The 118,390-nt window shown below is 42.9% G+C and overlaps 5 protein-coding genes across 6 annotated transcripts in view; 1 reads left to right on the forward strand and 4 right to left on the reverse strand.

Annotated features, from left to right (window-relative positions):
* Nucleotides 1–14,542: 14,542 nt before the first annotated feature.
* On the reverse strand, nt 14,543–34,907 carry LOC307082844 (uncharacterized protein). 2 transcript variants are annotated; one of them, XM_079746568.1, is made up of 17 exons: nt 34,701–34,907; nt 33,933–34,107; nt 33,072–33,266; nt 31,395–31,577; nt 30,043–30,159; nt 29,333–29,466; nt 28,392–28,430; nt 28,234–28,270; nt 27,920–28,069; nt 22,826–22,942; nt 22,440–22,579; nt 20,387–20,455; nt 19,405–19,532; nt 18,977–19,085; nt 18,395–18,469; nt 18,013–18,153; nt 14,543–17,504 (listed from the first exon to the last, which is right to left on the reverse strand). In XM_079746568.1, the coding sequence occupies exons 1-17, from the start codon at nt 34,842–34,844 to the stop codon at nt 17,421–17,423; spliced, it is 2,037 nt and encodes a 678-aa protein (XP_079602694.1). In that variant the 5' UTR covers nt 34,845–34,907; the 3' UTR covers nt 14,543–17,420. The 2 variants fall into 2 exon arrangements, with proteins under 2 accessions (XP_079602694.1, XP_079602695.1); XM_079746569.1 differs by lacking the exon at nt 20,387–20,455.
* Nucleotides 34,908–36,035: 1,128 nt separating this feature from the next.
* Nucleotides 36,036–57,455, reverse strand: LOC307083081 (uncharacterized protein). Its single transcript, XM_079746885.1, has 16 exons — nt 57,139–57,455; nt 54,539–54,713; nt 50,869–51,024; nt 49,507–49,623; nt 48,837–48,970; nt 44,632–44,670; nt 44,497–44,533; nt 44,242–44,337; nt 42,764–42,880; nt 42,282–42,421; nt 41,394–41,462; nt 39,274–39,401; nt 37,889–37,997; nt 37,228–37,302; nt 36,846–36,986; nt 36,036–36,394 (listed from the first exon to the last, which is right to left on the reverse strand). Exons 1-16 carry the CDS (start codon nt 57,286–57,288, stop codon nt 36,311–36,313), a joined length of 1,767 nt encoding a protein of 588 aa, XP_079603011.1. The 5' UTR covers nt 57,289–57,455; the 3' UTR covers nt 36,036–36,310.
* An 18,425-nt stretch (nt 57,456–75,880) lies between these two features.
* LOC307082155 (extracellular serine/threonine protein kinase FAM20C-like) lies at nt 75,881–82,612 on the reverse strand (the record flags this gene model as incomplete). Its single annotated transcript, XM_079745629.1, has 10 exons — nt 75,881–76,127; nt 77,953–78,012; nt 78,138–78,219; nt 78,482–78,591; nt 79,059–79,239; nt 79,384–79,499; nt 79,770–79,862; nt 80,198–80,276; nt 81,630–81,808; nt 82,161–82,612. The coding sequence occupies 10 exons, from the start codon at nt 82,610–82,612 to the stop codon at nt 75,881–75,883; spliced, it is 1,599 nt and encodes a 532-aa protein (XP_079601755.1).
* Nucleotides 82,613–103,749: 21,137 nt separating this feature from the next.
* On the reverse strand, nt 103,750–113,733 carry nptxra (neuronal pentraxin receptor a; the record flags this gene model as incomplete). The annotated part of the gene is made up of 5 exons (XM_079746942.1): nt 103,750–103,980; nt 104,904–105,083; nt 107,351–107,604; nt 108,712–109,000; nt 113,014–113,733. The coding sequence occupies 5 exons, from the start codon at nt 113,731–113,733 to the stop codon at nt 103,750–103,752; spliced, it is 1,674 nt and encodes a 557-aa protein (XP_079603068.1).
* A 1,197-nt stretch (nt 113,734–114,930) lies between these two features.
* The window catches only part of baiap2l2a (BAR/IMD domain containing adaptor protein 2 like 2a), a gene marked incomplete at both ends in the record, with an annotated part of 14,325 nt that continues 10,865 nt past the window's right edge, over nt 114,931–118,390 (forward strand). The window contains 5 exon segments of the mRNA XM_079746147.1: nt 114,931–114,963; nt 116,712–116,801; nt 116,805–116,885; nt 116,887–117,021; nt 117,523–117,598. Of these exon segments, the coding sequence (XP_079602273.1) occupies nt 114,931–114,963; nt 116,712–116,801; nt 116,805–116,885; nt 116,887–117,021; nt 117,523–117,598 (415 nt within the window).

Genomic DNA, 118,390 nt, shown 5'->3' on the forward strand with positions numbered 1-118,390 from the left:
AGATTTTGATGCAGAACAAGCACAGCGCCGTCTCAAGGAGCTACTGAAAAACGGCTATGCGCGCTCCGTTTATGGATCCACTGTCTCTAGAATGTCAAAGTCAGTCAACGGTTCTGAAGACACTACTTTAACAGCCAAACGCATGAACGCTGCAGCAGAGCTTGCCGTGAAGGAAGTTGAGTTGGAAGGATTTCTGGAGGAAGAGAAACTAAGGGAGAAGATCCAACTTCTAGAAGAGCAACAAAGGACACTAGAGGAGCAACAAAGGAAGCAGCTTGAAGTTGAAAAACGCGCTCTTGAACGCATACAGGCCGAGAAGGAAATCAAGGCAGCTCGGGCCAGACTACAAGTCTACAACCAGGAAGCTCCACAAGAGGGCAGCGTCCACTCCTCAAATAGTCATAGTGGCTCCATAGCTCCAAGTAGACAACCCCCTAACGTCACAGTCTCGTCATCTGAGCTAAATATGTCGTCCCTAGCCAGGGCCCTCCAAGATAGTATGGCCCTAAATAGACTTCCAGTGCCAGAGCCATCAGTATTTAATGGTGACCCTATCCAGTTTATTGAGTGGAAAACTTCATTTATGTCACTCATTGACTCAAAGGCCATCTCCTCAGCAGATAAGCTTTATTATCTGAGGAAGTATGTAGGCGGTCCAGCTCGTAAGACACTGGAAGGGACCTTCTATAGAAATGATAGCGAGGCTTACAGGGACGCTTGGGACAAAATGAACCACAGATATGGCCACCCCTTTGTTATACAGAGAGCCTTTAGAGATAGGCTGACAGAGTGGCCGAAAGTCCAACCTAAGGATGCAGAGGGGCTTCGGGACCTTTCAGATTTCTTGAACGCCTGTCAAGATGCAATGTCACATGTGAAAAACCTTGAAATACTGAACGACTGTGAAGAGAACAGGAAGCTAGTCCACAAACTGCCAGACTGGATAGCATCTAGATGGAACAGGAAGGCTACGGAAGCCTTGGACTCAATTCGAGAATTCCCCAGTTTTAAGGACTTCACCACCTTCATAGCAAAGGAGGCAAGGATTGCCTGTAATCCGATCACCTCACCATATGCCTTCCACAACTCCGAGTCTAGCCCAGCTAAAAGGAATAACAGGGACCCCAAGAGGAACAAGGCGAGTGTTCTGAGTACTCAAACCGAAACCAAAGCCGACGGTGAAAGGCAAAGGCCAGCGAAGGGGAAGGAAAAGCCCCCTTGTGCGTTCTGTCAAGACACTCAACACAGGCTACACGGATGTCCCAAGTTCATCGCCAAGACTCTGGCAGAGAGAAGAGAATTTGTGAAAGAGAACAAGCTCTGCTATGGCTGTACCAAACCTGGCCATAGTGCAAAGGACTGCCGACATAGACATTCCTGCAACACCTGCAAAGGCAAACATCCAACCTGTCTTCACGATGAAAACTATGTAAAAAGGGAACGGTCCAAACCTTGGGAAACCATATCCCCAAGCAACATACATCGAACAGATCCTGCCACGACTGTGATGTCACATGCCGTCACGACTGGACAGTCTACCAACACGTCGATGATTGTGCCTGTTTGGGTGTCATCCAAGAATAACTCACAAACTGAAAAACTTGTCTACGCCCTGCTGGACACACAAAGTGACACCACATTCGTCGACGAGGAAGTGAGCAAAACTTTAAAGGTAGACTCCTGTCCAGTAACACTGAAGTTAACAACTATGATAGGATGTGACACCATTGTGAAAAGCCAACGAGTTTCGGGGCTTCGTATACGAGGTTACGAGTCCCCCATCCACATCGACCTTCCTCCTGCCTACACGAAAAGCTGTATTCCAGTGAACCGCACCCACATTCCTACAAGCGAAACGGCCAGACAATGGAATCATCTCTCCACAATCGTAGACAAGATTCCACCGCTGCAGGATTGTGAGGTTGGTCTTTTAATAGGATACAACTGTGCAAGGGCAATGGCACCAAGAGATGTAATATCAGGAGGAAATGAAGAGCCTTACGCAGTTTGTACCGATCTAGGATGGAGTATAGTTGGATGCTCTTCGCCATGCCTTGACGCTCCAAGTGTGGCAAGACGGTGTTTCCGGATAGCTGTCAAGGAGCTCCCTCCAGTCACCCCTGCAGATGCTATTCGTGTTCTGGAATCCGATTTTAAGGATGCCAAGGAGGATGGGAAAACGGTGTCCCAGGAAGACATCCTGTTCCTGGACAAACTGAAAACTGGCATCAGGAAAAATAGCCAAGGTCACTACGAAATGCCCTTACCCTGTAAGGAGAGACCCAACTTACCTGACAACAGACAGCTTGCCGTCGTTCGTCTCAACCATCTCAAGAGGAAGCTGTCGAGGGATGAAAGGTACAAGGAACAGTACATCAAGTTCGTGGAGGATGTCATAGAAAAGGGTGACGCAGAGGAAGTCCATGATGGTGGGAAGGAAGGAGAAAAATGGTACGTACCTCATCATGGCGTCTACCACGCCAAGAAGCCAGACAAGCTGCGCGTGGTATTCGACTGCTCCGCCAAATACAAGGGAACCAGTCTAAATGATCATCTGCTCACCGGACCCGACTTGATGAACAATCTCAATGGTGTTCTCCTTCGCTTCCGACTACACTCCACGGCGTTGATGTGCGACGTAGAAAGGATGTTTCACCAATTTCATGTGAGCAAGATGGACCAGGACTATCTGCGCTTCCTTTGGTGGAGGAAAGGAGATCTCAACGCGCAGCCTCAGGAGTACCGTATGAAGGTGCATATCTTCGGCGCTGCCTCATCGCCTGGTTGCGCGAACTATGGCTTGAAGTATTTAGCTACCGAGAACAGAGACCTATACCCTCTAGGTTCACAGTTCATTATGAGAGACTTTTATGTCGATGACGGGGTCGCAAGTATAGACAGTACGGAAAAGGCTATTCAGCTCGCTCAAGAAGCCAGAGAACTTTGTGCCCTAGGTGGTCTTAGGCTCCACAAATTTGTGTCCAACGACAGAGCTGTCTTAGAGAGCATACCGTCATCTGAACGTGCATCAGACATTAAAGATCTCAACCTTACCTTTGATGATCTACCTGCAGAAAGAGCATTAGGTATCCAATGGCATGTCGAGTCAGACTGCTTAAAGTTCAACGTCAACCTCAAGGACCAACCTGCAACACGAAGAGGTATACTGTCTATGGTTGCCTCCTTGTACGACCCCTTAGGGTTTGTCGCCCCATTCTTGCTAATCGGAAAAGGAGTGCTGCAGGAAATGTGCAGACAGGGAACGGGTTGGGATGATCCCCTGACTGAAGAACTTCGTCCACGGTGGGAGAGATGGAAAAATGACCTTACCAACATGGAGAAGATAGACATCCCCCGGAGTTACGCACCTGCAAACTTTGGAAGGGTTACGAGACAAGAGATACACCACTTCTCCGATGCAAGCATGATTGGCTACGGGCAGTGTTCATACCTGAGACTCAGAAATGAAGAAGGAGACATCCACTGTGCCCTAATCATGGCAAAGTCTCGTGTTGCTCCTACGAAGGTCACCACAATCCCGAGATTAGAGCTAACAGCTGCAGTCATCTCAGTGAAGACCAGCAATGTGTTAAAAGAAGAACTTGGATACGCTGATGCCAAGGAGTACTTCTGGACTGATTCTAAAGTCGTTATAGGGTATATTAACAACGAGGCTCGACGTTTCCACACGTTCGTGGCCAACCGCATCCAGAAGATACACCTCAGCACGTCTCGACAGCAATGGAGATATGTCCCCACTGACCAAAATCCGGCGGATCACGCCTCCAGAGGCCTAACCATCAGTGAGCTGATATCATCAGACTGGTTCCAAGGACCTGCGTTTTTATGGGAAAGGGAAATCGGCCTCTCAGAGGAGGTGATCTCGGAACTGCCACTTGGAGACCCAGAAGTGAAAGGCGCTCAGACACTGAGCACAGAAACTACAGAGCAAGACTCCCTGGCAGATCGGCTGTCAGGGTTCTCATCCTGGTCCCGGGCTGTTAGAGCAGTGGCGCGTATCCTTCGACGAATCAACAAAGACAAATCCAATGGTCTCTCTACAGTGGAGGAACGAGAGGACGCGGAGCGCCTCATAATCAAAGATTTACAGAGACAGACATATCCAGAGGAATTGAAGTTTCTGAAGAAAGGCTCTCGGCTGCCACTCCACAACGAGATGCATCGCCTCGACGCCTTTCTGGACAATGATGGTGTGATCAAGGTGGGAGGTAGACTCGGTGACTCAAATCTCCCTCACGCAGCCAAACATCCTGCGATCATTCCGAAGGAACATCACGTCACGAAGATGATCATCGTCCACTGTCATGAAAAGGCTAAACATCAAGGTAAAGGAATGACCATCAACGAAATCAGGTCAAAGGGCTACTGGATATCGGGGATTGGTCGAGCCGTGGCATCTCATCTTCGCCAATGTGTGATGTGTAGAAAGCTCAGGAGACACACAGAAGAGCAAAGAATGGCCGATCTCCCACCAGAGCGTTTGGATCCATCTCCACCATTTACATACTGTGGAATGGACTGCTTTGGACCCTTTTACACCAAAAAAGGACGGCGTGTGTGCAAAAGATATGGCCTTCTCTTCACCTGCTTCTCCTCCAGAGCCATTCATATCGAAATGCTGGAGGACATGTCAACAGATTCCTTCATAAATGGACTGCGCTGCTTCATTGCCATACGTGGTGCAGTGCGCCAGATAAAATCTGACCAAGGAAGCAACTTCCTAGGAGCTAAAAATGAACTGAAGGAAGCTCTTAAGGAAGTTGATATTGACAAACTGGCAATCTTTCTCTCTGAGAATCAGTGCGACTTCATCATGAATGCACCAGGTTCAAGCCACGTCGGCGGAGTGTGGGAGCGTCAAATTAGGACGGTCAGGAGTGTCCTCAACTCGACCCTCTCTCTCTCTCCTGGTAATCTGGACGATGCGTCCCTCCGAGCATTCTTCTATGAAGCAATGACAATAGTTAATAGTCGCCCTCTCACTGTTGAAAACCTCAATGATCCCAACAGTCTTGAGCCGCTTACCCCTAACCAACTTCTTACCATGAAGTCTACCCCAGCTCTTCCTCCCCCCGGCAAGTTCATCAGAGAAGATATGTATGCGAGAAAGAGGTGGCGCCATGTACAGTACTTAGCGGAGCAGTTCTGGAGCCGTTGGCGTAAAGAGTATTTATCCAACATCGCCATCCGGCAACGCTGGCACACTCCGAAGAGAAACCTACAAAAAGGGGATGTAGTGATGATGAAAAATGATGATCTGCCTAGAAATGAATGGAGGTTGGGTAGAGTTTCAGAAACTACAGTGGATAGGGATGGGCTGGTTAGGAGGGTGAAAATCTGTCTAGGTGATAGAAAACTAGGCAAGAAAGGTGAACGTCTCACCAAGCAGTCAGTGCTTGAACGGCCTGTTCAGAAACTGGTCTTGTTACTAGATAGTGACTAGTTAGTTACAAACTAGCACATGCCTTGCATCTATTAAGATGTGTTTTCATTTGTTTTGAAGTACTTGACACTTCTTCCTTACCAGGTCTATGGTCTATGGTTATTTTGAGTTAAAAAATCATTTGTGTTTGCACATGGTTGATTTGACTATATTTGAAACACTAATGATTTGGTGGGAGTGTAAATGACCCATATAATTTTGTTTTATCATATTTTATATTATTGAGATTGGTTTATAGTGCCTTGGATATCACATTTGTTCATTCAAACTTGTATGGTGCCCTAAATGTGTTTCTGATTAATATTCATAGCGAATTTTACTTGCACCTTGTTGTGTGACCTTTATTTTGAAAGGCCACAGAGACGTTTACCTGCCGTCTCTCGGTGCGCGACTCAGACGGAAAGGAAGGTTTAAGAGGTGAACACGTTTGTTCATGCTTAGAACTGTTCACAAAACATATGAAGCATTGTTCATCCCTTTAATAGCACCTAGCTGGAAGGCGAACAGGTATGTGTGTTGATAAACTGTGGAATTAAGTTCTGTTACGTTTTGTTTTTGATATATGTGTAAGAGTATGCATTTTTGGAGTTAGCTAATGCTAGCTAGTGCTATTCACCTCGTGGTGGTAGCTAGCTGTGGGGAAAGCATGGTCATATTACGAGTGCATGATTGTACCTTTTTTATTTGCTTTCAGCTCTTACGGTGTATCTGTGGTGTGGATGTGTGAAAATAAATGGTTGATACCGCACCATGGGCCATCAGTCATCTTTATGGAGTGCATCGCTAATTAAAGTCTGAATAAAGTCCAGCTGGGAATGCTACAACCATGTCATTTATCATACGCACTACGACAGTTTAATACAATCTTGCATGTACCATCGTTACAACTTTCTGTTTGACTCCATTTACCATTAACGTCACCTGTTTTGTCGCAATAACCACTCGTCTTATGTTTATATGAGGGTTGGAGCACCGCGTCACCAGGGTTTATATCGACGTCAAATCTTCCGGGTAAACCGGAAGTGACCCTGATTTATTATATTTATTTTTATTGCTGTCTTTGTACATTTTGGCTATGCCAAAATATAGCAATGGTGCACAGTTTACAAGGTTAATTGTTTCTCGCTAATTGAGGATAGAACGGAAGCTGTTTTAAAGCTGTTGTGTAACTGCTCTGGTAAACACCCCTGACGCAACGGGAAAATTGGTATGCACCAATTAGCAGTGGGGGTTAGGCCTACTTAGGCCGACAATCAACAGTGGTTGTAGGAAGCGGTTAGAAAAAGGACTTATGCCTGAATATTGCTCTCCTGTATTTGACCTGTTTAAAGGTCCGGTTTCTTGAAGTTTTGACTTATGTTTTTTTTGGTGACTCTCAAGCCTATTTGATATGCTGAGTCAACCTTATGTGTATAGGCTATATATAGTTTTTTTTAATGTTTTTGTTTTTTTGTTAATTTTTGTTCTATTTTTTTATCGCCTTAAGGGCCTTAAATTGGGATAAATAAAATATCCCATCCTATCCATCACTCCTCGTCTGCTCCTGAGTGTTTTTCCATTTCGTTCAAGTCGCTCCAACACATCTACCCATGACAGTCCCCTGTTGTCAGCGAACATAGCCAACGTGGTCTTATTATAGCCCAATCATTAACTAAAAGCCACATAGAAAGAGTAAAGCATCCATCATATGATTTCAACAATGTGTGAGGGCATATGCAGCAGGGATGAACGCACAGTGGAATGTTTATGGAAAACCAGCGGACGAGCACTGGGCGGAGATTTCAGAAGCAGGGAGATTATAGAAAAATATAATTTGTCAGTTTGCCGTTTGTCTAGTCAATATGTTAACCTACTTATTTCTTTATTTCAATTTTGTCTGTGACGAACGAATCGGGGCAAAATCGGGCTGAAATCGTGTAGTCTGAACCAGCCATAAGCAAGCAGTAGCAGCGCCATGGGCAAATTCCCTACTAGACCAAACAAGACTCGTAATGGTAGGTTAAAACAATAGTTTATTATAGCATGCAATTGTGATGTAGATTTTTTTTTAAAGAAAACAAAGTGCTTGCATGATACGGAAGCCTACAGTGATCGTTAGTTAACTTGTGTGGCGGTGCCTTATTATTTGTTTACCCTTGGGCCATGGCATCGCGATTGCTACCTGCTGTAGTACTCTCATTGGCTGAATCGTTGAGAATGTTTAGAATAGAATGCTTTATTGTCATTATACAAAGTACAACGAAGTGCAATGAGCAGCTCCTTAAAAGTGCATAGATAGTTATCGAATCTATAATAATATACAAAAGCAATATATAATAAAGATAAATAAAAATTTAAATACACAGTAAAACTTAAATACAGAGTAAAGACCACAAACAGACAACAATCAGTGCAGATCTGAGTTCAGTATGGTGACAGCTTTGGGAAAGAAGCTGTTCCTGAGTCTATTTGTTCTGGCATATATGGACCTGAAGCGCCTGCCAGAAGGCAACAGGTTGAAGAGATGGTAGCCGGGGTGGGTGGTGTCCTTCAGGATCCCTCTGGCCCTGCTGAGACAGCGGGAGCCGTAGATGGTGCTTAAGGAAGGCAGAGGGCAGCCAATGATTTTTTGTGCGACGTTTGCCACCCTCTGCAGTCTCTTCCTGTCGGCCTCCGTGCAGCTGGAGTGCCACACTGACACAGCGTAGGTCAGCAAGCTCTCGATGGTGGAACGGTAGAAGGTCACCAGCAGCTGTGTGTTTAGATGCTCCCTCCTGAGCACCCTCAGAAATTGTAGCCGCTGCTGGGCCTTCTTGACCAGCGCTGAGGTGTTGACCGACCAGGAGAGATCAGCAGAGATGTGGACTCCGAGGAATTTGAAGGACTGCACTCGCTCCACACCTTCACTGTTGATGTACAGGGGGGCAGGGGCAGCTCTGTTCCGTCAGAAGTCCAGGATGAGTTCATTGGTCTTGGTGATGTTCAGTGCCAGGTTGTTAGATGCACACCACTCACCAAGTTTCAGGACCTCATCTCTGTAGGCCGCCTCATTTCCCCCTGTTATAAGGCCCACCACCGTTGTGTCATCAGCAAATTTGACAATAATATTCTCTGGGTGGGTGGGACTGCAGTCGGATGTGTAGAGGGAGTAGAGTAGTGGGCTCAGCACACAGCCCTGGGGAGAGCCAGTGCTGAGAGTGCGGGAGGAGGAGAGTTGAGGACACAGTTTCACCTGCTGGGGTCGGTTGACCAGAAAGTCTTTTATCCAGGAGCAGGTGGGTGGTGGGAGCCCCAGGTTGATTAACTTGGGGATCAGAATGTCTGGTATTATAGTGTTAAAAGCTGAGCTGAAGTCAATGAAGAGCATCCTGACGTAGCTCCCCCTTTTCTCCAGGTGACTCAGCGCGGAGAATGGAGAGCGATTGCTATTGCGTCGTTTTAGACTCAATCAATATAAGGTCGTGGGGAGGGAAGCTCTGTTTATTTGTATAGTAACAATATTAGGCCAAAACATTACTAAAAAACGAAATAGTTCATCAATACAGGCTAAAAAAATATATATAATTTTTTTTTTCACGAAAAGTGGGGTGGCCATTGGCCCCGCGGCCTCATAGGTTCCGGCGCCTATGCTTGTAGCCCTTCTCGGTCATTGACGACTGGAAGGAGTCGGCTCTGGATGGCAGTGTAGGGCTCGCCGAAGTCATGGCGGACTTTTGCGTGGGGTGGAGGTGCGACGCCAGCGGTGGTTCAACCGGAGGCAGGTGGGAGAACCCCTTTTCCTCCATACTTGCCCAATCCAACCCTGATCCACCCTGGACAGGGATCTTGGCTGAGAGAGACTTGCTCCAAGACCAGGTCGCTTCATCCAGGCACTCGGGAAAGGCCAGAAGTAGCAGGCTGGATGAGGCCTTCGCCTTTGGGAGTCGCTTGCCCTCGTAGCGAGATGTGGCGGTCTCCACCGGGGGCTCAGGCCACTCGATGTTCAGCCTCGCAGCTGCCCTTTTGCAGGCCTCGTGGAGGTCCACGCTGACGGCGGGGTTCAGGGAGCTGGTGCACGCGGTGCGGGGGGAAAAGTGATCATCGTCCTCGTCGTCATCAGAGCCGAAGCTAATAGATTCCTCCCCCGACTCAGAGTAACCGCCCTCGGCTTCATCAGGCCCTGCCAGCAGGCTAGCCTCGATAGCGTCAGGTGGAGTCAACTCCAGCGTCAGGGAAGCCCCGGTGAGGTCCACCTCCGATCCCCAGCTGGTGCCCGTAGGCCGGTGAGCCCCCGGGAACCTCCCGCAGGGGATTGATGAAGTTCTATCTATTGAACAGAAAGAAACACTTTGTCATTGTAGCAGGTCAGAGAGCGCGCGGCGACCACAGTTCGTCGTCCCTCACTGGTAGCTCGTTTATTTCAAACAAAAGTAAAACAGAACAGAGGCTTGAAACTATTAATCAACAGTGCGGGAGAGTCCTCTCGTTCAGCGCTCCGCGATCTGTGATCTCTTCTGGGGACCGTGTTGGATCTCTCCCTCTCTCTGCTCCCGGTTTCTCCCTACTACAAACAAAGCAGGCACATAAATACACACTCCCTGATTGGCCTGATTGCGAGCAGGTGCCCGCAATCAGGCCCGATCCCCCCAGCTGATCCGGTGCGCTCCCAACCTGCTCACCCTCCCCCTGCAGGCCAGACGCCGCACGTCCCCCCACAGTCATACTTTACACACTTTACCAGAGCATTGGCCTACTGAATGCCACAGATATATTTTAAGCATTGGACTGAATGCCACATAAAAATATAATTATGTTTTGCACGTTTGCAACGTTTAAAAGTTCAGGGAAAAGTATATGCCTCTACTGGTGTTTCTTAAGCCAATAGCCTTTTGAGGCAGTGTTGTTTCTGAATATTAGCGTTAAGGGCCAATAATGCTTACTATCATACATTAGTCACCATGTCTGTGAACACATTTTTATGCAGTCACATGTTAATATACCCCCCCCCCCCCCCCCCCCCCCCCCCCCCGCCGACAAAATCTCACTCTGAACTTGAACTTGAGAGCCCTGTAATTATATTATAGTTTATCCAAGATGGCAGTATGTGACAGCATGTCTCTTGTCTGATCAGTGTCGCTCTGGATTAAGTTGTTTTAAACGAATTGGACTGCATTTTTATATTTGTAAAAGTTGCAGTTTGCTGTTTTTATTGAAATCTCCTCAAAAACTTTTAGAGAATTGTGGACTTTTAATGAGTTTAAGGATACTCTGCTACATTTGCTCTAAGGTGGGCTAATCAGGCCTGTGCCTACTTCATCCTCCTGGAGCCAGGGCTAGCTTGCCTGGGCCTGCTACATCCTCCTGGAGCCTGGGCCAACTGGCCTGGGCCTGCTACATCCTCCTGGAGCCTGGGCCAACTATCCCGAGCCTGCTACATCCTCCTGGAGCCTGAGCCAACTGGCCTGGGCCTGCTACATCCTCCTGGAGCCTGGGCCAACTATCCCGAGCCTGCTACATCCTCCTGGAGTCTGGGCCAACTGGCCTGGTCCTGCTACATCCTCCTGGAGCATGGGCCAACTAGTTTAAGGCAATGGCATTTTTCTTAACTTTAGTATAGTTTGTTGGCTGTTTGGGACCTGAGACCAAGCAATTAGCCCTTGGTGAGTACCTCTAGCAATGTGTGGACACTTACTATAGTGGCACTAAAGCTAATGCTGCCGGGCATCTTCAGCAACCAGTCTCATTTGGTTTGGGCCTTAAACTTGTGGTTGGACCAACAACCACTTTTTTTTGCTCTATATAAACTCACTCTTTCGCTTAAGGAAAGGCATTGCCTGGCTTCAAAATTGAATGTGAAACGAGGACTGAAGATTTTCCTACTCTTACTTCTGTCTAAAGATGTGTAATCAAACCCTGGTCCTGAGCTGCAATGTATCCAGACTCCTGCTGATTTCAAATGAATGTCTGGTCTCAAATTTGTTAATCTTAATGTGCGCAGCTTTTTACCCAAGATAGAATAGTCAGAATTTGGATAAGATCAACAGATGCAGATATTGTGATAATTTCCGAAACTTGGCTGACGAAATCTATTACAATGAATGCATTAGCATACTTGGATAGAATGTTTATCGTACCGACAGGCTGAAGAAAGGTGGTGGTGTAGCCATTTAGTTTAAATCAAAATTCAAGTCAATTGTTTTGTCTGAGTCTGCAACCAAATGGAATTTTTGGCATTGAAGGTGGAAATAGCCAAGTCCCTAAGCATCTCTTGTCCAAATTAAATTAGAATGGCTGGAGATCTGAATTGGGACTGGCTAAATGCAGTTTCTGATTAATTTAAATCTTTCTGTGACTCTATTAATCTCAGCCAGCTGGTCAACCTACCTACAAGGTCAAATTTTAAGTCCACTTTGATTGATCTAATTCTAACAAATGTTCCTCATAAATGCTCATCTTTGGGAGTCTTCTGCAATGATAATCCCCAAATGTAAACCACGCATTATTTTCAAGAGGAATTTAATTTTTTTTAATGAACAGCCTTATCATCATGATTTGTCTTGGTTAATTGGGGGCATATAGGTCTGTTGCCGGTAGTAGAGCTAACTTGGACATTCTCTTAAAATGTTGTGAAAATTGCAAATAAACATGCTCCTATCAGGAAAAATTCAGGGTGAACAGCCTCAAAAACCCTTGTTTTTCTCGTGAACAGCCTCAAAAACCCTTGTTTTTCTCGTCAGTTGTCAGATACCGTCTATCACCGTAATGTGGCATGGGCCAAAGCAGGAAATAGTGATTTCGCCTCTGACTGGTCTATTTTCAGGCAATTAAGGAACAAATCAAAATCTCTTGTCAAAAAGGCAAAATCAGAATATTATTCTTCTGTCACTACTGAGAACCTCAATAATCCACAGAAATTTTGGAAAGTGATCAAGTCTTTATCTGTAATTAAAAGTCTGCAGGTCTTCCGAAAATCTCGGTCCCAGTCTATGATAAAACTAAGGTCCTAAATTGCTTTCACAAGCATTTTGTATCATCTGGTTCTTTGTTTGACTCAACAGGAGCTGCCCCTGTGACTCCATGCACAGACCCCCCAAGGTTTTTTGGAGAACCCTTTCATTTTTTACCTTATACTGTGCAGCAAGTGCATAACACCCTCAAAGCGTTGGATCACAGAAAAACCCCTGGACCTGATTTGATAGAGGCCTATTTTTTGAAAATAGCAGCTGACTTTGTAGCACAGGCTCTAACAATCCTTTTAAATCTCCAAATTGAAAACAAAGAAATTCCATCCGTTTGGAAATCAGCTTTTGTAACCCCCTTATTAAAGGAGGTGATCCAGCAGCTTTAACTAACTACAGGCCAATATCAAATTTGTGTGTCTTGTCAAAAATTCTTGATCTCTTGTGTGTGATCAACTTAAAGTGAGAGAGTTTCTAAACTCAAATGATCTCTCAAAACTGCAATCAGGCTTCAGGAAAAATCACAGTACCATCACTGCGGCTACAAAAGTGATCAATGATATACTTGTTGCTCTTGATAAAAAGCAGTACTGTGCCTTTTTATTGATCCGTCATAAGCTTTTGACAATGTGGACCATGCTGTTTTAAAGCACAGGCTTCTTTGTTTTGGTTTGTCCAATCATGTAATTTCCTGGTTCCCAAATTTGAGTGACAGGACTAAGTGTATTAAATATTATTGGTCTGTGTTTGTGAACACTGAATTTGTGTGTCTACAAGGGGATGCCATAGGGTTCGATATTAGGACCCCTCCTGCCTATTGTGTACATTAATGAGTTGGGAAAAAAATTGTTAGATGCTATCATGCATTTTTATGCCGAGGACACAATTATTTACTGTTTTGGATCCACTCATGCTAAAGCTGTTGAATCTCTGCAGAGAGCTTTTGATGTGGTCCAGCACACACTTTTGCAGCTAAAACTAGTCCTCAACGCTGACAGGACTAAACTAATGTTTCGAAAAACAAAGAAAGTACCTAAAACTGTCCCAACAGTGTCCACTCTTGACGTAAATGTCATACAGGTGGTTCATATGTACAAACACCTTGGTGTCTTGCTTGATGACTCCCTCACCTTCAAGCCCCATATTGTCAATCTTGTGAAGAAACTCAAACTTAAATTGTGTTTCTTCTTCCGAAATAAATTGTGTTTCTCTCTTGAGGTGAAAAAGCGGCTTGTCACTGCAACCTTTTTAACCATTTTAGATTATGGGGACCTGATGTATATGAACGCCTCAGCTCAATGTCTTAGTAAGATTGATGCTGTTTATCATGCTTCTCTGAGGTTTATTGCTAACTGTGGAGCCCTGACCCATCATTGTGAATTGTATTCTCGAGTAGGATGGCCTTCTTTGTCCCCCAGGAGACTGGGACACTGGTGCACTTTTATTTACGAGGCCATGCTTGTGCTACTACCCTCCTACATCTGTAATCTAAGAAGTGTAGAGAAGTGTTGATTCTTACGGTTTGCGTTCAAATGATCAGTTCTTGCTGACTTCTCCATTTGCCCGCACAGAACTGGAAAAAAGGCCTTTCATCTACTCTGCTCCTTCTACATGGAACATGCTGCAAAAAGTATGGAAAATAACTGAACTGATTTCTTTGAATGCTTTCAGATCCAGAGCACTTGAGACGACCTCCTTTACTTGTAACTGTTTATCATTTTAATTGCTGTCTGTATGTTGTAACTGTGTAACTTTTGCTGCCTTTTTTTGCTGCCTCTTGGCCAGGACTCCCTTGAAAAATAAGTTTTTTAACCTCAATGGGACTTTCCTGGTTAAATAAATGTTAAAAAAAAGCATACATATTATTATTAACTAATAAGTAACGATTAGAATAAGTAGCCAAAAACAAATTTACACAAATGTGTTAACTTTAAACTAGAGCAGGGGTTCTTCAACGTTTTCCAGGCCAAGGACCCCCAAACTGATGGAGAGATGGAGCGGGGAACCCCTACTGATATATTGTATAAAATTGTGTTCTAAAGAAAACTGGTCCTATAGTGCCATGTATAAATGTACCTTGCTATTTTGCATTCAATACTAAGATATTCAAATTATACACAGGTTCATATATTCATGTTTTTATTTTAAACATGTGCAGGGTACAGTGAGTAGGGTGGCCATGCCACTGCCATTCATAAACATAACATAATAAACTGATACCTGCCAAGATCAACAATGTCTGTCAATTGCATGTAATCATGCATAAAAGCTATTAAAATTGACATTTTTAAAACATAAATGTGGAAACGAAAATTAGTGATGCTTGTTAGTGTCATTTTTTGCCTGATTCACATCTTTCTTAACACTCTTAACACTCGTGTGCGGTTGCTAAGCGACGTCAACGTCTTTGGCAGACTTTCTCTGCTGATCGCTTATTTTTCCGATAATGACCGGCGTTCTGTACATTATCCCTTACATAACAGCACTCTCTCTCTCCCAACAGTCTTGGCTGCGCAATCTCATCCAAATATGTATTGTTTGCGGCGGAGGAGGGGGTAGATATAAAGACGGGACGAGAAAATTACGTCGCTGTGCTGTCCTTAATTAAAGGAGCAGGCAGAGATAAGCTCTCTCCTGCTGAACTTTCATTAAAATCAAATACATAAAAATGGCGCCGCCGGTCCAGATGTGTCAGGTGTGCGCGAGAGACATACCACTTTTGTAAATGCCATATATACAATACATTCGGATCGCATGATAGGAATATATCTATTCCGAGTAGAAATTGGATCAGAAGTGTCCATGTAAACGCGGCTAGTGTGTTGGATTCATGTTAATGTGTATTTAAAGACATTTCAATTTATCAAAAAACTTGCAGCGGGGGAATATAAAAAAAAGGTCTAATCAACCAAAACCTTCGCGACCCCTAGGGGGACCGCAGAGGTACTGCAGGGGGGTCGCACATTAACATGAATCCAACACACTAGCCGCGTTTACATGGACACTTCTGATCCGATTTCTACTCGGAATAGATCTATTCCTATCATGCGATCCGAATGTATTGTATATATGGCATTTGCAAAAGTGGTATTCCCAGTTGAAGACCTCTGCACTAGAGTGTTCAAACATCAACACATTAACTGTATTGTATGCGTTTAACATAACAATAGTTATTTTACCTCCTGGGCAAAGGGAACGATCTTGCGCCCCAAGGGGTGCTTCGGCGAAAGGAGGCGTGTTCTGGCGCAAACGTTCCCAGGTGCTATTTTGCAGTTTCAGAAACCACTTGCGCCACAAACCAGGAAATACCTGGTTTAAAGTCAGTGGCGCGTTGTTGAGATGCTATTTTAAGGGCGCATGCATAATGTTGCTTGTGCACCTCGCGCATACACTTTGCTTCTCTCATCTACCTAGCCACACATTCTTGGTAAATTATTTGGGAAAGAACAGCTGATACAGCGGTAATAAGTTGTACTTTTAAATCAATGCATCTGCAAACACCGTACAGCAAACAAATATTTTCTTGACACAGACATCGTGTACATGCCCATAACTTTTAGGATGGATGAGTATTTGATTGTGAGAAAACATTGTTTTACCGCGAGGGAGTGTTAAAAAGAATGAATGAATGAGGGCGCGTGTGTGTATGTGTAAAATAATAAATGAATGCGGGCACGCGTATGTGCGTCCATCTGTTTAAACACACGCAAACTAAACACGTAACGCATAATACAGTCCATGGCAATGTATATTAACGGGGGGACACATGCATATTAGGAACACAAGTCGATAACGATAATGCATACAATACTGATAAGAAACAGATAAGAAACATTAAATAGAACCAGTTACCGTATATCATATGTTATATCATATAAGATTTCTTTGCCGAAATTTATTTGAGGACTCAGTATTTCTGAAGTTGTGAAAGAAAACCTTATTCCATGTGTGAATTAGGCCTATTATTTGGCCATCAACTGAGCCATTTGAAGTTTGAAATTCATGTGCATCTGTCTCATCGGAGACTGCAGACGCGCTGTCAAAATATCAACTCGTCAGATTCAAATGCGCACATGGCTCTTAAAGGGGATGGGAGCTGGCACTCTCATTGGTTTATTGCACGTTACGCCCAAACCACACCTAAGGGTAATTAGGCTACTTCAGACCAACCCTTTTTAGATTTGCGCCGGGCGCAAGTCATTTTTTGCGCAGGTAAAATAGCGACATCGCCATAGAACCGCCCACAAAGCTACTTGCGCTTGGTGCTTCTCACTTGCGTTTCAGACCGTTAAAATAGGGCCCAAGATGTGTTGTCCTTAACTAAACACATGGATGCGTTAAGAATATGTTGTTTCCAACGCATCCTTTTTGAGAGTGAGAAACAATGTATAACTGTAAGGGGTCTCCTTCTAGAAGCCAATTCATTCTACGGTATCAGATTTAGCACCCCCATCCTGCCAATGGAATGTCCTCACAATTATCCTGGTATATTATTAGACTATTAAGTTGATGTTGACTAAATATCTTCATCCTGAGATGTTGAAAATCTCCATTAGTTATATTTATACTAGGGCTGTGATTTTTGCTTACAATTCCCAAATCTGTGGTGCTACTTATTTGAATTGAACTACACTTGTAGTAACTGTTGGTTTACAATTGTACTAAGTAACTGCCTGTTTACAATTCCCAAATTTGTTGTGTTCCATAAGTTTCATATTTAACCCACACTGAGTAAGTCAATAAAACTCCCTCAAGATCACTTGGTCTAGTTTTTATTTATTAAGTATATTTTGTATGAATGATAATGTGTCATTCCATTTGATAACATTTGACCGCCCTAATTTTATACATTAAAGGCCAGAACATTATAAAAAGTTATTTAATGTTAAAGTAAGGAATGTTGTGCCTTTCACACAGACAAGTACCCGTTCTTACTGCTAAACTGCCTTGTTCCTCAACGAGCTAAACGCAACACAGTGACGAATCCACACATTTAATTCTAGCATGTCCGAGGTCCATTAGCACGTTGCATTTCTCTGCTATTGCCTGCGAAAAACCTTTTCTTCCTCTTGTTCATAGAACTCTTTCAGTCTGATTCCCATGTCCCGGAACTCTGGTTTATTCTGAAAAAACAAAACAAATCTATTAAACATTACCAAAGACCTTTAACATGCCTGGCAAAAATAACTAATGAAAAAAACAAAAAAAACAATGACTAGTCTAGCTTACATATCTAACTCGCACGGCCGGTGTAATGCCGTGTTCGGGATGCATCGTACACCACCTGCCCGAGCTACAAAGTGGAAAATCTCCCAGCTTTCTTGCGACTTTTCACAGAGGCACGCCCCCTTTTGGTTGTAATATAACCTGTCCCACTCGTAGTCCTGAGAGTCCACCAAGTTCAGCAAGGTTAACCGCACGACTGGTTTGCTAAAGAGGCTAATGTAGCTAACAATAACAATGAATAGCCAATGACTGTTCTTCCCCGATGCCAACAAAGAGAAATGTAAACGCTATAAGGGCTACAAGCCAGGAAATTACGTCAAAAGAGCAACTCGGGCGGGTGGTGTACGATGCATCTCGAACGCGGCATTATTTGTGAGCCGGGAGGGAGGAGTCCTACTCACTAACCTGGTTAAATTGATCACAGTTGGAGAAAATGAGTTGGATATCGGTTAATAACTGTCCGACGGTGTACTGCTGGTCTAGGAGCTGCTCTGTGATCTTGTCCAGCCACATAGGAGCCACAATTTGAGAGCTGTATCCCCTCACCTGAAGTGAGGGAGGGAGGGAGATAAAGTGAGAGCAAGAGAGAAACTGAAAATCTTTCTGATTTGGTTCAGTCGTACAATTGCCAGTATGTTTGTTTATATCTGTCTGCTAGAGAGTTAAGGAAGGAGAGAGGGAGGGATGGAAGCAGGGAGGGAGGGAGGAAGGGAGGGAGGGACAGAGAGACCGAGCGAGATCACATACATACACAATAGAGAATAATGTTGAAAACAGTGATACTTACATGGATGCATGGATCTTTTGCAAAAATGTGATCCTTGTCTGCATTGTACAGAGACAGGAGCAGGTAGTGGCACTGCTGTTAGGGCACAAAGACAGCTTTTATATTACAAATTACGATATGAATACTGTATGTTGCTATTTTGGAAATGCAATATTACCATGAGTTGTGTCACAGCTAAAAAGACAACTTTTATTTTAAACCTTGGGATGCAGCAAATGGTTTTATTTTCCTTATAGCCAAATATGTTTATTCTATATGCTGTTACTTTACTGCTTTATGTATGGATTTGAGACAAAGTTATTGACCCTGTGTGCCAATCGGTTTCATTTTCCATATTACCAGGGACCAAAAAAGGCCCCTGCCAAACCTTGATCCTGGGTGGCCAAATGTCTTTAGCACCAACAAATAGGCTACACTAGCAGGGAGCGCTAGAAGGACGGTCTAGCAGAAGACCTAGCACTTGATATTCAAGGACTTAGTGTGATGAGTTAGCATGTGAGCTAGAAGGGAGTTAGCATGGAAGCTAGTGTGTGAGCTAGGATGGTAGCTAGCAAGAGAGGTAAAAAGGACCAGGGTGGTTACCAGCATGTGGTTGGAGACAGGATGCATGAGGGTCTCTTCGTGCGTCATTTGAGAGAGATACTCATTCATATTCCAGATGCAGAACGTACACAGCCAAGCACTGTCGTCCCTTTTCTCACACACAAAAACACACAGGCACATATACACACACACACAAGGTTAGGATGTTTTACTTTTTAGGGGAGGCAATGTGTTTGTGTGCCTGTGTATGTGTGTCAGTACGTGTCTCGTGTGCTTTTGTGTTTGTGCAAATACGCATGTGTGTACCAAGGTGTCCCTGTGTGTGTGGCTTTGGGTTTGTGTGTACATGCATATGTTGTGTGTGTGCTTGCACCCCATCGTTTGAACAGTGATATCTTAGCTTGTTGTCCCTGAGTGTGCGTGTAACTGGTGCGTGTGTGTGTGGGTGTGTGTGTGTGAGTGCTCACCCCAGTATAGAGGGGTCCAGCCGGGGCAGGTGACACTCTGGGTGGAAGGAGCGTGGACATTGGTCACACATCACCAGGTTACCCTCACTCCCACACACATAGCAATCATCATCATTCTTCTGTTCCTCCTGCACACACACACACAGGCACACATGCATTTACACACCCATATACACGTGCGCCCACGTGCACACACACACACACACACACACACACACACACACAAGGAGAACTGTAGTTTTAGGTGAAACTTCTGATCACAAATGATCTTCCATATGTGTTTAGTAAAGTTTCATGGTTTAATATACATAAATGTAGAATAGCTGAACCGAAGTGAAAAGATTTTAAAAGAGTTCAATACATTAATGTCGGACTGGAGTAAACGTAACAGTTTGAACGAACCAACCATTTGAATGATGTAAAACTGTTGGTTTTACACCTAAGTGAAAGAGGTAAACAAATGGCTAAACTTAAGTGATATAGTTTGAACCTATGTCTAGTAGTATGATTAGCATTAGTTTGATAAGTAGTATAAGGATGATAGGTAAGCCTAACAGAAGTACTACGAGTATAATGCATAATAGTATCGGAATGATCCCTTCTAAGTAGTAGTATAAGCAAAGGTAGTACAAGTATGAATCATAGTAGTATTGCTATGATACCTTATTATTAGTTTAAGTATTAGTAGTAGAATTAGTACTAGTCTGATACATAGTAGCATTGGTATGATAACTTACGAGTAGTAGCATTTGTCTGATAAAAGTAGTGTAAGTAGTAGTATAAGTATGATAAGTAGCATTGAAATGACCGGAAATAGAATAATATTAGTATTTTGTATGATAAATAGAAGTAATGGTATGATAAGTAGTCCTGAACATCCTTTTCCAGCTGTTTAGGATAACTCCTAAAATAATATATTTGGGGGTCTTTTCTTCACCAATCAAACATGTTGCAACTATCTCCAACAGACAGGGGGACTCACCAGGGCTTTAGGCTCAGGATGGCACAGCTGACAGAAACACTGCTCAGAGTGTAAGGTCAACCTCTTCCTCTGGAAGGATCAAGAACACACTCTCTCAGATATATGTAAAGGGTATGAATGATACTAATGTGAACTCAAACCTAAACCCACACCTATTCCATATTTAATATATTTTGCTGTACACACACAAACACACACACTTACATAGGGCTGGGAAAAATCTATATATGATCAACTACATAAAAAGTTGTTTATGCAATTGTGCTGTATTCTGCATTAAGGAACAACAGCTTTAAGAATTGGTTAGTATTCTTTGTATTGTTCCGTCATTTTATAATATTATCTTTTTACGTTAACTTGGGTAGTAAAGGGTACTGCAGGGCAATAGTTAGTGCATTGCAACTAACTAAAATATGGTTTGATTACAAAACTTGTTGTAGTTCTATAATGAAGAAGAGGCCTTCACAAGGCAGATGATCGGATGGGTATTCAAATGTTACACATGCATACACACACACACACACTCATGCAAGCGCATATCGAGGTCTTAAAAGGTCCCATGGCATGCTACATTATGGATGCTTTAATATAGATATTAGTAGGCCCCAAACACAGTATTTTAAGACTTTCCCGAAATTCAGCCGTGGTGCAGAATTACAGCTACGACGAGCCAGTCGCACATTGAGCTTTTCCCAAATGCGCCGTTTCGGTGTCTGTAGCTTTAATGCAAATGAGGAGCAGAGAGGCGGGTCAAGGAGGAGGGTGGGGGTGTGGCCCTGAGCAGCTTGCAGCCATGGTACCATGCGCTCTGTTTACATTGGATGTATCGCGATGGCGAGGCCACACAGCCTTTAGCCTAGTTCTGTAAATATTCTAGAACACACGGGAGTACTGGAGCTCTATATCTAAATAATATCATATTATACATAGATATCCTATAATATATATTATCACGGCCAAAGCTGTGTTAGCCTCCAGACGATATTATGAATCACAAACGGCCGCGTCGGGTTCTCCAACGTCTCTGGTTCTTCCACGTCCACATCAATCTGAAGTTGACTGAACCATGACGTGGAGGAGAAAGGGATTGTTGACCGCGGTTGTCTCCCACTGGAGCCTCGCTGCCGAGGGACCACCGCCTCGGCAGCGGTCAGCGCTTAGGCACCACCGCCTCCTGGCGGTGGTCCCTCGGCAGCGGGAAACCTTCTCAACCATGGCTGAGATAACTCCAACGACAGTCTCGTTGTGGAAATACAAGAGACGTCAAAGAACCAATGTGTTATGCGCCATAACACCAACAGCAAACACTTGCGTTACAGTGTGTGTAATCACACACACACACACACACACACGTGGCACTCACACGGTCGTGTCTCATTGGCGGGCCAAATTCTCTGGGCAGGCAAGGCAGAGAAACGGGAGGAGATTAGATCCTTTATGACGACATAAGGGACCACATTCCATATCAGCGCGCTTGAGCCTCCGTTTTTTCATAGGCAAGCAGAACACCTAGTGCTCGTTTTACACCGAATGCAAGTTTTAGCCACTGGGGGACCATAGGCAGGCTAGAGGAACTCATATTTAGGTTAGAAAACCTCATAAGGTGGGATTTTCATGCCATTGGACCTTTAATGTTATATTGTAGGATATTTTCAAATGAAAGATTTCAGTTCATTCTCTTTCTATCATCGAATGAGGTAACATAATGGTTATTAAGCCTGTGGTCCTTCTATTGCAATGTGTGAAAAATCCGAACTAGGTGGCAACATGTACATTTTTTTAACTTTTATATTACCTAACAAAACATACAGCGGTCCTAACCTCGGTGACCTCAATGGCCTCAATGGAAGTGTGTGTGTGTGTGTGCGTGCACGCTTTTTTTTAATTGCACAAACAACTTTTTATGTAGTTGTTCCGAAATACATTTTTCCCAGCCCTATGTAAGTGTGTGTGTGTGTGTGTGTACAGCAAAATATATAAAATATGGCATAGGTGTGGGTTTAGTTGTGAGTTCACATTAGTGTCATTCACGCACACACAGAAAGTGTGTTACCTCAATGAGACTGCTGAGAGGTTGTCCTTCCCATTGGATGTCCCTCCTCCAGAGGGCGTGAGGCGCTGCTGACCCCTGCTCCACGAACTCCACTGGACTCAACCAATGGTCCTCTGTCCGAATACTCTTCCCACACCTCCCTGGAGAAAGAGGACCTTCAGCCATCCAACCACGCCTGACCAGACCATAACTCACCTCACTTTCGTACAGCGTTCATAATGCCACACAACATTAAACAAATGCCGTTCTTCATGCCATGATCATAATCAATATGTATGCATTTGCCACGTCTTTTTTAAATAAGTCAAAGTGCATTCAATTATCTATATTTTGGTCCAGGAAGACAATTGGCAGTCAGGAAAAGGTAGACAGATAGACCCTGATACCTGAGGCGAAGCGGCTCTTGTGCAGCATCCCACTCAGAGCTCCACATATGACTCTGAACACATTCTGGCCGACCCTGGGCGTCTCGTCTGTCACTTCCTCCCGATAATCTCCTTTGTCTGTATATATATACACACACACAACATTTGAATGAATAATTATGTCAATAATTATGTCAACAATGCTAATAATTCCATTGCTCAAAATGCTAATTCTAGTATATGGTTGTTGCAGGTCTCAACAAGTTAAATTTAAGACCAGACTTTCATGAATGCAATTTAAGACTTATTTAACTAACATACTTGCAAAAAAGTATGAAGGATATGAAGGAAAATAAAAGTACCAGAATTACTTGCAAAGTAAATAAATGTATTTGCATTCAAAATAACACGACTACACAGAACTGTGTGTACGTAAGGGTTGTACGAGTATAATATGCAATGCTTCATTCAACAAAAACATAGATCCCACTAGAGACATTGTAGAAGACATAAAATGTCTGCAGCTGGTGGTTAATCTAACTGATTAGCCACATACAGTCACATAATATATCAGAGAGCGTGATTCATATAATCACGTGTGATAGGTGCCTATAATTTAGTACTCTGTAAGACATATCTGTTTACAATTATGAGATACGACAGATACAAACAAAAGTTAGGTTTGTGGAATTTCGCCGAATATGCTGACGTGACCTATGCCTCATTTAGGTAAAAATGCTTGTGTCCGCCACATACAACCGTTTTTGAGCCATTACAGAGTTACAGGGTCATTGTTAATGCAGTGTGGGTCGCGCTGGAACCACCTTGATGCTCCCGATGTGAATACTGAAAGATAATGGGTGAAGGCAGGAGTTTGCTGGTGGCTTGTAACAGCGGTTTTATGCTTTTCTGACTTCCCATGCGACTCTAAAAGCCGTTATACCCAAAGTTCCTAATTTGAGCATTTTCTTGCACAAGGTGCAGAGCTGTTCTCGGGCCAGATCTTGTTGAAGTTGCACTTAGCCATAGTAGATGAAATTAATGTTAACACAAACATGTTTCCATTTTTTTGACGAGAGGAGACGCCACTAGGCCCTGCAACACACTGTTTTGGGGCACATGACGCTGGATGTGCTCTGATAAATTCTAACCTGATTGAACCGTTTTACTGGCATTACTGGTTATTGGTTCCATAATCCAATACATTTTTAAAACCTGTCATAATCATATCTAAAGAGCCAGTGAACTCGAAACCACTTTGTTTTAAAACGTGGTTGTTTGTCTTATATGATCATCCACATAATAATCAATGCAATTTTATCACTGTTTATCACTGGACAAAAGCAAAACATTCTCCCCAAAACACTTGCGTTCTTCTCGCGACGTCAGACTACTTTTTCCAATGTAGTCTGATGTCACGATGAAGGGGCTCCGGCGGCGCGGTGTGTGTGGATTTGTGGAGCTCTGTCTGGGAAGCGGTTGACTGCGTGTCGCAAGAAAGTTGGGCTTTTCAGACACTCATAGTAGAATGCCATGATGTGTGTGGCTGGTGAAGCTCCATCTGAGCAGCAATGTATTTAATACCCTCATCTAAGGATAAGGCTTCCCGGACACATACAGCATAACGCTACTGTGTGTATGTTAGGGCTGGGTAAAAATATCGAGTCATCATTGCACTGCAATTTATTTGTTCTCGATTCAATTTCGATTCAGAATTTTTTTGAAATCGATTATTTCATAAAAAATAAAAGAAGAAGCATACTCAGTCATTGTAATCTAGAAGCGAGTATGCCTAAATGTACATGCCCTTTTACATTTGTCCATGTTAAGATTATTACTTTTATGCTGCAAGTTTAGCTCAGGAACAATACTATACAATGGTGTATTCCCTTTTTGCTAGTTAAAGCACAATGAAATGGTTAATTCATTATGAAATGGTTAATTCTAAATAATATTTAGGTATTTTTGTCATCTGCACTTGGAAATCGAATCGAATGAAGACCTAAAGAATCGAATTTGATTGAATTGTGAGGTACCTGGCAATACCCAGCCCTAGTGTGTGTGTGTGTGTGTGTGTGTGTGTGCATATTAGTGTTGACTCGTTCGCGAACGAATCAGTTCGAATGAACGAATCGTTAAGACGAACAAACTGAACTGGTTCCTCTCTCTCTCGTTCGCCTCGTTCATCTCGTTCGCCTCGTTCGTCTCGTTCGTCTCGTTCGCCTCGTTCGTCTCGTTCGCCTCGTTCGTTCTCAGACTCGACTCCTCCCAGACCCACTAGTTGCTGACTCGCTGACAGTTCGTTCACTCACTGTGTGAGTGGTGAGGAGGGACCGACTGAGAGACGTCACGACTCACGAGAGCCAGCCAATCGTATGCTGTTCTAGGACTGAGTTTAGGACGCTCTCGTTGAATTTTAGTCAATGAGAGACAGAAATCAACAGGTTTAATGGGGAAAAAACAAATGGGCTTAGTGAGCGAGCTATCTATTATTCACATTGGCCATCTGTTGCATGGACTTATTTAAAGGATGCATTGTACATATTTATAATTCGAAATTCGTCCCAGCCTTTATACCACATTTTCACAACCTACCAGCTCTCGTTGTGAAGACTAGTCGCCGCGCAATTCGTTTCAATGGAAATCGCGACAGTATACTTTCAACATAAAGTGTACATATTTATCATTTGAACTTCGTCCCAGCCTTTATACCAGAAACTCTAGAGTCTATAGTGTAGCGACCCTGGGACATTTAAAGAGTTTGTGTGTTATGTGTTGCATTGTATTTCGTTGTCCGTTATGCCAGTTGTTCTCTGTGCATGCATTGGATGTTCTTCTTGTCAATCAGTGTGGGGGGCAAATCATCAGGTCAGCTGGGGGAGGGCCTTGGGAGAACAGGAGGGTGGGGGCTTGCACGTTGAAGGGACCGGGTTGGGGGGTTGCCCGGGTAACCGGTTGTTGTTAGTGTGGCTTTTTGCCATTGGTTACGGGTTTTCAGTGACCTGGTTTGTCACCGGCGAGGTCATTACAATAGCGTTTAACTGCGTTGTCTGATGACAGTTTTTTGCATTTTTCACAATTAACCAGCTCTCGTTTTGAAGGCAGTGTTAATTTTTGCAGCTAGATTTAGTCTTTGGCTGCACAGGGTTCTGTTTATGGGAGCCTAAAACACCCGGGACACCCACCATCATTGCTAAATCAAGTCTATTATTTTGCTGATATGTTAAACATCCAATAATCAACTACACCCCCCATCCCGCTGCGTTTGGTTAAAGTTGTAATGTTGACGTATGAGAATGAGAACGAGGGAGGCGCTGAGTCTGAGCCGTTCATTCCATGATTCTACCGGAAACTCGACTGAACCGGAAACTCGACTGAACGAACGAACGAACGAACGAACGAACGAACGAACGAACGAACGAACGAACGAACGAGGGGCTGAGTCTGACTGACTCAGAGAATCGTGTATGATTCGATTCACCGCTACCGGAAACTCGACTGAACGAACGATTCGCGAACGACTCCTCTTGGCGAACTGAATGACGCGAACTGGTTCGCGGAAACAAATCACTAAATCCAACCCTAGTGCATATGTTGGAGCTACAAACGGCGTCCGTTGATTACGTAGCTGCCGCTATAGCCATCCGGCTAACCCCGCCCTACCATATTGGTACGGTCGGCGTTGGAAACGCGAGCAGCACCTAACCGCACCTAACCATACCGCACCTAACCGCAGTGTTGGGAAAGTTCAGTTCCCTCTTTGGTTGCTCAGTGTGACATGGGTGGGATTCCTGGTACAATAAGGAGAAAGTGTGATATGATTAGATTGTGGAATCGTTTTATTAATGTGTCAGATGACAGGATCAATAAGAAAGTTCTCCTTTGGAGTAAAGTACAGAACTCTCCATGGGCCGCAGAGATTCATGCTGTCTTTGAAGAAGCCAAATTTCAGTATATCTATAGCAATAATTTATCATGCAGCATAAACAAAATTAGAAAAAACTTACTTGTCGGGTTCAATAAAAAATAGTTAAATGATATAATGTTAAAACCAAAATTACGGACATACGTCCAAATCAAGCATAATTATGAAACAGAATAATTTGTTAAAACAAATTTACCAAGAAATCAGAGATCCTTGATTGCTCAATTAAGAATGGGAATCCTTCCCCTTGCACTTGAGGTCAGCAGATTTAAAAATATCCCAGAGGAACAGAGACTTTGTGAACTTTGTGATTTACGAGAAGTGGAGAATGAATCTCATTTTCTTTTATACTGTCCCTTCTATGATGAACTAAGAGTACCTTTTGTAAATGAACTGTTTGCTCAAAACCCTGAAATATTTTGGAGCAATGATGGTGTCAGGATGGAATGTTTGTTTACCTTTAATGTTTATAAGTTAGCCTCTTTTGTTACTAAAGCCTGGATGAAACGTCAGGATGGTTTATATCGATAATGTTAGTATTGTTTAGCATCTACTTTTGGTTTTTGGTCTGTCTATGTTGTTTTATAATGGTGCCCCAGCCTTTATACCACAGATACTATAGGGTCTATAGCATATAACCACATTTTCTGATTACAGTTTAATATAACAGTAAGCTGACAACAACGCAACTGCAAATGAACCACACGGAGATAACCATGGCAACTGGTCAAACAATCTTCTTTTTGCGATCATTCTGTGCGCGCATCCGCCGTGTTGATAGAAAAATAATCCCCCTATTGAACGAAGTTAAACCGAGTGAGCGTGCCGTTCACAGACACCAGAATGAACGAGTTCACAGTAATGTTCATCAGGCAGTAATACAGTACGTTCAGTTCACGTTTGCCCAAAATATGAACGAGTTCATGAACTATCGTTCAATGAACGCGTTCAGGCACATCACTGCCTAACCACACCGCTCGGTGGAATTGGCCACTTAAATTGGCATGGGTCGTAACCATGTGGATAACACTCCACCCTCTTCCCAAAAACTCCTCAAAACACATTTGAAGGCTTAAAATTCAGATATTGGATTTTAGCCTGTAATAGCTAATAATCCTTTTAATATAAATTAATACTACAATAGTGGTAATACATTTTAATGTGTCCATATGTAGCACTGTCTCATGTACCTGTATCGGAGCTCTGGGTAGAGCAGTCATTCCCCTGCAGTTCCACTTCGTCCTCAATGCTAACCTCGTCTTCATCCGGGTTGGCCTGCAGCCCCTCCTCCTCCCCCTCCTCTTCCTCCAACTCTTCTTCGCTGTCAGAGATAGCTGGAACTGACAATAGAAAAAAAGCTCATGCAAATGTTCATTATCATCTCTGGTCATATTGATTGATCTCAGCCTCACCTGTTCAGTCACTTAATAGATAAATGCGGTAAAAATACCTAACCTTTACAAGTAAAATGTCAAATAAATGAAGCAGAATAACCGCAACAAACCGGTGTTTGAGCTGCAGGGGAGCATCAATTTCTTAGCCTAGACATGAGAACAAACGAGCAGAAGGAGGACAAACAGCCAAGCATGAATCCTGAGAAAACACAAACCAGCAATCCAAATGATTTTACGGTAACCGCCGGATTGATTTATTGAAAGTTACCTTGCTCTTATTATACCCCGGGCATTTCAGGTGTCCGTGCTGCAATAGGGTTTCACAACACACACACACACACACACACACACACACACACACACACACACACACACACACACACACACACACACACACACATTAAGCTAATGGAAAGAGGTTCCTCACATAGGATATCAACTCCCCTATGTCTAAACAGGCTGTGCTGTGAGTGTGTTTAGAATGTAGAATCTAGATATTTTAAACAGAACCAAAGTGATTGATCACTAGTAGTTTGCTCATGCAGGCATGAACTTTCAAACCTTACACCCAACTCTCTTGCCCCGAACACCCTGTTTGACCTTGTCCCTGCCCACAACCAAAATTGTGAAACATGCCGTCTCACAGACACTTTTTTTAAATTAAGTGGTGGCTTTATTGCTGTTCAGGCCTAGGGGTCTTCACTTTCTACTCGAGTCATGAGTCCATATATAAATTAGTCTTTTAATATTGATCCATATTCCTAACATCACTTCTGTCATCTGATAGATTTAACGATTTTTTGCATGAAATGGTAATAATTTTGGTTTTGGGGTAGGGTTCTACTCCTTTATGGTTTTCCCTGCAGTAAGATTTTAAGCAGGACATACAGATGTCAGATAGATAATACCATCATTTGACAACAGGGAGCACTACACAAATCCTCCATGTGGTACATCAGATATCTCAACCCATTGTGGTGATATATAATACAGAGCAGAACCAAAGCAGGTGGAGGCTGGGTGGTGGTGGGCCAAAGCCTTCACAGCCCACTTTACTTTGAGCGTGTGGGAGATGAAAGGTCTTAAATCTGTGTAAATGTGTGCTTGACTGGACCAAGTCTGCCATCAATTGATAACGCGGCGCATGACTAGAGGGTCATTCGTACCCCATAATAATTGATTTTAGGGTTTGGTTCTCCTTTTAAATACCTTAAATAGCTCTTTTAACGTGGTGTCCATGCAATGGATACTCTGCTTCCAGTTCCTCGACCTGTGCATGCCGCCCAGCTTCTCAAACTTGCTGGGTGTGTACCACTTATTGCTACTCAGGATGCACGGCTCTCCTGAAACCACAGAGAGAGTGAGGTTAAAACTGCTTGAAGGTGGAAAATAGGTTTAAAAAATAAACTAGAACTTAACTTTGCATTTCTTTGTTTTTCAAACCCCTGTAAACTGCGTTTAAATCTCTGGTCAAGCCCACTCTGTTTAACCTGAAGAGACAACTAAAAACCCCAACTTGTTTGTTTTTTCCCTTTCCTCCAGTTGGTTACTGTTTCCAGTGTAACCAATGTCTTTCCATTTTTTAATGTCATATTTATTTATTTTCAAATGCAATACCAGTTTGATTTTCAACATTTCCAAAGAAAACCATAATAATTAATCTTTAATGTGACCAATAATACAGAAAGTTTAATGATGAATCCCCTAAACCAAGGAGGAAATCAGGCTTTTACTCCTTTATGGCTCATTTTGTCTTATTAGTTCATTACCTCAAACGCCAAACCAATTCCTTCACATGAATAACAAAACATAAAACCCATTGTTGTGTTTCTGTACACAACTTTGTATAAACTCAACCCTTGGAACAGGAATAAAATGATTACCGATTCCAGCCTCTAATTAGGCTATTACCGGCTCACCTTTTGCCATTTTGGTGCGGTAGAGCGCCCCCTGCTGGTCACCACAGGTAACAGGCAGATGGTGCCTGAAAAAGCCCCACGTCCAGATCTCTGCATTTTCCCCCTTCGGCAGAGAGCCTAGGCTCAGGAATATAACACAAACCATATTAATATATTCAGGGTGAAGATACGATTAATTCAATGATACATAATAATGTACCACTGTCTTTCTCGTAAAAGTGGTACTTTATATCAAAGAGACAAACCTGGCTGAATGAAATACATAACTTCTGTCAATAACTCAAGAGAGGCGAGTGGCTTTAAATATACCTAATACCGATTTATTTTCTTGAACACCGGGTTGTGAATGGTCAAAAATACCTTGGTTCTGGTTATGGATTTCTGGACCGCTTACTCAAAAGTGCACCCAAAGTACACCTAAAGTACATATGTGTAGGCTTGAACTTTTAAAACAAATGTGCAAGCCACTCCGTCTGGACTAGCCTCACTGGATGAATATCTGGATTAAAGGGTTTCGCTTTTTTCCCTGTGTTGGTTTCGACCAATCATGTTGCTGGAGAAAGGGATCTGTAAGCGCATAATTAGCAAACATAAACTCGGCTTGCAGTAGTAAACGGTAGCATGTCAATAAATATTCCCTTTGGACTAGCCACTGTAGAAATCCCCTAATATATATCTTCCTAATGAGGCATAACTTGCAGTTTTTGATTTCTAGCACAGGCCCTCTGCTGGCCATATCACAGAAGGACTGCAGAGTCCAACATTAGGGCTGAGACGGCGGTTGTTTCTTTATAACATGTGGCCTCACTCTCACCTATTCACACACACAAGGGACAGTGGGGGACAATGTTTACTCTAAATTAATGACATTGTGATAATCAGTGATTCAGGGTATATATTCCTATTTGCAATAAACACTGATCAGCAGGTGATCTCTTTCGTACTTAATCCCTCCCTCAACCCAAACACCATGCACAATTGTTTGAACATCAAAAAAATACCAATCAAAGCACCATAATTGTACTGTAAAGTACAGTTCGTAATTTATGCCAGTCATGATTACTGATATTTTTTTGTTCTTAATATACTTTTACATAATAACGTACTTCTAGTTAACCTTCATTGGTGCTATGTTTATGCCAACATCCCATTCTTAATTCCCACTGCAAGTTGTTCCTCGCCCCTCTACAATTGGGGTTAAGATCGATTTACAGTTCTACTTACGATATAATGCTACATTTTTATATCTGTCGGTTTTCCCAAGGCTGTATATTAAGTGCTATACAAAACAAAAGGGACTTGACTTAAAAAGGGTTTCACAACATCAACCAAGCTAGCGAGGGACAGTATACCGAAGGTTGGCTTCCTCTTCCTTGGAGTTGCCTGAGAAGAAGAGTGTCCCTGCTGGTCGTCCCGGTCACAGAAACTCCCACGTTTACCTCTCCCCCCTCTCTCTCTCCCCATGGACTCGTCTTCCGAGAGTCCTTCCCTTGCATGTTCGCCACTGTTCTCCTCATCAGAAAGCGGGAAGGAGCCTAGAACAGTAAGAAAAGCAAAGCCATTTAGTTCATTTTCTTGGAAGCATTCTTATTGTTTTATAAAATGTTGTACTTTAAGAAGTGTACAGTCCTTTAGCATATTAAGGGATCCACCGATTCCACTTTTTCTCAGACCAATACAAGTACAAGTTCTTACATTTGGGTATTCGCAGATACAGAGTACCGATACGAGTACTTAAAAATAACATTACAGTTTAAAGAACCATTGAACTCACTATTTCACCGGGAAATCTAAAACTTTGAGGTCTTCAAAAATGTATTTTAGGCTGCGAGTTCTAAGAGAGGGGCATGTTATCGCCTTGGTTACGGCCCAGGGCAACATTGTGACACTTTTTTAGTACCGTCATTTTGTATGAGTGTTATAATAAGCTGTTTTTATGTCATGCGCCACACCGTAGCGTTATACTATATCGGTCCGGGAAGCCTAATAAATCGATGCTCCGACGGAGCTTCACTATCCAACACACCGGCATACAATAAGTTTCCCGAAAAGCTCAACTTTCTCTTGGACACCGCAGTCAACCGCTGCCCAGGCAGAGCTGCACAAGTCCACACAAACCATGCCGCTGGTGCTGTCACACCAAAATTGTACCGGGGGCGAAAATTGTACCGCCTACGTAATCCGCTTTCGAAAATGCCAAACCTGCCTGGCAACGGACGATCGCGTCGAACGTTGCCTGGCAACGGACGATCGCGTCAAACGATGACGTAGGAAGGTTCATGAACATTCGCGCTCATTCATTAAGCGTCACAAGACGAAATAACATTTAATAGATAACACTTATTTTACAAATGACATTTATATATTAACTTTTTGTATTGTATTTAATTGTTTAATCGCATTTAGTTAGTAAACTGAGTGTATTAACACAAGCTAGCTAGACTATGATACACTTTAAACACTCTGTTTACTAGCTAAATTCAATACAAAACAAATATAAAGTAAAAACATCTGAATTATGTTATTTCGACTTTAGCAACATGAGCGCGAATGTTCTTTGAAAACTGCCTGGCAACGGACAATCTCGGCAAACGCGCCTGTCATCATCTGAAAACGGGAAGGAGCCTGGGGTTGAGAAGAGGTGGGTAGGTGACTAAAATCATAGATAGTGAGCTGATAATGAGATTCTGACATTAAGTAAAGCAAAGCCAATTAGTTCTCTACTTTCTTGTAAATACTCAATGTGCTTATTGTTTCACTACATTTCCTACTTAAGAATGAAAACAGTCCTTTAGCACATATAAGGACAACCCTACCCACACACGCACGCACAAGTAATACGATTGAGTAAAACAGTTCGAAAATCAACACTTTCATCTACAAATCCCCATCAGTTGTTTTTTTTTTATACCTGGCTGCTCTCACGGGTGTTTGTTTTAAGGGCTATACAAATAAAAGGGACTTGACTTAAGAGGGGATTTCACAAAATCAGCCAGGCCTAGCACCCCTGGTGGTGAGGGACAGCATACCGAAGGTTGGCTTCATGAGTTTCTTCCTCTTCCTTGGAGTTGCCTGAGAAGAAGAGTGTCCCTGCTGGTCGTCCCGGTCGCAGAAACTCCCACGTTTACCTCTCCCCCCTTGCTCTTTCTCCGGGTACTCCTCTTCTGAGAGTCCTTCCCTTGTATGTTTGTCGCTGACCTCGCCATCAGAAAACTGGAAGGAACCTTGGGTTTGAGAAGAGATGGGTCAGGTCACTGACAATATAGCTAGTGAGCTGATTCTGAGATTCTATCAGTAAGAAAAGCAATGCCAATTAGTTCTTCATTAATTTAACTTGGAAATACTCAACGTACTTATCATTACATTAACTTTTGTCCTTTAAAAAGAGCACTGTCCTTTAACATATTAAAGAACACAAACAACCACACAAGTAATACGATTAAGTCATAAAGTTATAATATATTGCTTTCCCCAATAAATCCACAGCAGTCGTGGGTCACAGTGAGATTCAATGTGACATTCATCCACAGCTTCGCCAACATCCTCATCAGCAGCAATAACAACATCTCCCTTCAATGCCCGTAGCCAGCTATGAGGTGACCGAGGTCCGGACCTCGTCATTTCTTTAGAGATAAAAGCTAATTAGAAACTAAATACAACTGTATACAGAATCAGCGTCTGAGAATTTGTCTGAGGTGAGTAAATGCTTAATTCAGTAGACTTTGTGTCCGCCGTGTGTGACATCTATTGGTGCGTACGTGGGCCAGGCACTACCACCACCCACCCCCTCCAGCAAAACTGAAAGCTGCAACCCCCCTGCCCCCCACCCCGGACCTCAAACCCTGGCTCTGGCCCTGCTCCCGTCACAATATCCACAGCAGGGTTCTGACCGTCGAGGAGGCTGTCTCTTAGACGCTTCAGAGTGGGGTACTGGGTCATCATGATCTCCTTGAAGACGCAGGTCCAGAAAAACCTGATGTTAAGAGGTCGCTCTTTCTCGATCCAGTCCAGAAGTTCATATACAGTCGTCTTCATTTTGTCTATGCTCTTTATACGGATCACCTTCTGGAGATGGGAGGAAGAAACGTTTTTCATTAACATCGAGGAGGTGTGAATGAAGTAACATTCTCGCTCCACAGGTAGTCGAGCGAGTCACAAACTGTAGTATGAGGACCATAAGGGCATGGATGCCTATTGGAATAGTCCATTTGTACATTCCCACCTTTGTATTTATTTAAATATTTACATTGTTCGCCCCGTTGTTTTGTCTTCAACAACTTAAGTTGTTGTTTTTTAAATAGGTTGGCTTACAGTAGGCCTAAATGGGCCAGTGAAACGTATCCAATTACCTATATTTGTATGTTAAGGTATATTTGAGTGTGATATGAATTACTTATTTATTTATAGTAGCAGGCAAGCAAACAAATAAATGGCCTTGGGCCCTAAGACAACGACTGGTTATGGATAAAATGGAACGACAAACTGATCGGCGATCAGCATAGGCGACCTAGTCCTAGGGCCTAGTCGTCCCCCCCGCCCTTTATATTAGTAACCCAGAAATAGGGGATTTCACTTAGCCAATTACATTTGCGCGCAGAATTCAAATGTGTTGCGTCCCATAGTCATGCCTGTTGGATCCGAGATACGTTTTGTCTCACCTTATATTTCTCCTCATGAATGAGGTTGTGGTCCCGAAGGTGGTTTAAAAATGTTTGCGGCTTATCCATGCAAGACATTTCTATCTTATTGCGTCGGAAAAACACTTGAAGTTGGTCTTTGTCAAGGAAATCCAATGGGTTCATTTTGAATAGTTCCGTGTGCAGTTACAAATTTCATAACCAACCATGCGAGTTATTATTTCCGGACTGAAATCACAACTGGCGCGAAGTGGTAAACATTTCAGTTCCTCTTCCTTGGTGACGTTTCGAAAGTGAAACTTGGAGGCCTGATTTATTCAGTAGCAGCCAGGGAGCACCCTTGCGTAGGCCACCCACAGTATTATATTTACATGGCTATTTGCTCCCTGCCAAGGATGTGAGCTATGGTTTGATCAGACAGACACGTGTGTGTTTGTGTCTTCGGTTTTTGTTGAGTGGGTCTTTGGGTGTGTGTGTGTGTGTGTGTGTGTGTGTGTGTGTGTGTGTGTGTGTGTGTGTGTGTGTGTGTGTGTGTGTTGGAATTGGCAGCGTTCTCTTACTGCTATGGGGATGACCAGAGTGATAGATATAAAGGTACGGCCACACTGAACGCGTTACTCGCGTTGGATAACGCGAGTAACGCGCCTAACCTGCCTCTTGATTGTGTGTCACAAAAATGGTTCAACGCGCCTAACGCGCCTTCGCTGCGCTGTATTTAGGAGTCCGAGGTAGGAAACCCAAACGCCGCCGTGTTTGGGTGCATGGTAGAGTTTAGATCGAGTTTGATTAAATAATCTCGGATATAAATAACAATAATCGGGTTAAAGAACTTCACATGGTGTGGCTGGTGTGTTTCCAGCATTCGTAGTGTTGATCAGCAGAGAAATAGTCGACAAAGACGTCTTTGGTTGCTTAGCAACCAAAGACGCTGCCCATGCAAGTGAATGGAGCGTTCCCTCTTCGCCATAACCATCAAACCAAACATCCTTCACATTCACCGAGCGAACATTATGAAAGTAAAATGCACATTTCACCTTTCCTCCAAGTACTTCTGGGTCATCTCGTTAGGAAATGCAAAAAAGAGAATTCGTAGAGGCCCCTGGTATATTATTAGATTATTCAGTCGACTAAATATATTTTTCCTGAGATGTTGAAAAGCTCCATTAGTTATATTTATACAAGGGCTGTGATTTTTGCTTACAATTCTAAAATCTGTGGTGCTACTTATTTGAATTTAACTACACTTGTTGTAACTGTTGGTTTACAAATTGTACTAAGTGACTGCCTGTTTACAATTTCCAAATCTGTTGTGTTCCGTGAGTTTCATATTCATCACACACCTCAAGATCACTTGGTCTAGTTTTTATTTCTTAAGTACATTTGGTATGAATGATAATGTGTCATTCCATTTGATAACATTAGACAGCCCTAATTGTATACTTAAAAAGCCAGAACATTATAAAAAGTTATTTTGTGTTAAAGTAAGGAATGTGGTGACTTTCACACAGACAAGTACCCATTCTTATTGGTAAAACTGCCTTGTTCCTCACCGTGCTAAACGCACCACAGTGACGAATCCACACATTTAATTCTAGCATGTCCAAGGTCCGTTGGCACGTTGCATTCCTCTGCTAATGGCTGCGGAAAACTTTTTCTACCTCTTGTTCATAGAACTCTTTCAGTTCGATTCCCATGTCCCGGTACTCGGGTTTATTCTGAAAAAACAACAACAAATCTATTAAACATTACAGAAGACTTTTAACATGCATGGCAAAAATACACGCATGGCCGGTGGTAATGCTGCGTTCGTGATGCATCGCCTGCCCGAGTTGCAAAGTGGAAAATCTTTCAGCTTTCTTGAACATTTCACAGAGGCACGCCCCCTTTAGGTCGTAATATAACCTGTCCCACTCGTAGTCCTGAGAGTCCACCAAGTTCAGCAAGGTTAACCGCACGACTGTTTTGCTAAAGAGGCTAATGTAGCTAACAATAACAATGAATAGCCAATGACTGTCCTTCCCCGATGCCAACAAAGAGAAATGTAAACGCTATAAGTGCTACAAGCCAGGAAATTACGTCAAAAGAGCAACTCGGGCGGGTGGTGTACGATGCATCTCGAACGCGGCATTATTTGTGAGCCGGGAGGGAGGAGTCCTACTCACTAACCTGGTTAAATTGATCACAGTTGGAGAAAATGAGTTGGATATCGGTTAATAACTGTCCGACGGTGTACTGCTGGTCTAGGAGCTGCTCTGTGATCTTGTCCAGCCACATAGGAGCCACAATTTGAGAGCTGTATCCCCTCACCTGAAGTGAGGGAGGGAGGGAGATAAAGTGAGAGCAAGAGAGAAACTGAAAATCTTTCTGATTTGGTTCAGTCATACAATTGCCAGTATGTTTGTTTATATCTGTCTGCTAGAGAGTTAAGGAAGGAGAGAGGGAGGGATGGAAGCAGGGAGGGAGGGAGGAAGGGAGGGAGGGACAGAGAGACTGAGCGAGATCACGTACATACACAATAGAGAATAATGTTGAAAACAGTGATACTTACATGGATGCATGGATCTTTTGCAAAAATGTGATCCTTGTCTGCATTGTACAGAGACAGGAGCAGGTAGTGGCACTGCTGTTAGGGCACAAAGACAGCTTTTATATTACAAATTACGATATGAATAGTTTAATATTGGAGTTTGACTTTCTCTAGAAAGATTCTAGGTTTGTTATAGGGTCATAACATGTTATATTGCTATTACGGAAATCCAATTACCATGAGTTGTGTCACAGCTAAAATAGCCAACTTTTATTTTAGACTATTGCCAAACACGTTTATTGAATATGCTGTTGCTTTACTGTTTGATGTCAATCTATATGGTCTCAACAGATTTTGTTTGTAAATTGATGTTCAAGCCAAGTTTTGATATGGATTTGAGAAAGAGTTGTTGACCCTGTGTGCCAATTGGTTTTATTTTCCATATTGTCAGGGCCAAAAAAAGGCCCCTGCCAAACCTTGATCCTGGGTGGCCAAATGTCTTTAGCACAAATAGGCTACACTAGCAGGGAGCGCTAGTAGGGATGTATGTGGAGGGCTAAGGGATATTCAAGGACTTAGTGTGATGAGTTAGCATGGGAGCTAGAAGAGAGTTAGCATTGAAGCTAGTGTGTGAGCTAGGATGGTAGCTAGCAAGAGAGGTAAAAAGGACCAGGGTGGTTACCAGCATGTGGTTGGAGACAGGATGCATGAGGGTCTCTTCGTGCGTCATTTGACAGAGATACTCATTCATATTCCAGATGCAGAACGTACACAGCCAAGCACTGTCGTCCCTTTTCTCACACACAAAAACACACATACACACACACACAAGGTTAGGATGTTTTACTTTTTGGGGGAGGCAGTGTGTTTGCGGGCCTGTGTATGTGTGTCAGTACGTTTGTTCTTGCATGAGTCAGTGTGCTTTTTTTGTGTTTGTGTACTAGGGGTTTAACAATACACGTATTTGTACCGAACCGTCACGTTACAGGCACTTCGGTGGTTACAGAGGTGGACCGCGGTGCGTAAATGTGGCATACATAGCGTTAATATGGCGAATGTAAAGGCTTGTTTTGCAATGCGGAATTTAAAACTTGAAGTCGGAGTTCCCCCTGGACCGTTTAGCCAAAGTATACTACTCCGACTCCGTAATGTGACTCCGTAACTACGGAGACCCCTCAGCAGCTCTCTGTCGGGATGTCGGATAGGCAATGCAATTTGCCGCCCGATCGATCTTATATGTTGACTACAAACCATATAAGCAGTGTTGTAAATAAAATAAGCTTTTTAAATCTTATTTGGTTTTATTGGTCCTTAAGGTGCAAAGTAAATATTGTACAATGTAAGTAAGGTGCAAAGTCAAACCGGAATGTGATTCCGGAAATTATTTTGTTATAGGACCAATCACAGCCCTTGCCGTCTCCGTTGCGTCGACCAATAGGTCCGTGGCGTCGATGGATAGTTAAAAAATATTGGATGCACACGTAAGCTACGGAGAGGGTCTCCGACAGGCTCTCCGGCTACGGAGAGGGCTCTCCGTGTCTACGTACAGCACTTTAACATGCACACGCATTTGAAAAGGCACCATCCAGGTGTTACTACCACCGTTGCTGTGAAAAAAAAACAAGCTGTCCAAACCCAGCTCACGACACTATTTCAACAACCCCTGTCTGGGAATTGAGAAATGCAAATGCCATAACCAAGTTTATTGGTGTTTTCATTGCTGCTGATCTACGGCCATTCTCCGATGTTGACAAACAAGCAGTTTTTAAAAATTTTCCCCTTAACCATGAACCGTACCGTCCTGTACCGTACCGTGACTTCTAAATCGAGGTACGTACCGAACCGTGACATTTGTGTACCGTTAAACCCCTTTAACGGTATACATGCGCATGTGTGTACCTACATGTCCCTGTGTGTGTGTGGCTGTGGGTGTGTGTGCACATGCATATGTTTTGCTTGCACCCGTCCCTGAGTGTGTGTGTAACTGGTGCGTGTGTGTGTGTGTGTGTGTGTGTGTGTGTGTGTGTGTGTGTGTGTGTGTGTGTGTGTGTGTGTGTGAGTGCTCACCCTAGTGTAGAGGGGTCCAGCCGGGGCAGGTGACACTCTGGGTGGAAGGACCGTGGACAGTGGTCACACATCACCAGGTTACCCTCACTCCCACACACAAAGCAATCATCATCATTCTTCTGTCCCTCCTGCACGCACACACACACACACACATGAGGAGAAGTGTCGTTTAAGGTGATACTTCTGATCACAAATGATCTTCCACAAGTGATTAATAAAGATTGAATGTACATAAATGTTGAATAGCTGAACCAAAGTGAAAAGATTTAAAAATAGTTCAATACATTAATGTCAGACTGGAGTAAACGTAACAGTATAAACATACCATTTGAATGAAGTAAACTGTTGGGAATAATGAAGGAGGTAAATAAATGGCTAAACTAAAGTGATATAGTTTGAACCTATGTCTAGAAGTATGATTAAAATTAGTTTGATAAGTAGTATAAGTATGATAAGTCAGCTTAACAGAAGCAGTCATGTATAATGTAATGTAGAATGATCCCTTACAAGTAGTAGTATTAGTAAAGGTAGTGCAAGTATGAATCATATTAGTATTGGTATGATACCTTATAAGTAGTGGTATAAGTATGATTAGTAGGGGTGTGCATCTCTCCTTTATAGGACGATCCGATACATATCTAGATACATGTGCTACGATATGATCCAGGGACGATACATTCTAATATGGAACGATTCGATGCGTTTTGATTAAATGTTCTATTGATCCGGTGCGTTTTGATGAAATATGAATTAATCTGATAGATAGTTAATATTCGTTTAAGGTTAACACATGCCTACTTTCAAATATATATATGGTATAGGGACCATGAAATCTTAGGTTTTTATATTTATTTCTTTATGGCATGGTGAAAAAATGGAAGAGACAATTATAAATTTAGAACTACATGTCTATTTATTTGTTTATTTATAGACTTGATCGCTGTCCTAGACAATTTAAAAAATAGCGAAGCTTTTGTCAATATTTCCCTCCGTGTCGAAGCCAAAGGGCTACGACACGTTTGATTTCAGATTGGCTGGTGCACTGAAAATCGTTTCACCCTTTTCAGACACATGGCTGTTATTCGCCCACTCACATCTCTGGTTGTTCCCTGCGTGCGGAGACGCAGGGCGCGCGCGCAAACATACACAAACACACGCACGGATCCGCCGGCTTCCTTAAGTTTCATTTTCCGGATCCGTATGGAAACGGAATGAAATGAGTGGACAATCCTGTCTTGATATCAGGCTATAGCTTCACTCGACCCATTCGCAACGTTTAAATCGCTGCATCGGCAGATTCTTGGTCATTTTAAATTTTAAATCGATTCAGGGGCCCACGTATCGATATAGTCGCATCTGTTTTAATCCAACCGGATACCGATTCGTATGGTGTATCGTTACACCCGTAATGATTAGCAGTAGAATTAGTACTAGTCTGATACATAGTAGCATTGGAATAATAACTTACAAGTAGTACCATTAGTCTGATAAATAGTAGAAGTATACATCTGATACATAGTAGTATTGGTATGATAACTTATAAGTAGTAGTAATAGTATGATAAGAAGCATTTAAATTACCGTAATTAGAATAATAAGTATGATAAATAGAAGTACTGGTATGAAACGTAGTTTTAAGTATTAGTACTATTACGTTTTCAAGTACATTTAGCTTCTATGAAGCAGACAACCAGCATTGTATGAAGAACCTAGCCTCAAACTATAGACTTGTTCTTAAAAACTGCAACTCAAACTACAACTACAACTAAAAGTTGGCCATTATCAGAAGAAGGAGACAAACATGTGGATGCCCAGTATCTGTCTGCCCCTTTAGTATGTGAGTTTATTCTTGACCTTTGCTGTCTTCCCAATGACATCCATTACATTATACACAATTTTAAATGTGTCCGGTGTGCAGCACTCACCTTAATAAATTAATAAATAAATAAACCTGGCCAGCTTTCCAGCTGTTTAGGATTCCTCAGAAAAAAACCTAAATATGTGAAGAAATAAACATTGCTATTGCCAATTGATTCAGTGTACTATTTTAGTGTAGTATGGCGGTCTTGTCTTCACCAATCAAACATGTTGCAACTATCTCCAACAGACAGAGGGACTCACCAGGGCTTGAGGGTCAGGATGGCACAGCTGACAGCGACACTGCTCAGAGTGTAAGGTCAACATCTTCCTCTGGAAGGATCAAGAACACACTCTCTCAGATATATGTAAAGGGTATGAATGATACTAATGTGAACTCACACCTAAACCCACACCTATGCCATATTTTATATATTTAGCTGTACACACACACACACACACACACACACACACACACACACACACACACACACACACACACACACACACACTTACAAGGGGCTGGGGAAAAATCTATATAAGAGCAACTACATAAAAAGTTGTTTGTGCAATTGGACTGTACGTATTCTAACTTTAAGGAACAACAACAACTGGACAGTAAAGAGCAGCTTTAAGATTTGGTTAGTATTTTTTGCTCTTGGTTTGTTTGTTTTTGCTTATAATCAAACCATACTTTGCAGCTAACCAAAATATGGTTTAATAATAACACATGTTGTAGTGCTATAATCAAGAAGAGGCTTTCACAAGGAAGATGATCGGAGGGGTATTCAAATGTTACACATGCACACACACGCACTCACGCAGGCATATATCGAGGACTTAATGTTATATTGTAGAAGATTTTCGCATGAAAAAATGACAGCTAATTCTCTAGCTATCACCGAATGAGGTAATGCAATGGTTATTAAGTCTGTGGTCCTTCTATTGCAATGTGTGAAAGTTACAAACTAGGTGACTAGGTGGCAACATGTAAATGTTTTTACTTTTATGTTACCTCACAAAACATACAGAGGTCCTAACCTCCGTGACCTCAATGGAAAATACGGGCCTGTGTGTGCCCGCACACACACACACACACACACACACACACACACACACACACACACACACAGTGAAGAGAAAGTGTGTTACCTCAATGAGACTGCTGAGAGGTTGTCCTTCCCATTGGATGTCCCTCCTCCAGAGGGCATGAGGTGCTGCTGACTTCTGCTCCACGAACTCCACTGGACTCAACCAACGGTCCTCCGTCCGAATACTCTTCCCATACCTCCCTGGAGAAGGAGGACATTCAGCCATCTTACTCTGCCCAACCAGACCATAACTCACCTCACTTTCCTACATCGTCATAATGCCACACGACATTTAACAAATGCCGTTCTTCATGCCAGGAAATGCATGATCATAATCAATATGTGTGCATCTGCCATGTCTTTTTAAAATATGCCAAAGTGCATTTAATTACCTATCTTTTCGTCCAGGAAGACAATTGAATTGCAATATTTCAAAACGTTTATATGTTCTCAATGCCAACAGACAGGCAAACAGGCAGACAGGTTGGCAGATAGGAAAAGGTAGACAGACCCACAGATAGAAAGACAGATAGACCCTGATACCTGTGGCGAAGCGGCTCTTGTGCAGCATCCCAGTCAGAGATCCACATATTACTCTGAACACATTCTGGCCGACCCTGGGCCTCTCGTCTGTCACTTCCCCCAGATGATCTCCTGGGTCTGTACAAGTCATATACATATATATATATATATTATGACAACTAAACTGCAGCCCTGATTGGCGCCTAGGTAGCCGAGCGTGTTATGGCGCATAACACGGCGTGTTCTCTGACGGCGACATGGAGGAGAAAGGGATTGGTGTCCGCGATTGTCTCCCGCCGGAGCCCCGGAGCCCGCTGCCCGCTTCCGAGGCACCACGGCCTCGACACTGCCCGCTGCGGGGCTAATGCCGTTATACCCAAAATACCTACGTTCTCTTGCACAAGGTGCAGCGCTGTTCTCAAGCTAGATCTTGTTGAAGTTGTACTTACCCATAGTAGATGAAATTAACAATGTGTGTGGATTTTTGGAGCTCTGTCTGGGCAGCGGTTGACTGCGGTGTCGCAAGAAAGTTAGGCGGAGGAGGAGGCTTCCTGGACACGTATAGCATAACGCTACTGTGTGTGTGTGTATATAGTAAAGCTCCGTCTGACCAGTGATTTATTTAATGGGTTAGGGTTAGGCTTCCTGGACACCCATAGTATAACGCTGCGGTGTGTGGTGCATTTCATATACAACATTGCTTATTTTACGCTCATAAAAGTTACACAACAACGGTACTAAGAAAGTATCTTATGGCGTGTTTCCAGCGAGCGTTGATGTACGGTTAGGCGTGGTTAGGTCGTGGTTAGGTGCGGAACGGTTCGCGTTTACACCGAGAGGTGAGGTACGGTTGTACGGCTTGGTGTGATTAGGTGCAGTACAGTTCGCAGTTCCACCGACGAAGGTGGCTGGGGTCCGGCATGAGCCGCGCTTAGCTGACTCCTCCGTTGGGGTACCAAGCGGTCTGAAAGGGTGCCGAAAGGTTGGAGCTACACACACCATCCATTGACTGGTCGACAGAATCGTAACTTCAGTGCGGGGGGGGGATAAAAACAAACAAACACATTTCAAATCAAAAACATTTCTGGACAACGGCAAAAGCTTTGTTTATTTGAAATGTTGCGCAAAAGACTTCATTTTGCGCGACATGCTAAATTGTTGCTCTTTGTTTAATGTGTTGTGTTCTTCTTTTTCATTACATTTATTAGCAGTCAGCACTGTGTCAGGCTGCTATGATGTCACGATGCTTACGTAGCTACCGCGGCTATCGCCATCTGGCTCAAACCCGCCCTACCATAATGGTACGGTTGGCGGTTGAAATGCGAGCCGCACCTACCGTACTGCACCTAATCGTACCTCACCGCTCAGTGGCAACACGCCATTAAAGTTGGCGTGCGTCGTAACCATGGGGATAACACACCCCCCTCTTCAATATAAATGAATACTACAATAGTGGTAATACATTTGAATGTGTCCATATGTAGCACTTCCATATGTACCTGTATCGGACCTAACCTCGTCTTCATCCAGGTTGGCCTGCACCTCCTTCTCCTCCTCTTCCTCAATCTCTTCCTCGCTGACAGAGATAGTTAGAACTGACAGTAGAAGACGAGAGGTTTGGTTTTAATTTGAAGACCTATTCATAATTAACTCTGGTCATATTGATTATATATGCTTTGACCCTTCTCAGCCTCACCTACCAAACCTTTACAAGTAAAATGTAAAATAAATGTAGCAGAATAACTGCAACCAACCGGTGTTTGAGCTGCAGGGGAGCGTCGATTTCTTGGCCTAGACATGAGAACAAACGAGCAGAAGGAGGACAAACAGCCAAGCATGAATCCAAATAATATAACGGTAACACCAAAAATTAATTTATTGAAAGTTACCTTGCTCTTTTTATATCCCGGGCATTTCAGGTGACCGTTCTGCAATGGGGTTGCACAACACACACACACACACACACACACACACACACACACACACACACACACACACACACACACACACACACACACACACACAGACACACACACACACACACATTAAGTTAATGGAAGGAATCTGTTTGAATCTGGATTCAAACACGATTGTAGAATCTAGATATTTTAAACAGGACGAAATTGATGGATCAGTAGTAGTTTGCTCGGGCAGGCGTGAACTTTCAAACCTTACGCCCAACTCTCCTGCCCACCTGAGTTTGACCACGTCCCTGCCCACAACCAAAATTGTGAAATATGCCGTTGCAGACAATTTTTTTGGTGGTGGTGGCTATATTGCTGTTCCGGCATAGGTGTCTTCACTATCTACTCACTTAAGTCGTGAGTCTATATTTAAATTAGTATTTGAATATTATATTATATTATTTTTACTATAATATTAATTATCCTACGTTTTTAGAACTTTATGCTTTCAGGTCGAGATTTCGAGATCCATATGCCTAACATCACTACATCACTTCTGTAAAAAATCCCTTATGTGAAAGATTTGATTTTTTTTGCATGAAATGATTAAAGTTTAGTTTGGGGTTGTGGTTCCTCTCCTTTAAGATGTTCCCTGTTGAAAGATTTAAATCAGGACATACGGATGTCAGCTAAAGCATATCAACTTTTGACAACAGGGGGCACTAGACAAATCCTCCATGTGGAACATCAGATATCTCAACCCATTGTGGTGATATATAATACAGAGCAGAACCAAAGCAGGTGGAGGCTGGGGTGGAGGTGGGCCAAAGCCTTTACAGCCCACTTTACTTCGAGCGTGTGGGAGGTGAAAGGTCTTAAATTGAGAACCTATCTGTGTATGGGCCCTATCTTGCACCAAGCACAATTGACTTTCTACACCGACGCATGTATCATTGCTAGTCTGCACCCGGCGCAAAGCTGATTTTCCCCCGCAGCAAACTCGCGCCACTGAGAAAAGTATGGAGGCCTAGGCAGGTCGGAGCTGTAAGATAAGCTTACACACGTATGCTATACACAGTACAAACATGCAAACAATTAGTCCAATTGAAATATTATGATGTCAAAGAATGTTCATACGTGTGAAACTGCATAGAAATAGCATGTGGATTGTGGATCTTTTTTCCATAGGGGCTGCATGACACTGTAGTAGGCTATGCCATGCCTTAAAATAATAGTAATTACAATAATAAACTCGACCAAAGTATATCCCAGCCTTCCAAAACAGTATCTCATTTTAGGGTAAATGATAATGTTGGTTAAATCATTTGGGAAAGAACAAATGATACAGTGGTAATAAGTTGTACTTTTAAATCAATGCATCTGCAAACACCGTACAGCAAACACATAATTTCTTGACCCAGACATCGGGCCCTATCTTGCATCCGGCGAAATTGACTTAATCACTGGCGCATGTGTCGTTGCTAGATTGCAACTGGCGCAGAGCGTTCTTTTCCCTCCTGCGCCACGCATCGGTAAATTAGGGAATGATCTTGCGCCCCAAGGGGCGGTTTGGCGAAAGGAGGAGGCGTGCTCTGGCGCAAACGTTCCCTGTTGCTATTTTGCAGTTTCAGAAACCACTTGCGCCACAAACCAGGAAACACCTGGTTTAAAGTCAGTGGCGCGTTGTTGAGATGCTATTTTAAGGGCGCATGCATAATGTTGCTTGTGCACCTCGCGCATACACTTTGCTTCTCTCATCTACCTAGCCACACATTCTTGGTAAATTATTTGGGAAAAAACAGCGGTAATAAGCTGTACTTTTAAATCAATGCATCTGCAAACACCGTACAGCAGACACATATTTTCTTGACACAGACATCGTGTACATTCCCATAACTTGTTTGATTGTGAGAAAACATTGTTTTACCGCGAGTGAGTGTTAAAAAGAATGAATGAATATGGGCGCGCGTGTGTGTATGTGTAAAATAGTTAATGAATAAGGGCGCGTGTGTGTGCGTCCATCTAAACACACGCAAACTAAACACGTAACGCATAATACAGTCCATGGCAATGTATATTAACGGGGGGACACATGCATATTAGGAACACCAGTCGATAACGATAATGCATACAATACTGATAAGAAACGATGTTTATAATGTATTGCGTATATCATTAAATAGAACCACAGTTACCGCATATCATATGTTATATCATATAAGTTTTCTTTGCCGAAATTTATTTGAGGACTCAGTATTTCTGAAGTTGTGGAAGAAAACCTTATTCCATGTGTGAATTAGGCCATATTATTTGGCCATAAACTGAGCCATTTGAAGTTCGAAATTCATGTGCATCTGTCTCATCGGAGACTGCAGACGCGCTGTCAAAATATCAACTCGTCAGATTCAAATGCGCTTATGGCTCTTAAAGGGGATGGGAGCTGGCACTCTCATTGGTTTATTGCACGTTACGCCCAAACCACACCTAAGGGTAATTAGGCTACTTCAGACCAACCCTTTTTAGATTTGCGCCGGGCGCAAGAGTATTTTTTTTGCGCCGGTAAACTAGCGACATCGCCATAGAACCACCCACAAAGCTACTACGTCTTCCCACAAAGAATGAGTATTCTTTGTGAGAAGACGTAGTTTTACCGCGAGCAAGTGTTTAAAAGAATGAATGAAAGCGGGTGATGCTTGGTGGGTGTGTGCGGCCATCTGTTTAAACACACGCAAAATAAATACGTTATGCATAATACAGTCCATGGCAATGTATATTAATAGTCCCATGGCATTCTTCTTTATGGATGCTTATTTATAAATGTTAGTGGGCCCTTAATACAGTAAATTAGTATTTGAATAGTATATTATATTATTTGTACTGTAATATTAATTGTGCAGAATAACAGCCACTACGAGCCAGTCCCACGATGAGCTATCAACAAACGTGCCATTTTTTAGAGGCGGGTCAAGGTGGAGGGTGGGGGTGTGGCCCTGAGCAGCTTGCAGCCACGGTACCATGCGCTCAAGGTACCATGCGCTCGTGTCTACCGTGGATGCATCGCAATGGAGAGGCGCACACAGCTTTTGCCTTGTTCTGGAAATATTCTAGAACACTCCGGGTGCTCCGGCGGAATTTTTTAGCTTTCTACTCCATTACGTGGTTCATGTAATTCAGGGAGTCGAAGCCAAAGTTCCTTTCCCCCACATCCTTCTCAACTATTGCTGATGTAACCCCCACTACGGGTCTCGTTGTGGAAATACCAGAGACGACAGAGACAGTGGCGTAGCCAGAACATTATCACTGTGGTGGCCAGCTCGGGCCGGGTGGGGGGGTGTTGGTGCGCTTGACTGTCAACGGGGGGGCGTTCATAACGCCAAAATATAACACTATTTGAATACGAATAATAAGTCAAAGTTAGATCAAACTAATAGTCCATATATTTCATTTTAGACCGTTTCCGTTCAGGATTTTATTTTTATTATTCAGCGGGGGGCAAACATGGCCCCCATGTGGCCACGCCCCTGGTCAGAGAACCCAACGTGGTATGGGCCATAATACCAGCAGCAGAACGGTTATCCAAAGAAGTGTACAACAGTCGTAGCTCATGGTCTCATTGGCGGGCAAAATTCTCTGGGCGGGCAAGGCAGAGAAGGGGAGGTAACCTAGCCCCTTATGACAACATATGGGGCCAAATTCGAAATCGGAGCGTCTGAGCTTTCAAGCTTTAGAAGAAAATGGTATTCTATCTGTGAATAAGGCCTATTATTTGGCCATAAACAGAGCCATTTGAAGTTTGAAATTCATGTGGTCGTGCATTTGTCTCAGCGTAGACTGCGCTGTCAAAATATCAACTCGTCAAGTTCAAATGCGCAGGCTCTTAAAGAGGATGGGAGATGGTACTCTCATGGTACGCCCAAAACACACCTACGGGTTTCAGACCAACCCATTTTAAATTTGAATCAGGCGCAAGAGTCATTTATCCGCCGGTATAATAGCAACAGCGCCAGAGATCCACCCACAAAGCTACTTGCGTTACGCGCTTCTCACTTTCGTTTCAGACCGCTAAAATGGGGCCCTATGCGTGCTTGACTGGACCAAGTCTGCTGTCAATTGATAACGCGGCTCATGACTAGAGGGTACTTTGTCACCTAAAATAATTTTTCTTAGGGTTTGTTTTTCTTTTTAAATACCTTCAATAGCTTTTCTAACTTGGTGCCCTTGCAATGGATACTCTTCTTCCAGTTCCTCGAGCTGTGATTGCTGCCCAGCTTCTCAAACTCGCTGGGTGTGTACCACTTATTGCTCCTCAGGATGCACGGCTCTCCTGAAACCACAGACAGTGATAAGGTAAGAACTGCCTGAAGGTGGGAAATAGGTTTAAAAAAGAAAACATAACTTAACACTGCATTTCTTTGCTCGTCAAACTCCTAAAAACTGCTTTTAAATTTCTTGTCAAGCCCACTCTGTTTAACTTGAAGAAAAAAATAAGTACCCCATCTTGTTCGGTTTTTCCCTTTCCTCCCATTGGTTACTGTTTCCAATGGAAACAATGCCTTGTCATTTTTTGTTATCTAAAATCATAATAATTTATTTAAAATGAACAATGATAGAGAAATAAGTTTAACCATGAATCCCCTACACACAAGTGGAAATAAGGCTTTTTCTCCTTTATGACCAATTTTGTAGTCGTATTAGTTCATTACCTCAAACTCAACACTGAAATACCAATCTTTCACATGAATAACAAAACATAAATCCCATTGCTGTGTTTCTGTACACAACTTTGTATGAACTCAACACTTGGAACAGGAATAAAATTATCACAGATTCCAGCTTCTAATCAGGCTATTACCGGCTCACCTTTTGCCAGTTTGGTGCGGTAGAGCGTCCCCTGCTGGTCACCACAGGCAACAGGCAGAAGTTGCCTGTATAAACCCCACGTCCAGATCTCTGCATTTCCCCCCTTTGGCAGAGGGCCTAGACTCAGGAATATAACAAACTATATTTATTTATTCAGGCTGAATATCTATGCTTTATCCAACATACATAATAATGTACCACTGTATCTCTCTTAAAAGTGGTACTTTATCTCAAAGAGACAAACCTGGCTGAATAAATGTTATTCAGCCAGGATCCAAGGTATTTCAACCATTATTAAGCAATGCATCAGAAGGCCTGCCTCGGTTATGTTTCAGAGGGGATTTATTTTCTTGAACACAGTGTTGTGAATGGTAAAAAATACCTTGGTTTGGTGTATGGATTTATGGATCCAGTTACTCAAAATGTGTACCCAAGGTACACCTAAAGTACAGGTGTGTAGGTTTTGAGCTTTTAAAACTTGACTAGTCTCACAAATCAGACTTTGGATACATTTCTAATGCCAAATGGCAGACGAGCTAAAATCTGGGAGAATAGGGTTTCGGTTTTTTTTTTGTTCTGTTTTGGTTTCGACCAATCATGTTGTTGGATCTGTGTGTGCATAATTGGCAAAACAAACTTGGCTAGCAGCAGTAAACGGTAAAGTGTCTATATTAAAGTGTGTATATTTTAAAATTTAAGAAATCCCCTTCTGAAAACGTAATCTCCTCGTAAAATTAGTTTTCTTCGGTAGTATATCTCCCTAACGAGGCATAACTTTTGCTTTACATGTTTCTTTATAACATGTGGCCTCACTCTCACCTATTCACACACACAAGGGACAGTGGGGGACAATGTTTACTTTAAATGAATAACAACATGATCATTGAATCAGGGTATATATTCCTATTTGCAATGGACACTTATGAGCAGGTGATCTCTTTAGTACTTAATCCCTCCATCAACCCCAAACACCATGCACAATTGCTTGAACATCAATCCAATCAATGGACCATAATTGTACTGTACAGTACAGTTAGTAATTTATGCCAGTCATGATTACTGATATTTTGTGTTCCTAATATACTATTCTATAATAACCTTTTGTTAATTAACCTTCATTGGTGCTTTGTTTATGCCACCATCCCATTAAGCAACATTTGTTTTCTTAATTCCCACTGCAAGTTGTTCCTCGCCCCTTTACCATAGGGGTTAAGATAGATTTACAGTTCTATGTGCAACGTAGTTCTACATTTTTATATCTGGCTCTTTTCACAAGGCTGGGTATTAAGGTCTATAAAAACAAAAGGGAATTTACTTATTGAGGGATTCGCAACCTCAACCTGGTGGTGAGGGACAACATACCGAAGACTGGAGTTGCCTGAGAAGAAGAGTGTCCCTGCTGGTCGTCCCGGTCACAGAAACTCCCACGTTTACCTCTCCCCCCTCTCTCTTCCTCCATGGGCTCGTCTTCCCTTGTATGTTTGTCACTGTCCTCACCATCAGAAAACTGGAAGGAGCCTTGGGTTTGAGAAGAGTTGGGTCAGGTTACTGACAATATAGCTAGTGAGCTGATTCTGAGATTCTAACAGTAAGAAAAACAATGCCAATTCGTTCTCCAATCATTTCCAATAATTTACTTGGAAATAGTCAACGTGCTTATCATTAAAATAACTTTTATACTTAAAAAGAGTACTGTCCTTTAATATATTAAAGGACACAAACACACACACAAGTAATACGGTTAAGTCATAAAGTTAGAATATCAATGCTTTCCCCAATAAATCAGTCGTGGGTCACATTGAGATTCAACGTGACATTCATCAACGGCAACGACAACATCCTCAACCTTTAGCAGCAACACCAACATTTCCCTTTCATGCCCGTAACAAGCTTTGAGGTGGCCGAGGTCCAGACCTTGGTAATTTCTTTAGAGATCAAAAAAATAATTGGAAACTAAATAGAACTGTCTACAAAATCATCGTTTGAGAATTTGCCCGAGATGAGTAAATGCTTAATTCAGGCCCCTTTTACACGAGGACACTTGCGGGTAAAAACAACAAAATATTTTATCGGAAGTGGCTTTCGTTTAGACCAGGGGTTCTCAAAGTTGTGACAGCTGAGGGCCAATTTATGAACCCCAAATTTGACTGAGGGCCGCCAAAGGATAAAGAATTAGGCGGGAAACGCCGTCAGCATCCCAGTGGTGAAAAAAAACATTGCACCGTGGATCTCTAGGAGTGAGGTCAAGTGAGGTCTAAATCATGAAACTGAGGTTAATCCTTTCAAAGTAATGTACAGTCGGATTAAAACTAACAAATGTAACAGGATTGAAAGCTAGAGAGAGTCGACTTTTCTCTTTATATTTATTTATTTTTGTTTAAATTAAGATTGATATAATAATAATTTTAAAAAAAAGAAAGAAATTTTCTGTATGTCATTGCGGGCCGCCAGGAATGTTTCTGCGGGTCACCATTGGCCCGCGGGCTGCACTTTGAGAACCAATGGTTTAGACGGTAACAGCGTTTTTGGGGCTTAAAAACGCAAAAATCTGAAACCACCCTCCAGAGTGGAAAACTTGAATACGCTCCGCCGTAGCGTTTCCGTCTACACTGCCAAGACACAAAACTCTGCTCAGATCTGCTCACGTCGCGTCGCGTTTACGTCACATACAGCACCAGTACAGGGAAATAAACAAACATGTTGTATTATTTCCATGCGTCGGACGGACCGTCAAGCTGCTCTGGCAGCTCTAATAAACTTACAGGAGTCTTTCCACGAAATGTACAGGATATGTACAGATATGTACAGATAGTCTGTAATTATGTTTTGGTTTTCGCGGCACAGATAAGAGAAGAAGGAAGATTCTACGCATGCACTCAGACATGGTGGTGTTGTGTGATGGTGTATCACAGCACCACCTAATCGCCTGTAGTAATGTGCGATATAAACAAAATACGATATAAATGATTAAAAAAAAATGGCCTACGATAGAGATTTTAATTCTATCGCTCTATCGCGATAATGCATGTTGATGACGCAAAATACAATGTTTAATTTTTGGTTTGGTGCAATTACTTTTCACATTGCAATTTTCGCAACAGTGCCAGAATTCGTCAACAAACCTGCATGTGGGCAAAGAACGTTAACCCATTTGTACCGGCTGCTGTGCGGCGCAACATTGTATCTAGTAGATACAATGTTGCTCCGCGCAGCCGGTAGAAATGGGTTAATGGTAAACACGCATTGATGCGCAATCCGGTCTTAAAGGTAAACACGCACAGAGGCGTGATCCGGTCTGAATGGGTTAAATCATTGGACAAAAAGGTCTGGGGCGTTGTAAAGCGTTAAAGAAAAAGGGGGGGGGGGGGGGGGAAGCACCGGTGAAAGTAAACAATCATGGATATCCAGCGTGATATACATTGATCTGCGGACTGGTCCAACTCCTTCTCCCTCATCCTGACTCGGAATGTGTTAAATGCATCGGCATTTTTAAGTTATGTTTTCCAGCATACTTTTTACTTGCTTTTGTCGGACCGTCGGGTGGTGGCTCAACATGGAGCAAAGAGGAGACGGAATGTCTTTTGGATATTGGACCCAAATATCCAAAAGACGTTCCGTCTCCTCTTTGCTCCATGTTGAGCAACGTCTCCGAGACCACCTCTCCGGCTGGGTCAACCTCCTTTTGATGGTTAAAAATATCACGTAATCGACAAAAATCTTAACAATCAATGATCGATCATCAATTAATCATGCCCATCCCTAATTGTCAGTACAGTGTCTGTTCCTTATTTAGAAAGACACCCGTTTTTCCTGTTCTCTGCATCTTGGGTGGCATTTAAGAACCAAGGACTTAAACTAAGTGTAATGCCTTTTAGAATGGTTTGCACTAAAGGAAAGAAACCCAATACTAATTTTATTTATCTGCAACATTATGTTGTATGATTACAGTGTTTCACAATAAATGTTCTCGAAATGACATACTATATTTCTCTTTTTTTTTTAAATACATTTAGCAGTTTGGCTTTCCTTAGGTTCTATCTAACCTGTTCTGAAACGGTTATTTTATGATTTTATATCGTGATATATATCGTTATCACAAGAGGCTGCAATGTATATCGCAATATGGATTTTAGGCCATATCGCCCATCTCTAGTCGCCTGTCATGCATACCCGATCGAAATCCACACACTTTTGGAAATCCACACGCAGATTTCCTCCCGAAAACGCTTGTCTAAACGCAGAATAAAAAGTGAAGACGCGACGCCACTTTTGCGTCTTCTGTTCAGACCGTCATCATGTAAACGTAGCCTCAGTAGAGACTTTGGCCCCGTCCACACAAGGCAAATTTTTTGGTGAAACCGCATAAGTCTTGTGCGTTTCGGCCGACCGTCAAAACGGAGCCGGCGAATCCGGTGCCCGAAACCGCACATTTCTGAAACCACCCTAGGAGGTGGTTTCAAACCTATCCGGACCTATGCGGTTTCATGTTAGGATTCGTGTGGACGCCTGAAACGCAAACGATGACGCCATTAGCCCCCCACCAGCTGGGGGCGTCAGAGTTGCGTTGATTTTTTTATTTATTATTTTATTTGTATTCTTTTTGTAGCTTTAACTAAAGCCCCTTGATACATTTAATTACTAACTGTACATTAAAAAGTAGTTCTGCTCAATTTAAAAGGTTGAATCTCCTCGTGACTGAATGTTTGTATACAGCGCGCAGGCTGCATGCGCACAGGCTTGATGCGCTCCACTTTTGTCGGAGAACCAGCGCCTTGAATATTTACTACAGCGTTTCTACAGCTCGATGCGGTTTCGCAATGACTCCGTCTTTACGGAGATATACCTGAACCGCATAAAACAAAACCGGATCGATTTCGCCCGTTTCGGCTCCGTGTGGGCGGGGCCTTTGTGTCCACCGTATGTGACATCGCATGCGTACGCGGGCCGAGCACAACCCCCACCCCACCCCCCTCCAACAAAACTGAACCAAGTGAAGCTGCTCCCTTCATAATATCCACAGCAGGGTTCTGACCGTCGCGGAGGCTGTCTCTTAGCCGCTTCAGAGTGGGGTACTGGGTCATGATGCTCTCCTTGAAGACGCAGGTCCAGAACTTCCGGATTCTCCGAGGTCGCTCTTTCTCGATCCAGTCTAGAAGTTTATATATGCTTTGCTTCATTTTTTCAATGCTCTTTACACGGATCATCTCCTGGAGATGGGGGAAAGAAAAGTTTTCCATTAACATCGAGGAGGTAATTGTAACGCCACCAACTCCACCAATCAGTCAAAGATATGAGCCATGTGACAGTTTCAGTCTCCTCCTCCTTCCTTTACGATCACTCATGGAAATGTTCCACTAGTTCGCGCCATTTTTCCAAGAGTTACGAGAGAAGTCCAAATTTTAAGGTAAGAAAGTAACTTTTACCGTTGTAGATAAAGTTGTACGAGTTATAACAGGTCAAACTATAGTTTCTCTAGTAAAGAATGGTGTATCTCTCCCTTGCTAATGTCAAAGCACCATGCCAATACAGCTAGTTTAGCAATGGATGACAGGGCGGGGTAGGTTGTAACACATGTTTTGTATCCCCTTACATACAAAGTTGTTACCAGAGAAGATGTTGAAGATGTTGCCCTGTTCTCAAAAAAACAACTGTTCAGCTCTCTCTCAAGAGAGACACAAATACATGTAGCCGAGCTAAATTTAATTTGATTTTGTTTTATTTTTTAATCGTTGTTCATACCTTTTTTTTTTTATTGTGAACTCCACCAAATATTGGTTCCTAAGTAAGTTGGTTTTGTTGTTTCCTATGGCATGCCTTTTGTTTCCCTGGGGAGTGGTTTGGCGTTGCACCTGTGTGTCTAGCGTCAGTGAGCGCTGATGCACGGAGCTGGTGAGTTGCGTTTGTGTCTCTCTCCGTTAGATTTTTATGTTAACCCCTTGTTGGTTGCCCTTGAACGGTTGTGGTGGTTCACACTGCTTTGCGACATGCTTTTAGGCGACGGGAGACGGGAGAAACTCCCTGGTGCGTAGACAATTTTTTAGTCATTGAATTGTTGGAAGGGTGGACTTTTTAACTTTTAACTCGTGAACTAGCTTGAGCTGGTGTTAGCTTACTACAGGGTTTCCCGGCCGCGTGAGATTCGGCACGGGAGGAAGATCGCTGTATTTCCCGCGTTGATATTACAAATGCAGTTGTGTGATCCGATATGTGTGGTCAATTGTTTGCTTCCTTTGTTTTGTAGAGTGGAGAGAGATATCCCGGATTGTGTGTGACGCCTGTGTTGTTTTGTCTCCTTTTGAAAGCTATGCCTGTTATGTGTTTTTGTTTATGGTATAATATGTAAAATGAGTGTGAGAGGAAAATGACAATTCTTTATTATATTTTATTTCCTTTATCAGTGTATATATTTTATATACTGTCTTTTTATTTAAGATCATTTTATGCTTTGTTTACATTTTTAAAATTTATCCCCTACATGTATTCATTGAAAGTCACAGGATATATTAAGCTAACGTGAGTGAGCGCTGATGCACGGAGCTGAGTGGAGAGAGATATCCCGGATTGTGTGTGACGCCTGTGTTGTTTTGTCTCCTTTTGAAAGAATAAACCTCCATCACTCGACTCCTGTGTGTGTGCCTCACTCAAAGATACAAGACACAACGCAGAAAGACATCGGTTACATACACACACACACACAAAGTATAAACGTTATGCTTTTTATATTTTGTTCATAACATTAATATGATCTTTATTCTCTATGTGAAGAATGGATTGTGTGTTATACAATTATATTTTTTCTGTATACCTACAGTAACTGAATGTAGCCTACCATTTTTCATATAGGCATAGGCTATAGATGGCATCCAGCCTGCCTTTGCCAATGTATCACACACATGCACACACACGCAGACCCACACACACACACAGACACACACGCACACATACACACAGGATGCATATGTCTTCATTTACAATACAGTTTAAGAATATTTTGTTTGGTGAATCTATTTTCAAACCCTGTTGTTTATACTTATCATTAAATTGGCATAGCAAATGGAGTCCCATTGTTTTGTTTTGCATTTTGTCTAACTATTACAACCTACCCCAGTAGGTGTTACAACCTACCCCGGTAGTGGGGTAGGTTGTAACAAAGGTATACATTGTATTTGTCATAATCTCACAAATTCCGTGATATAGTTGAGGAGATTTAAGTGTTTGCCACTTGTTGTAGACAAATATGGGTCCTTTGCCTGAAAGGTCCAGAACTGTAGCTTTAAAAATAATTTTTAGGTGCTGAAGAAAAATGTGTTACAACCATACCCGGTCTCCCCTATTTATTTATGCATTTACTTATTTATTTATGCATTTACATTGTTCCCCCCGTTGTTTAGTGTTCAACAACTTAAGTAGTTGTTTTGACATAGGCTGGCCTACAGTAAAACATACCCAATGACCTATATGTATATGTTAAGGTATAATCGATTGTGATATGATATGAATTAGTTATTTATTTATATCACTATTCCAGCAAGGGGTGGATTTCAAGAGGCCAATTACATTTGCGCAGAAATCAAATGTTGCGTCCCACAGTCATGGCTGGACTGGTTAATTCGAAAATATTTTTTGTCTCACCTCATATCTCTCCTCGAGAATAAACTTGTTGTCCCGCAGCTGGTTTAAAAATGTTTGCGGCTTATCCATGCAAGACATTTCTGTCTTGTTGCGTCCGAAAAAGCATAGAAGTTGGTGTTCGTCAAGGTCCGGGATATCCAATTGGCTCATTTTGAATATTATACTCTGAAGATCCGTCTGCAGTTACAAATGTGATAACCATGTGACACATAGAGACTCAATGTAAACGTCTACGTAGGCTATGTACTTACAAACGTATAACAACGACCAACCCGTGAAACTGGTTGGTAGTCCGGAAGCAAGTTATTGCTTCCGGACTGAATTCACAACTGGCGTGTGCACCGGGTGAACATTAAGTTTCTGCTTTCACACTGCCGCCTCCATTCATTTCAATGAGGGAAGGGCGGTAGAGGGGAGGCGGTTACAAAAGCGGCTGAAAACCAGGAAGCGGTTGCCGCCCACGTGAACGCGCACAGATTTATAACCTCTATAATCCTAACCCTAACCCTAACCCTCATTGAAATGATTGGAGGCGGCGGAGTTGCCGCGCGGCGGTGTGAAAGTACGCGGTGATGTTTCGAGAGAGAAACTTGGAGACGTGAAGGAGCAAGGTATGGTGACCAGATGTCCCGTTTGTGCGGGACAGTCACGCATTTCCATTACTTTTTACACGTCCCGCAAATTGAGACGTTGTCCCGCATTGTTGTTGACAGTCAGACTCGATTTTTTATTTATATAATCTGGCATTTATCAAATAGCTGTGAGCGGAGACAGCAGTAAGGACTTTCATCAGGGTTGTGGCGGGCTGTTTGATCATGTCAATCAAACTGGGACGCGGACGCAGGTTAAGGACACGCCCACCAAGAAGAAACTGCAAATCAGGTCAGAAGAGAAGCCCTTGACTGCAGCCCGCAGACGGAGCCCACGTTGAGGGGGTCGGCACTCAGTCCACATTGAGGGGGCGGGCACTCCGCCCACATTGAGGTGGCACTCACACATTCACTTGCAGATTTCCGCTGCCGCCGTAGGCTAATGCTCTTGTTAATGCAAGAGTAAAGGTAATACTATGTTAAGCTAGCGGGAGCCCACGCAGTTAATTAAATTATACAAACAGATGGCACGGGAGTATTGTGACTGGCTATCTTTCTTGCTGCGTACCATGGACCTATTATAAAGTTAAGCATAGCCTAAACGACTTGTTTAATTATTTGCCTGTAGTACCAAGTACTAACGGCTGCGGCCTGCTGCAATGCAATGGGAGGCGGGGCTTGACCGTCAAGCAGGTCAAGCCCCGCCCATGACACACGCTTGCCCCGCCCATGACACACGCGTCACATGCCAAGCTCTGCGTAGAAGTTCAGGGACAGTCGGGATTTCGGAAACTCAGGATGGAGGATATTGTGTTTTTGCAAGTATTAAATAGGTAGATTTCATCAAGGAGAAATGATGTCGGTGAGTGAAATTACGTTGCTACATTAAATGCATTAAATGAAAAACTTTATTCACATCTCTCGACTCGACTCGTGAACAATCACTATGTTTTCATTTGAAACGTCTGACATGCAGTGAAATGTCTCTAGTGGGATGTTTTGCACTAATTGCACAGGGTGTCCGCGCATCCTTAAAAAGTCTTAAATTTGTTACAAATGTCATATGCTGGTCTTAAATACTGTTGCTCAAGGTCTTAAATTTGTCGGGGCAGGACTATATTTTTTTATTTTTCTCGTGGGACTTTTCAGGAAGGACATGTAGAGAGGCTTCTTTCTTGCTAGCTGCATATATAAACGATTATCTGCGTGCTTGCTAGCTAGTCTGCGACAATGGGTAGGTGCAAATTCAAGGACAGTTGGCTGGAAGACGTCCGTTTCCGGAGTTGGCTCGCGTCTGTTGCCAACCCCCACCATCGCGTCTTTTAGGTCTTAAATTTCATTCAAGGTGGTATTAAAAAGGTCTTAAAAAGTCTTACATTTGACTTGCTGAAACCTTGCAGATACCCTGTTGCAATGATGTTAATTACAATATATTTGACTGGGTGAGGTGCACCATTTTCTGTATTTGTTCTTTCCCACTAAGCCTGTACAATAGGGGGCAAGCTATTCTGTAACTGTATGTTCATGATCAATAATACAGTTTCCTTTAAAGGAAACATTCATTGTGTGTTTTCTTCATATTGCATTGCAATAGCCTGTTTAAAGCGATCATATATGCAGCAAACAACTAATCAGCACTGATACTATATGCTAATAGATAAAGGAGTGACAATACCACAGTAAATGCTTTGAATTTTTCTTAAGATATAGCTGTGCAGTATTCTTAGGAAAAAAGGCATATGAGAGAAGGCTCATTACAACTAGAAGAGACATATGACTTTTATAGATATACTTTTAAAGACTTGAGACTTATAATAATATTAATGCTAATATGCCTTGTGTATCTTGAATCTAATGGTCACTTGGTCTTCTGTTTTTGTTCAGCATCCGACCCATTTCCGAGCCAGCGAGGAGCCAGTTTTTCCCTCAGGGGAATCATATAACTGTCTTTGTTGTTCCTTTAAGACAAGACAGCATCACAGTATGAAAAACCATATGAAAAACCATTTAGATGCAGCAGTCCGCCACGGAGGTATTGTCACTCTTTGTCACTCTTTGTGTGGTCTACAGAAGCACATACTGTACTTTTGTTAGGCTGTCAATAACTCTGATGTAATAAATATTTTGTTTTGCAGAATACCGTATCTGCAAATGCAGCTTTAAATGCAGAGACACTCACCATTTTCACTGCCTCACCTGTGAGACAACTATCATAAGAAGGAACCATTTCATTGCTCACTTGAAAGTCTGTTCTGTAAGATCTGTTCCCAAGAGCCAAAAAACATCCACCGTGAGCCCCGTAGCAGCCACTGTCACTGAGAGCCCCGTAGCAGCCACTGTCACGGAGAGCCCAATAGCAGCCACTGTCACTGAGAGCCCCGTAGCAGCCACTGTTGCTCAGAGCCCAATAGCAGCCACTGTCACTGAGAGCCCTGTAGCAGCCACTGTCACTGAGAGCCCTGTAGCAGCCACTGTCACTGAGAGCCCCGTAGCAGCCCCAGCTCCCGCTGATCAGCCACAAATACATGTGCGTGGACAAAAGCAGTTTAAGATCAAGTGTGTACACTGTGGCCTTCAACTCAACAGACGCAATTTGAGGGTGCATATTAAGAGGAAACACCCTGGGAAAAAAGACATCACCGCTGAACGCCATTTAAGCTGTCAGTGTATTGACCCACAAAATGGTATTTTTGCTGTTAAAAAAACATTCACTGGTCCAAGCAATCCAATTCATGTAATTAAAAAAACATCTGGCACAAACCTACAGGTTAGGTGTGAATTGGACTTGTGCAAGGCCAATGCTGAGTTTGCTGAAAGAAGCAATTGTTAGATTTTGCTGCTGCTGCTCCTATGGGGTTTTGGAAACCCACCTCCTACCTAGCATCCACCTGTGGGCTCTGTTTTTATGTTTCCCGATGGATGGGTCTGCAAAGCAGATCATTAAAGGAACGAATAACCAAGGCAGAGCCTGTCGCCAAACCTGCTGCAGCTATGCTCAAGGATGCCTGTGCTGTGCAACCATGCTCAAGAATATGCTACGGCAAATCGAGTAACATGTTATGCTTTCCTTTCAGGAGGGACAGAGATGACAGGACATGACCCTCTCTCATCATTCATGCTTCATTTATTTGTTTTCTACTGCTTATATTGGTCAGTTATATGTTGATATGTTTAACCAAGCCAATAAATGAAAATAATTTTCTTGAGTCCTTGAGTCATTTTATCTGTAGTTAGATGCTGCAGATGATTTTTCAGTCTGTGGTGGCAAGATTGTCGTTTTCTTTTCTCATTCTGCTGGTGAGGTGGCATCAGACACAAGGATGCAAGGCAAAAAAACTGGGAAAACTACTTGGTGGTGGAGAGATGTACACTGAAGATGAGAGGCCATTCAGAACAACCACCAGGATCATCCACTTCATAACATCTTTATGGATCAAGAAAAAAGGCATTGAAATAACTTGGTCTGCATGAATGCTGCACCAATATTATATGTGTGTATACATATATATATATAGATGTATATTTTATTTTTTTTGCCTGACCTACTGAAACATTTCTTTTGGTAATGATTTGCATTACTTGCTATCACTGGCTTTTTCCAATCATCTATCATTATGATATTCCATGAAAAGGGTTGCACTTTTTTACTTAACCAGTCAACTGAGAACCACTGCCCTTGATTACCTGGACAAGTCCCAAAATACACTCCACATAAACGGGCACATACAGTAACAAAGGCAGTGACACATCAATACAGGTCATGATGCTGTATAGGTGAGAAGGGGTGAAAAAAAGTTTTTCAAGGTATGTTTTTTAGACTGATGCAGACCTACATCATTGGAAGATAGTAAAATTATAGAAAAATTATATAATGCTTTCTTTGATTGTTGTACAGTCTAATTTTTATAGCCTACATAATTGATGTAGCCTATAAAATAATCACTCACTTCTCTGCATTTTGCTGTTCTCGGGTTTCCGTTAATGACAAACAATGACAAACCTATCTATTAATAGCAAAAACACAATATGTCGCTGCAAAAGACATTGCAAAGACAGTTTTTATAGGGTAGTAGTAGGGGAAAATCCTCCCCAGGCGCTGTTTCTACTGAGTTTCCGAAATCCCGACTGTCCCTGAACTTCTACGCAGAGCTTGGCGTGTGACGCGTGTGTCATGGGCGGGGCTTGACCTGCTGGACGGTCAAGCCCCGCCTCCCGCTGCAGACGATTGTATTGCAGCAGGCCGCAGCCGTTACCCACTCTGTAGTACGCAATCGTACATCCGGTTTAGTGATATCAAAATAAGAGTCCTGCATGCCGCAGTAGCATACTTGGGAGTAATAACCGGATATAAGAAAGATTTCGATTATTTAATGTTTAACCTTTAGTATTAACCAGTTAAAGATCTTAACGGTCAACAGGTTAACAATGGACATCCCTACGTACCACGTTGATTGCTTATGCTATCTTGTAACAGTTTCCTTATGAGGTCATAGATGATCCTGTGAGTGTTAAAATAGTTGTGTCTCCCAAGGGTCAGCACGGAGATCTATACAGACAAATTAAGCCAGTATCTATGTCTGTAAAATGATTAAGTGTACCCGTATGTCTGTGAGAGTTACAGGCCCAACTGCCTATGACCTAAGTAAGAGCCAAAATTCGATTTTGGGAACTATGAAGACTGGGACCCCAAGGTATGACCTTAACAGATGTAATTTGAGGAATAACGAAGTGACCACATCTACGGGCAAAAAATGTACCTCAATAGACATAATGAAAAGCTAAATGTGTGAAGCACATTAAGTTACACCAGTCACAGGAGCGCTAACAACAGTCTTTTTATTCAACAGAACAATTTAAAAATAACTACAAAAAAATAGATTGTAAACTATTAACATAAAATTATCAATTAAGAGTAGAACAAACAAAGAACAAACTTTCTACTCAAAAGAGGCAAACACCTTCAGGTTTCTCCTGTCTATCATCTCCACACAGAACAGTTCATAATCAGTATGTGATCTGAATGAGAATAGGAATGGGTCATTTTTTTACGAGTTTCTTCCTCGTCCCCGCCGTCATTGGATTTGCGCTGTGTTGATGCTGCCTCCTGCTCCCAACCTTCCATCCCAATGACCTCTGGGAGAGAAACGCTATCCTTGAAGGACTGCAACTGGCACCATGCTGCTGCCTGAATTGTGTCCTTCAGGACAGCATCATCTTTCTTGAAGAAGAAAGAAAAATAATTTGTGTCTGTACTTGACAAAATAACACAATAATTGACACCTTACTCTCCCAAAACCACAAAATGGTATGCAAACAAAGGCTACTTCTACTGATGAGTTTTCAGTGATAAAAAACACTATTCAACTAGTCGTCAGAACTATTTCATCTGGCTATAAATACCACAACCTCCAGCATTACACACATATTACATACCAGGTTCCAGTTCCTGGTCTTCAGTTTTGTCTGGAAATAAAACAGATTGTCTGTAATGTTGAGTAGGCTAATTCAATGGAATAATAAAAGTAGGCCCTAGTAGTGCAATAGATCAGCCATGGAGTAGGCTATAACTTGTATATTGATGGAGATATCTGTACAACTTAATTTGGAAGTAGAAGCGTAATAGAATCAATCAGATCTCACAAATACTCGGAATAGGTGTAGGACTACATGGATTCACCTGGATTAACAGTCTATACATTTCCTGATCCTTCAGAGCTGGATGCTGTTGGAGCATCTCTAGCCTTTTCGTGCAGTGAAGCAAATTTCAGAACTGTAAAGGAAACGTTAAGCCCAATCCAAGACACTTACAGCATGGGGAAGTTCTTCAACAGAACAAGGCACCACCATCGCCGTATTTGCTTCATGTTTGACTGACAAAAGAAACAATAGTCAAATGGGTTAACAAATACAAATCAAGAGAGTGCCAAAACAAAATTTCCTCCACTAGTGATGATACACTTGTCCACTTGATGTAAACATGCGTCAGTAAAGTCCCACCTTCCATCCATTACAATGTACATTACGTACTGTAAATTAGGAGAAGTGGTTTATATTTATGTTTATAAAAATAAAAACAACTATACGAGATATTCATAATATACTGAATAGCCATTTTCTTACCATCAACACAAACACCCCACAGTTGTTGGAAAGACCTTGCCTGGGTACACCCTGTAGTGTGGAGAGTACACATGTTTAAGTAGAAGGTAGAATCAGATGGTTTATTTCTGAAATAATAAAAAAAAAAAACGAAGATCATCCACAGTAAGTCTTCCAAGGCCCAGGGGCTAAGATCTGAGCCAAGTTTCGGTGAACGCAGTATATATGAAAGTCAATTAAACAGTACAATACTTCTGCTATTCTTAACCCTCCTAAACATGCATACAAGCTTAGAACACAGTTGTAACAGGATAAGCCAACAGGCTGGAATTCAAAAAATAAATAAATAAATAAATGGCCTAATGGGGTCAAAACAGCCCCACCAACTATGCCTCTTTTTCACGCATCAAATTGGAATTGATGTATGTTCCGTATTTTAAGCACATAAGCTGCCCTCATGTAGCCACAAGGAAGCAGGATCGAACACACAAGCTGCATCACCTCCACATAGCCACAAGGAAGCAGGATCAAGGGAAGGAAATACAGTCAATGTTATTATTAAGTACACTTTACAGATAAGTACAATGTCTTTGTAGTACACTTCACCTGCTGTGTCTGTATGTCCAGAAGCTCCTGTCCCCAGCATGCTCTGCTCGCCGTTACTTTCTGAAGACTAGTAAAGTCATCCAGCTCACTGTCATCAGTAGCTAGAGGAAAGACCACCCAAAAAGATTTTCAATAATTATGACAAAGTCCACATTGGAACATACAAATATAATTTGAAGAAGCATCTGACTTACACGTTTTTAGTTCCTCACTGTTATTAATGCGGCTTGATGACATGGTGCACAGTACAGGTAGTGGGGGAGGGACTGTTGAACTAAATGTTAAATGTTTTTTAAAGAAACTGAAACATTGAAATTCCAAACATTGTTATAGTATATGTATTTTATAGATTACCCATGATTTTTCCATGGCTATCTAATTGCATTTCAGTATTTGCAGGAACAATCTTACAGAATTATTCCTTTGTTTTCTGGTTCCTCGCCATATTGTGATGGTGTAAAATATTTCTTTGTAGAAATATATGGTTGGAGGGTGTTGTCATGTTGAGGAAATAATTATTTTTCCTCATTTGTTATTGTGATGAATTCGGGTGATTTTGAGTGTGATATTAGCTTCACAGGTTGTATTGGGATAAGTGATTTGGGGCTTTTGTTTTCTTTGTTTTCGTTTGTTTCTTTATTTTTGTCACTTTAAAAAATATATTCTAAGGCTTTGTAAATGTTGTTAATATAAGTGTATTGTATAAATATGAATAATCTGAATGCGCATTATGTAAATAGTTGTTTAAAACTGAAAAATGCATAGCAGATAATTACGAGCAGTTGAACAAGGGGTGGGAATATATAAGCGTCGGCTTCCTCTCCTCTCCTCCTTTTCGGACACAGACACTACATTTATTTTATAAATATTGTTTATGACACTTTATAATTATTGTTGTTTTGTGTTATGTGTATTTGTATGATGTGTCATACTTGCTTTTCTTATTTATTTATTTATTTTTGTTTGAAATAAAGACGAAATGAAATTCCTGAAAACAATTGTTCCACACAATGGCTGTTTATTTGACCAACAAGCTCAGGCACGAGTCCGATCTTTCTAAGGACATCACTTGGATCTTGACTGTTGCTCTGGTGGAAGACATCACAAAGAGCATAATGCTCCAATGAGCCAGTTAGTGGGTGGCCATTTTTATCTTCTGGCACCTTGGGGTTCTTCAACCAAGGCATATGGACTTTAAGCTTGCCATCTGATGCCTGCTTAATGTTCTCCACAGTTGGCTCCAATAACCTCCCCTGAAATGGTTCAAACGTGTCCGGCTGTCTTCTGTTGGCATGCATTGCTAATCCCCTCGCGTAGTCATAGACTGAAATGTTTGGGAAGTGTTTCCATGACAGCAGCATATCAACATATTCACGTGGGCTCTCTGCTCTGAAATTGAATTTTACAGAATACACAACGCCACACGGGCAAGTGATGACAGCCAAGCCACCTACAAGACAACAGAAGTGTTTTGTTAGTAATCTCACAATATTCATCTTTACGCTCCGAAAAAATGCCTAATATACATAACTTAATGATAAAGCTGTTGCTCATTTACACAAACGAAATTATTGTCAGATTAAATTAAACAAGTATTGGATTCACATATTCTTTCACTCACCAGAAGCCCCCCACACCTTCTCAAAGACTTTGTTGTAAGTGACCCTATTGGACATTTTTTGCTGTAGTTGGACCGCAAGGTCTGTCTGAGCCCTTGTTATCTAACCCACAGGCTTTGCAAAGAGCCCTTACTTCCTCTATCTGTTAGGAAAATGCTTTTTATATATATATATTATTGAGAAATTATGTTTTGTGTCACAGAAAATACATATTTAGTTAAGTTGTTTCACATCAAACTTACCTTCAGGTTTAATTCTTCGTCAACCAGGTAGGGCTGCTCGATTATGGGAAAAATCATGATCACGATTATTTTGGTCAATATTGAAATCATGATTATTCAAACGATTATTTTTGAGCTTGAAAACATGTTGTTTATTCAGCATACATACATCTATGTATTATAATACATAGATATCTATATCATATAATACATATTATCACGGCCAAGCTGTGTGCGCCTCCAGACGATATTATGAATCACAAACAACTTCGTCGGGTTCTCTGACGTCTCTGGTTCTTCCACTTCCACATCAATCTGAAGAAGACTGAACCGCGCGCTGCCTACTGCCGGCTGCCCGCTGCCGGGCGGTGCTGCTTCGCGGCGGTTGTGCTTCACGGTGGTGGTGCCTCGCGGCAACCGGCGGCAGGCAGCATGTCGCAGTTCATACTTCAGGGAGTCAAAGCCAAAGTTCCAATCCCCCAATTCCTTCTCAACCATGGCTGAGATAACCCAAATTACAGTCTCTTTGTGGAAATACAAGAGATGTCAAAGAACCGACGTGTAATACGCCATAACATCAACAGTAAACACTGTGCAATCACACACACACACGAGGTGCTCGCACGGTCGTGTCTCATTGGCGGGCCAAATTCTCTGGGCGGGCCAGGGAGAGAAAGGGGAGGAGTTTAGATTCTTATGCCGACATAAGGGACCACATTCCAAATCAGTGCGCTTGAGCCTCCGTTTTTTCCAAAGGCGAGCAGAACACCTAGTGCTCGTTTTACACCGAATGCAAGTTTTAGCCACTGGGGGACCATAGGCAGGCTAGGGGGACTCATATTTATGTTAGAAAACCTCATAAAGTGAGATTTTCATGCCATGGGACCTTTAACTAAAAAACACAGAAAGATTAAAGCATCCAGCATGTGCTTTCAACAATGTGTGAGGGCATACGCAACAGAGATAATCGTGGAATGGTGCGCAATTTAATCTGCACAGTGGAAAGCGCTCGTCCACTGGGCGGACGAGCGCTGGCCGGAGATGTTCGCCCATTTTAGAAGCAGGGAGATTACAAGACAAAAATAAATGTGTGTGTCGGCCTGGCACTAATGCTCCCGTTGAACTGATCTTTATTTCATCATGAACAATGCTTGGACTGACGAGGTGAACTGTGTAGGCTAAGGCTACATTCACATGATGACGGTCTGAACAGAAGCCGCAGTCACCTATGATCAGTTAATCTCATACCATCCATACACCCAACTGCAGCTTGTTCTTTTGTTCAAGGAGAGATCATTTTGTCAATGTTTACGTATGGGCTAACCCATATTTAGAAATTGTTCTGTGTTTGTGTTTCCTAATTTGTCCATTCACTTCTTTCTTTTTTTATTGTTTTAAAAAGATAATTTTAACCACCCGGTGGTTCTTTCCTCCTTTCTCCCATTTGTTACTCCGAGGGAGACCAGTAGCAATATGGGGCTGGGGGTCAAGGAAGACGGGATTGCAGAGTACCCAGTCGAGGACCAGGGTTCAGAGGCAGCAGCAGGGACAGCGAGTGACCTAGGAGGTTGGTCGATAAGTGAAGACACATGCACGCCCATACACAGTATGACAAACTCATGATTTGTTCTATAGATTGATAACTACCTCTTGTCACCTCAGAAGATCTAAGCTGTACAAGCTGCGAGCAGCCGGAGGCTGCTGCTGCCTCTGAACCCATTCCACCGCCACCAACTGTTGCTGTCACCACTCCTCCTATTGCCCCAGGTATGTCATTTAACATGTGGGAAATTACATCTATTTTATGCTACACTTTGTTTATGTGGTTATGAGGGTCCCTATGCGTGAATGGTATGTTATGGGTATGACTAGTTATGTACTCATAGCCTTTCATGTTGAATGTAATTTTGACCTGACCCCAAAAATGTTGTTTCCATTTGAAACAGTGAGGACACAGAAAAGAAGGAGTGGGGGGGAGGGAGAGGGAGAGTGAGATAGATAAGTGCCTCCTTGAGGTTTTGAGGAGGCCGCCTCTACCTGCTCAAGCGCCTCCGCCTCCTCCTCTTCCTCCTCCTCCAGCGCCTCTCTCTGAGGAGGAACATTTTTTTAAAGGGATACTAACTTCCCTGCAACGGGAAAGGGATACTAACTTCCCTGCAACGATTGCCACCCCATGCCAAAGAACAAGTTCAAATTCATAAATTATTGCATGATGCTAACAGTTACTATAATCCAGTACTGCTCAAGTTGGACAATCAATTTGGACCATTCAGTGAATAGGTTCACTGGGGTGACAATCGTTGCAGGGAATGATCCATGCCCATTTTTTTTTGTTTACACACACACACACACACACACACACACACCCCAATAAATTATTATTTTTATTCAAAAAATGTGGCTTCATATTCTTTATTGAATGGCCATTTATGTTTCTTGAGGGAAAGGTTGCAAATTATTTTGTGCCACAGATTTTGGGGTCCAAGCAACTTTGCTTAAGGTATTTTTGTCAGCTATGTTGTGCCCTGCTCGTTGAAAAGCACAACCAAGAACGGGAGGTCCACACAGCGACAGTTAAATGTACGTTACATTTATTTAGTAACTCGAAAAAGCCCACAAATCAGTATTCTGTAGTGTAGTGTGGTGTTTACAGTTAAACTAAAGTATGAGTATGCAAACAAAGGCTAAAGGGCTAGAATAACCCCAAACAAAACCCAGGTGCCAGGCAGCACCAGCCTTCCAGGTGGGAGAGCGAGAGCGCCATGTTGGATTCCCCCATTCTTATGCAGGCTTCCGGCAGGTGATTTCAATCCCTCAATGAGGTGGCCAGCCAATCAGCTTCCCTGGAAGAAGAATAGAGGCCAGCAGAAGGGAAGCAAGACAGCTCAGGACCGTCACAGTTACCTGATTTCAAAATATAAACAAACTTTAACATTAACAAACTTAGTTAATAATGGCATATTACTGTTGTATGTTAAGGAGACATGCTTCATTAAGTCAGAAGATCACAGTAAATATAGTCATTTCAGAAGGTTTGCTCAACAGTAATGTGTAGGTGGCTCTTACATTTACATTTACATTTAGGGCATTTAGCAGACGCTTTTATCCAAAGCGACTTACAATAAGTGCATTTGTTACAATAAGTACATTTGTCATAAGAAGTGAAACAATATATCGCTGTCGGTACAGTAAAGATGTTCATAGAACCAAGTGCAAGTATTACAATCGCTAGGCTAACCCATTCCCCGTGTAAAGCAACGATAGCAGCTACTGTAGATGCTACACAATTAAGTACCTTGAATAAGTGCAATGTACAAGTGCCAGTACGTACAACATTCAATGGTGGCTGTGCATTGGTTTCTATGCAGAGTCGAGATGAACTCTGAACAGGTGAGTTTTGAGTCTTTTGCAGAAGCTGTTGAGCGACTCTGCGGTCCTGACATCGGTAGGGAGCTCGTTCCACCACTGAGGTCCCAAAACAGAGAAAAGTTGTGACTTTGCTGATCGACCTTTGCTTGCTCTTAGCGATGGCGGTACCAGACGTCCAGCTGAGGTAGTTGAGCGGAGAGATCGAGCTGGGGTGTGTGGCTTTACTAATGCTTGGAGGTAGGCAGGGGCAGTTCCATCGACTGCCTTGTATGCCAGTACCATCATCTTGAATCTGATGTGAGCTATTACAGGGAGCCAGTGGAGGTCTCGGAAGAGGGGGGTTACATGTGAGAACTTTGGTAGGTTGAACACGAGGCGCGCTGCCGCATTCTGGATGCGCTGCAAGGGTTTAATCGCAGAGGCAGGGAGTCCAGCCAGGAGCGAGTTGCAGTAGTCGAGGCGGGAGATGACCAGTGATTGGACTAGAAGCTGAGCTGCTTCCCTTGTGAGGATGGGCCGGATCCTGCGGATGGTGTAAAGTGCAAATCTGCAGGATTGGGCCACCGCAGTGATGTTTGCGGTGCAGCATAACTGATTGTCCAACACTAAACCAAGGTTTTTGGCAGTTGGAGAAGGAGATACAGTGATGTTCTCAACAGTGACCAGTAAGTCCATGTGTGGGCAATCTTTCCCTGGTATTAGGAGGAGCTCAGTCTTGTTGAGGTTAAGCCTCAGGTGATGGGCAGTTGTCCAGGGGCTGACTTCTGCCAGACATTCAGAAATGCGTGTTGCAATCAGGGCTTTGTCAGATGAGGGAAAGGAGAGAAATAGCTGAGTGTTGTCAGCATAGCAGTGATAGGAAAAGCCGTGGGATGTAATTACAGAGCCCAGAGATCTGGTGTAGAGGGAGAACAGAAGCCCCAGTACCGAGCCTTGAGGGACACCTGTATCAAGCGTGCAAGGTTTGGACAGGGAGCCATTCCATGTTACCTGATAAGTGTGATTCATCAGGTAGGACGTGAACCAGGAAAGGGCAGATTCAGCTATGCCAAGCTCGGCGAGAGTGGCGAGAAGGATCTGGTAGTTGTAGCAGCATTTGACACCACAGTGTCAAATGCTGCAGACAAGTCAAGGAGAATGAGAACCGATGAGAGGGACGAGGCTCTGGCCGCACGGAGGGACTCAGTGGAGTGTGCTTTTTTGAAGCCTGACTGGTGAGGGTCAAGCAGGTTGTTAGATGAGAGATAGGAGGACAGTTGGTTAGCGACGGCACGTTCCAATGTTTTAGAGAGGAATGAAAGAAGAGATACCGGTCTGTAATTCTGGATGTCAGTGGTATCAAGCGTTGGTTTTTTGAGGAGAGGCTTTATTTTTTTGAGGAGAGGCTTTATCTGGCTCTTCAAAGAGCCATTTTGGGTGTGCTGGTGCGCTACATGTTCTCTTGCCATTGGACGGTTCCCTCAGCAGAGAAGTAGGACGTGAAGGCCTCCCGAATCCTGATTGCTTCCCTCACTTGTTGGCAGCAACTCTTCCCAGACCTGGCAGTGGGTCCACGTCAGTTGCTGGGATGTTCCCCCTCAATGACTTGGGGGGGGGGGTCCTCCGCATGAAGTTGTGGAGAACACAGGTAGCCTTCACACACATTCTCCGCAACTTCTACGTTGACCTCCAAGGCGCGCCTGTAGACCCTCCACTGGGAAGAAAGGATCCCAAAGGCATTCTCAACAACCAGCCAAGCTCGGGACAGACGTTAGTTGAAAACCCGGCGCTCTCGCCAGGTTGCGACCAGGGAATGGCCTCATGAGGTTTTTCCGAAGTGGAAAGGCCTCATCAGCCACAAAGACATGTGGCTGTGGTCCTAGGTGGTCAGCTCCTGTTAGTGGCAGGTCAGCAGGCAGTTGGAGGGTGCCAGACTGGAGCGCTGCAACAAAAGCAGAGTTGGCCAGAATCCCACCATCGCTGGTTCTTCCGTAGCCCCCGACATCAATCACCCGGAAACAATATTCCGCGTCTTCAACCGCCAAGAGAACAAGAGAGAAAGTTCCCTTATAGCTGAAGAACTGGGATCGTGAGTGACCAGGGGCTTTGATGACCACATGCTTCCCATCCAATGCTCCACAGCAAAGAGGAAAATTCCACCGCTCCTCAAACCTCCCTGCAATGGACCTCCACTCATCTCTGCTGGGCACAGCTATGTACTCCTCCACAAGACAGTCCCAGATTGCAGTGGCAACATTAGGGACAATGCTGGAGACAGTGGAGGCCTCAGTGGCTAGGTATCTGCATAATAAAAAAAATGTAATTGTATTGTAGTGAAGATACTATAGGTATCGGCAGAGGATAATCAACCCAGCTTACGCACTTTATGACCAATCATGCGTTGCCGCCACGTAAGTTTTAACATTGCCGATACGTGCGGATGAAAGACGCGATCACGTTGCCGCAACATATCTTGGCGATGTTGCTCGTCCGTAACTACCACGTCCTGGCGACGTCGTGGCAACGAAAATACATACTAGCGACATTGTAGCAACCTTCTTCAAAAAGGTTGCCATAACGTTGCAAGGACGTTAGGGCGGATCTGCATGGTGCAGTCCTTATTTGCCCTTTATAGAACCCACAAAATCTAGTCTGAAATCTAAAAGCCACATTCATATTTTAACTACTTTTTGGCTGGTGGCTGTTGCTAATGTTGACCCCAAGCCTATTCAAAAGACAAGACAGCTGTACACTAACAAATATCAATTTATTATATTTTTATTTAAAATCATTTTGATTTTAATTTTGGGGATCTTCCACCTGCCGTTCCATCCGACCCTGTGAAGAACAAATAAAAGACGACATGTGAGTGCATTTATTTTCATTTTACATTCAGTCAAATGGCATTGTACATTTAGTCAAAACTTAAATATGTTATTAGACATTTCAATTTGTGGAAAAAATTGCTGGGGAATTTAAAAGAAATCTCTAATCAACCAAAACTTTCGCGGCCCCCCTGCAGTACCTCCGCGGACCCCATGTTGAAGACCTCTGGTTTATATGGTTAGATATGTTCTTAATTTAATTATTCTTAAGTAAATAAGCTACAGGAGAAATAATTTTTGATCGTTTTCCTGCCGTTTGTGTTTAGCAGCTGTGTCAGATTCAATGCTGCTGTTATTTCATGTCCATACAGTTCTTCTGTCATTCTAAATTTATAAGAAACTGTTAAATATTTTGGACAGTTCCCTGCCCGCCTTGCTGGGTAAATAAATGGAGAGAGAAACCGACCCTCCAAAGATATAATTCTGTTTCAGTCTTTTTGTGTATTGAACGTTCAAAAGAGATAAATTAAGTTAGGCTTACTGCCAAGGTGTATGTCTTTGTCCGCTTCAGCTCTGAGCTGAGGACAGCGACACAAGAGCCACACAGGCTCTGAGTCGCTGTCGTCAGTGCTTCAGAAAAGCGCTGAAATGGAGATGAAGGGGAACCCTGGGTTACTTTTTGGGCTTATTTTAACTGACCCATCCAGTTTTCTGGAGGCCCACCCACAATCAAAATCCTGGCGCCGCTGCATGTCCATTCCACTGCATGTGCATTCATCATGTGTCAATTCTAGAGATATGAGCGGCCAGGGTATTTGAGAAACCCAGACGCTCAAGGCCACAAAAACAAGTGTAATTCCTGCACATAGCCACAAGAGGTCAGCACCAAGCCAGAAATCAAGTTGCAATGCCAACACATAGCCGCGAGGGATCAGCACAGAGTACACATACGGGTATCCAGGAGGCGGGAGTTCAGCACCATGCTTAGCCATTCAGAGCACATAACTGAGTCCAAGCCTGCCCAGTTTTAAAGCCACAACACAATGCCCAGGGGGCCAGAACGCTCCAGGTAACGCATCCATCAGATGCCCTACTAAGCGTATCTCCACGCATGCATAATGCAATTCCTCTCCTTTTGCTTCATAGATATCATAGTGAACCTTTACCAAATAAAGTGAGTTACAAGCGATCCTGACTCGGCAAACTTTTTTCAAAAAGAACATGGCTTTGTCTATATAGTAACTATGCGAAATGCATTGTTCGCCATAAATCTCAATAGAGTGATGATTTCAAAATGCATAAGCAACGTCCAACCTGCCTTATTCTATAATTTAGGGAATTCACTTTAAATACACCCAATGTAAGAAATATGTCGCATATGTTTTCAACAGCTGAGAGGTAGTGGCGGTGGCGTAGTGGATTACTATAAGACCCGAATGCCAGCGACAGGGGTTCAAATCTAGCTGGTCCATCATCATGCCTTTTAACCCCATAGATGTGGTGCCAGCACGGCCTTGAGAACATGGGTTCAAGTGCGAAATAAGCAAAAAAAAATATTTCCTTTCCTTTACTTTAGTGAATAAGTTTTCCTTATTACATAAGAATTGGGACTATTTAAGCTTCACATAAATGCGCATCACTTGGGAGACGAACCCTGCACGCAGAAATTCAAGACTGATGCTCTCCCTCCAATCTACCACTCTCTTGGAGACACACTGTGCAACAGTAAGATTTGCCTACATAAGGTCCAACAAGGACGGTCACACGCCAATCTAACCCGACAGACATAGCTGACAGACATAGACATAGCTGGTTGAGAGCGTAAGTGACCATGGTGATACAGCGATCGACTTTCGTGTCAAAACTAACCCAGGCTTTGAGTGCAACATACCTCACTAACCAACTAATCGAGGTTCGTAGTACAGGGCACAGGTGTATTCTTCATCCAAAAAATTAAATCCCTGCGGGGACTGATATAGGTGAGTCAGGAGGTGCTTGATCCTGTCCTCATCAAAATAACCCTGCATCTCATCATCCAGATAAACTGATTGAGTGAAAGTCGGTTTCGTTATATTTATGTAGAGCGGATTTGTGCGTCTGATGATAAAAATAATGACATTTGGCACACGGTCAAAGCTTAATATTGTGCCATTGGCAGGATTCAGGTTAGGCTTTCTAACGGTAACGTAAGATAGCGGTAGCTGATACTAGCGATTTCTTGTCTGCGACATATTTTGGGCTTCATTTAGTAAACATAACCTGTAGTGGTACACAGTCGTATGTGTTATGTTTTGATTACAATGTGTTGAATCACCTATGTCTGGTACCAACAGGGGCGGCCATTGTTGTTTATGTGTGTGGCGTCAAAAGCTGTAACTGGGAGTACACCGATCTGGTACCAGTTCATGGGTGCAGAGCAAGTGAGCGGAGCGAGAAGCGGAGCGGATCGAATTTTGCTTGAGCGCGGAACGCTTTTTAATTTAAAGGCCAGAGCGGCCGCTCTGTTCCGCTCGGATACTGCTCACACCCCGGAGTCTGAGGCATGCCCAAATCCACCCAGAATTAATTTCTTCCTAATACAACCACGTTGCCCTGTGTTAGACCTTTCCTGCTGTCGGTTTCCAGACCGTATTCGAGGAGTACAGGGGAAACGTTCCCTCCAGGGCCAATGGTCTCTCGGGGGTAACACCCTTCACTTTGACCGGCAGTGGGTCTGTTTATTGGTCGGAATATGGTCAGAATGGCCATATTCTAAAATGGCTAGAATCTTCTACCAGAGCGCAATGACGCGAATTTGAGCGGAGGAGCGGCCGGGTGAACAGCCGCCTGAGCAAGGAGAGGGATATTCGCACCACTCAGCTCCGCTCACTAGCTCTGGTAGTGAGTTACGGTTTTGACTGCCGTTCCAGGCCACTTTCGCAGGTAGAAGGTTGTGAAAACACGAAAACATCAGTCAGCATAGCAGACCTGTTGATTTCTCCAGACAACGGTGTTATCCGCCAGACCTCTACCGTTATTTATCTTGGAAGACAGCCCGTAACCTAATGTCTGTCCCTACATGGTGCGTCAGACTTGAAGTATGTTCCTAACCTTTCCCTGGGAGAGTGCAATCTTGCCTATATAGGGGGTTAGTTGCGTGGTACTCACCCCAAATCCAGAGCCATCGTAGGCGAACAACTCTCTCTGTAACACGCTGCACTGGCACCTCGTCTCCAGGTGACCAACCCGCGAGAGAGACTCTCAACCCAGAGTCTCAATTCCTGAGACTACCTGCCGCCTCAGCTGTTGCTATTTACCGCTAATGAGCTCCTCAACACCGCTTCCTCTGTGTGATGTCATTGCTGTCCCTAATCATAAGTACCCTAAAGCGAGCACTGCTGTCGCATTGAAAGCGCTTGGAAACAAGTTTCAAAAGTTTTGATGTCGTTTATTTTTCAGTCTGGTTCTTCATAGTGTCCCTCTAAATCGTCGTAGACAGCATCATCACGAAGATCTTGACAGGTGCGCAACACCTGCAATACCATTGCTAGGCGACGGTCCAATGCGGAGAGATGTGCTTCTGAGAGAAGGGGTTGGATGACAGCAAGGGGGTCCCGGTCCAGCGACTCACGCATGACATCACTCAAACGGAAGCCCGGCCGGGACATGAGGCGTAAACGTAGGAGAGTGGAACGTCGGATTCTGTAAAGAGAATAAGTGAAAATTAGGTGTTTTTATAATTTGATGTAATCCAACAAATTATATCTTTGTACGCAAATTGGTTCTGTATGGTTAGGGTCCTTGACACCCAACCAACATGTAATGGGTTTGATCTCCAACGTACCTGTAGGCATCCTTGAGCAAAATTAATATGTTGCTTTGTTTCCCAATGCTAGGGACACACTACAGGATGATTAGCCCGATTTTGTACCCGATTTCACCCTTCCAACTCAGCTAACCAAGATTATTTGATGGTTCTACCAATTTTGTTTGGCTAGATAGATAGCTATACTAGTATCATCTAGGAGCATTATCAACATTTGGTTTTTAAATGAATTGCACAAGCAGTTATTCGAATATATGAGGTTTGCAATGCACAAAGGTAACCAGTTGTCCCAAAATTTTCCCAGGATAGTGACGTCATAGATTTTTAATTAACAGACAAAAGCTAGTAAGTATGCCATGGTGACCGGGCGACATCCACTTAGGCTGGCAATTACAGTTGTATCAGAGACAAGTAAGGAGACATTATTTTAGATCATCACTCTGGGTTTTCGTTCCTTTAATGTGGTAAGCTGCAAGAAATGCCTATTTACATGAAGAACAATGTGACATTACATGCTGTTTTATATGGTGCAAACCCAGGATACTGTTTGGCCGTAACCTACGCTTAATAAAGACTGTTAAGATAAATCGGGATCCATACACGGAAGACACCCTCTCCGAATCACCAACGATTAACACCAACACTAGATGGGCCACTCATGAACGATCCGTTTCAAAGAGTTGGCTCCCGACGCGAGCCGTTTTCTTTTTTTCTATATAAAGTTTGCCTAGGCAGAATGATATGAAGAGCTCCTCACTACGTGTGCTCCGTGCATACTATGTGTCTGTGCAATGACGGCACGTGCATGCATGCAACCAATTACGTGTGGATAGACAGTGATCATACTATTAAGTAAGCGGCGAGGATGCCCGTTGCGCTCATACGTGTAAATGCAAAGAAAACAATCGGCTACATTAATTTATTGATATTACAGAATGTTATTTTTACTTTTGAATAATTCAGTACAAGGAAGGATTGAAAAATGTAAGTGATATATAGGCCTACACATATGAATCATAAGTCAGAACAGGCTACATTGGGCTGAATTATAAAAGGTAATATGAAGAGCCGTTTGGGAGCCGGCTCTTGTTGATGAGCAGATCCAAATGATTCAGCTCACTAAAAAGAACCAAAATTTCCATCACCACATTCTTGCCGCTTTGATTCCCTACCCAAACAGATGGACCGGTATAACATTTCAATAACTGCATACGGGAACAACTGCCTAATGGATAAGGTAAATACCAAACACATAACACATCAACTCTTTAAAAAAAAAGTTATTTTAAAAAAACGAAACGCAGAAATATATGGCACCATTTTAACACATCGTGACCACGGGGAAAATGCAATTATTTTTGTGTGAAATATAATTATTTTTGATTGGAATCTTGATTATAAAATACAATAGTCTATTAAAACCTTAAAAGCTAGTTTTTGCCTTCAGAATAATTGCAAAAATTATAGATTTTTTTTTTTTTGTATATTTACAAAAATTAGAATGCAAAAAGTTTTTCACTCAACATAAAGATGCAAATCTACCTCCATGCAGTCTACCCCCAGAAGTTCAGCTATTGCGTTATCAAACTTCTGGATCTTAGATTACTTAAAAGCCAAGTAGTAAATAAAAGGGTCTTATATTACATGAAACATGTCTATAGTATGTATTAGTTCCGTAGTTTGACTGAAACACTGTTGTACCTGCAGCACTGACGTAGAGGGGCCAGAATGCTGGGTTCATCTCGAGAGTGACGTCCAAAGCTGTAGATTTAAGATTAAAATTTAAAAAAAGAATTTCATTGATTTATTCATTCATCTTTTGTTTTTCTGGGCGTCTACAGTAATTAATCAATTCAAATTGAGTGACTTCTACAAATGCAACTCACGCACGTCCGTTGTCAAGATGCAGCATAAATGTCTTGTTACCAAACTTCTCAAAGGTCTCATAGTGATGTCTGTCCATGTTGCCTGGGGAGTCAGAAAATACCTTGGTCATCAGCTATCAATTCGTATTTACTCTTTAAGTAATTGGTAGAGACATTTATATGAAGCCACTTACAGTTATTTCAGATACAGGTCATTAATCGGACACTCAAGCCACAAGCAGCATGTTGCATTACGAAATTGGAAACATTATTTCAATGACATATCATAGTGTTCATCCAACGGTGCTGTGATATGACTTCTAGCTATGCTCAAAATTGTGCCGCATATGTAGGTGGTGACCAACCCATGAGGAAATCCAGCACAGCCATATCCATGAGGTCGACCAGCCGGGTTCCCTCGTCGTAGGGAGGGGTTTGCTTCACTCCGTCACAGTAGGCCGGGTCCTTCTCCCACCTGCGCACACACAGTGTCTTATCCTGGACATAAAACGTTTATAAAAAATGTCTTTCAATTGCTGTGCTTGGTATGCTACCATAATTTGTCTGCCCATGATGGCACAAATTTCACTCCTAACCAGACCTTGAGGGATGGATCCCACATGGTGCATAACGGTTCCTTTTCAAGGTTTCTTCCTTGATAATTTAGTTTTTTTTCCTTGCCCTTGAGAGGGTTGTATAATTAACCCTGGGAAGGGCTGTACGATTACAAAATACTTGATTGGGAAGATGTTGATAAAACTTGAAAAATAATTAACTAAACACATGTTTCTCCACAAAATTTAAATCTCACAACTTTTCACAAATTCTTGGCTAAGAAGGTGAAACTTTAATTTGATGGATAAACAATATTCTCTACAAACACACACACACTAAACTAAATGGCCACACACACAAACACATGACCAGCAGACTGTTACCCACTGTGCTAGTTTGGTGCGGCTATAGGAACGTCTCCATGGTGACCTCCAGGACCGGCGGGGTGCCAGGGTGAGATCAGGGAGCATGGTTGCAAGAGACACCTCCAGCGCACGCGGAGCGCCGCACACCGGGTTCTCCGTGGAGCAGTAGTACTCACACTGGCCGTAGAAACACGTGTTCCCCACTGGAGGGAGCCAGAGAGTGAAAAGAGAAGAACATAGAGTTTAAGTCGTTTGTGGGCGCTTAAAGCCCTGCTAAAAGCCCAAAACTGTCAAGAGGAAACATCCATCTCTGTTGTAATACACATGCATTCACGTGGCGCACAAACCGGGGGAGGTAAAGAAGGTCCTCAACAGCTTTTTGTCTGTGGTGACATCTTTGATTTCCGAGATGACGTCGACAAGTCTTCCAACCACTGGAGGGATCCGTTGGAATCCTAGGATCCTGCGAGAGTGCGAGAGAGAGAGAGAGATTAGAGAGAGGCAGGGGGGAGAGCGAGAGAGATAGAGAGAGAGAAAGTCTTATATTGCTGTATATACTGTATGTTATAAAGCACATCCAAAATCATTTACAGAGAGGGTCTAGACTAGATGGTCATTGTCCAGGAGATAGTTTGATTAACTCAACTGCTATCAATCGATTCGATACACACAGCACGTTCTACACTTCCTGTCACTATAGCAGCCTACAATTAAATATATGCTGGATACTCACCTGTCCAGGTGGAAGGCGGAGATCTCTGCATTGTGTCGCTCAAAGTCTGAGAAGTAGAACAGATTAACATCTGTTTCCGCATCTCTGGTCTGTCTGACAATGGCGATGGAACACATTGACACACCCACAGACAAACATAAATATTCTTATAGTTCCTGTAATCCCAAAAATGATTATTCACTATTTTTTATGGAGTAATTTTGCAGACGCTTTTATCCAATGAGTTAATATTTTTAAATATAGAAGTCATTAAGGAGTTAATCTTGCAAAGGGAAGTCTACTCGTAGGCCTAGACTATGGTGGACATTGTGGCACAAAGTTAACTCCACATTCTTTCCACTGAAAGTCAAACATAACCATTAGAATTTCCTGTTCTACACTTTATTCAATGTACAGGACACCCTATTACGATGAAGCTGTGGTCTTACTTCATTGGTTTGAGCAGAGCCTCTCCGTGATTGGGAAACGACATGAGTAGTTTTAGCTGGGTACCCCCTTTTTTCTGCACTGAGAGATACAAACAGACACATCAATATTAATATGCATCCAAACACTATAACAGGCAAGGTAGGCCTACACTAAATCATTTGATAAAAGCATGTGTTAGATGTATACTTAGCTGAGGTCACAGTGGACATGCCAGTTTAAAGCATTAACAAACCATCATGACACAAAAGTAGTAAAAGTAGAAAAGCTAGTTGGTAGTAGGCTAACTAAATAGGTCAAGTCTTCTATTCTCTAGTTAGTAGTTCCAAAGTATCATTCCTCATATAAAAGATACAATATCTTTATACTTTGCTATAGGAAGGCCTAACTGTAAACACACTTTGTCGATTGTGGATTCAACATGTCTTGTCACTGTTTCTCCACAACGTGGTGCCCTGCCACAACTATAACCAGACCATTAACATTGAATTTCCATTGCCATCAACCACCATAGGTTTTGCTGTCTACAATGTATCATCTTCTATACATAATGTAGGGTATATCTAGAGCTCTACTATAGTTCATTCATAGCAATACATGTTGCATTCCCATAGGCAGCGTTGCTGCAATATAGCAAAAGCCAAGTGTATTTCAAGTAAACAAAAAAATATTGAAACGATCCAAGGCATTTTGCACAGATACATACTTTATTATTTTTATCTTTCAAATTGTGTAATACCAATTGCCACAGTGATCATAATTTAGAAACTGAAGAAAAGAAAAAAAGCCAGTGAATATATGCAGTGTAGCTCTAGAGTCTAGATCATGAATAACAAATGTGTGGAAAAGATGAGATTCCATATATCGGACAGAAACCAGTACTAAAAGCTTGCGCGGCTGGGAACTTGTTTTGTTTAATCTGCAGCACTCCAGACAAATTACAATACTGTTGATATTCATTCTGCTGTGCTCTATCAAATACAGCCTGTTTGTGTGTGGTTGTGTGTGTGTTCATGAGTGTTTGTCTTTGTTTGTGTTTCTGGGTATTTTTTTTTTATCTGCGTGGGCCTCACAGTTGGTTTAGTTGGTGTATGTAGTGGGAATGGAGTTTGTATTGTGTGTATCCATTTGTATTCAGAAAATAGGGTTAGGGTTAATGTGGATGAGTGAGTGACTGAGTAGATTCTATCAAGACTTTCAAATGAAAGACCACGCAAGCTGGAGATTGTTGAGTGAGAGATTGTATCCCCAACTTCTCCATTTTATGTGAGTGTGACCATACATGTTTATGAGTCGGTGCTTATTCAAATGTCTTGATGTTTTAGAGATCATTTTCTTCACTTCCAGGTTTATGGGCTATGTCTCTGACACAAACACACAATTATGCTCTAACGCACCCGCACACATTAACACCCATGAGAGCCCGTAACTAACCAACATTGAGGATACGCTGTGTGGAAATGTAGTGGGTGATCTGGTCCAGCAGGGGATCGGACCTGTGGTAAAGCTCCCAGCGGGAGATGCCCAGGTGGAAGCGCAGCCAGGGAGGGTGGGTTTCAGCCGCCACCGTCCAGTTAGCTTTGTCGTAGCCGTCCTCCTCACTACCGCTCTGCCTATGGGAGGGGAGAATGGACAAACATATTGTGTTTAGGCCCTGATCAACTACAAATCTGGATTCTGAGATTAAATACATTAGATTTTAAGTGAAATTATATCTCACAACTAATGCATCAAGTTTTTCACCATATCCTAACTTATCAAACTTTCTACAAACAAACAAATACTGATATAAAAAAGTCAACAATCATGCAGAAACATCATGAATGTCAAAGTATGGAGTTCCTTCTTTTACTTTTCAAGTACTTCTCTGTACCCCTGTTGACAAGTGCAAAGAATACTGCTATGCTACAAAAAATAGCGATATGCATCAGTGGCCTGATCTATTATTTATGGATTTCCACTCACCAGTAGCTGTCTTCCTCCTCCTCACCTCCTGTGTCCCTCTCTTCTTCTTCATCTTCGCTGTTCTTGACTCGCAGCAACCAATCATCTTCTTGCATTTCAGGCCGTTGCAGGTTATACAACGGGTGGCTGAACAGAGCCTCTAACTTTGAACCTCCCGGATCTACCTCCCTCATACCCTTGGTGGACATTTTATCTCCGGTTGGTTCCTTTTCCCACTCAGTGGCATTATTGGCAAAGATTCCGTTGGAGATGATGACGGAGGATTTTGTTTGGCGGGAAGTACTTCCAGGATCATGGAGGGGAGATGAGGAAGAAGAGTGAGGTAGGACACAGGCCGTCTGGAGGACGGAGAGACAGAAGATGGCCAGGAGGATATGCAGCGCCAGGGACAGACATGCCAGAACCAGACAGATGGAGCGCGTGGACCGACCGCCAACGCTTCGCCTCAGCATGCTGGTCCTGGGAGAAAGAAAGAACCACCAGGGGGGAACTAAAAGGGGACATTTTTGAAGATAATTTTTCTTCCCCAAGATACTAAAAAAAAATCGCAATGTAGCAGGCTGCACCGCACAGGCCATTACATTTCGGCATTGTTTTGCAGATACCGTTCAGAAATCCAGACAACTATTAAGTATATTATTGTACACATTGATATAAACATACTCTAGGAAGGAATTCACCTGAAGAAAGGAAAGTTGGGAATAATTGCCTAGAATGTAGTAGGTCCAGATCCCTGACATCCAGCTTGATAGTTATGTCAGTACAAATGCAGATAAATCAGTGAATTAGCAAATAGGGAGAAAGGCTAACATTTACACAAACATACGCACATATTTAGATAAGAGAAAAAATAATGAGTGCCATGAATTAAACAGTTTCTGTTTAACATAGTAGAGGTGAGGGGTACATACAATCAGCTAGTGTCGGTTCCCGACGGAAAGACTCAAGGACTCTGAAGTTGATCCAGTGTTCAGTCCTCCAGCGCGGATTGTCTCAGCTGGAGATCCAAACTCTCTCTCTCTCTCTCTCTCTCTCTCTCTCTCTCTCTCTCGCTCTCTCTCTCTCGTCAGGTTCTCCTTGGGGTCTCTACCTCTCTTGAATCAGTTATCGCTCACGCTCTCTTTCTCTCTCCATCTGTCTGATCCCTCTGTCGATTGATTTGTAATTTTGGTACAATGAAACAAGCACATCAAAGACACCTGACATATGAAGGGTTACTCTTTTTTTGGTTATTTTGAAGATTATTAAGTGTGCCTGTTTATGTGTGTGTGTGTTTGTGTGTGTGTTGCCAATTCTTCAGCAATGTAAACACAGAGATGCAGCAGGTTTCTGTGCCCCGTGTCGCTCTGACCTGGAGTGGGGAGTGGACGGTACCATATTGATCTGCTGTCCGTTCAACGGTCAGCCAGTTAGTTATTAGCTAGCTTCATGGCTCACGCAAATCCTGTATTAATGCTGAGATTTCAACATTAGTTGCTCAATCATTCAATAATTACAAGTAATTAATAAAAATAAGTCATTAAGAAGATAGCTGTTTAGTAATGAAAAATAATCCAATGAAATAAAAGCATACACTTAAATCTAATTTATTGTGATTTTCTGGTGCATTTAGTCCATTACCTCCTCCCCAACAAACACATTGAGACATTTATTTTAAACCCTTACACATTAACAAGATTCCCTCTCAAATCCAAGTCTTTATGATATATGAGAAAATACTGGGAAAGTCGTGAACGAGAGCAGGGAACAGCAGTATATAAATTGAGATACTGCGTACGGGATAGGATGTGTGTGTGTGTGAGAAAGTACTTATAGGTTGTGCCTGACTGCTCGCATTGATCGAGTGCCAGCATGTTCTTCTAAGGTGCCGACTTAGATTAGAGTGACCTTCCAGCGTATTGGCCACAAATACATGGTCTGACCTGACCAAAGTGTCCATAAACCCTGAGCCACACGACAGGGAGGCCCATATATTCCACCTCCAGCTCTCCCTTTTCCTGGGCATCTTCCAGTGTATTTCACCTGGCTTTTGATTAAACTCTAGGGTCTAAACAGGTTAGAGCAGCTTAGAACTGACTAAGCTCTTTCCTAGTCTCTACAATGGCATGCAGCATACCCACACTCACAAACACACAGACACATACACACATAGATACACACACATACACATGCTGCATATACAATGCTTGGATGTCAATTTGAAAAAGAAATTCCCAGGTTGCAGAACATCATCCAAAATGTCTTTCTTCTTCCGTGGCAAAGTTATAAAATATTATGTTCATTTAGTCTCATGGCTATCTTAAAGAATACCAATAAAGAAATGTATAGTGTGTGCAAATGGGTTTGTGAGATGTAAGATGTGCCACTGGGCGAGAACTAAATTGAACGTTCTTGACACATGCTGACTGACTCGACATTCTGTCCATCCACTCTGCCTCCTTCCCTCTTTTCTGCTCTCTCTCTCATCGACTTTTCTTCACTTTCCTTTCCTCAGTCTCACAACCAAATGTTCTCTTTCTCTCTGTCTAACTCTATCCCTCTCTATTACATTCTCTCCCTTTCGTTGTCCTTTTTTCTCCATTTCTCCCTTCCCCTCTCTTTCTTGCACTCTTTCCTTATCTCTCTCCATCCCTTCCTCTACTGGCGTTGGATCCTCTCTCATTCCCTGCTTGTCCTCCCAAAGCATTTCTTCTCTTCCCTCCCTACCTTTATTCTGTCTTTGTCTTCATCTCACATTTTTCCTCTGGCAATTCAACCTCAGTCCTTTCCCCTTTCTTTAAAACATGTCCCTCTGTCCTGCCTCTTTCATCCTCATCCTCATTGTCAACTGCTGATCCGGGGTCGGGTCGCAGGGGCTGCCTCTCAAGCAGTGTCCCCCACACTTCCCTTTTCCGGGCCACATTGACCAGCTCTGACGGGGGGATCCCGGGGCGTTCCCAGGCCAGTGTTGATATATCATCTCTCCACGTAGTCCTGGGTCTCCCCCGAGGTCTCCTCCCCACTGGTCGTGCCTGGAACCCCTCCCTAGGGAGGCACCCATTGGGCATCCTTACCAGATGCCTGAACCACCTCAACTGACTCCTTTCAATGGCTCCTATTTTTCTCTCTTTCTTCTTCTCTCTCTGCTTTTAGGAATCCCACATCCCCAATCCCATATCATAGTAACCACTGTGTGGATCTCTTTGATGTAGAAACCTCCCATTCTCTCTCATTGCTGTGTGTAGGATTAGAAATGTGAGATGATTCCTGAAAGGCCTCAAGAGAAAAATCATTTTTTTCATACATTTCATACAGACTGGAGGATTATAGAGAATCTTGTTAATGTGTAAGGTAAGGTTAAGATGAATCAAACTATTAAGTTCTTTATCAGGGTGGTAGTCTTTGGAAAACGTTGAAAATATAATTGAAGTGCTAAAAACTGCTTTCCTCACGTATTCATTGTATGTCGCTACGGTAGGAGGTAAACTGGTCACCTAAGCCAACTACTGTATATGAGGTGCAGAATCCCCATTGATGGCAAGGATGTCCATCTTTCCCGCTAACCTCAACATCTCAAATGATGTTGATCCCCAGGTGAAATCCTGTCTGGAAGAGGCCCACAGCCTGCTTTGGGTCCATCCATCCAGCGGTCAATCCGCCACCTTCCATCGAATCATTGGGTGACGAACCAAACTCCATCACACTGACCCCCGCCTCCACCCCCATTGGCAACCACCATGGTGGTGTTATATGGAGCCTGTAACCGAGGTGTTGATGGAATGTGAAGGGGGTGGGCTTGGATCTGGGGGTGTGCACACCAGGGCTTGAGATGCAGGTGTTGCTAGCTTTTCTGTCTCCAGGTTCTTCGGACCGACACACACAAAGACACGAGCGCACACGCATACACTTTAGCATTCTTAACCCCCCCCCCCCCCCCCTCCCCTCTAAAAAGAGAACACCCACACAAACACATATACCACACCCCCACACCCTAGCACATGTGCTTCAAAAGCACTGCACACCTTGTGTGTTTGACCCTCCAAAGCCTGCGGTGTGATTGTGGTCGGTTGCTTGGATACAACCCATAATATGGACATGGACGCTGAGCAGAGGAAGGTGAGGTGAAACCAGAGGAGGAAGAGAGTGCTACATTACACCTCTCCTCACTGACGAACACGCACAGAGCTTGTATTATTCATCAGTGTCAACCACAGGCTAATTGAGTGACCGAAGGTGTTCGTACGTACCTACAACGTGTTTGTGTTCATTCGGCTATTTGAATGTGTGTGTGTGTGTGTGTGTGTGTGTTTGTGACTGTAAAATACCACTAGGCATTCTGTGCATATGTATAAAACCCTCTCACTCTTTTGTTGCCTTTTTTTCTCCTGCTCACTGTCTCTGTCTGTCATATTTTTGTATTTCCTCCAGCTCTCTTTGTGTCTGCCTTGTCGTCTTCCTCTATCTGTCTGGCAATATGTTTTTTGTAATTTTTACCTGTCTCTTTCATTCATCATTTCTCTCTCTATATTTTAATACCTCTGTCTCCCTCTCCGCCCCCTCTGGGTCTTTATTATCTCTCTCTCTATCGTTCTCTCTATTGTTTGGGTGTGTTTGTGTGTACGTGTGTCGCTCTCTCTAATCATCCTTCTAGTCCTTTCTCTTTGTCTCCATGTCTATCTTTCTCTCCCTCGGTCTGTCTCTTTGTCATGATCTTTCTTTTATTTGTTCAATATATTTCTTATGTTTTTTCAAGTCGTAAAGTACAAAGATTAGGAGTAAAAAGTATGCCAATATGAAGAGAAAATAAGCAGATGTAACGAACAAAACAAAGAAAGAAAGGTAAAAAGACAGATAATGAAATGTATTGTTGCATCACTAGAACTCAAAGGTAAAACATAATATATCAAAGAACAGGTGAGTGGCCTATGGTGAATCTCACGACTGCGCGAAGTCTCCATTAAGTTGAGCAAGATGGTTTAAGAATGGAAGTTCTGATAGCCACGTCTTGAAGCGTGGCACTGCTTCTGACTTCCAAAGCCTTGAAATAAGTCTCAGGCTTGAACACAAAGTCGTTCAGTACAGAAAACCATCGGAATGCTCCACACCAGAAGTCATACAATTTTGGACAGGTCCAGAAGAGGTGGGTTAAGGAACAGTCATCCCAAAAAATGGATACTGTAGGAATAATGGCGCCTATGCATGACCTTAAACAGGATTAAGTGATGTCTGGCATTAATAGAACAATATTGGATTATACTGAGACTCTCTACCCAAACAATAACATCAATTTGGAGACCCAGTTCCTCTTCCCAAGCTTTCTTCAAAGATTATCTGGCATAGTTTACTTGTTCAGAGAATACCTTTACAAAATTTGAAATCAGGTGCTTGGATTCCGGTGTGTCATGCAAAAAACTATAAACCCTGCTTTCCTCGGGGAGAGATTCAAAATCAAGCATTTTTTAGCAGACATATTCCTAACCTGAAGGTATTTAAAGAAGTGTGTTGGTGGAAGGTAAACCTTATCGTTTAGCTGACTAAATGAGGCAAAATGTTTGTCAATGTACAATTCTTTTAAAACGACTATGCCTTTTAGCCCCCAACTATAAAAAGTTGCATCTGAGAGTGGAGGAAATGCATGGTTATGACTAGTGCTGTCCAGTGATTAAAATATTTAATTACGATTAATCGCATTAATGTCATAGTTAACTCGCGATTAATCACACATTTTTTTTCTATTCTAAATATCCCTTGATTTCGTGCTGCTAGCCTCTTAGTGAGATCAGAGAGTGTTGAGAAGGACAGTAATAAAATATATTTGGTAAGTGTAAAAGTTCCTTGCAGCACCGTCCGGCAGCCTGAGCTGTGCGCCCGCAACCTCTTAAGCTTTGTTCACACTACCTTCGTCCGTCGACGGATCTCATTGACTTTGCATGGGGCGCTCGCGAAATGCATTTTGGGTCCGTCCGTCCATTCGGCTCCGTGGCTTGCGTCAAAAAGTTGAGAAATGTTCAACTTTTCAGGCAGCGCCGGATCCGTCGGCCAATCAGATTGCGGTTATGCAAATACACTCCACGCGTTTGCTGGATCCATTTTGCAATAACAAGCAGGAAGAAGCAGGAAAAAGCCGGCTGTTATATGTTTTTAAAGAAATGCGGAAAAGTAGGATTGCTTTTAGTCACCTGTTGTTTGTGTCCTCTTTTGTATTAATATCCACACATCGGCTTTGTAGAGGGAGGTGATTTGATTGGCTGCAGTATGTCTGTAGTGATCTTACCCTGCTTTTCACCGTCTCTTAAAACCACAACAACACGATGCACATCTTGCAGGCAGGCAAACGTGAAAGGTCACGCTGACACCCTATGACGTCGCCTACTGGCAGAGCAGAGGCCTGTTTCAGGTAGCTGGTTTTGAGGCAACCCCGAGTTTGTTCGCTCTGAGTTAGTGGAGACTCTGGGTTTTCCATTTCAGGTAGCAGGTTCAGCGCAACCGAGAGTTAGTTGCTGCGGCAACATATGCCGTGGGTCTAACCTGCTCGGGAGGTGGTTAGACCTACTCCGAGTTTGTTGTCTATAAGGCTGAAGGCAGCTCTCCGACAGAAGGAAGTGTTAGAAATGGCATGCCCTTTTCTACGAGAGCCTGTGGACGTAGAGGCTGCGATCCTCAGAAGGAATCTCTGTGAGGAACGATTATTAAGACCCCGGTTGGATATACTTTCTTTTCCTGATAATTTTCTTCACGAGCGCTATCGTTTTTCAGCGCAATCTATCATTTATTTAGACCACCTTCTCAGCCCCCATGTTAACTGTCAAACACACCGGGGGCATGCTTTAAGTTCAATACAAATGATTTGTGTGGCACTGAAACGTTTTCTTTACACGTTTGTGATGTTTCCAAGTCACCGACCCATACGAACAATCAAGGAAGAGTTCTACAGAATTGCAGGTAACAGTAGCAATAATGTAGCCTATTTGTTTCTTGGAACGTTTTAATTTAATAAATAATGTGCACTATTTAATTAAATAAATTAATTTGTAATGTATTAGGGCAACTCGGGTTGTTCCTGCGTAAATTGACACACACACACACACACACACACACACACCCACACACACACACACACACACACACAATTTACATATTGAATAAGTGGAAGATATTAAACTTTACTCTTATTTTATTTTATTTTACTAATTTATTTTGCACACGCATTGACTTGTTCAGCTATTTTCTGCCAAGCTCTCTCTCGCACTCTTTCTCGCACTTGTTAAAATGGGTAACTGCTCGGCATACGCGTTCATTAGAATTTCCAATTCCGTGGGGGAAAAGTAAGTGACTCTACGCTTTTGGTACATGTTTGATCATGTTATCAGAGATCAATTGATGATGGCTCTTTATAGTCAACGGGTACGCCCTCAACCCAGAGTGAACACGCTCAGAGTTGATTAACCCAACGCTGATCACCTGTTCTGAAACCGAAAACCCAGAGTTGCTTTTCAACCCTGAACTCTGAGTCAACCAACTCAGAGCGCAGGATTAAACTCAGAGTATGTTAAACCAGCTACCTGAAACAGGGCTCAGGTAGACGAGGCTGCCAACTTTACCTCTATAGGATTACTTTTAGACATTTTTTATTCTCTAATAATTGTTTCACGCATTCATTTTTAAATGTTCATGCGTCATTTTATGAAGCATTGATAATTTAAATGGTCACTCAAAAGGGCTCTTTGGTCGATCAGAAGCAAAGGGGCAGGTGCTCAGGCACCCATAGCCCCCCACTTCAGCACATGCCTGCCTGATACTAATAGCAAGGGGTTCAATGCAAATCCCTAAATAAGATGAGGCTTCAGTCTGTTGGCCTCATACAAGGAATTTGGGAATTGCTGGGTTTCAAATAGGTGATGAAACATGATAGCATCTAGAATCTCTTGAGTGGTGATGTCAGGATTAAGCGCTTCACACGCTGCGTCACTTAATTTAGGGAGGTTCAGATTCTCATCTCACCAGATTTAATTAGATTTTATGTATAGCTCTGCTAGCATGCAAACCTCTCAGCTGGTGGGTTAATCACTTCTGGGTCTTGTCCCCTTGTTCTACATGTTTTTGTTTCAATTTAAGCAGTTGGTCCTGTACCTGGGCGGATAATATGTGATAATATTCATACTTCAGTTTAAGAATATTCTGTAAGGTGATGGAATCAGCGGGAGATTTATAGGCCGTTTATTAATTGCGTTAGATCTTAATCGAAAAGCAATAAATAATAGATTCTAGAGAAAAATTTGTCTTTGGGAGAAAAATAAAAATGGGGTGTGTGGGGTGCGGAAGCCTCCATATGTCAACTAGATGTGTGGATAACAATCAATTATGGTGTGGCAACTGGTTTGTTTGGGCTGATCCATCCAGAAAATTGTCAAACACACAATTGAAGTCACCACCTACAATGACATGCGTATCTGATAGACTGCGCAGTAAATTAAAGTCCTTACTGAAAAAGTTTGGGTCATCAAAATTTGGACCATACACATTTAAACGTGTGACATGGTATGAATTATTGTAGCCTGTCACCAAGATATAGCTGCCATTCGGATCACACATGGTGGAAACATGCCTAAATGGGATAGTTTTGCTGATCAAAATAGGCACTCTACGAGTTTTATTGGAAATTGTGGACTGGGAAATTTGATTGACCCAGCTGCATCTAAGCAACTTTGCTCTCGTGGGCTTAATATGAGTTTCTTGTAGGAATATAATGTCTGCAGCTAAGGATGAGAGATATACTTGAGAGAATACTTTTGCTGTTTTAATGGCATGCCCCAATCCACAGACATTCCAACTTGTAAAAGTAATGCCAACACCTCTTGAAGAAAGACTAGGATGCATATCTAAGTCCAGTGATTTGAACATTGTGAAGCCCTTGAAAGACACTGATAACAGCATAAAGGAAAACAATATAAAAAACACACTATAAAGAACTTTCGCAAACAAAGTGAGAGCACTTTCCCCTCGAACAAACATAGTTTAGCTAAGCTACAAAAGAGCCCTATGCTCTCTCTCCCAATACAAGTAACATAATTTAAAGTTTTTAATTTAAAGTTAACAGTCTGTTAAATTTCTCTCATACGAGTTTCCAAGACTAACCGAAGAGGCTTGAGTGGATGAGAGAGTTGCCTCTAATGGTGCGTTTCCACTGAGGGGTGCGGTACAGTTCGGTGCGGTAAGGTGCGGCACGGTCCGCGTTTCCACCACAAAAAGTTGGGTAGGGTCCGTTGATTGGTCGATAGAATCGTCACTTCTGTGCATCAGGGAGATAAAAACAAACACCCGCAAGGTATTACTATTAAAGTAACCGCAAAAGCTTTGTTAATTGAAGGAAATGCCTTCTTGGACGTCCTTCATTGTTGCTCTTTGTCTCGCTTTCTTCTTTTTCATTGAATTTATTAGCAGACTACTCTATGCAACGCTGCTTTGATGTCACAATGCTTACGTAGCTACCGTGGCTATCGCCATCCGGATTAAACCGTAAGGGTGTTGGCGATGGAAACGTGAGCCGTAACCCAGCTTTCCCGCTCCGAGCCGCACCTAACCGTTCCGCCAACAACGCTCGCTGGAAACGCCAGAAAAATGTTGATAGACTCTGCGTCAGTGTCTTTGCCTAGCCTCAAGGTCTGTCAAGGCGCGTTCTGGTGCTAGCGCTAGCACTACCTTTGGAAACGGTTGAGTTTTAGTCTTGATTGGGCTGCTATTTTGCTGTTTTTCACGCTCTGTCTCTGCTTTTCTCATCTCCTTGCTTTTAATAGTTGGTTGAATTAACAAGAGGTTGGGTAAAATGGTGTATTTCAAATTAAATGCTGAATTATTTTTTAACATTGAGAGGAAAAAACAAGTCTACTCCATCTAGCGCCACCATCTTTCTGTCACTCTCTAGATCTCTCTCTCTCTCTCTCTCTCTCTCTCTCTCTCCCTCTAACTATACCTCTCTCTCTTTACCTCTCCAGGTCGGCAATCGTTTCAAAAGCCAAGTTGTTGCGTTGGACTGCTGAACCTCTGCTGCTACATCTTTCCCTCTATGGATGGACATGAATATTTAATGGAGAGTGAGAAAGACAGAGAGACACTGTGAATGGTAGAGGGAGAGAGAGACACACAGAGAGATAGAAAGAGAGAGAGTGAAAGAGACGGTCACAGTGATACAGAGAAAGAGAGACACAGAGTGATACAGAGAGAGAGAGAGAGAGAGAGAGAAAGATAGAGTTAAAGCGAACGAAAAAGAGAGAGAGAGTCAGAGAAAGACTAAGAGCGATTCACAGAGAGAAGATGGAAATGAGATTCGGAGTGAAAGACACATACATATAAATAAAGACAGAAATGTGACAGGGGTAAATGGTAGAAACAGGCATTGGGGTAGGGGAGGGAAAAGGAGAGGAGGTGAAGAGTGTCAGAGTACAGTACGTGAAAGAGAGAGAGAGAGAGTATGGAGGAGAGGGAAACTCGAGTGGAATACCAACTAGCGTTCTGCTGTGGAACACTGATGTGTTTGTCAGGCAAGCCTAATTTAGACAGGAAGGCTTTGAGCTGTTACATACTATACACATACACAGACAGACATACTCTATGTACTGCACATAATAGTACGTAAGACACACATACAAACTTTACAGATATTATACATAAACATATTGATACACATAAAATGATGAAAGCCTTGCATAACAGGAAATTCAGTATACTGGTCAATTCCCTCAGCAGCAGGGAACCTTTACCTCTCCATCTTGTCTCCTTCCCTCTCTTTCAATCTATCTCTAAATGTCTCTCTCCCTGTCCCTCCATCCCTCTCCATCTCTACCTCTCTCTCTCATTCTCCATCCCTCTCTCTTTCCCTGCCTCTCTCTTTCTCTTCATCTCATTCTCCCTCTCTCTTACTCTTTCTCTCCTCTCTCTTTTCGTCTCTTTCACGGCAACAGATTGTGATAAAGTGCTCATTTAATACCTACCTAATCCTGCCCCCCCCCCCCCCCCCCCCCCCCACGGGAGAATCTGCTGTTGCTATAGATACACGTGTGTATGTGTGTTTAGTTGTGTGTTTGTGTTTGTGTGTGTGTGTGTGGTATATGTGTATGTACGTTTGTATGTGTTTGTGTGTGTGTATGTAGTATTTGTGTGTGTGTGTGTGTGTGTTTGTGTGTTAAATAAAGTAATACAGGCAGAAAGAAAGAAGAACAGCTATTCCGTCAACGGTAAGTATCACTTAAATAGTACTTATTTATTGTACTGCCGGCAAGGATGCCAGGGTTATTCGGTAGCATTGATTGTAATCACACTTACCTTTGGTAATTTAGCACACGCCTAGATCCAAGGCGACTCACAGGCGGCGAGGCTAAGGACAATCGAATCACACAATCGATATTAGAGCAACTTCAGGAATGTAAAGTGCTATAGCCTAAAGTTTCTAAGAGAGTGCAGAATGTAGGAATGGAGCAGGAGTCTATAGGAGTGTATTGCAAGACGTAATATAGGTTTGAAATTAAACCTGCATGCTATAGTAAAGACAAAGCTTAACTTATGGAGGGAATATCGACCCTACTCCACACAGGGCTACCTTGGACCCAAGAAAGTCAAACTCTATGTGGACCGTGGAGTACAGCGAGCATCGTCGTTCTCCGATCGGAGCACTTATGAAGTCACAGTCGACAGTCTTATTGGAGGAAATATGTGGGTTGAAAGTGTTGCAGATGGACTTGTAGAAGCATGCCGGGTGTGTGTGATCAGGATAAGCTGCTGCTTTAGATTTACTGCATGGCGGATACAGAAATGCAAGAATTGCAGAGGGAAATTCAATATATATCCAAATTACTCTGCATAAATGTGTCGGTACAATGCCTAGTTGGCCAATTGTATTTTTGTTACTGGGTGCAGATGCTTTTTGCGTGTGTGTATGTGTGTGTGTCTGTGTATGTTGTGAATCCAGCAGATGGTATGGATTCCCGAAGTGAGCCTGTGCCTACATAAATAAGTGTCTGTGGGTTTGTTTGTGTGTGGGTGAATACATACATACATAGATTACACGAATCACATAGCAGGCTCACGTGGAGTACAACACACGGTTAACTTTTTATTCATATCACGCAGTGCCTCTTGCTCAAGGAAGCCTACTGCGGACACTGGGGATCAACCCAGAATGCCGAGTTGAATGCCTCAGCTATTACATTATCCCCTATCCCCCCTTTCTCTCTGCACACACACACACACACACACACACACACACACACACACACACACACACACAGCACGTAATCGACAAGGAAGCCAAAGCACTGCAGTGATATCATTTAGTCACGAGCTGCCAGGATGAGGAGGCCCTCCTCTGCCTAGCGAGGGGCGGAAGAGAGGACATCACACACACCACAGAGGGAGACTCTGGAGCCCTGACAGAAACAGCTCCACCCCCCCTATAGTCCAACACCTGCTCCTCCTTCTACCGTTCCTTCTCATCATTCCCTTCCTAGCGTTCATCCTCCTCTTTCTCCTAAAGTGCCTCCTCTTCTCTCTCCTTCTCCCTTTCTTCCATCTCCCTCACCGCACCTCCTCCACCTCCTATTACACCTCCTGCCATTCCTCCTCTCCTGCCTCCTCATCTTCCACCTACTCCTTTGTCTCCCTGTGAACCCCAGGTGTGTCCTAGCTTTCATTACCCCCCCTGTTCTACTAGTCAGCTGTTTAGTTTGTCCTGCGTAGGCATCGTCTGCAACCTTGTCTGAAGAATATATATTTTTGGAGGTGGTGGAGGTGGTATCGTAGGACAAACACAGGTGTCGCTCATTACACTGATTATGGGTCCACTCCTTTTATGAACCAGAGCAAGGGTAGTATAGTTTAAACTAGTGAAGCTATGTCTACTACCCGCAGCCCTGGTACGTCAGAGGAGCAGACCCTTAATTAGTGTTATGAGTGAAACCTTGGTTTATCCTGCCACAAGGAATCTATGAAAAGGGTCTATTTATACAAGGGCATGGTGTTTGATCCTATTCAATGTCTGCAAGCTACCTTTTCAGAGGCATCCTTACAGAAAGAGTTCCAAACCCTGACCTGATCATGGATACATATGAATTCACTCTGAAGTTCTTTGGATAGAAGTGTCTGCTACATGAATATTTGTAACAATTGAATAATTGAAATATTGTATTGTATTTATCCATGGTGGACAGCATCACGGTAGTGTGTGTGTGTTTGTGTGTTGGCACACGTGTGTGTTTGTGTGTGTCGGTGTACCGTGAAAAACATTCTGTTCCACCAACTTTATTTTTTAAACTATTTTCTGCCAACACAACTGATATAGAGGGAGAAAAGTAGACAGTTCTAACAGAGAGTGAGAAAGAGATATTAATAGGGAGAATGAAAGAGAAAGTAAGGAGAGAGAATGGAGGAGAGAGATGTAGAAAGAGAGAAGTTCTAGATGAACATCTAATTTAAATTAGGGATTAGATTCACAAAGGGCAGAAAAAGTAAAAGGGGCAAACCAACCGAGTGTACCAGGAAGGGAGAGAGAATTGGACGGGAATGTCAGCCAATAATGTCATCTGAAACACATCACACCTTTGTCTAAATTGGAAAAGGGAGGAGTTCACATTTAACCAACAGTCCTGATAACACCCGAACAGTGTCAGGTACCGTTCACACTCTGTGGTTGATAGCAGCGAACTTCGCTGCAGGAGAAAGATCTACAATTTGCTACTTTACCGATTGAGCTACCGATTTAGCGCTGGAGTTCTCTACAGTGTTGAACAGTTGTACAGTGGATGTTTTGTCTAATTATCATCCTGAAGGTGTGGAAACGTTAAATTGATAGTGCTTGAAGCATGAGTAGCCACAGATGAGAGCCAGAGAACAAGCAGCTCCTAGGGGGTTGATGTACTAGAAACAACCCTGGATGATGTGGACTAAAGCACACTTCTCAATGATTTTGATGGAACATTTTCTTGGATAACTGTATATTTATGTCATCTATGAATTATTTGTGGTGAAAAAAAATTGGCTAAGCACTTGCATCAGGATTTGAAAGAGAGCTTTAATCTTTTAAAGCAAACTTTTACATCTTCATACCCCAAATGATTACAAACACACATATTTGCCTAGGAGAAGCACCATCGCATATTTCGTTATTCATAGCTTAGGAAAATGTCTGTTTAACCAATTGCTAACAAAAGTCTGACTTAAAACTGAGACTCTTTGAACCTTCTTTAAAGCGGAGAAACAAAACCCTTATTTCTCTGGATCCTCCAAAATTCTGATTATATCTAAAAATCAACCCTCCCACTCACCAATCACTGTTCTTCTCTCACATGCTTTGACTACACAGTAATGAACACAGTAATTAACACAGATTTACTGTCATGGGATATTTATCCCAGCACTCGTGTACAGGGTTTTTTCCAACACATCGGGCTGTTAACTGATTATAAACGGCTCCGGGTGTTTGTATGTATGCATTGTGTTCAGGGCCACACTTTTTAATCACAGCTCAGAGCTCCTGTATATCATACAAACTGACTATCCACCTTGCAAGCTGTACTCACAAGGCTGCATTTGAAAGAAGACCTAGATACTCAGCCCTATTGGTAGGACTCAAGATAGTTGTAGTACTTTCAAATCCTAAATCAACATAGATATAACATAAGGCTAATGAAAACGTCCTTTTGCCACGTCTCAAAACACAACAATATTTCCCCAAAATGACAAACAATTTCCTCATAAATCTTTTAACAATGCCCAACATAACTATCACTCAAATGCTCCTAGGGTTTAAAAATGGAGGCGATCATTGCGATGTGAGGTTGCGATGTTTTTATAATAATAATAAGGCCGAACTTTTTATAATAATAATACTAAAGGTGAAAGAATTAAAACATGTACGATATGTTTTAGCTCCATTAAGTTCAACCTCAACATCTCTTTTTACGTTTTGGCCGGTCTGACTCCGATCGGTACATACAGTCTACATGGTGCCACCAGAACTACAGAGGTGACCATTGGATAACTCTCTGTTATCGACACATGCCGAAAAGCGAAGGGAGAAGGCAGGAACCAAAATCCCTGCTGACACCCCTCCTCTCTCCCCATCCGACCACGACATGATCACATCATGACTTCATCCCAGCCTGGAAGGTTTAGAGCCCTTGAAGAGGCAGCACAATAAACAGAAGCAGAACACAGAGACAGCCCCCACATGCTATCACACTCATGTACATTCGACCACCATTGATTTTCCTCTTGAGGGAAAATAGAAATGGAAGAGCGAAAAAAATGGTATTGGGAAAGAGGACTTTGATGAGCAGCAATGATATAAGAGAGACAGAGAGGTAAAAATAAAGAAAGAGAGAGAGAGAGAGAGAGAGAGAGAGAGAGAGAGAGAGAGGTAGAGAAAGAGAGAGAGAGAGAGAGAGAGAGAGGTAGAGAGGTAAAAATAAAGAAAGAGAGAGAGGGAGAGAGAGAGAGAGAGAGGTAGAGAAACAGAGGCGGGGGGGAGAGGAAGGAAGAGTAAAACGTGGTTCCTGTACAGATGGACCCTCTGTAGGGAATTTGGATTTGTGATTGTAAAAAGTGCATGTGTGCGTATGCGTGTCCGTGTGTTTCTTTGTGTGTGTGTGTGTGTGTGTGTGTGTGAAAGTGCATGTGTATTTGTGTGAATGTATGTGGGTGTGTTAAAAGTGAATGCATGTGTGTGTGTGTGCGTACGTGTGCGCATGTGCGTGGGTGTGGATACGTGTGTGCCAATGCGTGACTGCGTGCTTGCATGTGCGTGCGTTTATGCATTTGTGTATGTGTTTGTGTGCATGCGTACTTGCGTTCCTGTGTGTGTGTGGGGTTGTGTGTCCTCAGATAAAGTGAGACATGAGGGCTCTGCGATGGGGAGGCGGAGTGGGCGGATGCCAAGCTCTAGTTCAAACTGAAAAACGATGAGGAGGCGGTGTCCTGGGGCCCCCAGCGTAACCGTGCTGCTGATCTCCCTGTCTACAGTTATTTCATGTTCTCCTTCAAGGTACGCTGTTCAGATTCAATGAGAGCCTTACGTTACATCAGTGCGTTATTATCTTGCATAATCCCGTCATTCGATGGCAAGAATAATCAGAAATGACAGAAGAATGGAGAATGTAGAAGATTTAACCCTTGTCTTTGAAATGTATTTAGAACATGATCCCTGCTCACCTAAAGCACTGCTAATGGCCGTTTTTCAAAGGTGTTGAGCAATCAACAGTGTTTTTTCGTATTATAGACCATATTGTGGCGTTAAGATGTACATAACATTACATGTACGATACATATTTTTAGTTTTTACACAGCAACAGTTGCGCCACTTTTGAATGAGTTGAGAAGACTCTACTTTAAGAGCAGGGTACATCATCAATTCAAATGACACTCCTTGTATGTCTCTATTATGATTTAAAAATAAAAATAATAATAAAAGAATATCATTGACGATCCAAAAGCTAGAAGCCTCATCAGTTCTAACTGTTACAGCTTTAACAGTTGAAACCAAATGACCTCAATGCTATATTAACACTTTAGGTCTAGAAAAAGCAAGAAGCAATAACATGTTACAGTATTTTTTTCCCATCTTCTCCACGTCAACAAGCATCCATGACACGGTGAACCATACGTGGCATTCGGGGCGATCACTTTAACTGTTGTTTAACCGTTCGTTGCTTGGATTATGCTCCTAGGGATTACGAACCGTGCAATCCTCGATGAGGCATTATGGATTAGACAAGGGGGCTGTAATCCATCATCTTTCATGCTTCCAGTGGGTGTGGATGTGTGGAACGATTAGGTTCTCGTCTGCTTAATGCAGCTGGTGGTTGATGGTTGGTGGTCTATCTCACAGTGATCTGCCTGATGAAAGATACCTTACGTTAACCCTTACCCTAGCTGTTTAAATTTCAAAGCCTGCTACAGGACACCCTCGTGGTTATGGTGTTTGACTGACAGCTAAAGGTTCTGGGGTTTAGATCCCATTGACTGCAGTCTGCCTGAGGCATCCCTGGGCAAGATGCCCTAACCCCCCTCTGGTCCGACATGAAGTGTATCTAAAAAAATATTTTATGTTGCTTTGGATAAAACCGTCTGCTACATGATTAAATAGCAAAATTAGCAACCTTTCAAAGCCGGGATTCCCCATTTGTGAACATGTCATACATCTTCCAAAAGGCGGGTAATACCTAAACACTAGCAAAATCACCAATCCAGGGCTTATGTTTAAAGCAAATAAAAAAAATCGAAATGTGAACACAGATTTTAATGGGCTATTAAAAAAACCCACAAGTAAGTCAGATCTATACTATTAAGTAATTTAGCAGCTGCTTTTACTTAAAGCGACTTACAGTGTCTTGTCAATCTATCTAGGTCTCTCACATCGCAATGCAAGTATAAGGGATATCTCAGCCCGACGTGGACATGCAGCAGAATAGGATGATTCAAGGAGCCAGACTCTTGGAGTCATTCCCCCTCTCCTGCCCGTGGAGTCCGTGGGCTTATACAAGGGACATGTGGGAAGAAAATATTAGAACAGCAGATCCCACCTCCATCCTCGTCTCATTTGTTCCAGCCATCGTAAGTTGAGGAATCATAAAGAATGTGAAAGCACCTCCTCTCTGCGATTACTAGACCTTCGGGACAGGGGTGGAGATGGAGGTGGGGGTGGAAGGTGCCCTTGTTTGTTGGAAATTAATTTTCTATCCAGGAAGCAGGTCATTTTGGTGTGAGACGGGGGAAAAGGTGCCAGAGGGATTAAATGTGTGATATGTCTACGGAATATATATTTATATATAACACTGGTGGCTACTGTCCTTCAGCTTTTCATTTTTGAATGTGAGAACGAGTCATGTCCTTTCTGTTTCATTCTCAATGATGACCATTATATTATATCAGGGAAATATCTATGTAGAATGGTGGCTTTATGACTTATGTAAGTTAAAGAAGACGGTTTATAAGCCATTTATCATTAAAAAAGTCTAGAAAGATTAGTTGTATTCTGTTGGTCATTGCCATTGAAGAAGAACACATAGGTTCAGTTAAAAGTGATTACAACCCTGACACTGTTTACTATTGAACCTAAATTAGAAAACAAAACACCACTTCCTGATTGGTAATTGGGCTTTTGCTTTCCCACCACACTTCAAATAATAATTTTGAGGGATTCATTTAGAGCTGAAGCTACAGCAATCTAGATAAATCTAGCGACAATCTGGTTCCCAGTAGAACAGGGCTGGTGGGAAAATGGATCAAGAGCTGAGCCAGTAAGCGATAAGAGGTTTTACATGCACAGTGTTGGCCCTAATAGGGTCATAAGGACCTTATCGGAACTATCATGTCCCCACAAACCACAGATGTATCTTGCAAGTTAGATCCCGGCTGTTCTGTGATGTTTCAGCCACACACATGTGGATTCCTGGATGGGCTTAAAGGTTAGGTATGCTATAGAGAGAGAGGATTGCGTGAAACAAGCGTGCCTCAACCCTGGTTTTATCCGCTGCTAGGGAGTCAGCTGTTGAAGGGCAGGGGTTGGTAAGACCCTCTTTTCCCAGACATTATGGGCTCCAGGTTAGAAGGGAGATTGCAGTTGATTTCCCTTAATTTTGTTTGAGGTCATCTGATTGTTTAAAATGTGATTGACGACATGAATGTGATGTAATATGATATGATAGCAACTAGGTTGAGTCATGCTGTTTCGAACCATTCATGATTACAAAAAAGACTTTTACTTAGTGTATTATTCCTGGAAGTCCTCTTGGATTATTATTCGCAGGTGCCCTGCTAATTAGTAAGTAGGTCTGATTTTTGCATCATCGAAACCTTGAACTGTTTTTAAAATGTTATTTTCAGTTACACTAGGTCTGTAGTAGCAGTGTGTGGGATGTTTTGACTGAATTGACCATCACACATGAGAACCTAAGTGACCCATGTTGTGACGCACAGAGAGGATGAGAGTGTGGGATGGAGGGGAGAAGAGTACAACAGGTTGAGAAGGAGAGACAGGAGAGCTGGCGTTATGGGTTAAATTAACCCACTACTGAATATTTTGCTCAGGCATTGATTTGTTTTATGTGTGTGGGTGCGTACACATGTAGGTATGTTAATGTATGCATATAAGTGTGTGTGTGTGTGTCCGTGTGTGTGTGTGTGTGTGTGTGTGTGTGTGTGTGTGTGAGAGAGAGAGAGCAATCTTGCACACTTCATCACTTTGAGAGCCTGTGAGAGCGATGTTATATCTGCAGGGGCGGTGAAGTGAACAACAATTAATAACAAGGTCCCCCCATAAACGATAAGCACTCTAACACCAGTGTTCCGAACCGTGAAATACGATAAGTAAACACAACAGCGTATGTAAACGAAAACAAAATCCTATTGTGTAAACCCTAGGGGGAGGAGAAACAACACAGCAAGAAGCAGAGCGAAGAAAAAACGAGGAACTGAAATTCAATAATTGAAAATCCTTTATTTGTCGGGATTGTGGGAAATACGCCATCATCAATGCATCTTATACGGCAAACGGTACACAACAAAGCCACGGGACACTGACATAGTAGCATCATTTACAAACAAAGATAGAAATAATCACATACTGATGCAAACTTCAAAAAAAAAAAGTCTATATTGAAAATAAAAAATGGACAGCTAGTCCTCAAAGTAATACAAAAAGTACAACACTGCTGCATTTAAAGCCCTAAGGAAAAGGACAGGATACATACCGACCAAAAGGGTCGTATTAACAACAAAGCACAATGCAAAACGCCCTCAGGAGTACAAGTACATGCTAAACAACGTATGTGGACTCACTCATTAGGCACCAGTTGCAGCTGTAACAGTACCTTGCCACTTTGCAAATCTAGGAGTCATTTACTTTTTTTTCAACATTTTCTTTTTTATTCCCCCGAGATAGCCTTACTGGTGGTTAATTAGTCAGAAAATATCGTGAATAGCAGTGTGGGTTTGTCCAGCAGCAAAAATAAATCAGATTGTATGCAATGTGAATTTGTACATGGCTGTGAATACCCTAACAGGCACTTTTTTTCACAAACAAGACAGCAAAAGCCTTAAAATAAAACAGAAAAACATGTTAGAAAAGTGTTAACAAAGAGATTTGATGGTTGCATTTGAAGCACAGGAGGATGCTGTACCGTTCAATATTTGACCGAAAAACGAATGAATTACTATACTTAACAAAAATAGATAAATAAAATCAGAAACATTGCAGTGCGTTTCAAAAACAGGTGGAATGTGTTGAAGTCGGTTGGTTTTCATTCAAGCGCAAAACTCGTGTTCCATAGTTTCGGAACGAATATGGCAAATTGATGATTATATTGAACTTATTGTATTTGGTGTCAAATAAACATACGAAAATACTTTTATATTATACTTTTGTTTGCCTCGAAGAGGAGTGTAATAACCTCACACTTCAAGTCCTTCGTTCCAGATAGTGTGTGGTGCTGAGACCTGGCAAGACCACTACCTCTCCACTCTGCAACTAGCGGCCTCATAGGCAGCACGAATCACTAAGCCTTATTTTAGATTGAGACACGAATTGCAAAATTGGGCCAAATGCCCGCTCTCGCCATAATAGCAGAAAGATATGGAGTGGCAATCATGACACATATCTAAATATACTGGGCAAAAATGGAAAACAAATGCAGAGATTTTTTATTTTTTTTGAAGTCTATTAGTCTGCCAGCTACCAACTGAATCCATATATTTATACTATAACCTTTCCTCCTCCTCCTCCTCCTCCTACTCTTCCTCTTCTTCTCTTTTTCCTACACCACCTCCTCCTCCTCTCTTCTCCCGTCTTTTTGGCTTATCTTTGCGAAAAACTCTCACGCTGTTCTGTGTTTCTCATCGTATTCTCACATGAATAACGACTGTTCTCTCCTTGAATTACAACCACCCTCTCTCCCACTATTGGCTCTCCCTCTCCCCACCATCAATATGCAATACCCACACACCTCCTTCACGAAACCCCTTCATCTCTGCTGCGCCTCCGACATGGGAAGGTGAAGTGAAGTCCAGCCTGGGAACTAGCACAATGCTAATTCTTTGTGTGTGTTTGTGTGTTAGTGTGTACGTGTGAGTGGTTTGTTAAATGGCTAACGCTCACACTGTGCTTTAGCCCTTGTTTTTTTAAGCTAGCTCAGCCATACTTAAATGGCCTTTCTTGTGTCGAATAAACTCCCAGCATGATTTGATAAACAAGATCTGTGTCCAGTAGGCTCCCAGTGTGATTTGAATGACAAACTTTCTATCCAAAAGGCTCCCAGCAGAATTTAACATACAAACCCTTTGTCCAATAGGCTCACAGCACGACGATGCCCTAATCATAATAATTCCTGTAACTGTTACACTACAAGACCCAAGCAGGGATCAGATGAGCCAGTAATTATTTTGAACTATTCTTCCATCTATGGCTTTAGATGAAATTATTTTGTTAAGTTTGTCTTTAAATAACACACTGGGAGGTGGGACTTCTCTTCTCACACTGGGAGGTGGGGCGGGGGGGGGGGGGGGGCTAATGAAACACTTGGCAATACCTTTCCCCTACACATCGCTCTCGTCTCCCCCCTCCGGTCGCTCACTGGGAGCTCCGGCTATGTTTACTGCAGGGCTCCCCGGGGTGTTTGGTGGCTCCTCCGTGGACCTCCACCTCCCTCTCCGTCCAGCTGGTCAGGCTGCCCTGCGCCACACGCCCACAGCGGGCCAGACCCGCCACCTGGCCAGGGGTAAGCACCCGGTCCCAGACGCCCACCTGGGCCAGCTCCCCCACCAGTGCCTGGGTTGAGTCAAAACCCCCGCCCAGCGAGTCCTGGGGGTGGAGATTGTGGAGAATAGAGAGCTGGTTAGGGGGGTGTGTGTGTGTGTGTGGAGGGGGGGGGCGGGTGAGTGGGTTAGAGGAGCGGTGGTGGTGGTGGTGGTGAGGATGAGATAGCGGTGGTGGTGGTGGTGGTGGTGAGGATGAGATAGCGGTGGTGGTAGTGGAAGGGAGCGTGAGGGCGAAAGAGAGAGGTGAAGTTTGTAAGGTTGTTGAGGTGGTGACGGTGGTAGTGTTGGTGGTAGTGTAAGAGTGTTAGTGGAAACTCAGTGGAGTTCAGAGAAGGGCTGGTGGTGAACATGTTTGAGATAATTAGAGAGGCATAAAAGACTATTCTCAGAACTCTGATCTGAGATGAAGGGGAATGCTAAGGCTGCAGCTGCACACCACCGGCTATACACACACACACACACACACACACACACACACACACACACACACACACACACACACACACACACACACACACTCACACACACACACACACACACACACACACACACACTAAAGTGGTCCAGCCTCTAGCAAGTATGGTCTCCATGGCCATTTAATTTATCATCATAAACACATGCACGTATGTGACACTGAGTCATTCAGGGCATTCACAGGGCAATCACTCTCTATATTAATATAGTTGGTTTATATTTCCAACATATTTCAACTGGCCGACTGCAGCAATAATGTTTTTGCAGTCCTCCCTTCATTGAATCATATTTTCAGTTAAATTATTCATTCAATTACTCATACACTCGTTCACCCATTCACCCTCTTGCTCTTTCACCATATTAATCTCTCACACTGTTCAACCCTTTCACCGTTATTCACCTCCTCCGTCTTTCACTCCTTCTGTCTCTCACTCGTTAACCCCCTCACTTCAGCTTTCCCTCTTACGGCTGTTCGTCCTCCCCCCTCCTCACCTGCTCCTGCCCCAGGACCAGCTGCCCCCCAGCCCGGAGGTGATGTCCAGGGGCCAGGCCGTGCCCCTCCCCCTTCAGCCTCCCTCCCTGGTAGGCCTGCCAAGCTCCGCCCTTCTGGCTCCAGCTCACACACATGTGCTGCCAGCTGCCTCGGGTAAGGTTCAGCGGCAGCTGGGCCACCTGTGGGAGGGGAGGGAAGAATATGGATCGGGTTAAAACAGGGCGACTGGATAGAAAAGGGTTATCTTTGTCTATGTTTGGATATATTTGGATATATATATATATATATATGCTACTATTTCTTCATTAAGGAGTAGGGGGCTATGGCATCTTGCTAAAGGGTGCCTACATGCAATAATTGGGGTTTGAACCCAGAAACTGAGCTCAGCTCGGAGTCAAAACACCCTTGCTCTCCTGCCCCCTTATCATGATATATATTTTTTTAAATTATCGAACGGTTCATATTACATTCTATAGTTTGGTATGTCAGTTGCTACTTGTTGTTAACTCAAAGCCTTTTCTTGTTATATTTGGATGTATTATGACATGATATTTGCTTAAAATGATGATGATGAGTTTGATTGTGATATGGATCACAGTCACCATAATAACTACAACCACCAACAACAACAAAAACAGCGTTTATGCCAACAACGATAAGTACAGATGAAACCGTTGCCAGGGCAGTTATAATAGCCGTGAGACATTTTTCCACATCAAACGATTGGTTTAAAAGCCCTGACACACCAAACCGATGTCAAAGGACTAGCCGTGATAAAGGCTGACTGTTTCGTCACCTCCCTGTCGCCCATGTGTTGGCAAAATAATTGCACTTAAACACACCGCAAAGACTACAGCCAACAGCCAACTAGTTCATACGGTCTGCTCCTGCGTGAGAAGAGATAACTCTCCCTTTCAGAAGGTGCCGGTAGTCTGTGTTTGTCATGCAAGACTGGGACACCTGAACACCTAGAACTGTGGATGTAAACAGACATGAAACAAGGCAGCGTTTGCCTACCATTTCGCACAACTATCGCTCAGTAGGTTTCATAATTTAGCACCTTGAAATAGAGAATATGTGAACATGATGAATGATCAGAGGAGATGAAGTGGAAAATTAGACAATGTTTTTGTGCGTGCCCTGTTCAGAGAACAGCATGGCAAAGTCGTGAGTCTGATTTGCTCAATTCCGTTTCAATTTTAAGGCACATGTTCGCTCAAGCTGAACAGCAAATCAGAACTATTCTCTCGTCGACCACCTCCGCCCTTGATTAAAGATGTTGAATGGTTGGAATAACAGCAGACAAGGGCCATAGAAAACAAGCAGAAACCCTGCACAAACTAGGGCCACGGACGCTCACCGATGGCCCGACGTCGACCGAGGGCCGACCGTCGACACTGTGTGTCAAGGTCGAGTCGGGTATTGGTTTGCAAAAAGAGTATTAAATTCAGAAGTCCTCCAAGTCAAGGCAGATCTGGAGAGCACCTCGACCACAACTAAATAATCTCTTTCCTACCTCACGGGATTCTGCTTTGAATATGTATGAGGCAGGAGGATGTCCAGCCTCATGTAAATGTCCGCTTAGACGGCATGAGCAGTTTAGCTTGTCCGCTAAACTGGTTATTTATTCCATCTTCATGAAATATATCCTGCATATGAATTCTGCTCAGGCAGCCGCATGCTGTTTTCTTTTTCACAAATACTGTCGGAAACTATCGGTGTCGGAGTGTGCTGGTATTCATACACAATAGGTGGTAGTTATCAATGTTTAATCAGAACAAAGGATATTTGGGTGGAAGAAACCTTTCTAAAAATACATTCAGTTCCACTAAAAGTAGGAACCATTCTGGGACTTTGCCCATTCATCATCGCACGCATTAATTCAACATTCCCATGTTGCTAGACCCTGTCAGACACAGTCACACACTCATATACACACAAAGACACACACACACACACACACACACACACACACACACACACACACACACACACACACGTTCTCTCTTTACCCCACAATGCATAATTACAAGTCACATGATCAACGAGAGAACAATTCATGGATGATCAACATCTACTGGGATTTGAAAAACATAATTTGGCTCTTTTGATGATTTATGTGATTTTGTGTTTGCCTACGTTCCTTCACTGTTTCACTGGTCCACTAGTTGGTTACTTTTCTTCTCATTTACTCTTTCACTCAGTCCCTCTGTCACTATTTCACAGATTCACTCATTCGAAGACAGAAAGATTTTGGCCTTTCTTCTTTACTCATTCACCCATTCACTATTTGACCCACGCATTAATTCATACATCATTCACATTCATTAATTCACAATTTCACTCATTAATTTACTCAATCAATAATTCACACATTATTATTTGACACAGATTCACTGATCCATTGGTCCTCTAATCCCCGCCTTCATCGGTCCTCTCCCGGTACCTTGTCATTGATGAGCAGCTCCAGGGCTGAGCGGGGACCCTGTAGGAGCACCAGCTCGTTGGACTGCCCCGGGACAGCGTAGGACAGTGGGGTGCCTGCGGGCCCCCTCTCCTCCGTGGAGCGCAGCCACATGCAGGCGGTGATGGCCCTCAGCTGGGGCAGGCTGGCCCTTACCCGGGCATACATGTAGTTGGTCCGGGATGGGAACGATACCCGGAAACCCTCTGGGAAGGACGGAGGTGACGAGGAGGAGCCTGGGGTTGGGGAGAGAGGGACGAGGAGTGAGGCAGGAACAGGAGGAGAGAGTGGGAAACGGAGTTAAGAGAGGAGATGTAATAAAGAAATACAAGATGAAGAGGTCACGGATTCCCTTGTTAAACTCGAGCTGTAGCTTAACGCTACCTTCCCTTGTTCAGTTCTACGGCCTGCACCCTCCGTACACCCTCCTCCTCCTCCTCCTCCTCCTCCTCCTCCTCCACCAACCTCTGATCTTTCTTCACATTTATATCTGATATAGTTTTTCCCCCACTTTCGTAATCTTTCTGATCTAGACTCTTTCAAATCGGAGGATAAATTACCCAGCATGTCAAGGTATGAACTTGAACTAAGAAAAGACGTAAGAGTAATCTATGACTTTATGTTCTGACCTATAAGTCTGTGTCTAGCCTGAATAAATAATGTCAGGAGTGTTCAACATGAGGGTTCAATAATTAATTCAGAAAGGAATTAAAGCGTTCGGTTTTCACTAATTTCTCTCTCTTGCTTTCTCTTTAAAGTTATAACCGTGACTTTTTTTGTTCGTCGCTGGTCTGCACAGCGATTCATTATTTACTTCATTCCACAAAAAATGCATTCAATTACTTACTTATTTAACAAGGGTATTCTTATGTGGTGCTTTACTATTACTTTTAATCATTCAGAATGTAGATAACAGGAAACAGAATGTAGAATGTAGACAAGCCAAACTATTATATTCTCTCCCTCCGATGTGGCTGTGGTGGATATGATCGCTCTCTTCATCAATGCTACTGTTGTCGTCCCCAGAAAACATTGGTTATACTCATAAAAGTTCTGTTGATCATTTGGACATGTTTGGAAATATTAAAGTGAGCTGCAGGCTTCCTGGTTCATGAATATAATTCAGCCGGCCGGCTGTTTATTTATACTCTTATTAAGCAATTTATTGTAACAGTCAAGTCAAAAGAGTATAATCCTTTTTACTTTGTTGTAGTCTCTCTCTCTCTCTCTCTCTCTCTCTCTCTCTCTCTCTCTCTCTCTCTCTCTCTCTCTCTCGCTCTCTCTCTCTCGCTCTCTCTCTCTCTTTCTATAACCCCCCTACAACACCCCGCCTCCCCCCTCACCGTGCTCCAGGCCTGCCAGGCGGAGTTGGAGCCGATGGAGGCCCTGGTCAATGTCATGGCGGTGCTTCTCTGTCTCCATCCTCAGGGCTTTCCTCTCTTTCTCCAGAAGCTCCACCTTCCTCTCCAGCTGGCCCTCCAGGTCCCCCACAGCCCAGCGTCCTCCACCACCCACACCGTCGGCTTCTCCATGCCCAGTCCCGGAGAGGGTCCCTGGGCTGTCGTCCACGACCGTTGCCCTGGAGCTGTTGGTGTCCGTTGTTTGGTTTTGGGGTAATGGGCCGATGTCTGACTGCAGCAAAGGTGGATCGAATTATAATAGTTATTAATCATAAGTAATAAAACCTTCTAACCCTACTCTTTCAAACCCCCAAAATAACTAATCTTAATTGTCTACTTAATGAATAAATAGTGAAAAGTCATAGTGATAGATGTTTTACAACACTGATCAGAGCTGTGCATCAATACAACTTGTCTAATTAGGTCTTGCTGCCACATTTATTTAAGTGATTACCGTTTACATCTCTGCCGTTGGATTTTCAATATGTCTTTCAGATACAAGTTAAACTTTTTACCTTTTTACTTTGATTTATAAACTACAATTTCTCTGGACATTTAACAAGTGCTTACCCCAACTAATGGTGTATCATGCATAATTTTGGCAACTACAAAAAATCTAAATGGCTGTGTAATTTTCAATTTAAAATCCCCAAAGGCAACATAAATGCAAGGGTTGTTGTAACAGCTGTAAAATTGTAGCTTGACTTTGGTTTCTGTCTGTCTGTCTTTGCACAAAAGTAGGCTACCTTTACTAGACCTTCACATTGTGATGAAAAGTTATGAGTGAGACTTGCTGTGCTATTTAAGGGTTGACTACATAACGCCTGTGATGATGAGGAGAAGAAGATTCAAAATCGTCCAATCTTTGAAAACTCCTCGGCCCCTAAAACTTCCTACAATCTCCACTGTACAGTGATAATATACAGCGCCTATATTTGTTATTGTGTATTTATATGAAAGACTATATACAGACATTCCCTTCAGGAAAACAGGAAGGCTTTCCTGCTTCAGGTGTTACAGGGAATTTAATTAGCCCTCAACAGAGCCTATAGGATCAGGACATGTACAGGAAATTAACAAATCACAGAGTCTCTAAAGACAAGTACAGCCAACCTAGATGCGAGACTGACTAATGAATGCGACCGCTATTAAGGTGAGCAATACTGTCTCCGGATGAGCTTTGTCTCAATTAACATCCCATAAATTATGCATCGGTAAAGACACCACAAGAAACTAATCAGTGATCGCCACGGGGCAGATCCACCGGGGGTATATAAAGAGAGGAGATTTCCTTTGCATGCTCCCACGCAAACAAACAAATGGCTTATTGATAGGCACACTGAAACACAGCTGATGAAAGGAGGAGAAGATGTAGACAGGGGATATTAAATCAATTGACTCAGCTTGTTCCCTATGCTTTTATATTGCCCAGTATCAACCGCCAGACCCAACTTTGTATCCGAAGCCTACTGTGTGTGTGTGTGTGTTTGTGTGTGTGTATTCAGAGTGCAATAGTTATTATCATTGGTAATGCAGCATATCTGAAGTGTACACATGAAGGTACTCATGAATTGCTAGTGAATGCAGTGTAAAAAGCTGCAAAGATCATTCTGAAGATCTCATATATACTATATATCTGTATATGAATCTACCCTACATGCGTCATATGTTAACAATTGAACGGTCTTGTTTCAGCATGCATGTAAGTCATAACTGTACATCTGCATTATTTGATTTCAGAATTTCTAAGAACGCTTAAGAAATGTGCAGTTTTCAATCCTCTGTTGCAGACATTCTTACTTCTTCCTTCCCATAGTATAACAGAGAAACATAGACAAATAATACAAATAATCTTACCCAACCTGACATCAAATATGTGAGTGTCAGAGACAAATTCCAACACTGAAATGTTAACAATAGGTGATGTGACCTGGATCAGGTTCATTATAGAATAATCATATCTGTATTTTTATATATAATCACTGTGTTCGTATGACCCCAGGCCCTCTCAGACGAGTGCTAAATAAATCCCAAACACACCATATGCGTTGGTGTAACGCGTAGCACTAAAGCAACAGACATGCCTGTCTAAATACAAAGCCCTGCAGCACTAAAGTACCAGCTCTTCTGATTCCAGCAACAAAGCCAGAAAAACAAAGATTTCTCGAAACCTACAATCTAGAGATGCTTGCTGTTGTTGCTTGCTTACTAATCTGCTGTCTTAGAGCAGAACTTCTGGGGTGGAGGGGGGGAATGTGGCGCAGGCCGGAAACCCAAAACTGAAAGGGCTGGAGTTATTACGCCTTGTTCCGGTTTCGTTGTGGATACATTCTATTGAAGAGAATCTCATCTCACGCATACGGATGAAGCCTGAAGAAAGGTATTTTTATTTTTGTTTTTCTACAGTTACCATTCTACACTGTGTTTATTTGAAACCTTTACAGACACTTTTTACCATTCACCCGTGCCGGCCGAGTTTATGTTCGCTGTTAATAGACTGTTTGTAATAATAATTACAAACGTATTCTTGCCTCCAGCAACATGATAGGTCAAAACTAGAGGAAATGAAAATGAAAACTCCTGTACACCCAGATTTGAGTTGGTTTTCTGTTAGACTTTAGATTATTAAACCACTGTTTAGTGAGACTATTTGGTTTCTAAAGCGACAGTATTCACAAATCCAACCAGGAATATCCTAAAACGATCACACCAGCACCATTGACGATCCCTATAAAAAAACCGCTAACTATTATAGCAGAAAGGTAGACTGTACACTGTCAAGCTATAGATTATAGATTAGTTATAGACTAGTTATAGATGTAAGGTGAAGGTGTATGACATAGATTGACTGAAGTATGTATTAGTTATACGGTATAGATATTGTAGTGGTGTTTCGATTTAGTTTTGAATCAAATCATTTGTTGCTTTCAAAGCACTTTTCATGCAACCCCCTGCAACTTGATATGTAATGTATGACATAGAAGTTTTGGGGGTAAGGCAGAGGTATGGTATGGATTTAGGGTGTAGCCGTATACGCCACTCTGGTGAGCATGGTAGGTACGATGGCTAACGTATGGCTCAATAAAGATATCTATATTTCAGAAACCAAAGGTGTGTAAGGCATAGACATGTGTCAGTCAGTCTTCGGATTGCCACCCCCGTTTTCTATTTTCATTCCAAGTTATATATTCAACAGAAAGAATATAGGAAAGCACCTCTACAACCTGTCCTACATAATAGGCACCAATGGAGACGTCACACACGTGTGTGTGTGTGTGTCTCAGTAAACTGTGTGAATTATTGATGCTATCTGCTGAGCTAAAACCGTCTCTCGTACCCCTGTGCCTGAGATTGCTCCGTTATATTTTCAGAACGCTACGCATTCGCTGCGCCACACCTTCCACTTCTCTAGCCTCCACCTTCACCTATTCATTTCCTTCCTCCCCCTCTAGCTCTATTTCCTACCCTCCACCCTCCCTGGTTTCTCAGAGCGGCTGGCCAATGATTCGCTGGTGTAGCGGGAACACTGAGGAAACACTGAGCAGAAAGAGCAATCAATGGCACATTAGATAGACACGCAAGCACACACATACACACATATACACGCAAATGCACACACACACACACAGAAAAAAACACACACACACACACACATTTACACAAACACATACACACGCACGCTCTTACATATGCACACACATTCACACAGTAAACACACACACATACACACTCTTACACATGGCAGGGCACGCGCACACACACACACACACACACACACACACACACACACACACACACACAAACAAACACAGGAACACAAATGCAGAACAACATCAAACACAATCCCCCCCCCCACACACACAGTGCTCCTTATCAAAGTGGAAATACCCCTGTTTCATTACAGAGCTCATACGACTGAGAATGGGGGGAGGTGTGTTTGTGTGTGTGTGTGTGTGTGTGTGTGTGGGGGGGGGGGGGTTCGTAACATGGCCTGCCAAGCGACAGAGATGTGTTTAGCGCCAGCTCAGTGGGGACACTCGCACTGATGTTAATACCCGCAAAAACTCATGAATATTAATATTTACTTTCATGAAGGGTTTCCAAGCTTTGTCACGATATGAAGTGGCTTTTCAAGGGAACCATACGAACATGATTATTTAGTTATTTCTGAACTCAATATAGAGTAGGCCTAAGGACTTTGTTTTCTCCGTATTCTAACCTTGAAACTAGACTAGAAACACCTACCTCTAGCTTCTCTATGCGATCTTTGAGCTGAGTGATCGCCTGCTCCAGTTCGTCCACAGCCCGGCCGGTGAGCAGGTGGACACTGTCGGGGGCAGAAGCCGGGCTGTCCCGCACCATGATCCGGTCATGTTGCCCCTTCTCCCCAACGGCCGCGGCAGTGGCACCACCTTTAGCCCCCAGCATCCCCGCCACACTCCCGCGCCTCTCCGAAATGATGCGGCCGCCTTGCTCCCTCTCACAATCCGTCAGCTTACCCGATAGCTCCCTTATAGTCCGCTGATCGGTGCTGATCTGGTCTTCCTGCTGCTGGACGGTCTGTCGTAGCTCTTCGGCGGCGGTTCGGAGGTTCCCCTCCGCGGTCGCAGACAGCGACAACGGCTCGTCCGCAGCTTGTTGATTAAAGTTTCTCGGGTCGCACTCTCCCGCGGGGATCGGCGTACAGATGAGTCGACTGACCCTCGGGTCGTGTCCGGTGAGTCCAGTGACCCCGAGTCCCGCCTTGAACGTCGGCGTCTCCGACTGTGGGGTTTCAGAACCATGGAGAGCTCCGACCAGCGGTCCGGCCCGGGCCACGGAGCCCCGCGACGCCGTGGTCTGAGCGACGGATTGCGCATACAGCGACTGGTTGTCCGCCGCCGTCTGCTGGTGTGGTACAACCTTAGACGATCCGGTGTGCACGGCGGCGATGATACAGATAACTGCTCCAATGAAGGCCACCATCCCGGCGGCCAAGATCACAACGATGAACTTCAGTTTGGCGGTGGGAACGATCGAGAATTAGAAATGAAAAGATAAAAATGGAACGGTGTAAAGCCACTGATTTCAGGAAGAAATATCCAATCTCCTGGATATAAAGAAGCCGTTTTTGCTCTTTCCTGCTATGAAACGGCGTTCTTCCTGCTTTTCCCTGTATCTTCCTCTGTACGTATAGTTTTCAGCCAGTTGCAGTGGATCAACAATCCTTACCGTGAGCCTAAGATCGTTTCTCTCATACCGAGTCGATATAAATCATCCAGTCTGTCCGCTCAGAAGCCTTCAGTCGCTCGCGCATGCTTTTACTGCGAGCGAGAGAGAGAGAGAGAGAGAGAGAGATGAAGAGATAGAGAGAGAGAGAGAGAGAGAGAGAGAGAGGGAGGGAGAGAGAGAGAGCGAGCGATAATGTTAGAGAGAGAGAAAGAGAGAGAGAGAGAGAGAGAGAGAGAGAGAGAGAGAGCGAGAGAGAGAGAGAGAGAGAGAGCGAGAGTGAGAGATACTTCTATAGACTAGGTTCGTTCTTTCCGTTACTTATATTAGACACGCTTTCATACTTTCCCCCCACTATCCACAGAGAAATATCTTTTTATTTCTTTTTTATTTCAAAAAAGATCATCATCCGCATGGCTTAGCCTAACCCCGCGGGCAGCAGAGTTATGTCCGTCATAACTCAAGTCCAGGGCTCCTCTTGGGACGGCCCGACAGCAGCTCGAGACACTGATTGCATTGTAGGTGGTTTGCGTGCGTTTGCAGGCGCGCGCACACACACACACACACACACACCCACACACCCACACACCCCCCCCCCCCCCCCCCCCACACACACACACACACACACACACACACACACACACACACACACACACACACACACACACAAACATCCATACTCACCCACACCCACACGCACTTGTGGGTTTGGGTGTGTTTGTGTATGGATGTGCGTGCGTGTGTGTGTGTCTTTCTTTCAAATCAAATACACGCACACGCAAATACACACGCGCACACTAACGCGCACTGACAGCTATAGCGGTACAAAGCATGGTATGTGTGTGAGAAAAAGGGGCTTTTCATAAATTCCGCCATGCACTCGTGTCTCACAAGCAGGTTCAAGATACGACGCTATGACTATAACAGGGCACTATATGATGTAGGCCTACGAGAATGGCACTGGAACAGCTTCTTCAGCTGAGCACGGTAAATACATCACACTCTCCCGACAGGCCGGCTGTTGGTGAGCACTGGGTTATCGAAGTGTACTGCTATTATCGTGACAACTTGACAGCTATGAACGCACCTATCGCGATGAGTGGACTTCGTGACGGACCCATCGCAGTGAGAGAGACGGTCGCAGTATACAGCTGATTGATTTGATCATTTATTGATCGAGTAAAATGGTAGTTATAATGAATACAGGGAATTGTAATGATTACATGAGAGTGGGTTTTAATGTTCCTTAATGTCTCATCAACATGTGTAATAATAGGTCATGCGTGTATTACGTATGCTTGTCTGACAGACAACTTAGTTGTTAGTGAGACTATTTGCATTATGCATTAAGAAGGTATCAAATGCCGCGATTTGGGCCTTCGTGTAATATATTCTCATCACGCACATAACAAGTGGGGCTATAGTAGGAAATTCTAGATGAGATGAAACATGATGAATGATAGTGCGTGATCATGAGTGTGTGTGTGTGTGTGTGTGTGTGCGTGTGTGTGTGTGTGTGTGTGTGGGTGTGGGTGTGGGTGCCTGTATGTGAGAGTTGTTTAAAATTCCTGTCATGTCCATGGGATGCTAAGGACGCCACCTATCGGACGATTTTACCCGACAGTTCATTCAGCTGGCTCACGGAAATAAATGCTGCATGAGTTTTATGATCGCGCCTTTAGCCTCTCCCGCTCTTTCTCGCCCCCCCCCCCCCCTCTCTCTCTCTCTCTCTCTCTTTCATATCTTGTTGGCTTCAGCGTTCATCCTGGAGCTCACGGGTCATAAATACTTCAATGTTGTTTGAAAAGAGAAGAGCTACCAAATCAACGTTAGTCACGTCGAAAACGAACACGCAGAAAATAATAATCAGAAGGTGACCCACAATGACAGTCTGGAACATATGTCTCCTTTAACATTTCCTTTTAATCATCATCATCATCATCATCATCATCATCATCATCATCATCATCATAATCCTCAATACCAACATTATTTAATATGGTCATCATCATTCACATTGTGTCCTTGTGTTCCGGAGATGTGGGTGTGTGATTGACGCTGCAGAGCGAATCATTATGAACCCAGTCCCCACCGATGTGTGCTGTTGCTTTTATGAGTTTGCAAGAAAACAATAATTAGTTTCCCCCCATTGTTCTGCCTCCAGGGAACTTTGCATTTTAAGTTGACCAAACTTTAGGGCAATAATAACAGCACGAATAAAGCACTCAAATATATATACAATTTAAGATAATGATATTGCTAGCTCATAAAATAATAAGGTTGATCCACTATTGCAATAACAGCCAAACAAAAGCAATATTCAAAGCAACGGTGCATTTTCCTTGTTGCCTGCCAACCCGGGTCTGCTATGGCTAACTAGGCGACAACAGTTGTTTTAATCTAGATATTTTTTCATATTCTAATATAAACATAAAGGTTATCACAAGTTTAACTAAACCACCAGTTGTCAAACCAACAAATCAAAAACAATTTAATGTGTTTTTGATTTCCTTAATAAGCAAGCTATGATTCGTGAACACACAAATCTTCAAGAATAAAATATGGCCTATAGAATAAAAAAAAGTTGCGTCATCTTTTAAGTTCAAAAACCGGTCTACTCGTTTTTGTTATTGCTCATTATTTTATTTTCGACGAATAGCCTTAGTGTGCAGAGTTCTATAGTAGCCTTATTACCTACCACAAAGTAGCCTAAAAACACGCCTACATTCACTAAGCCCATATGTGAGCAGACACTGGGCAGCTATTGTTTTCATGTTTCTGCCTTGTTAATTATTCACCTCACTCTTTCACTGCGCGCACGGTGTTGATTACTCACTCGAAGTCCTACCCCAAGTCCACAAACCATAAACTGCGTTCTTGGTCGAGAACAGTCTAAAGGTTTTGCGTCTTTTTTTTGGGGACTGCCGCGTGTTTCGGAGCCTGCCAACAAACCAAGTGTTTCCCCGGGAGTTTGACGACAACCGATCCGACATGTTGTCTCCTAATGACGTGCAGCTCCACATGGATACACTGGAGATCTACTCTGTAAGTTGCTGCGACGACAATATTTCAGTGTAGGCCAATCTAGTCGGGGTCTGAACCATACTGTACAGAAGTGAGATAACTGGATAAATTGTAAAAAATGTGGTGCGTGCGCAAAAGTGGTAGTTTCCTTGCACCTGTGCCATGGCCCAAAACTTAAGAACGTTATGTAAACGGCACATTTAAGTGACTTTACATTGTTTGTCTTGTTCAGAAATAAATGTGTTGTAAGTTAACAAGCTAAATTTGTTTCAGCTCATATGTGCTCTATGCATGTTATATTTATCTTTTACATTTATAAACATTTGCAATTTGATCTCCTTTTAATGGAGGCCTATTCATATTAAAAGTTCATCTGTGTGTGTGTGTGTGTGTGTGTGTGTGCGTGCGTGCGTGTGTGAGTGTACATGCTTTTGTGTGTGTGTGTGTGTGTGTGTGTGTGTGTGTGTGTGTGTGTGTGTGTGTGTGTGTGTGTGTGTGTGTGTGTGTGCGTGTATGTATCAGAGCCTGTTGAATCAGCTCAATCCAAGCCTGCAGAAACTGGTGTCTCTCGGCCATAGCTACATCCAGGCTTTCTATGGTGAGAAAGAAAAACACGTTAAACATGAAAAAAATAACATACTTTGGATCGAATGAGTGATCATCTGATGCAGTAAAAGCGGGACATCTAATCAGTATCTTACCATAGAAGTCATTGCAGTTCATGTGCATAAACTTTATGGGCACAATAAAAGCACCATGCTAGACATCTAATCAGTATCTTACCATAGAAGCCATTGCAGTACATGTGCATAAACTTTATGGGCACAATAAAAGCCCCATGCTAGAGTGTGAGGATAAGGGAGCTGACAATGTTTCTCCAGGAGCCGGTGATCCTGTGTGTGTATGTCTGGGGTTTGTTCAGGCTGGTTTACAGCCTCGTCCCCTGGGTTGGGCTGGTGGTGTTGAGATGTTGGGCCGCCTGGCAGTATAACAGCTCAGAATGGTCCTAACCGTTTTCACTCCACATACTTCCATAAGCTTGATCCGGCTTGAGGAAAGCAAATGTTTGATATGATGAACACAACACAGTGCTACTCTGGTGAGCATAACAGACCAAGCAGAGGCACTCCGTGCAAATATTAAATTGAGTTCAATTCCATTAGATTAAATTAAATTAGATTCATTTCAATTCTATTTGCATAGCTCTTTATCACAGTTACAGTCTCAAAGGGCTTAACAGGCCATATATGTGACACCTCCTAGCCTAACCCCCAAGAGGGCAAGAAAAAACTCCATTCATTAACAAGGAAGAAATCTTGAGAAAGAAATAGACACATTTTCATGCTGTCCTCGACGTCAAATCTTTCAAAGTCATTACATCAAGATACAG

This window comes from Pollachius pollachius, assembly GCF_949987615.1.
Source record: "Pollachius pollachius genome assembly, chromosome: 11".
NCBI classification, from domain to species: domain Eukaryota; kingdom Metazoa; phylum Chordata; class Actinopteri; order Gadiformes; family Gadidae; genus Pollachius; species Pollachius pollachius.

Excerpts from the sequence above, each read along its gene's own strand:
- LOC307083081 (XM_079746885.1), bottom strand. The coding sequence starts at position 57,288 with ATGAGCCAATTGGATATCCCGGACCTTGACGAACACCAACTTCTATGC. Across the intron at positions 44,534-44,631 it reads CGGGATATAAAAAGAGCAAG|GCCAAGAAATCGACGCTCCC; the intron begins GTAACTTTCAAT and ends TCTCATGTCTAG. Across the intron at positions 37,998-39,273 it reads CTGGACCCCTCTACACTAGG|GGACGACAGTGCTTGGCTGT; the intron begins GTGAGCACTCAC and ends GTGTGAGAAAAG.
- LOC307082844 (XM_079746568.1), bottom strand. The coding sequence starts at position 34,844 with ATGAACCCATTGGATTTCCTTGACAAAGACCAACTTCAAGTGTTTTTC. Across the intron at positions 22,943-27,919 it reads TACCCAGAGCTCCGATACAG|ACAAAGGAGATTATCGGGAG; the intron begins GTACATGAGACA and ends ATATATATACAG. Across the intron at positions 19,533-20,386 it reads ATCCTGAGCCTAAAGCCCTG|GAGGAACAGAAGAATGATGA; the intron begins GTGAGTCCCCCT and ends GTGTGTGTGCAG.